Source organism: Heterocephalus glaber, unplaced genomic scaffold (genome assembly GCF_053883595.1).
Source record: "Heterocephalus glaber isolate CG9 unplaced genomic scaffold, H.glaber_assembly_v1.0 deba00001497, whole genome shotgun sequence".
In the NCBI taxonomy this organism is placed as follows: domain Eukaryota; kingdom Metazoa; phylum Chordata; class Mammalia; order Rodentia; family Bathyergidae; genus Heterocephalus; species Heterocephalus glaber.
In genome coordinates, this window is record NW_028258320.1 from 1,230,458 (window position 1) to 1,370,669 (window position 140,212).

The 140,212-nt window shown below is 48.4% G+C and overlaps 4 protein-coding genes, 1 long non-coding RNA gene and 1 pseudogene across 13 annotated transcripts; 3 read left to right on the forward strand and 3 right to left on the reverse strand.

Moving 5' to 3' along the window:
• Window positions 1-6,839: 6,839 nt before the first annotated feature.
• On the reverse strand, window positions 6,840-28,798 carry Tmem217b (transmembrane protein 217B). Of its 4 annotated transcripts, none has more exons than XM_087184467.1 (3): window positions 23,723-23,847; window positions 22,739-22,794; window positions 6,840-8,216 (listed from the first exon to the last, which is right to left on the reverse strand). In XM_087184467.1, the coding sequence occupies exon 3, from the start codon at window positions 8,186-8,188 to the stop codon at window positions 7,631-7,633; it is 558 nt and encodes a 185-aa protein (XP_087040593.1). In that variant the 5' UTR covers window positions 8,189-8,216; window positions 22,739-22,794; window positions 23,723-23,847; the 3' UTR covers window positions 6,840-7,630. The 4 variants fall into 4 exon arrangements, 3 of the variants coding, with proteins under 3 accessions (XP_087040593.1, XP_087040595.1, XP_087040594.1); XR_015440237.1 differs by lacking the exons at window positions 6,840-8,216; window positions 22,739-22,794 and adding exons at window positions 11,848-12,429; window positions 28,304-28,798 and having other exon boundaries at window positions 23,723-24,893; XM_087184469.1 differs by lacking the exons at window positions 22,739-22,794; window positions 23,723-23,847 and adding an exon at window positions 11,018-11,156.
• On the reverse strand, window positions 11,205-11,815 carry Tmem217 (transmembrane protein 217). The gene has a single exon (XM_021259428.2). The coding sequence runs from the start codon at window positions 11,673-11,675 to the stop codon at window positions 11,205-11,207; it is 471 nt and encodes a 156-aa protein (XP_021115087.2). The 5' UTR covers window positions 11,676-11,815.
• Tbc1d22b (TBC1 domain family member 22B) lies at window positions 23,942-79,422 on the forward strand. Of its 2 annotated transcripts, XM_004846665.4 has the most exons (13): window positions 23,942-24,130; window positions 36,126-36,182; window positions 43,722-44,029; window positions 45,742-45,921; window positions 46,355-46,425; window positions 47,116-47,244; window positions 48,174-48,239; window positions 52,127-52,241; window positions 64,850-64,956; window positions 65,468-65,543; window positions 67,482-67,609; window positions 67,804-67,899; window positions 77,836-79,422. In XM_004846665.4, the coding sequence occupies exons 1-13, from the start codon at window positions 24,075-24,077 to the stop codon at window positions 77,962-77,964; spliced, it is 1,518 nt and encodes a 505-aa protein (XP_004846722.1). In that variant the 5' UTR covers window positions 23,942-24,074; the 3' UTR covers window positions 77,965-79,422. The 2 variants fall into 2 exon arrangements, with proteins under 2 accessions (XP_004846722.1, XP_012928386.1); XM_013072932.3 differs by lacking the exon at window positions 36,126-36,182 and having other exon boundaries at window positions 23,945-24,130.
• A 54-nt stretch (window positions 79,423-79,476) lies between these two features.
• LOC110349614 (uncharacterized) lies at window positions 79,477-81,998 on the reverse strand. Its single transcript, XR_002395691.2, has 3 exons — window positions 81,488-81,998; window positions 79,810-80,152; window positions 79,477-79,657 (listed from the first exon to the last, which is right to left on the reverse strand). It is a non-coding gene; the product is annotated as an uncharacterized LOC110349614 (long non-coding RNA).
• Window positions 81,999-89,921: 7,923 nt separating this feature from the next.
• Rnf8 (ring finger protein 8) lies at window positions 89,922-121,096 on the forward strand. Of its 4 annotated transcripts, none has more exons than XM_004846659.3 (9): window positions 89,934-90,208; window positions 96,620-96,748; window positions 108,129-108,866; window positions 110,872-110,931; window positions 113,203-113,292; window positions 114,370-114,477; window positions 116,362-116,566; window positions 119,593-119,628; window positions 120,638-121,096. In XM_004846659.3, the coding sequence occupies exons 1-9, from the start codon at window positions 90,098-90,100 to the stop codon at window positions 120,652-120,654; spliced, it is 1,494 nt and encodes a 497-aa protein (XP_004846716.2). In that variant the 5' UTR covers window positions 89,934-90,097; the 3' UTR covers window positions 120,655-121,096. The 4 variants fall into 4 exon arrangements, with proteins under 4 accessions (XP_012928423.2, XP_087040588.1, XP_004846716.2 ...); XM_087184463.1 differs by having other exon boundaries at window positions 89,935-90,208; window positions 108,129-108,231; window positions 110,870-110,931; XM_013072969.3 differs by lacking the exon at window positions 108,129-108,866 and having other exon boundaries at window positions 89,922-90,208.
• On the forward strand, window positions 98,360-102,910 carry LOC101703577 (nuclear cap-binding protein subunit 1 pseudogene; annotated as a pseudogene). The gene has a single exon (XR_015440236.1). The product of XR_015440236.1 is annotated as a nuclear cap-binding protein subunit 1 pseudogene (transcript).
• Window positions 121,097-140,212: the final 19,116 nt, after the last annotated feature.

The following is a 140,212-nucleotide window of genomic DNA, read 5'->3' on the forward strand; positions in this document are numbered from 1 at the left end:
GGCACAGGAACCACTGAGCTAAATCCCTGGCCCTTTTCTTCTTTTCTGTACTAGGAATTGAACCCAGGCCCTTCTCACTGAGCTACTTTGACGGCCCTTTTTATGTTTCTATCTTATCTTTTTCTTTCTTTTTTTTGAGACAGGGTCTTGCTATGTAGTCCAGGATGGCCTTGAATTCACTGTGTAAGCTGGCCTTGAACTCTTGGCCATCCTCCTGCCTCAGCCTCCCGAGTGCTGGGATCACAGGTGTGCGCCACCATGCCTCAAAAGATGGTTTTAATATTTTATCAGAAAATTATTTTGGGGCCAGGGATTTAGCTCAGTGGTTTCGCTGCCTGCTGCGCAAGCACAAGGACCCAAATTCAATCCCCTGTACAAAAAAAAAAATTATTTTTTCCCTTTAATTTAGTGATTTTTAAGAAACATGCGGTATCTAAGTTTATCTTCATCATGTCACGGTAGCAGCACCTGCCCCCTCCACCCCCTTATGACAAATTGTTCCGATTTTACACTATAGTCACGTAGAGAGACTGGGTATCGAGCCAAATCTCATTTATTTATATCAATTCATGGGGAAAAGTACGCGGCAATATGAATAATCTAACGTGAAAGGGAGTTTAAGATGTACACGTGGCTCTGGAGCGTGCTCCTTCATCCAACACGTTTCCGTTGATGCAGAGGAAGTGGACTTCTGCAAAACCCCAGCTGTACGGAAGTGATTTCCCACCCTAAGCACACTCATCTTGGTGCACGCTCCGGTGTGCGGGGCAGAGGCACACTCCCCATCAGGATGGGGGACCTCTCCACCAGCCCCGCGGTTCCCTGGGCCCTTTCTCTAGCTGATAGAGGCCTTACAAGTGTATGATCACTTCTCTTTTAGAGACGAGAAAACCAAGACTCATAAACTAAATAATTTATCGAGCCGGCCGTGGTGGCGCATGCCTGTCATCCCAGCACTCAGGAGGCTGAGACAGGAGGATCACCAAGAGTTCAAGGCCAGCTTGGGCTACATAGACCCTGTCTCAAAAAAGCCCCCAATGAATGAATGAATGAATAAAAGAAACCAACATCACTGTCTTAGTCACTTTTCTCATTGCTGGGACGGAATACCTGACATCCACAACTCAAAGGAGAGGGTTTTTTTGGGTTGCAGTTTGTAGAGGTTTCAGCACATGGTTGGCGGGCTGCAAGGCAGGAAGGCAGGGCAGAGGGGCCTGGCGGAAGAGGCTGCTCAGGACATGGCGAGCAGGAAGCGAAGGGAGGGGTTGGGTGGGGATGAACCCTTCCAGGCCACGCCCCAGCACCCGCCCCTTCCGGCCTGACCCTGCCTCCTAAGCGCAGTCAGCGCGAAAACCCGTAATCCGGTCGCCTCCTGGAAGCCCTGCACGGGGTCGCAGGAGGCTTTGGTGACGTTGGAGGCCTAAACCCTAACACCCACACAGCTAAAGCAGTGTTTCGACTGCATGTAAGTGTGTCCAAGTTTAGGGTCTCTCCTGACGTACCTTGCTGCTGGCCTTGGCTTTACAGAGCCCTAAATGATGAGTGAGTTAGGGGCAGGTGCAAGGTCCAGGCTTGTAGTCGATGGAAAAGCGGAAGCAAGGCGGAGGATGTGAGCGATGGGGAACTGTACCCACGCACGACGCTCATACAGATACCAGTACAGTAGCGCCTGGAGCCTCGTGCTGGCTAAGGTGTCACGGTGGCGGCATAGGGGGAAGAGATGCAACTCCCAGTCCTGCTAGATGACACACACGTGAGTTCCTGTTCTCTAAATCGAAGAATGAATTCTAGGAACAACGGAGGTTAAGAGTAGGAAGAACTTATTGAGAGAAAGATAGCTTCTGTCTAGGAGAGACAGAACGAGGCCGGGAAAGTGGGCTGCCTGCTCAGCCTGCTTCTCAAAGATGTTTTGTGGAACAAAGTCAGGAGGTGAGGCGGCTTCCAGGTGGGATAAAACTATAGTCAACTGGTAAGATTACAAGTACAGTTGCTTAGGTAATATTGGTCCAGTGACAAATCACAAGGCAGACAAAATTATGATCAGCCAGTAAGATTATGACAAGTACAGTTGCTTAGGTAATATTGATTAAACGGGGATCCAAGGGGGAAGCAGGTCTGGTATCCAGCGTACCAGGAAAGAGCAAGGATTTTCTGTGGTAAGCAGTGGGTCAGGATCTTTCTTAGAAGACCTTGGTTCCCCACCCAGGTGATTGATACCTACTTAGAATATCAATCACTGCTGTTCATCCTATGCCGGTGTGCTAGTTTCTTGTACAAGGCTGGCCTCCAGTGAAATGTCTTTTTTTTTTCTTTCAGTAGGGGCATGGAAGTCAGGACCTTGCACTTGTGAGGTGGGCACCAGGCTCGGCACCACTGAACTAAATCCCCTGCCCAAAATGTGTCTTGATTGTCCTCCATGTTGGCTCCTCATGCACTGGACCTGTCTAACTGCCTACAAGATATCTAATTAACTTACCTATCTACAATAGTAAGACTCTTCCAGAGTAGGATTGTCCATGGCTTTAGGCATTCTTTTTTTTTTTTTTTTCGAGACAGGGTCTCACTATGTAGCCCAGGCTGGCCATGAACTTACAGGGATCCTCCTGCCTTGGCCACCCCAGCGCTGGGATGACATGCATGCACCACCACACCAGGAGGCTCTAAGCCTTTTCTTTTCTTTTCTTTTTTGGTATGGGGGATCAAACTCAGCACCTTGTGCTTGCCAGGCAGGGTCAGTACCACTGAGCTAAATCCCTGGCGCTCTAGGCACTTTCTTAAGACAAAAATCAGTTAGGTTAGGAAAAGTTGACTCAGAAGGCGTCAAATCTCAGTTGTTCCTTCTTTTTTTTTTTTTTTTTGGTACCAGGGATCAAACTCCGGACCTTGGACTTTCGAGGCAGGTGGCGGAACCACGGAGCTACATTCCCGGCCCATTTTGTTCCTTCTTATCTGGCAAGACCCATGTGGCAGTCTGAAGTCTAGAAAATCATAATGTAATAAGGCAAACCCAGGTGAGCTGGTTCATGTGTGTAATCCCAGTACTCTAGGTGGATGAGGCAGGAGGACCTTTGTGAGTTCAAGGCCAACCTGGGTGACTTATTCACTTAGTGAGACTCTATCTAAAAATAAAAAACAAAAATGAAATGGCCTGTGGATATAGCTCAGTGGGAAGGCCCTGGGTTCAATTCCTAGTACTGCAGGGGAAAAAAAGAAAAGAAAAGGTAAAAATTTTAGACCTCTCCCAAGTCCCAGAACAGCAACACTAGGAGGGCAATTGGATACTTCAAGGAGTTTAAGGACAAAGAGAAAGAAGGAACGGTTCCCTAGCGTGGGAAGAGTCAAAAGTTTGACTATCATGTGTTTGAAATTGAAGACACCTTTCCCTAGAAACCCCTGCAGGGTGGAGGGTGGACTCAGAGGCCATCCCTCAAGGGCTGCATTACCCCAGGGCTTGGAAACCCAGCCCATCTGCCAGACAGACCAATGCCACAGAGGCCGAGGGTCACAGACTGCTGAGCCCCCCACCCCCACCCCTTCGGGGCTGGCTGGGGATGGTTGGTCCCCAATTAAGGTGACTGATGTCTATTTAGAATATCGGTTACTCCCATTCATGCCCAGGGAAAGTAGCTGGGTGTTGCAGTTTTTTCTCTTTGTATAATGTTAACCTTCAGTGACTGTGCCTCACTTGTTTTCTATGCTGTGCCCACAGCCTTGTCTGACTGCCTTATGATATTTTTCTGCCTTATAATTTTTAACCAGCTTAGCTATCTGGAATAATTTTAGCAACGGGCTGGGGATGTAGCTCAGCCACCCTGTGCCTGCCTGGCAAGCACAAGGTCCTGAGTTTGATCCCCAGTTCGGGGCGGGGGGTGGGGTGGGAATTAGAAACAAAGCCTGAAAAATGTTTTGACCTTTTTGTATCTTTAATATGTAAGCTATTTCTGATGATTGCTAAGTAACTATTTAACTTTCATATTTACACAAACACAAATCACACACACAAACATAACCTTTACCAGTACAAATGAACAAACACGGATACACACACAACATACATACACCTACACACGTTCACAAACACACACCCGGCACACACAGGCACAAAGCCTCTGCTGATGAAGTGAAATCATAGGACAGAAGGACATATAAGTGCTACTTCCTGGGGGAAGAAAAGCGTAAGTTATTGGGAGGGTGGAGAAGGAAGTATTTCAGGAAGTTCCTGTTTCCCTAATAAGTGGCAGAAAACACCTGCTGTTTCTCCTGTGTGAGACGTTGCACAATATTTAAGATCAGGTGTCTGCTTTACTTCACTTACCAATGTGGTCTCAAGGTGCATCCATTTTCCTACGAATGACTCATGTTTATCCTTCTTTATAACAGAGTAGTACTCCATGGCATGTAAGTACCACATTTTCTTTATCCATTCAACTGTCAAGAACACACAGGCTGCTTCCAAGATTTAGCTATAAACATGGATGTGTGTACTTGGATCACTGTGATACTGATGTTTTAACCTAGGAGATATCCAGAAGGGGAATAGCAATCAAAGACTAAATAATTAAAGAAAAAAGAAAGTAGGAAACAGGGAGATAGATCTTTTGAAAGAGTGAAGGGGATTCAGAGGCAGAGGAAAGAGGAGGAAAAGAGGAACAAAAAGAACTAAGATTCGTTAAGTAATGAACCTGCCCTCTAAAGGGAATGTAAATATGTACTGATAAAAAAAAATTGAGGGAAAAAAAAGATCCTGGAAAAAACAAACAGCCAAGGGTGGGCTCCTTGGCCAGGAAGAGCAAAGTGGAGAGCTGCAGGAAGCAACTGCAGACAGGATAAGCGGGGCTTTGGAGTAGCGACAGATGCGGGGAAGTGGTCATCAAGGGCCTCGAGGAGAAGGGAAAAGCCAATGGAATCGGCCGGAGGCCGAGGCGGGGGCAGCGCAGTCTCCGGGGAACTTAGCACCACTGCAGGGAGAGAAGAAGGCACAGGCCTGAGGCGTGCCCAGGAGCGGGCTCGGGAAAGGGTTTTCCTGTCTGGGGAAGCGGGAGTCCTCTTCTGGAACCTGTCCCTGTGCGAGCCCCTTCCGTCCCCAGGCGGGCAAGTGGGAAGCTGCAGCCTCCCATTTTTGTTTGTTTGCTTGTTTGCTCTGAGACCGAGTCTTGCTCTGTAGCTCAGGGTGTCCTTGAACTCTCAGGGATCCTCCTGCCTCAGCCTTGTGGGTGCTAGGACCAGGGGTGCAGCACCACCGGAGCACAGCGTCATGTCTGCGGGTCTTAAACCTTCCCGCTCCCTGGGAACCCCACTTCTCCCCACCCTCTTCCACACCCAGCCACCCCGACTAGGACGGGGAGATGGGACCCCGAAAGTCTGCCCATGTTCTGTGTTTCTGCACTAACAAGCCACAACTGGAAGAGGCCTGCCTTTGTGAGACCAGGGCAGAAACGCGCCACCGGCTCTGTCACATCGCCACCAGGCGCCCTCAAATCCTGACGCAGGCGCACTTAGGGGCGTGGTGGTGGCGGTGAGGAGTAAGGGAAAGCTTATCGCGGACTGCCCCCTTGTGGTCATGGCCGGAACTGCCCTCGATCAAACGCTCCCTCCGGCGTTTGGGGGTACTTTGCCTTGGCCCCTCTCCGAGTTCAGTAAGTGACTCACCATCATTGTGCTCCTGCTTTGCAGCGACGGAGCCAAAACAGTGTCCCTTCACTGCAAACATTTTTTGAGGGAAAAGGAAGTGTCCTAAAAAAGATTCTTTTTCTCTTACAGCTTGGCTTGCTAGGCAAGCACTCTGCCACACTCCAGCCCCTTTTTATTTTTTATCTTTTGTTTTATTTTGTCTTTGGAGACAGGATCTTGCTATGTAGTTCAGGCTCGCCTTGAACTCACAGTGATCCTCCTGCCTCAGGCTCCCGAATGCTGGGATTACAGGCATCTGCCACTGTGCCCAGCTTTTTTATTTCGAGGCTGGTTTTCACTAAGTTGCCCAGGCTGGCCTCAAACTTGCCATCCTCCTGCCTCAGCCTCCCAAGTAGCTGGGATTACAGATGTGTGTCTTGTGCTTGGCATATGGGTCTCCTTTTATCTTTGTAAAAGTAAAAGTACTTTGGGGAGGAAATCAGTGGCCCTAAACTCTCAGCCCTGAAGTGAGTTGGTTTCAAATAATGGTTCTTACGGGGAGGAGGGTGTGTACACCTGTGATTCCAGCATTTGGGAGGCTGAGGCAGGAGGATTGCCATGGCTTCAAGGGCAGTCTGGGCTACAGAGTGAGACCCTGGCTCCCCACCCCACCAAAAAAAGAAACAATCATCCTTTTTTTTTTTTTGGTACCAGGGATCGAACTCCAGTCTTTGCGCTTGCACAGCAGACGGCGAAACCACTGAGCTCAATCCCCAGCCCGAAACAATCATTCTTAAGTGGGGCTGTTTTGTTGCCCAGGGACATTTAGCAAGGCCTGGAGATGCCTCTGGTTGGCCCAATAGGAGGGGGATGAAAGGTGCTTTTGGTCTGTCCTAGGGAGAAGCCAGAGATGGAAGATGCTTCTCAGCATCGCGTAATGCCCAGGACACCCCACCGCTGAGGACGACCCGGTCCAGGATGTCATTAGGGTTTGAAGGGAGATAACCTGGAGTCTTTGTTTTTCCAGGGCCAGGGATTGAACCCAGGGCTTTTGCAGTGAGCTATGTTCCCAGCCCCTTTTTAATTTTAATTTTATTTTTTGGTACGAGGGATCGAACTCGGGACCTTGCGCTTGCAAGGCAGGCGCCAGAACCACTGTGCTAAATCCCTGGCCCTGGTCTTTGTTTTATACTCCAGGCTGGCCTTGAACTCACAGTGATCCTCCTGCCTCAGCCTCCCAGGGCTGGGATTACAGGCGTGTGCCACCACACCCGGGTCTCACAGCTTTCTGGAATGTGGATTCTTCTTGCCATTTTATTAGGAGCCAACATGAGGAATTGCTTTCTGGGAAATAGGGAAGCAGAGCAACACAGGGTCTTTTCTTTGGTTCTAGGCTGGAGTAAACTGAGTCTCCAGAAGCGTATGCTCTCCCGTAGGCAGCTCTGAGCCAGCCGCATGTAGCTATTGAAATCGAAATGAATCAAAATGGAATCAAATGGGTAAAATTTGGCTGCTGGGTGAAATAGCCACTGGCTGAGTGCCCAAGAGCCAGCCACGTGAGGGCGTGGACAGCATGGGGGGAGAGCAATTTCTTTTTCTGAGACAGGGGCTCCTCATGTAGTTCAGACTGGCTTTGAACTCACTGGCCTTGAACTTGCAGAGATCCTCCTGCCTCAGCCTCCCTCATACTGAGATCACAGGCATGCACCGACACGCCTGGGTTCACACAGTGATTTCTGTGGGCAGCCCTGCCCCCAAAGGACTCTAGAGAGCCGGGTACCCACAGGAGGAAAATGAGACAGACAGCAAGGGACACGCAGAGTGGAAGGGCCGCGGAGACAAAACATGCACAGATGGTTAAGTAAGCAAGAGGCCAGTGTCATTAGTGCTGCGACAGCTGCACATGTACGGATGGCCGACCCGTGCACCCCTCGCCCCCCTTGGCTGCTCCTCAAAGACTCCTTAGCTCCAGAGCCCTGGGCAGAGGTGGTGGGGACAGGAGGGCTTGGCCAGGGCCTTCCTAGGTGAACCTGCGGTACAAGAGCCTCAGCCTGGCCGTCGGCCATGAGTCCACGGTGCTGACTGAGGAGCGGTGGCGGTGGGAGATCTCGGTCACCATCTCGAGGGCCTTGAAGAGCTCGTAGGCGTGCTGTAGGACACAGGGCAGGCAGGCGAAGTGCAGCGCCATGCGCGACACCTGCAGGATCAGGTAGAGGCGCGGCAGCACGCGGAACTGCTTCCTGATGGCGCCGCCGGTGAGCAGCAGCAGGGAGAAGCTGCCCAGCTCATAGGCCACGATCCACAGCGTATAGAGCAGTGGCCCCTTGTAGCTGTTTTGGTGGATGCTGTAGAGGAGGACGCAGCTGACAGCGATGGTGATGAGGGACAGGATGCTGGCCACAGCGCTCCTGTGGTTCAGGATCCAGGACACCAGCGCAGATTTCGTCTCCAGGTAGAGGCTGAACTTGTCTGCTTCATAGCCGATGTGGGTCATCTGTCTGAGGTCGAAGATGAGGAACTGGATGGTGTTGAGGACGGAGAAGACGCCAGCCATCAGGGTCACCGTCCTGGCCTCCATGAGAGATCTGTCCTGCCGGAAGTGGCTCCTGCAGAAAGGGATCAGGGAGCAATGTGACAAGAAGGCAGAGCCAGCCCTGGACAAGTTTCCCAGGCCACTGGATGGAGCATGGGGCACAGAGTGGGGACAGACAACTGGCCGGAAGTCCAGGGACACCAGCCCTGGTCCCTGCTCCAGCCTAACCAGCTCCAGGCGACCACATTGTTGGGAAACAGAGGCCCCACTGGCTTGGGGTCATCCCAAGGTGGCCTTTCATCCTGTGGTTCCTGTTAGCAGGTACAGGTTTGGGAGTCCTCAGGAGCTCCCCCATCTGGAATATGACGGAGAGGGTCCTGGGCTCCCTTCTAGGGAACTGGTTTCTCTGAAAAAAGAAAACTGTTGGCTGGGTGTGATGATGCACACCTATAATCCCAGAACTGGGGAGCTAAGACAGGAGGATCACCACGAGTTTGAGTCCAGGCTGGGCTACATAGTGAGACCCTGTCTCAAACAAACAAACAAAACCCAAAAACGAGAGAGAGAGAGAGAGAGAGAGAGAGAGAGAGAAAACTGCTGGGGACCAGCCATGATATATATAGATTGGTGGGGTCCAGGGCACAGGTCCCACAGTCCTGAGGCCCCTGTAGACTTGGCTCAGGAACAGAGAAGTGAGCAAAAGGCTGCAGACTTCCTGGCTGTGTAGGAAAGCCGTAATCACAGTGCTCCTGAGGCCAAATAGATTCTACTGAGGGCAGTATAACTTGCAGGGATCCAGGTATGGGGAAGGACCTTAACTTACTGCCTTCGAGATGCTAAACTCGCTCCCTATCTTACCACCCTAATCTTACTGCAGTTGCCATTCCTAGAAAAGCACACTATCCCCTCCCCTGTGTTTCTTGCTGAAAAATAAAAGTAAGTCAGCTGTGGAGTTCGACAATTCTGTCCACTAGAGGCAGATTCCTCCCAGTGCCCGCCTTAAGCATTGAATGTTGTCTGTGTCTCTTTCTTTTATTCTCCGTAGTCCTCCCTACAGGTATCTGGGGGTCTGATCAGCTCGTGACAGAAAATTATCAAGGTTCCTCAAGAGCTTGGGGTCATCCCTAACCTTTCCCCTTCTTTCCCTCCAAGCCCTTAGGAATGGGGTTTTCCTGCTTTGCTCCCTGGGGGGCGGGGGGGGGCACCCCAAGGCCATTCCCAAGGCTAGCAGTCAGTGGATTGGGAAAGGGTTTGGATGTGAGATTTACGATCTTTTCTGCCCTGGCCCAAGAGGCCTTAATAAACTACTGCGCTATGGGTAAATCCAGAGCCCACAGGCCTGGATCCAAGGCAGAGGCAGATGGGGAAAGCCCTGGTAGAGGAAAGCGGCTCTTCTCATGGTGACAAGGAAGCAGAGGTGGAAGGGAGATAGACCCACACTGGCTATCTGGTTACCTTATTAGGTGTAATTTTTTGTGCTCTTTTCATGGCTGCTTTAGGGTTTGTGGCATGTATCTCTAACTCATCAGTTTACCTGTATCTATTTTTTCTTTTGCTCTATTTATAATTTGAGTTTCTCGTATGAGAGAAACCATGTGATATTTAAGCTTGTGTGCCTGATTTATTTCACTTAACATTATGGTCTCAAGATGCATCCATTTTCCTATAAATGATTCAAGTTTATCCTTTATGGCAGAGTAGGGCTCCATTGTGTGTTAATATTTATTTTTAAAAAAATTTTTTTTTTTTTTAGTACCGGGGATTGAACTCGGGTCCTTGCGCTTGCGCAGCAGACAGCGAAACCACTGAGCTAAATCCCCGGCCCTCCATTGTGTGTTAATACCACATTTTCTTTATCCACTCATCTGTTGATTGTCAAACCGTACAGGCTGCTTCCAGATTTAGCTATTGTGACCTGTGTGGCTATCAACACGGGCGCATGGATCCCTGTAACATGATGTCTTTGACTCTTTCACAAAGGTACCTAGGAGGGAAATACCTGGGTGGAATGGAGCCTCTAGTTTGAGTGTTCTGAGGAATCCTGGAGGGGCAATGCCTCGCCCAGGACCCTGGCTTCCCCCATAGAAGTTTCTCAGATTTTCTTCTGCCACAGTTTAAAGCGCTTCTGATTCATTCTGAGCCTGAACGTGACCATCACACACAGTCTCTTAGGGGTGACTGATTGCTTCGCGCACAGGAAGTCTGTGTCCCCCACCACACTCCCGAATCCCCAAGGTCAGGCCTCTGATTGTACGCTTTTTTGGTACCCCTCCCTGCAAAGTGGCTTGCACAGCCCTAAGAGACACAAATAAGTTTAATATCTACCTTTTAGAGGGTTTTCTGAGATAGTGTGTCATGATGTAGCCCAGGCTGGCTTCCAGCTCACTACAATCCTCCTGCCTCAGCCTCCTGAGCAATGGGATTTCAGCCATGCACCACGAGGCCTGCCTTAATATCTACCCTTTGACTAACCAAGTGCCTGTGGTGTTTCTTGACAAAGGAGAGGGAGAACTCAAGATGGAAACTGAAGGACTTTTTTTTCTCTATTTTTTTGGGAGGCGTACTGAGAATCGATCTGAGGACCTTGCACTTTTGAGGCAGGCGCCGGAACCACTGAGCTAAATCCCCGGCCCTTTTTCTCTACTTTTATTGTTCTACTGATGTGGAATTTAGCATAGGAGACACAGCAAGGAAGCCACTGCAGGAACCCACCCCACGGCCAAGAGTATCCTCTGTATTGGGAGAACCTGAGGTACAAACACAGTTCTTCCCGTCCTGGGGTTAAGCAAAGAGCCCTCTGGGTTGAAGGCAACCTCGACTGGGCTGTATTTTATTCCTTTGTGCTCTGGTTTTGACCCAGAAGGTGGGACTGACCCGGAGAGGAAGACAGAGGGCGCTCAGGGAAGCCCTGATAGACAGCAGCGCTCTTGAAGCGGCCTGGGGATTCGATCATGTCGCTGTGCTGGTGCCACCCCAAGCTGCGCGGCAAAAGCAAAACAAAACAAAATCAAAAGGGATCAGAGCAGAGAGACCGTCCCGGAAGACAGGGCCAGCTGCACCCTCATGGCTTCCGCTGTAGTTTTCTGGTGGCGGCCGAGCCGGGTCTGCTGTAGGCCAGGATGTCGCCCCGCGGCTGGTTCTTGTAGCTCAGGCGCGCGTAGGTGATGACGAACCACAGCCAGAAGTAGTGCATGCACGCACGGGCCACCAAGCCGAACCAGCGCAGGACTCTGACGGCCCCGGTGCTGGTGCCGGTGCTGAGGATCTGCACGGCCAGGTTGGCGGCCTCGTAGAAGACGATCCAGGACACGTAGAGCAGCAGGCCCCGGTGGACCTGGGCATACACGGAGTACAGCAGGAGGCCGCTGGCCGCCATGGTGACCACAGACAGGAGCAGGACGATGGCCAGACTCCAGCAGGTCACGAAGCGCCTGACGACGTCCCCCGAGCTCTCGCTGGCCTGGCTGGTGTCGGGGCAGTCGCCCCAGGCCAGGTGCCTCCACTCGAAGATCAGGTGCAGGTGCGTGGCCATGATGGAGAAGGCGCCGGCCAGCACCGTGCCCCTGCGGGCCGTGATCCCGCACCAGCGCTGCTCCCGGGCGCTCAGACCTGCGGGGAGACACGTGACACGAGCCGCCGCTTCCTGCCTCTCCCATCCGGTCCCCAGCACCAGGCTTCCGGCCCCTGCCCCAGGCCCCAGGACGCGGCGGGGCAGAGGGGAATGTGGGCCAGGAAATAGCAGAAGTCGGCCTAACGCTGATGCGTGGGGAGCAGCGGGGAGGCCAGGTCCGGCTGGAGCTAGGAGCGTAGAGCAGTGGTTTTCAATCCTGGCTTCACATAATTTTTTAAATTAACTAGTTTTTTTGGAGACAGGGTCTCGCCATGTAGCTCAGGTTGTCCTTGAACTATGTAGACCAGGCTGGCCTCGAATTTGCGGCAATCCTCCTGCCTCAGCCTCTTGAGTGTTGGGATTACAGGTGTGCATGCTCGGCTTCCTATCAATCTGTGTATCTAGCCAGTGTTCTGAAAAGGTTGTTTCAGTGATGCCCTTACTTCTTCCAGTTGTCCCTTGGACATCCATCGCTGCCCTTGATGGTGAAAATTGGCTGCGAGGTAGAGACCTGAGTGCGGGGTTTCAGGAGAATCGTCGGGGAGTGCAGGAGCCCTGTGGCAGGATAGGGAGCTGCTGAAAACTCACAGGCACCTCCTGGCTAGGTAGTCACTCCTCTGCGACAGCACAGGACCTGTGGGCTGCAGAGAAAGGCACTGCCCGGCGTGTTTAGAGCCTTAGAATAGAAAAGAAGAAGGAATCGTGAGCCAAGTGTTCAACTCAAGAATATGGGGGCAAAAAACAACCATAAAAAAATAGAGTTGGGAGTGGTAGTGCAGGCCTGTAATCCCAGCACTTGGGAGGCTGAGTCAGGAGGATCACCGTTAGTTCCAGGCCAGCCTGGGCTACATAGTGAGAGTCTGTCTCAAAAAGCAGAAAACAAAAAGAACCAAAACAAAAAACAAACACAGGAACAAGGCATTGTGAAAATCAGCCAAAGCATCAGACAGCAGAAACTGAACTGCAGTAAATATCAGATTATAAAACAATTAGATCATTTTTATTCTGAATGTGGTTATAATATACACAATATGCATAACACAAAGTCTTCCAACTTAGCCATTTTAGACATATTATTCAGTATTGTTAAGTATATTTATGTTGTTATAAAACCAGTCTCTAGAACTTGTTCATCTTGTAAAACAAATTCTAGATCCTTTAAACAAGAAATTCCCATTTCCTCCTCCCCAAGCTCCTGGTGCTGACACCATTACCTTCCTGCCCTTACTAATCTGGCTACTACATCCTGCAGATCTCAGAGAAGGGGAACCATACAGCACAGTGTTTGTCCTTTACGACCTTGAGATTCATCCATGTGGTAGTGTGAGGACCGTTTCCTTTTATGCCTATATTTCATTACATAAAAAGTTGAAGCTACATATCGATATAGGAAACCATGGGACAGATCTAGCAGGAGTTAGGGGTATAGCTCAGGGTCCGGGCACACAGGACAAAGCCCTGGTCTCAGTTTCTAGCACAAACAACCAGTAAAACAGCTTGGCCACGCAGCACACTGTGCAGACGGCTCCCAGAGCACACAGGTGCAAGCTGTTCCACCTTTCTTTTTTGTTTTTTTGAGGCAGGTCTTCACTGTGTACTTCAGGCTGGGCTTGATCTCATTATGTAGCCCAGGCTGGCTTTGAACTTGTGGTGATCCTCCTGCCTCAGCCTCCTGGTGCTGAGATTACAGATGTGCGCCACCACACCTGGCCAGGGGTTCATCTTTTCTTTTCTTTTTTTTTTTTTCATCTTTTCTTAACCTCACTTCAGAAGCCCTATAGTGACACTTTTTTTTCTTTTGGTGGTACTAGAGATTGAACCCAAGGCCTTTGTACTGAGCTACATCACCAGCCCCTTTGTAATTAATTTAAAATTTATAATTCAACTTTTTATTTTAAAGGGAGAGGTTGAGTTGCCTCATGTTATTTTTTATGTTGAGACAAGTTCTCCCTAAGTTGCTAAGCTCCCTGGGCTGGGCTCGAACTTTCGATCCTCCTGCCTCAGCCTCCCAGAGTTCTGGGATTACAGGCGTGTGCCATCACACCTGTCACCCACAGTGGCGTCTTCAGGAAGGAGTCATCTAGGCTGACTCGTTCTGGGGAGGACGGTTAAACAGTCTGTGCATGTGAGCCAAGCTCCCGAATTTTTCAGGTGCCCAGCTGAGCAAGTCACTCTGGGAAGGAAATATTCCCCTCGAGCCCAGGTCTCTGCCCTCCCCGCCGGCAACACTTCCTCCCCATTGAGACTGGGCTCTCTGGACATTCGCCCAGCCAGGGCCAGCCAGTGTCCTTCTGGGTCAGGCTGTGGCTGGCAGCCTGGGTCGGTAACAGACCTCACACGCACGAGGCGAGTTGTCAGCAAAGCATCACTGCAAGTCTGGCGGACTCTCATGTGGTTGTTAAACACAGCTTGGAAGGTTAGGAAAGGTTTGGAAGGTTACCCACACGGAAGGTTAGGAAAACTGGATGTGGCAGAGGAGAGGGGAGGGAGGGGAAGTAAAAAGATTGAAGATGTATTATGCACAGGTACCAACTCCCCAGGAGGAATGGAATCGCTATGTACTGCACACATGGGCTAATAAACATAAACTGCTTTGTTTGTTTGAGACAGGATCTTGCTGTGTAGTTCAGGCTGGCCTCGAATTTGCAGCGATCTTCCTGCCTTGGCCTCTGAAGTGCTGAGATTACAGGCGTGCGCCACCATGCCTGGCTAAGAATAGTATTTAGAAAGTAAATTAGGGCCAGGGATTTAGCTCAGTGGCTCTGCGGCTGCCTGCCAAGCACAAGGTCCTGAGTTCAAACCCCGGTACCAGAAAAAAAAAAAGTAAATAAGAGAGCCATGCATAGACCAACAAGGGTATATCATGAACCTAGCATTATGGTAAATCTAACTGTGATACATGAGATATAATGAAATACTCTCAAATAAACAACATTTACCTCAGAAAATTGCTACAAGGATTGAAAGTTAATATATTTTATACACTCAAAACAGTTCCTGGCACATAGTAAGCACTGTACCATGTAAGTGCTGTTGGCAAGGGGTAACTACTACTTATTATGCAAGTAAAGCTAGTATTTATTAAGCTGTGTGGCAGCAGACATCATTACATTTCCTACGCAATGCCTATTTCCTCTTTGTTAATAGCAATCTGTTTTGGTTTTTTATTTTTTGGTTTTTTGAGACAGGGTCTCACTGTGTAGTTCAAGCTGGCCTTGAACTTGCAGTGATCCTCTTGCCTCAGCCTCCCGGGTGCTGGGAGTACAGTCACGCACCACCAAGCCTGGCTCCTCTTTCAACTTTTCAGATCAGCACTATGTACTCACCCACATAATCTAGATCTCTGCCTTGAGAGCCTAGGTTTTCCAAAACAAAAGTCCTTTGAGTCTCCAGTGGAGGAAGAGATGAGTGGAGACGCTCTCAAACTCACAAAGAAAAAGTGCTGCCTGGTGTGGTGGCAAACGCTTGTAATCTCAACACTTGGGAGGCTGAGGCAGGAGAATCACCATGAGTGGGAGGCCAGCCTGGGCTCCCTAGTGAGTTCAAGGCCAGCCTGGACGACACAGTGAGACCATCTCAAAATATAGTTTAAAAAAAGAAAGGAAGAGAAAGTGCTGTCATGCTTTGGTGTTGACTCAGGCACAGCAAGGGAACCAGCCTCAGCCCTACTTGGGATGAGGTCATTCTGACAATAAATGACCCTGCTAGATTCGCTTCCGGGGGACCTCTGAGGGTCCTTCCTGCAGATGGTCCATTCTCACTTTCTCACCTTGGCCGCCTCATCCCTCGAGCCCATCCAGATCCACACAGAGGCCTCAGAGCCCTCAGAGCCCTAAGGTGGCTTCCACAATCACAGCTGAGCTCAGGGTGCCTCACACCAGGGTCCTGACCTGGCACCAGATATGGGCCAGCCAGCTCTCCTCCCTGTCTGGCTCTCTGAGGAAGTAAGACAAATGATTTACGCCCACTTGTCCCTAACGAGCCCCCCTAACAAGGAAGAAAGTGGCTAAAAACATCTACCATAGAGATCTTGTTGTATTTATCATCTCTCACGCCCCTTTAACAGGCAGGGAGTACCTGATTGCTCCCTCCATAGAAAGTGTTTAGATACACACTCTGTTGGCCAGAACAAAGTTGGTATTTCCCAGCCTCCCTTGCAGCTGAGTTTGACCATGTGACCAATTTCTGAGACTGGACTGAAAGGGGCAGAAATGGAGGCAACCATCCAGTACTGAGGATAAAGGTCATGGCCTTATGAGTCCTCATCTCAGTGACTGCAACGTGGATGTGGGGGGAGCCATCTTGGGCCTACGGGACCATCTTGGACCATTCTGTTCCTGGATGATGCAGCAAGAGAGGGAAAGAGCTGAAGATTTCACAGGGCCGAGCCGCCACACCTGCGCAGGCTTTCACAGGAGAAGGGTAGACAGGAAACTTCTATCATATTTCCCGCATCATTATTTTACCTGCTGGTTTCTACCAAGCACATGTGCTGAAGTCTTTCCTGCCTCAGCCTCTCCCTTGACCCTGTGTTTTTCTCCAATGTCCCTTCACAGAGCAAGCAACAGACAAATCTCGTGGCTGACTTCCGCAGAAGCATCACTTATAGGGTTGAGGATCAGAGTGTCAGCTATGTATTGCCATAGCAATGCTGCATAAACAATCAGGAGACCTCAGTAGCGTAGCGCTGGACAGGGGTGTAGTTCCCAAGCTAGTGGGTTCTGCTTCTACGGGGCTGGGCTGAGCTGGGCTGATGTCAGCTGGGTGCACTGAGCGTCTGGGGTCAGTGCTGGGTGACCGGGTGGCTCTGTTGGTTTTGGCTGAGCTTGTATGCATGTCTGAGGCTGAGCGGGCTGTTGGCTGCCACAGGAGAGCCTCCACTGGGATAGTTCAGGCCAGTTTGGCTTGGTTCCCTGCTCTGGTCATCCAGCAGAGCAGCCTGGACATGTCCTCACAGCAGAGAGAATGAGCTCAGTTACGCAAGCGCCTTCTCTGGTTGCGTAATGTTTACTGAAATCCCATTGACCAAGGTGAGTGGGAGCCGGAAAGGGAAAGCCCAAGGCAGACAGCCCTGGAGGGAAGTGCTGGTAAATAAAGTTTTATTGGAACACAGCCACACTGGTTTACCTGTGTATCATCCATAGCTGCTTCTGTCACACAGCCACAGAATTGAGTAGCAGCAATAGAGAGCGTGTGGGCTGCAAAGGCTAAGATATCTACAGTCCCACCCTTTATAGAAGGTTTGGCTTATTGTGCATGATGTATTTTACATCCCATGAGAAAACTACTACCGGTAAAGGTATGGACCAATGGATATTCACACTCATTGCTGTATAACTAGTAGTTGACGCTATGGTCAAATATTGGAGCCCTCTCAAAAAATTAATATGTTAGCCAGGCATGATGGTGTACACATGTAATTCTAATACTCGGAGGCTGAGGCAGGAGGAGGACTGTGAGTTGAAGGCCAGCCTGAATTACAGAGTGAGAACCTGTCTCAAAAACAAATGAAGAAGCAAACAAACAAAACCCAAAACAAAAAAATTAATACATTGAAGCCTATACACCAATGAGTTTGTGTTAGGAGGCCAGGGCTTCAGGAGGTCACTGGGTCACTGGACTAGTACCCAAATAAGAGTCCCCAGAGACCTGCCCTGTCCCTCCCAGCACTGTGAGCCAACACCTCTGAATCTAAGGATGTAACCTGATGGCCTCACAAGACTTCAAATCTGCCAGCACCTTGACTGTGGACTTTCCAGCCTGTGGAACTATGAGATGTAAATTTTTTTTTTTTTTTGGTACTGGGGATCCAACTGGGGACCTTGCGCTTGGAGATGTAAAATTTTGTTGTTTATAAGCTATCTAATCAATGGTATTTTGTTATAGCAGCCCAAATAGATTAAGAGAATTGACAAACCATAATTTGTGTGTGTGTCTGGGTTTTTGTTTGTCTGTCTGTTTGTTTGTATGTAGCCCAGGCTGGCCTCAAACGCATGGCAATCCTCCTGCCTCAGCCTCCCGAGTACTGGGATTCCAGGTGTGTGCCACTATGACTGGCAACAAACTGTAATTTGAAAAAGGCTACACTAGAGAAAATTTTGCACAAGATGATGTGTAAAAGAATGCTGACTGGTTGAGCATTGTTTGAAATAAGAATAACGAGAAGCCAGAATGAAGGAACATTCCTATTATGGAACGGTATATGGTAATTAAAATGAATAAAGTGGAACTCCATTAACAGAATGCTGAGTGAAAAAAGCCAGTTGCTGAAGCATATGTACAGTGCAATGCTATTTAGAAAGTTTCAAAACATGTACGCATGTTGTTTATAGATACGCACATATGTAGTAAGAGTCTGCGACACGCATCTGAACGCTGAGCCCTGAACTCAGGATTTTGGCTCCCCTGGAGAGAGGGAAGGAATGGGAGCAGAGAGGTATGAAAGGGGATGTAACTGTGCCTTAAGTGTTTGTTTCTTAATCTTTTTTGTATTAGTGCCTACTAATTTTATAAAACATGGGTTTTTGGTGTGATATTTTCATACAGGCATAGAATATAACTTCATCTTTTTCTTACATGTTATTTGTCCTTTAATATTTACTGCAGGGATTGGCAAACTGTCACATGTGAGCCCAATCTGGTGTGCTATTTTTGTGTGGGTTTTTTTTTTGGTATCCGGGATCGAACTCGGGACCTTGCGCTTTTGAGGCAGGCGCCAGAACCACTGAGCTAAATCCCCGGCCCTGGAGTGCTATTTTTGTATGGTGTTTGGTTTGGTTGAGACAGGGTCTCTCAACATAGTTCAGGCTGAACTTGAACTCACTATGTAGCCCAGGTTGGCCTCGAACTCACAATGATCCTCCTGCCTCAGCCTCCCAAGTGCTGGGATTACAGGTGTACGCTACCACACCTGGCTTCTTCCTATTTTTCATGAGTTACCAGGCCAAGAATATCTTTGCACAAAGAGTCTCCCCACCTCTTTTGACATATTAGAATAAATCTGTAGGAGTGAAATATCTGATCCTCTCTTCACCCTCTAAACCCTTACATACTCTCTCTTTCTCACTTTAGCCCCAATAAACTCTGGTTTCTTCTGTCTTTCTGCTGGGTCCTTTTGCTTCCTCTAATGTGCTGGTCTGTTGTGTGTTCTTCATGGTGGTGGCTGAGGGATTGGAAGCTCTTCTGCTCTTACACCCAGCTCCACCTCCCCATCTGTTAGGTGATCCAACGCCTTCTACTTTCCTCCCCTGCTCTCATCACCCACCTGCTTCCATCCACGCCCCTCCTTTGCTGAGGTTAGTGTCCACCAGTGGCCTTGCTGGAAGCCCAAAGCCTTTTTTCTTTACCTCTTCATTGTTTTCCCTCCTTTTAAAAAATCTCCCCTTTGGAGAACCTACTCTGAAATGACCTCCTTTTATTCTTCAGGTCTTTCTTTTTGCTTTCCTGTCCTGGCTAAGGGTTTATCTCTTTCAGAGAACTTTCTCTAAGTGTTGGGGTCCGCCTACCTCTTTTGAATGTACATTCAACCTCCCCCCACACTTCTCATTCCCTTAAGGCCACTGTGCCCATGCTAAGTCATTTTATTCCTCTTTGAATGAAGGAGGAAAACCCTGCAGACAGACTATGCAGAGAGCCCACTGAGAGAGCTCAGAATGATCAAACCCGGGAGAGAAATTCCAGACCACAGGCATCTAGCACGAAGGGAGGTCGCGGGTCAGGGGTGCAGGGTCATCTAGTTGCTTGCTACAAATGCAGAGTTTTAGGCACTGGCCTAGACCTGACTCAGGCTCAAGACTTTGAATGTGATCCGTGGGGCTCTGCAGGTGCGATAATGTATGGAAGCACTGTCCGCTGGATCAGTAAGTGCCTGAAACAAAGGACTATTACCAGAAGGGCTCTGTGGACCACTACTGAGCCTCAAAGCAGTGATTCGGTCAAAGTTTGGGGCGAGCTCTCACCCTTTTGATGAGCAGGTGTGATCCACTGATGGGGCCAGGCAGGACCTTCCTCCCTTCCCCCAGGCACAGGTGCACTCTGGGTAGCCCTCTTCCCAGGCACAGGTGCATTCTGGGGAAGCTGCCCAAGGAGTTGGAGAAGAAACCTTTCAGCTGAGTGTGGTGGTGCACACTTGTAATCCCCGTGACATAGGGGAAAACATAACTCCCAACCTGCTAGATGTCACATACGCCAAGTTTGTGTCCTCTACCCTGAAATCCAAGAATGAATTTTAAGGAACAATGGAGGTTAAGAGTAGGAAAGATTTACTGAGAGACAGGAGGGGACTGGAAAGTGGGCTGCCACCAAGGTCATTTCTCTAAGAATATTTTATAGAGCAAAATCACGAGTAATCAATCAGATTACAGGAATGGCCGCTTAGCTAATACTGGTCCAACAGGGAAGCAGGTCACCTAGCAAGGGTACATGGAAAGAACAAAGGCATTTTGGGAAGGGAGGATCTGGATGCTCTCTGGTCACCCACCCGGGTGACTGAGGTCTGTGTGGACTTTACCTGACCAGGTGATACCAATTATGGCATAATTTCAAGTTATGGCTTTATCTTGAGGCCTGGCCTTTGACAGATGTGCCTCTAGCCATAGTTACGATGTGTTCTCATCTTCTGCACTGGCTCTCTGAAGAGCTGAGTCCTGTCTGACTGCCTAGAATATTTCTACCTAACTTAGCTGCCTATAATAGCAGCACTCTAGGAAGCTGAGCCAGGAGGATTGCAAGTTTTAGCCCAGCTCCTGGGGAACATAGCGACTTAGGGAGACCCTGTCTTAAAATAATGAATGAATGAATGAATGAATGAATGAATAAAAAAGGCTGGGGAAGTAGCTCAGTGCAAAAGCCCTTGGTTCAATGCCCAGTACTGCGAACGTACAAATGAACAAACAAACAAAAATCCTTACTCTTTGTCTTAGTTTTCTCTTTTTGCAGAGACAAAATACCTGACATCCAAAATTAAAGGGGGAAAGTTTATTGAGCTCATAGTTTGCAGAGGTTTCAGTCCATAATCTCAGCTGGCTCCAAGACAGGGTGGCATGGCAGAGGGGCATCGCAGAGAAGAAACAGTCTGTGGCAGGCAGAAGGTAGCAAAGCAAGCAAGAAATAAGACACGCCTCTTTCTGTCCCTTACATTGTATCCAAGCTTCCACGAGAAGGGTGGTGCCAAATCAGTCAGCGACTGATTTAGTAATCATCCATCCTTAATCCTAGCGTTGCACCATGAATCAATCACACACTCTAGACTTAGCAACCCCCAAAGAAGCCCCACCTATGACTGCATGAGGCTTTGGGAGGACACCTAGACACAAGCTGTAATACTCTTTTTCTTTTTTTTGTACCGGGGATCGAACTCAGGACCTTGCGCTTTCGAGGCAGGCACTGGAACCACTGAGCTAAATCACTGGCCCTGTAATACTCTTTTTCAAGAGATGGAGACTATTTATCAATCAAGAGAGCAGGCAAGCGTTGGAATCTTTGGTAAAGTAGACACATACTATGGGGATGTGGGAAACAGGATCTTTCCCAACCAAAATGTGTATGAATGACACAGACAGCAGAAGACTAGAATTATTTATGATCTTCATTCACCCACTCAGTAAATATTGAGTATCTACCACATACTGGGGTCTATTTTAGGTTCAAGGAACAGAACAAACAAAGTCCCTATCCTAGTGCAGTTTCTGTTCTCAGGGACAGAGATGGAGCAAACGGACATAGTATGGCATGTGTGAGGTCACGGTATGGAAAAATGAAGTGAGGGAGCCAGCTCTTCAAAGCAGGGGGTTAGGGCAGCCTCCCCAAGGTGAGGACATCCGGAGTTGAGTAAGCCAAGCAGAGAATCTGAAGGGAGAGAATTCTGAGCAGACACAGTGGCTAATGCAAAGGCCTTGGCTTGGGTAGGTATCTACAGTGTTCAAGAGACAGTCCAAAGACTGAGGAGTGTAGTTGGAAATTAAGCAAGAGTGCATAAATGAGAGGAATGGAGAGTGAGTAGAACCAAAACACATAAGGTGTTTTTTTTTGTTGTTTTTTTTTGAGACAGAGTCTTGCTATATATCCCAGGCTGGCCTCCAACTCACTGAGATCCTCCTGCCTCAGCCTCCCAAGTGCTTGGATTACAGGTGTGTGCTACCACATCTGGCTTCAGGAGCATTTCTAAAGCTAGGTGAGTAAGTGGAAAGTGACAAGGGTATGCCACATGGCCAAGTGTCAGGCAGTGCACACAGAGGAAGACAATTCAGGTGACCTACAAGACAGTGAACTCAACTGCCCATTGCCACTGAGGACTGGCATGTAGATGTCAAAGCAAATGATTCCTTCAAGACTGCAGGTTTTCTTTTTCTTTTTTTTTTTTTTCTGATACCGGGAACCAAACTCAGGACCTTGCGCTTGCCAGGCAGGCTTGGTGCCACCAAGCTACATCCCCAACCCAAAACTTCAGCTTTTCCAAAGTCCCAAGGCCCTGGAAATCCAGAATAAAGACAAAAATATCAGTTTCAAAACAACTTCAGGACACCTCTCTGAAGGATCAGAGGGCAGGGCTGGTCACTGTGTCCCACAGAAAAGAAGAATTGGGCAGGTAAAATGATGAAAAGGACAGAGGGACTTTCGTCGGATTGGTTAAACGACCATAAAGAGGAAGAGGTGAAAGTCTGTGAAAGCACAGAAGACTCAGAGAGAGCAAAAATGGCCCTTTTCCTACAATCCTGTAATTCTGAAATTGGGGAACAAAAGGAGTTTGAAAACGGGGGTAATGTCCATGTAGAAAGATGCCAAACTGAGGGCCAGGGATTTAGCTCAGTGGTTCCGGCGCCTGCTTCACAAGTGCAAGATCCCAATTTCGATCTCCGGTACTCCCCCCCCCCCCCAAAATAAAAAGATGCCAAACTGGAGAGCACATGAAAGAATCCTTCCTTGGACAGGACAAATATTCCCTAATATGCGGAAGGACACAGGATGGGGGACAATCAGCCTCTTACCTCCTCTGTCCTTTGTTGGGCAGAAACAAGTCTGGACCATGGAGTACTGTCCCTGTCTGCCAGATCATCATGAAATACAACCACAGAAACCAAGAATCACTGAAAAGATTTCAATGGATTCAAAATACTAATATATCAGATCTCATTCTGAGTCAAAATTAGGTTGAAAGTAAATTCAAAAGTGAAAGATTTATAATAAACTAATAAGGGAAATTAAGGATATAGGGCAGGGATACATCCTTAATCTTTGTGATTTATGCCATAGATATATTCCATGTCCTCAAAAAAAAAAAAAAGAAATAGCTGGACATGGTGCTCCACAGCTATCATCCCAGCACTCCTGAGGCTGAGGTGGGAGGATCACAAGTTCCAGGCCAGCCTGAACTACATATTGAGACCCTCACTCAAAAAAACCAAAAACAAAAATAAACAAAACAAAACAAACAAGAAATGATACTTGGTGATCTGAATTGGCTGGAAAAAATAAGAACATTTTCTAAACACTATTTGTCAGTATCCGGGCTCTCATAACCACAAAGTAGATAAAAACAGGGATTTCGCCCTCTGAATTTCACACACAACACAAACCCTTTGCTCTAACCAATCCCAGCCCAAGGTGAGGGAGAATCTGATGAATCAACTGTTAAATGTTGAACAGTTACTAACTTTGGTCTATGGGAGCTGTACATATCGTCCTTCGCGGAAAAAATTTAAAATTGGGATCTTATTGGAAGGAGGAGGGGGAAGATCAACCAGAGTGTCATTTTAACAGTGAGATGTTAAAAATGGGTCACAATTACCATAAGAATCCTTGCTTTTAGTCAAAGATATATGGAGATAAAGATATAAAAAGATATATATGATATATATATATATATATATATATATATATATTCTCTCCTTCCAAAAAATATTAGTCAGAAAACTCAGTTGCCGCAAAGAACACAGTATCTGTTCTTTCTTCCCTTAAGTCCCCTTCTTTACCTGTTTTTTCCGTTCTGGAGGAGGAACTTTCAGCCCCGCCTCCAGCCCATCCAAGCTCCGCCTTCCTGGTCCACCTGTGCGGCCTGGCCCTGACGTTACCGTTGGGCTTCAGCGGTCTGCAGGATTCCGGCTCCTGATTGGCCCACCCGTCCCCTGCCTGCGGAGCCCACCAATGGCAGCGGCGCTGGGTGGGGGGTGCCCACATCCAAGATGGCGTCTCCAGGAGCTGGGAGCGGGTGACCGGCGGCGGGGAAGCGGCCTGGGTTGGCCCTCAGATTGAGGGGTCGTGGGGGCCTCTCGCTGGGCATCCCCCACCCCGGTTCGACTACCAGGCCTTACCCAGGCCAGAGCCATGGCCGCAGAGAACAGCAAGCAGTTTTGGAAGAGGAGCGCCAAGCTGCCGGGGAGGTGAGTTCAGGACGCCGAGAAGGAGAGGGACTTGGACCGAGCCTTCCCGGGTCCACTCCTTAAATCCTGCGGGTCTGGGGCGCCGCCGAGGCCGGAAGACTGGTCTGGGAGAACCCGGGCTGCGGGAGCTGGGGCTGCCTGGCGGCGTCTGGGCAGCTGTCAAGCAAAGAGGAGGAGGACGGCTGGGTGTGGGGTGCCGTCTGGGACTGGGGGCGGAGGTCCCAGGAAGTGACCTCGGCGGAGAGGCGGCCGAAGATCGGGCGTCAGGGTCCGTGGGGTCTGGTGAGGAGCCCGGACTGGTCCCGGCTCGGAGGGCTCGCCCCGGACCTGCTCCCCACTTTAGACAGCGCTCGTCCTCGGGGGTCCCCACCCGACACAGGTGGTTGCTGGCGCCCGGGGTCAGCACGCGGGAATCTCAGTCTGGACTCAGAGGGGTGCGGAGGTAGCTCAGGGCTGGCTGCCAGAGGGGTTGTGAGCAGTAAAGTGAGAACAGTCCTCCAGCCAGATCTTCATCTCAAGTTGGCCCTTTCCCATTAGGGATTCTTACAGATGACCACAGAATCCTTGGACATTTTCTGGGATTCGGTCACCCAATGTAAGCTCTTTTTCTCCTGCTCTTTTTGTGCAAATGCACCGAATTCTTCGTTCTTCAGTTGGAGAGCAGATCCTCTACTTTTCTCCCCCTTCTTAGTGTATGTTGGCACTCTTAGCAGCGTCCATCCTCCTTGTGTTGTTACAGTTTCAGTTTGTTTTGGGCAGAGTCCTGAGAGGTAAAAAGAGTGTGTTTCAGTCATGAATTTCAGATTTCTGCCGGCTACACATTATTTAGCAATAGAATTCATGTCTGGTTAGGTCTGCACGTGCCACTTTCCTCATCAGTTTAGGTCTTCTGGGATAATCCTTTGACCTTGTGGTTTTGTTTTTTTTTTTTAACAGAGAGAAACAAGGGTCAGTACAGGCTATGTAACCCTTGTTTTTATCTGAGATTCTATAAGACATGGAGAATAGGCTGGGAATCAGCTTTTAGTAATACATGTTAAGGTAAAAGAGGTAGCATTAAAATGAAAGGGGTAGACGGGTGCACGCCTGTAATCCCAGCACTTTGGAGGCTGATCCAGGAGGATCATGGTAAGTTTGAGGCCAGCCTGGTCTAATAGTGAGTTCCAGGCCAGCTTGAACTACATAGTGAGACCCTGTCTCAAAAAACTTGACAAAAAAGGGGAGCACAAAGCTATCTCTGAAGACAGTGCTGTGAAATTACAGTGTTAATATAAATGCTGAAGATGTTCTGTGTTTTCAGATAAGCACCACTTCCTGGCATCTGATTCACTTCCCTTCCTGCTCTAGTGAGTCCTCCAGTTGGGTTAACAGCTCCTCTCTGGGGTTTTCCACAGAGAGATCATGAAGTTTTGGCAGCCTAGGATCATAACGGGAGTCAGTGGGGAAACCATTCTGTCAGGAAGCCATACAGGAGATGTGAGGCATGGCCTGGTCATCTGTGCCCTTTGTTTTCACATGGTCTTGCTGTGCAGCCCGGGCTGGCCTCCGACGTGCCAGAGTCCTCCTGCCTCAGCCTCCTGAGTGCTGGGATCACAGGTGTGCGCCACCACACCCAGCTTCATCTGTGCCTTCTGACTGCTGGTTGTATTTTCTGTCCTGGGTTTTCTCTATTTTTTCTACTGGACTACAGGAGCAGCAGAAGAAATACAGTACTACTTCTGTGAGATAGGAAGAGGGATCTTTTCTGTTTCTTCAGGTGCCTGGCTTTCTTTTTCATTTTGTTTGGCTCTCTTACCTGCATGACCAAAGACAAAGAACTGACAAATCTCTCTAGGCCTCAGCTTCCTCATCTATGAAGTGAGGAATAAGAGTGCTTTCCTCAGAGTTACTGTCACGACAAAGTGAAGTACCTACCGGTAAAGAACCTAGGAGAGTGTTTATTTTGCACATTATGGTTGCTTAATAAATAGTAATTATTCAGATTACTGTTATTATTAGAACAAGTAAACATTTAAAAGACTTTCTCAGATCCTTACCTGGGTACTAGTTGACACATTCATTCTTATGGTGTTAAAGTACTGCCACAATTCATAATTGTTTTTATTACCTTGCTTGTTGAAAAGAAATATTGTTCAGCTGTGTACTTTTAGCTGGGAAGCCCCAGGAGCTCCTGGCTATGCGAGAACAGGGGTTCATTTAGATAGAAAGGTGCCTTGGTTTAAAGAGAATGTTGACTTTTTAAAGAACAGAACTTTTGCACCTGGAGTCTTAGTCTCAGAGGAGAAAAACTTTCTTCCATGTAGGGAAATGACAAAATGCCCATGTACTAGGTTCAGGGCAACATAGAAGTGAAATTTGTTTTCCTTGCAAACTGAAAGGTATAAAATCAAAAATGAAGGCAGGTTACTTTTAGTTTCTTTGATCGAGATCCAGCAACCATAGTGACAACAAAAAAGAATTTTATTAAATAGCCAAGTTCGGGCCAGGGATTTAGCTCAGTGGTTTCGCCGCCTGCTGCACAAGTGCAAGGACCCGAGTTCGATCCCTGGTACCAAAACAAAACAAAAAACATAAATAGCCAAGTTCAAAATGTATCATTCTTTTTTAAAAATAACAATGTTAGGGCTGGGGATGTAAGGCCTGCCTCACAAATGCAAGGTCCTGAGTTTGATCCCTGGTACCAAAACAACAACAAAAAACCCCTCTAAAAACAAAAAAGGGCTGGGCATGTCACTCAGTGGGAAGACCCTGGGTTCAATCTCCAGTACCACCACCCCTCCAAAAAAATTATTGATATATATATATATATATATATAGTTCATATACCATAAAATTCACCTCTTTAAAGTGTGCAATTCAGTGGTTTTTAGTACACTCATCTAAAGTATAGATGGTTTTGTACAACCATCCCCACTAATGTCAGAACACTTTTACCATGGAAAACAATCCTGTATACTAGCAGTCACTTCCCATGATGTCCTCCCTCCAGAGCCTGGCAACTACTAATCTGCTTTCCGTTCCTACAGATTTGCCTCTTGTGAACATTTCACATTAGTGGAGTGATACAAGGCCTTTTGTGACTAGCTTCTTTTACTAACCATGTTTTTCAGGCTCATCCACATTGAAGCGTGTGTCAATACTTTATTTCCTTCTATGGTGGAGAGTTCATTGTGTAGAGACACCACTTTTGTTGTTGTTGTTGTTTTGTTTTGTTTTTTGAGACAGGATCTTGCTGTGTAGTTCAGGCTGCCCTTGAACTCACCATGTATCCCAGGCTGGCCTCTAACTAGTGGTGATGCTCCTGCCGCAGCCTCCCGAGTGCTGGGATTACCACCACTCCTAGCAATAGACACCACTTTTTTGTTTTGTTTTTTTGAGACCGGGTCTTGCGATGTAGTTCAGCCTGGCCTTGAACTCATGTAGCAGAGGCTGGCCCCAAACTTGGAGCAACCCTCCTGCCTCAGCCTTCCGAGTGCTGGGATTACAGGTGTGCCCCACCACGGCCGCCTGGCACACTACCTTTTGTTTATACAGGCATCAGTTGATGGATATGTGGGTTGTTTCCACTTTTGACTACTACGGGTAATGCTTCTATGAACATTCATAGGACTGTTTTTGTGTGGACATGTTTTCTCTTCTTTTGAGTATATGTAGAACTGGGATTGGTGAGTCTGTGTGGTAAGAAAGACCTAATTATGATGGAAAGAAAGATCTAAAGTTCTGCCTGTTATTGGTTATTTGTAAGAGCCCCATGCAGCCAGGCGTGGTGGCGCATGCCTGGAATCCCAGCCCTCAGGAGGCTGAGGCAGGAGGATCACCTCTAGTCTGAGGCCAGCCTGGGCTACATTGTGAGTTCGAGGCAGCCTCCAGAATAAGCAACAGATGCTTTTTCCAAACAACCACACCACCAAATGAGCCCCATGTACTTAAAACATCGAATGGCTATCCTGTTGGTGTGGGAGGATGGGAGTCATAGTCAGCATGTACCATCGTGGTGGAGAATGGCACCTGAGGGCCTGGGTTCTGTCAGCTCTGTCACCTCCAGCTGTGACTGTGGGGAAGCTAATTTAGCCCTCCGTGCCTCGGTTGGCCGCACACTCAGGCCCTCAGGCCCTTAGGGGGATTCCATGGGGTAACGCACAGCCACACAGCCAGGGCGAGGAGGTCCGTTACCTCAGAGATGGTGGTTACCAAAGCAGCTCCGACTTCGCGTCTTCCCTTGCCTTAGTTTCTGCGGCTGGAATGGAAGGCTTTGGTCGTGCGTCTGGAGCCCCCGTGCGTGCGGGCAGTGGGGCTCTGTCGTTAACCGGGCAGAGGGTTCCGGAGACTCGAAGGAGACGCGCGGGGCGCCTGTGTGCCCGGTGTCACAGTGCTGAGGATTATGGCCTTGAGCAGTGATTCTCAGCCCTGGGCGGCTGCTGGGCGTTCCCTGAGACTGGCATCGCCTGCCCCACTTCCCAGCTTCGGTCCAGCAGGCCTGGACGTGACAGGAGTTGAGTTTCGAACAAGACCCCGCGGGTGGAGCGACTGCAGGTCCCAGGCTGCGCCTGGAGGGGTCCTGAGTTAGACGGAGAGAAACCCCGGGTCTCCTGACCGAGCCGCGACCCCGCCTGGTGGTCTAACAGGCTCCCGTCTGCTCCCGGAAGCCCTGCCAGCGCCGAGCACATCCCGGGGCCCAGCTCTCACCCCCCCCCCGCCACTCCGGGCACCCCGAGTCCTCGCGGCATGGATTCCTGCTGCGGCCTTCTCTCCCCTCTCCCAGCCCCTCCGCAGGCTTCCCGTTGGTCGTTAGAGTAAAATCCAGATTCTCGGAGGCGCCCAGGCCCCTGGAGGTGGGAAAGGCGGCCGAGTGGGGGCCTTTGAGTGAGCGAGTGACTGATGCGCCCGGTCCAGGCGGGTGTGGGGGGGGCCTCTCCCGCTGTGCTGCGCCCCTGCCTGGATTCTGCCTGATCCCGACTACTGCAGTGATCGCTGCTTGAAAATCGACAGGGCTAGACCCACCGTCAGACTTCATTATAGTTTACATCCTTCTGGGGCTGGGGTGTCTCCCCCTGGGCGGACCCTTGCCCCGGGGCATGCCCAGAACCCGCGCTTCAGTCCCCGGAATGGAAAAGTAAACCACGCAGCTGCCCAGGAAGGCGGCTGGGCACGGTGTTCTCCGGGGGTGGAAGGACGTTCGACATCACTGGCCCCACCACGCTACCAGTGACTGGGACAGACGGCCCGCCACACGTGTCCGACCACAGCCGCGCCCTCCGCCCGTGGCCCAGAGCATGGGAGGGAGCTGGAGCCGCAGCGAGGGCGGCCACATGGACGAGGAGAGCAGGGTCGAGTTCCCGTGGCAGGGTTTGGTAAATCATCCACCTCAGGGAGTCAGGGAGAAGAAAATGGAGCCAAGTGGTTGTCACTTTCAGGTTACTGCCTTAGGCCAGCGGATCAGGCGGGCTGTGGTGTCTTCAGTGGAGAAGCCAAGATAGATCTGTTCCTTTTATTTCCTTTCGTTCTTTCTCCCTCCTTTTAGGGTAGCTGAGGCCATAGGACCTAGGGTGGCACAGGGTTTTTTGTTTTTTTGAGACAGCGTCTCACTTTGCAGTCCAGGCTGGCCTTGAAGTCATGGCGATCCTCCTGCCTCAGCCTCCCAAGTGCTAGGATTACAGGCATGCACTACCACACCTGGCTTTTTTTCTTTTTTCTAAAACAGTTTTGCTAAGTCACACAGGCTGCCCTGGAACTCTCAGCTCTGCCCCAGCATTCCCAGTGCTGGGGTTACAGGTGCGATGTACCACACCTGGCGAAAGCCAAGCCTTAGGGCCCAGGACTTCACATTCCCGGCGCAGTCTCCTTGCCTGTGAAATGAGGCTTGGGCTAAGTGAGCCCCGAGGCCCCCGCGCTTCTGAGGTTGGATATGAAAGCTCCCAGTCCCGGTGACGCTGCTCCTTCTCTCCAGCGCGCCTGCGCGGCTGATGCCCAGGAGTCGGTGGGTCTGGGGGGACGGCCAAAGTGGGCTGCATTACTCTGGCCACCTGGAAGGAGCGAGTGGCTGGCTCGGGAGCACGGCAGTGTCGTGAAGCTGCACAGTGTCGGCATTCAAGGCTCTGGCCCTGAGTTGAAGCCAGGGCAATGGCTGCCCCGGCCGCCACGCGTGTCTCGGCTCTTGGTCTAGCGCTCCGTCCTTCTCCTTTCCTTCGGTCTCTGTTAAGCCTGAGACGCCCTCTGTTGCCGCGGCCCATCCTGTCCAAGGGTGTGGATAGACACTACGGTGGGAACTCGTGGATGAGGCACGCCGTCCGGCTTCTCCGCCCATCCGTGCTCCTTTCCCCGCTGGGAAGGGCTTTTCCTTTGTTTCAAGCACAGTGGTTTTTATTGTTGTTGGTAGTAGTAGTAGCAATAGCAGTGGCAGTAGTAGTATTTTCTGGTTCTGGGAATTGAACCCAGGGCCTTTGCACTGAACTTATCTCCAACCTTTTTATTTTTTAAAATTGAGACAGGGTCTTGCTAAGTTGCCCAGGCTGGGCTCAAACTTTCGATCCTCCTGCCTCAGCCTCCCGGAGTGTTGGGAATCACAGGCATGGGTCATCATGCCTGGGCTCAATGTTTATTGCCAAAGTCAAAGAAGTCTTATCAATTGAGAGAAGTTGAGAGCGTGGCATGTGTGTAGTGCTTGCCTAGTATGTGCCAGGGTCCTGGGCTCCACTGCGGAAACGCCCCGCTGAGGAAAGTGGCCGATGGTGAATGACCCAGGCACCCGTATGTTTTTAACTGAATCCCCCGCTACGCCTTGGTCACCGCCAGACCTTACTCTCATAGACTGCTCAGTGTAATGGTCCCAGCGTGTCCGGGCTGGTGCACGGCAGCCTCTTCTTGGCTTGGAAATACTTTTCCCGATGCGCCAGGCAGGCAACTGGAAGGTGCTTGATCATCTCGGAGACAGAGCAGACCCCAGTTCCAGAGCCTTCCAGGCAGGCGAGCGGACGGGCGCGAGTGGGAACCAGCATCTGTTGAGGTCAGAAGCTCCGTGCTCGCATTGGCTTTGGCTCCTGTGTGGGCGCCAAACCCCTGTCGTTTCCCCGCCCAGGTTTTTGCTGTGTCCCACGGGGACGGGACGTTCCGCGCGGGGCAGGGTTCGAGCCGCCACAGCCGGGCCCTGCCATCCCTCACTCACTCACTGGGCGCTGCCAGAAAAGGTCGCAGCTCCCTCGAAGCTGAAATCCGCTTGGCCCCAGCTCCCCGAGTAGGGGCGCTGGATTCCCGCGGAGCGCGTGTTACTTCTGTGACCCGAAAGCCTGCAGCAGTGCTGCGTGCGAGCTGTGTAGAGGGCTGGGGCCGACCGAGCGGTAGTGTGCCTGCCAGCCCTGGGTGAGACCCTGGGTCTGACCAGCACCGAAACACATACAGTGTGGACAGGTTGTAGGCAGGTACTGAAAGGCCACACTGTACGCCATTCGTAGCCCACACTTAATCTGTGTCAACACAAGTAAGAATATATTACAGACTGGCTGGGTTTGGTGATGCATGCCTGTCATCCCAGCACTCAGGAAGCGGAGGCAGGAGGATCGCTATGAGTTCGAGGCCAGCTAGACTAGAAAGTGAGACCCTGTCTAAAGAAAAGAAGGAAAAAGAAAATGAAAAAAACCCAGAAAAGATGTACAGTCAAGTCAGTGATGACATTCATATAAAGTCTTAAAAATCCAGAACAATATTGTGTATTGTTCAGGGATACATACATGGAAAGTAAAAATAAAAATGACTGTCAGAAATGCCACATTCAGTAGAGTAGTTGCTTCAGCAAGACAGGAGGGAAGGGTATACCAGGGCCATCAACATGTAATGTCTTGTCTGTCTTTCTTTCTTTCTTTCATTTTTTTGTTTTGTGTGTGTGTGTTTGTTTGTTTTGGTACTAGGGATCAAACGTGGGTCCCTGACCTTTCGAAGCGGGCAGCAGCAGGCAGCGAAACCACTGAGCTAAATCCCTGGCCCCTGTGTGTGTTTTTTTTGGTACCTGGGAGAACTCCGGACCTTGTACTTCTGAGGCAGGCAGCAGAACCACTGAGCTAAATCCCTGGCACCACTTTTTTTTTTTTTTTTTGTATTGTACTGAGGATGGAATCCAGGGCCTGTGTGCTGAGCTACATCTCAGCCTTTTTTTACTTTTTTGTTTTTAAAAATTTTTTTGGTACTGGGGATCAAACTCGGGACCTTGTGGTTTTGAGGCAGGCAGCAGAATCACTGATCTGAATTCCCACCTTTACTTTTTATTTTGAAACAAGATCCTGGTAAGTTGGCTCAAACTTGGGATCCTCCTGCCTCAGCCTCCTGAGTGCTGGGATGACAGGTGTGTACCACCACCATGCCCAGCCTAATTTTTTAAAATTTATTTGGTACCGGGGATCTAACTCAGGACCTTGTGCTTTCGAGACAGGCACAGTGCCACTGAACTAAATCCCCGGCCCTCTAATGTTTTTTTATTTTTTATTTTTTTCTAATGTTTTATTTTTAAGCTAGATGTTGAACACCTACCTGTGTTCCTTATAGTATTATCTAAATCTAGTTCTTTTTTTTTTTTTTTGGTACTGGGGATCAAACTCGGGACCTTGTGCTTAGGAGCCAGGTGCCAGAACCACTGAGCTAAATCCCTGGCCCTAGTTCTTTTTTAAAAATCTAGCTTATTAAAAAAAATATATAAGCCCTGATTTATATATGTGAAGGTCTCAGAGAGCGAATGGGTCAGTGGCTGTGTGTATAGGATTAGGAGAAGTCTCACTGGGAGTGTAGAGTTTGAAGGTCGCCTTGCAGGTAGATGCAGTTTTGAAAAGGGCTGTGGGTTTACCGGACAGAGCCAGACCGCCCTGCTAGAGCTGAGCCTGGGGTGGGAGGAGCAGGGAGCCAGGGAGAGGTGAGTAATGAACCCCTGGAAACGGAGCACCTGGAGCACCGTGCCCTTTCCTCTGTCTTCATTTAGCCTCAGAGATCATCTCTGTCTCTCCTTTTCTAACTTTTCGCCTGTCCTTCTTGAGGTGCAATAAACTGATTTATTAGAGTGTCCCAGGTTCAGAGCCATCATGGTTTAGTGCAAGAAAATGCTAACAAATTCCCTCTGGGCTTGGATACCTTTGCTGAGGACCATCATTTATCTTCGACTCTCAGCCGTGCCAGCACATCGCCTTGACATCTTTAAAAAATAATCGACTGTGATGTGAAGATTCCCTTCCTGGGTAATTGGTGGCCTCTGCTCCAGAAGCTGCAAGATTGATTAGGTTTTGCTTTCTCTCTGCATGGGTTACTGGCAGGAGGCAAACTCCTTCCGGAGATCCAAGGAGTCTCTCTTATTTTTCTGGCCAGTCAACTAACCGAACTGGTCTGTTGAGATCTCCCTGCAGCATTTATCCCCTGACTTTATGTTTTACTAAGAAGATGGCCGCCAGGTGTGGTGGTGCTCGCCTCTAATCCCAGCACTCGGGAGGCTGAGGCAGGAAGATCGCTGAAAGTTCAAGGCCAGCCTGGGCTACATACTGAGATGCTGTTTCAAATTAAAAAAAGAAGGCTGTGGACTTGGGGAGTTCGTGTACTCACCTTAGTGTATCTGTAAATGCACAACGCAAATCAGAGGTCTTTGCGGGTTATTTTGCTTGTTTGTGCTTTAATTTTTGTTTTGTCTGAGTCCCCTCTGTCTGAGCCAAGCCTTCCCTATACTTTTTCATTCTTATTTTCTTTCTGCCCTTTCCCTCTGCCTTGGAAACCCTTTAAACACATGGAAGTAGTAGTATTTGCTCCTCTAGTGGCACCTGAGGCGGTTTGTTTGCAGAGCCTTCCGGAGAGGGTCAGCTGGGTGGGAGGGGCCCTGTGCGAAGCCAAAACTCACGAGGAGGAAGCTGCCCCGGACGCCTCCTGGTAGAAATCAGGGAGACAGTGATTGAACGGCCTGGCCTGTGGGGCGCTGCCGCGGGGAGCTGAGCTGAGGCTGGCACCGCCTTTCAGCCGGCAGCCTCGTCCCACTCTTCAGGTGCTGCTTACGCAGGGGGCGCTCGCTCGCAGTTTACACCAAACCGGGCGTGCGGGAGAGCCGGCGCTGGGAACCGATCTCCTGACCCCTCGCACTGCCGCCAGGGTCACGCGGAAGTGCAGATATACGCCGTAAAGATTTGTGCAAAGCTAGCGTCCTGTGGACATAGTTTTTGCATCCTTCTTCAGTTAATAGTTTATATTATGCCTCATTCTTTTAGAAAGATATACGGTTATTTATTTACAGGGCTGGGGATCAAACCCAGGGCCTCATGTGCCCTAGGTAAGTGCTCCAGCCCTGAGCTGCATCCCAGCCCCTCCCCCCTTTTTAGTACTGGGGATCAAACTCGGGACCTTGTGGTTGCGAGTCAGGTGGCAGCAGCACTGAGCTAAATCCCTGACCCTCCCAGCCCATTTTTATATTTTAGTTTGAGACAGGATCTTGCTAAATTGCTTAGGCTGGACCCGAACTTGGGATTCTTCTGCCTCACCCTCCTGAGTAGCAGGGATTGATGATTGCAGGTGTGTACCACTGTGCCCGGGCTTTCAATATTTTTCTTTAAAAAATCTTTCACTAAAAAAAAATCTCCCATGGGACAGACTGTATCTATTTTGGGGGGCACTTGTGTATGTTGTGTGTGTTCTGATAATTTGTCTTTCTTTTTTTTTTTTTTAAATGGAACTGGGGATTGAACCCAGGGCTTTTGCACTGAGTTACATCCCTAGCCTTTTAAACATTTGAAAATTTTGAGACAGGGTCTTGTAAAATTGCTAAGTTGCTGAGATTGGGCTCAAACTTGTGACCTCCTACCTCAGTATAGGTACCTCTTTATTCTAATGACTGCTTATAATTTATAGTATATTTCTTCAACTGAGCACGGTGGCGCACGCTTGTAATGCTGTCACTTGGGAGACTAAGGCAGGAGGATTGTTGTAAATTCGAGGCCAGCCTGGGGTACATAGTGAAATCCTATCTCAAAAAAAAAAACATATATATTATATTTCTTCAGTATTTATTGATTCCCTACCATGAACAATCATGAAAATATTATTTATATTTTCTGCTCCTTCTTCCCCATCAGCTTTTAGTTGCTTATATTATTTGCATTAGTTTTTGTTTCTGTCTTAAAATACACTCTATTTCAGGGCCACAGCTTTCTGGTGCTCAGTCCTTGTTTCTTCATAGTGTTGCAACACTGTGCACACGTCCCAGTTATCTTTGCCAGCGTCGCAGTGAGCCGAGTGGAACCAAGCAGTATTACTCTCTGTGCTTTGCTGCTTTTGCCTCACGTGACGTACATAAGACACAGCCGCACTATTGCCTGCAGCCCTGTCGCGTATGTTGTGACTGATGGGTAGTGTCCTCTTATATGAACAAATTGCAGTTTATTTCCCTCCTTACCGTTGAGGGGCAACTGAATTATTTCTAGGTGGGGTTGAGAGGAAGCACCGTGCTTTGGGAAGGGTCCTGCCTGTCTCCTGACACAGATGCTCATCTTTCTCACGAGGTGTTGGGAGTGGGGCTCCTGGCCTTGGGGCTCCCTGCGCCCTCCTCTGGCTGTGGAAGTGGTGCTGTCACTGTACACATTGCATGCCATGTGAGCCCCTCGGGCGCCCTGCCCTTGACCTGCCGTGTGGTTCACTGTCCTGGAGCCCAGGGAGCTGTAAGGTAGGCGATGCTCCCACTTTGCAGACGAAAACTCAGGTTCAAGGGGCCGGGCCTGTGGTGCTTGTTCACAATGGTGTGGATGCTTGAAGTGGTATCTCCAGCTCTGCTGCCCCTCTCTGCAGATGGCATGGAAGGCACTGGAAGCCCCCAGGAAATCGCACGTCGTCAGACCCTTCCTGGGGGTAGACTGTGGTGGGCATGGCTTGGGTAGTTGCTCTGGGAGGGAACCTGCTTCTCCGGCTTCCATCCAGTTTTGTAACATGGATAGTTCTCAGCCAGTGCATTCAGGTTCCTGACACCTTGCTTCTTTCTTTTCTCTTCTTTTAGTATCCAGCCTGTGTATGGAGCACAACACCCTCCTTTGGATCCTCGACTCAGCAGAAAGTAAGTCAGGGCATTTTTCCTTCCATCCATCAGTTTTCTCTATCACCCCTGCACTGTCTCCTCTGCCCTACTTTGGACCAGAAGGTGCACAATCGTCTTTCTTCCAGATGGTCCAATACTAACTCGGAAAACTCTCTTTAGGTTTTGTTTTGTTTTGTTTTGTTTTTGTGGTACTGAGGATTGAACCTAGGGCTACATCCTCTGCCCTTTAAAATTTTTTTTTATCTTAAGCAGAGTCTCATTAAGTCACTCAGTTGCCAAGCTGGGCCCAAACTTGGAACCCTCCTGTCTTGGCCTCCAGAATGCTGGCATATGCCAGCAAGCCTGACTTCGAAAGGTCCTTTTGACTTAAATATTGTCCCTGTAACCAGATGATGATGATCTCCTCCCATCTTCTAGCTGGACATTAGGTTTCTGGGGCTTGTTGCTTCTGGATAGGAGCAGGACTATCTCCTCTCCCATGTTTTCATGGTGAGAAGCTGGGTGGATGGAACAGCTGTGGCCTGAGCTCGGCAGCCCCTTTCCCTAACACACTCAAGAAATCCCAGCCCACATGCACATTTAGAAGCTGCCTGGAAGTTTTTTCTCTGGTTAAACTCTTAAGTTATTTTCAAATACAACAGCAAGTGTGGATAGACCCAAGATGTGTGGGTGTGCATCTGTCCCCCAGGTGTCACTTCAGCTCATCTTTCTCTCATGGGCCATCCTCAGCCATCGAGACCGTCCATGAGGAGGTCCATCACCTTCTCAGAGTTTCTGTGGGTGTGCTTTTTGTTGTTGTGTTTTCTTGAGTCAGGGTCTCGCTGCATAGCTCAGGCTGGCCGCAAACTCACAGCGATCCTCCTGCCTCAGCCTCCCGAGTGCTGGGATTGCAGGTATCTGCCACCATGCCCGGCAATTTGGGGGTGGTTTTATTTTATTTTATTTTTTTGGGTACCAGGGATTGAACTCAGGACCTTGTGCTTGTGAGGCAGGCCACTGAACTAAATCCAAGTCCCTCTGGGCGTGTTTAAAGAGACTTATCTTGGGAAAAGCTGGTTTGTGGGGAACACCAAATGATTTGGGAAGTAAAGGCCTCAGTTCTCAGCCTTCTGGGGTGGCCCTTTCTTCCTTCACAGCCATGGGAGATACAGATAGCGTGTGCTTTTGATTCCAGCTCTGTGCCCTTCTGGAAAAGGTGGGCTGTGGAGACAGTGGGAAGGGCGGGCCGCCGGGGCTTGAGGGTGGCAAGAGGGTTTCAGGGCAGGTATCATAGTGGTGGGTTCGCGTCCTTGTGCGTTTGTCCAGACCCCCAGGTCACACAATGCTGTGAGTGAACTGAACACTGTGCAGCCTGTGAACCTCGCTGTGGAGTCCGGAGGGGCTGTGTTTTCGCAGCGGGGGGATGCACAGGAAATCCAACCTTCCTCTTGATTTTGCTGTCATCTTTAAACTCCTCTAAGTAAACAAAGTCACTTGAAAAAAGAAACAAGATCATATGCATGAAAATATTTTGAATATCTGGAAAAGTGCTAGCTCAAATATGCATCGTTAGTATTTTTTTGGTTTTTATGTATTTTTTAATTAGTACATATTTGGCATACATAATGATCACATTCATCATTGGGGACTTGTACCTGTACATAATATGTCTTAATTCTTCCATTGTTAGCATTCTAATATTATTTATTTATTTATTTATTTATTTATTTATTTATTTATTTTTGGTACTGGGATCGAACTCAGGACCTTGTACTTATGAGGCAGGCAGTGGAACCACTGGGCTAAATGCCCAGCCCTCTAATATATATATATATATATTTTTTTAAGTCCAGAATCTTGTTTTATTATTATCTGTTGCAATACATGCAGTTTACAGTCATCTTGGGGAGTGGTCCATGTACGTATTAGCTTGGTTCTTTTTAATTTTTAATCTCCATCTCCTTCCCTCCTGCCTCCTTTCCTTCCTCCTCTAAATTACTTTCCCCCATTTTTGTTCTTGTTGATATTATGAAACTTATCTCATTTTTATGACATAAAGTGTTTATATTCATTGAGGCTATTCGAGTCTTATGCATAGCGTGTCTTTATTCCATTTATTTTTCCTCTCCCTCTCCTGTCATCCACGTTTTCTTGGACTTCTTCCCATCTCCAAGAGATCCATCCCTTTCTGTCCATCTTTTGTTGCATTCTGTTTTGTAGCCACTACTGTTTCCTGCTTTTTTTTCCTTTGTGATAGGGTTTTGTTATATAGTTCAGGCTGGCCTTGAACTCACTATGTAGCCCATGCTGACCGCAAACTCGGGATCCTCCTGCCTCAGCCTTGCAAGGACTGGGATTACAGATGTGCACCCCCACGCCCAATTTGCTTTGCTTTTGAATGTGCTGACATGAAACTGAGTTGCTGTAAACTTCCACAGCTCACTGTAATCCTGAGGGACAGCCCAGAGATTGTGGGGCACCCTGCTGGTGGCCCGATGCAATGGTCTTTATTACTTAAGCATCAGAAGCTTGAATGCTTGTGGCCAGAAGGATTCTGATCCAGCCAGGATCCATCCTAGTGCATTTTCTTTTTTTTCTTTTTAATGGTGTTGTCAGGAGTGTATTTCTTTCTTTTCTTTCTTTTTTTTGGTACTGGAGATCGAACTCAGGTCCTTCTGCTTGCTGCGAGGCAGGTGGCGGAACCACTGAGCTAAATCCCTAGCCCAGGAGTTTATTTTTTTTAAGGCAGTTTTAGATTCACAGCAGAATTGTACCTAGCGCATTTTCTAGTTGTGCTCGATACACATGTGGTTAACATGTGAATCCCCTGTCCACCGCTGGGGTCCCTCCCATGTCACGTTTGGATCAGGGTCACCATACTTGTCTGCACCTGTCCTCAGTTGAGTTTGCAGCCTTCTGCATCCAGGGCACATATTCCAGAGTGTCACACATCCCAGAGAGCCAAGGCAACTTTCTAGAATTTGTTTCCTCACCTGTTAAGGACATGAGGGCGCCCTCACCTCACGCATCAGAGCAGCAGCCGTGCTTGCAGGAGAAGTCATCGCTGACCTTTGCAGATGGGAGGAATGTGTCCCTGAATTAATTGCTTCCCTCTTTCACCTACCTCGGGTTCGGCATTAATGGTCCACAAAGTCTGCAATGTGGGGCAACATCCAGGTCTGCACCTAACTGTTTTACAATTCCAGATTGCTGCTGTAAAACGTTTATGGCCCTTTTAGTGCCTTTGTTGGGACATTTTATTGCTTCCTCCGCTACATGGTTGCTACATGGTTATCGCTCCACTTGGGGCCATTGTTAATTACCACGCGGCTGATCCCTGTCACAGCGGAGGCTGGACATCAGGTCCTTGATTACCTGACTGCACAGGCCGCGAGTCTTGTGCTGTCTGTGTATATTGACTTCAGTTTGCCAGATTATTACTATTAGCAAGAATATTGCCTGCAGTAATTTTTGTCACTCCAATAAAACTGGTCTCATTGCTGAGCAGCCCTCCTGGCTGCCTGATGCCATGATAGGCTTCTTTTTTTTCTATATTTTTTTTCTTCTGCAGTACCAGGAATCGAACTTAGGACCTTGCACTTGCCAGGCAGGCGCGGTGCCGAGGCTTCGTGATTGATATAAAGTATGAAACTCTCACCTCCAAGTAAGAAAACTAGGTCACATGAAGCCACACTAGTTACTAAATAACTGGATTTATTTGAACATTGCTAAATTTCTCCAGTTGCTTCACATCACTTACTGAATAGAATCAGCCAGGCATTTCCAACACTTGGGAGGCTGAGGCAGGAGGATCGCTGTGAGTTCCAGGCCAGCCAGGCTACATAGTGAGTTCAAGGCCACCCTGGACTGCATAGCGTGACCCTGTCTCAAAAAACCACACATATAAAAAAAATGAAATATTCAAGTGCATAAAAAGGTATAAAGAAAAATACAACAAACATCCTTATGCCCACCACTGTGTTGACTGACTGCTTCAAGGTTTGTTCTTGCTGTTGTGGGACTGAGCCCAGGGGCTGTGCGTGCCGGGCAAGTGCTCTCCTGCTTGGCCGTGCCCCAGCCCTGAAACTGAGCTTCTTGATTCTTGCAGTGTTCATGTGCTCTTGACGCAAGTGTCTTGTGGCTGGCAGAGCATCCTGCACAGACACCACGGCCCAGGCGGCGCTGGGAGGACCCGGTAGGGGCCAGGGGCAGGCGCGCCCTCGCTGTCTGCAGACCAGCGACTTGCCTCAGACCATGAGTGGATTTTATACCTGAGATATTTATTCCTTGTTGCTTCAGAGTCTTTTCTTTTCTTGGGTCTCCTGTTTGCTTCTGATTGTTCTTTCAGTAGGCTTATGAGTCCTCTTACTGTGAGAGATCGATGAAGGTCAGCTACCAACCTGTCCTGATTACTAAAGGCATTCTCATTGTAGGAAACGTGGTTGATGCAGAGAAGTATAAGAATGAAGTTAAATATCATCTACAATCCTGTGGCTCAGAGATAAGCCCTGTTAACATTTTCAAGTCATTTCTTCCTGGTCTTTTCTGTACATATTGTGTTTTGACTTTTTTTTTTTTGGTACCAGGGATCGAACTCGGGACCCTGAACTTTGGTAGGTGGTGGCACCACTGAGCTAAATCCCCGGCCCTGTGCATATTGTTTTTTAAAAGTACAGGCATCATAAGAAATGTGTACTAATCCTATTCCCCTGTACTTAATTGAGATGGTTTTTAGGGTTGTTCAGTAGCCTTTAAGCAAGGATTTGTTAAAATGTTATTAGTATGTTTGCAGCGCAGCGTGCAGTGTTCATTTTGGGAATTGGTACGTGCATGGAACGTAACTGGGTCCTTTCCAGTGTCTTCATCTCCCTCTCCCTTACCTCTCCTCCATCCCCTTCCTCATCTCCAAGGATCTGCTTTCTCGTTTCCGACCATCTCTCCCTTATTTTGTTAATTCATTTGTTTGTTTATATTTTAGAGTTCTCATATAAGAGAAACCATGACTTAACTTTCTGTGTCTGACTTACCCAGCATGATGGCCTCGGGTTCCATCCATTTGTTTGCAGATGACATGACTGCATTCTTCTTTATGGCCGAGTAATATTCTGTATGTACATCCCCCATTTTCTCTACTCATTCGCTTGTTGGCAGGTAATGAGGCTGTTTCCTGAGCTTAGCTACCATAAACATGGGTGTGCCCATGTCACTATAGTCCGCTATTTTTAGATCTTTCAGAATGCACCCAGGAGGGACTCAGGTGGATCAAACAAAATGTAACATTCCTTGGGGTGGCTATAATGTATCTAATCATTTCTAATTTCTTTTTTTTTTCTTAAATCTTTATCATTTCTAATTTCTAGATGTTTGTTTTATTAGCAATTTTTAACCAAAATATGTAAGAGTAGTTACTTTTAAAGCTGTTTCAGATCTTCTTTATCGGCACCTGACTTTTTTTATGGTCAGAGATAATGAGCCATTCTGAGGCTCATGAGTGCTGCAGGACTGCTTTCTGAGGATTGTGCCCCCGCCCTGCGGTATGAGACAGCGGGGCTCCCTTACCTGCCCAGCACTGAAGAAACTGACTCTTTGAGTTGTTGCTAATGTACTGGGTGAGGTCGCTTGTCTCCATTCCGCATGAGCTGTGTCCTTGAATTCTTGTTTCTTCTCTGTTTTGTCTGATGAATTTTCCTTTTCTCCATATGAGGCTGGTGTTTGAAAGCAATGCTTTAATATTTTTCTTTCTTTTTTTCCCAGTACTGAGGATTGAACCCAGGGACAATCTGCAATTGAGCTACATCCCCAACGCTTTTTGTTTTTTAAGGCAGTTTCTCATTAAGTTGCTCAGGTTGGCCTCAAATTTGAGATCCTCCTGTCTCAGCCTCTCTTGTGGCTGGGATCACAGGTGTGTGCCATCATAGAGGGACAGCTTTCAGTGATAACTTACTCCCTTTTTTAGTGTTTATACTGGGGACAATTTTATGAGCTGTAGAAGTTAACCAGACTGTTTATCCATATTAATAATGGAGACGGTCTTTTACAGTAGGATTGGACCATCTGAATATGGACCAGGTTAGCAGACCACTCCCCTCGGCCTTGAGGAGAGGGGATTTAGCTCTTTCGGCAGAGCTTCGTTTTGCACTCGCTGTAGAGTGGCCCCCACCTCACTGCTGGGGCGCAGTGAGGCCTTTGAATGGTGTCGGTACCCCACAGTCCCAGTCTGTTTCCTGTCACCTTACACGAGGCTGTCCCGCTGTGTCCCATCTATTAGATACGACACAGTTAGAAATGTCCCCATCAAATGGATCTTGGAACCAGAAGCTCTCGAGTCTCCCAGCGTCAGTCATAGGCCTCTACATTTCTGCCATATTTACACTATTATTTACTACGTATATTTAAAAGTACTCATTTTCTGTACTCAGATTTATTTTTTAAAATAAACCTTATCAATTGTCTAAATAGAAAATCAACGTCATTTGCCATAAATAGAATATAATCTAAAAAATAAGCATGGTGAAAAACAAACGATCCTATTAAATTTTAAGCCACATCTTGTTGCTTACAAATATCTTTTTTTGTTTTGGTACCAGGGATTGAACTCTGGTCGTTGCGCTTGTGCAGCAGGCGGCAAAACCACTGAGCTAAATCCCCAGCCCCCTTATAAATATCTTGATCCTGAAGCTCCCCTCACTTTGGAGAGAGAGAGAGAGAGAGAGAGAGAGAGAGAGAGAGAGAGAGAGAGAGAGAGAGCGCTAAAGGCAGAGTAGCACCAAACTCACCTCTAGGCCACCGGCAGACCTGGACATCATTTTTAAAAAGACTGTTTTAGCCAGGTACAGTGGCAGTGCCTGTAATCCCAGCTACTCAGGAGACTGAGGGAGGAAGGTTGTAAGTTCAAGGCCAGAGAGGGTATTTGCAAGCCTGTGTCCCAAAATAAAAAGTAAGAAAAGGGCACCCCTGCATTCAACTCCTAGTCCTGGAAAAAAAGAGAAAAAAGGAATGCGTTTGCTTTGGTACTTAAATCCACATTTGTGAACTCCCTAAAATTACCTACTTTTCCCAGGGGTTTATGCCTCCGGTGAGGGGTAGTTTCAGCGACGTTGCCGTAATGTGCTACTCTGAAATCTCAGTGGGTAGCACAACAAAGGTTTATTGCTGGCTTGTGCTTTGTATCCTACATGGAGTGGATGGGTAGAGGCGGGCTCAGCTCCATGCTCCTTGGGGACCCCAGCTGAAGGGGCCCCAACATCGCGGACTTGCCAGCCAGCACCCCGGAGGCGGTCCTGGCGGAGCCACACCCACGGGCATTCTCTGGCCCAGCACCGTCGCTCACGTCCCCTCCAGCACAGGGCCCCAGCGCCCCAGTGCCAGGGGCTAGGCATGGCGAGGTACCCGGGAGATGTGGGGACACTGTGCCACCTCTGTCCTCCGGGATAGTCTGGGTGCATCCAGACAAGCAGCGGATGTGGGCGGTGGCTGTGGGAAGAAGCAATGATTGCGTGTGGTCGTTTGCTACACTTCTGTCCCTCGGTGGTCAGACCTGTCCAGCAGTCCTGGGTAATGGTTTCTCCTTTCTCAAAGTTTCATTAAAGAACGGTCGAAAGTGAACACAGTCCCTCTGAAGAATAAGAAGGCCTCCAGTTTTCACGAGTTTGCCCGGAACACCAGTGACGCTTGGGACATTGGCGATGATGAGGAAGAGGACTTTTCCTCGCCTTCTTTGCAAACTCTGAACTCAAAAGTTGCTTTGGCCACTGCAGCCCAAGTCCTGGAAAACCACAGCAAGCTTCGAGTCAAGCCAGAGCGGTCCCAGTCAACGACATCCGACGTCCCCGCCAGCTACAAGGTCATCAAGTCCAGTAGCGACGCCCAGCTCTCCAGGAACTCCAGTAAGTCCTCCTGCCCTGTGCGGCGGCAGCCCCCAGCAGCGCATTCGAAACCAAAACGACTTTTCTTTAGGGCATCACTCAGCTCACCCACGGGATGACAAAAAGCAAGCTCCAGCCTGAGGTATGACATCTGTGAGCCTGACCCATCACAAGCTGTCCTGCCCTGCCTGTGACCAGGGCCTGCACCTCCTGACGTTCAAGTGTTGCCGCCACCTCCTCCCCTGCTGCTGCCTTTCCCTGGGGTGGGATTGGACTGCTCTGTGTCGCTTTAGGCCAGGCAGGCTTAAGAGTCCTGGCAAAGGCCGCTAAAGCTCTCAGTGGCTGGACTTCACAAGTGGCTGGCATGGGTCCTTGACCTCCCAGGCCCCTGGGAACAGGCACACGCCTGAAGGGGTCTCTCCCTGTTACCGAGGGAGCAGCAGGTGCTGGAAGGTGCCTGGCCACAGCTCCCTGGCTGTTAACATGCCTTGGGCAGGGTGCGTGGGGCAGGCCTGTCCTCTCTCTTGTCAGGAAACTGGCCCCAGTGACTGGCTGGAGTGAGGGCGAATTTGTAAGAAGTGTGAGGACTTTCAGCGCAATCTTTTTAAGTTTCTTTTGCTGTGTGTGATGCCGCACTGGGGGTTTTGTGGAAGTGGGTTATTCTGAGCTGGAGAGGGAAGTGCCGTGGTTCTAGTGAAAGTTAAAACAGCTGGCTGCTAATGGATGAAAAGGAAGTCAAACTTCAGAGGCCTGGAGCATGTCCTGGCTCCGGTTCTAAGGGAATTTCTTGAACAGCCTCAGACTCAGCCTGACATCACTCGATCCTCAATCTGGCTGCAGGGTTGTACAGCCACTGTGCAGTCATTTTCCCTCACTGATTGCGGTGCCAGCTGAGTCAGCGGCATCCTGCCCAGACAGACCCTCCATAGCTGCAGGCCAGGGAAAGTGTCTGCTCCCCAGGCTTGGGGTCTCCAGAAGCTCCCAGCATGAGGAAGTCTGCCTTTGTGTAGCCAGGGCCCCCGGTGCAGTCCCTGAATGTCTGTCCTGGCTCCACAGCATGTGGGCCGTGCTTTCTAGGCCCCAGTTGTTCCTGAAGGTGGCCCAGTGAGCGTCCTGCGGCAGTTTTTGTAAGCTTTCTAGTACTGTTGGCTGGTTAGTATTCACTGTTGTTATCGTGACCACTGCTTTTCAAGGCCCAGATATATGAGGAATAAGAAATAACCATGAAAGAACAAGCCTAGTTAAAAGCTTAATTTTTTTGGTGGAAATAAAGTAAATAAGGGCTTTGGAGTCAGGCATACCTAAGGTGTCATGTCAGCTGTCACTTAGAGTTTCCTTCCTTTCTCCAGGCTGCTAAGTGGAGTTAAGTTCTCAGCATAGGTCGAGAGGTCCTGTGTCAGGTGACCCACAGGATGCCTGCGTGTGCCAGGCACTCAGTGAGTGTTAGTCCTCTACTGCTTGCTCCTCCTACCACCATCTGCTTCAGCAGGAGCACATGTCCCTGTGACTTCAGTCACTTTGTGGTACAAGTCAAGGCGGTTCCCTGTGTCGGCGGGCCCAGGGCTTATGGAGAGCAACCTGCTCTTAGCCCCATGGCACCGGAGTTCCCAGAAGTCTTTGCAGTATCTGGGCTCAGTTTGCAGCAGGAGCTGGACACGGGCAGCCGGGGTTGAGGTTTCTCCTGATCCATGCTCATCCTCCGGCCATTCTCTTTCTCTTTCAAACGATCTCAGGTGACACATGCCTGAGGAACCCACTCCACAAACAGCAGTCACTCCCACTCCGACCCATCATCCCCCTCGTGGCCCGGATCTCGGACCAGAATGCTTCCGGAGCACCCCCCATGACAGTCCGGGAGAAAACTCGCCTGGAAAAATTCCGCCAGCTTCTCTCGAGCCACAACACTGACCTGGGTGAGTCCAGGCGGCAGAACTCTTGGTGACTGGACTTCTCAGGGCCCTGGACACCAGTGCTCTTATCCTCCCTTCTTTTACCCTCCCAGCCTCTCCCTGGGGCGGCCAGGGCGGTGACACGCAGGTATTACGCAGAGGCTGCTGCTAGAGATTAGGGGCCGAATTAGATGGGACTTGTTTCTGGGGCCTGTAGACCATAGTGCAGCTCCTCTAGCTTCCGTGTCTCCTGCCTCAGGGTGACTCTTCCCGAATCCGCACCCTGGGCCTTCAGCTCACCTCCTCTCAGGGCATGGCTGAGCTCCCTGCTCAGGGTTGCTGTGGGGCTGTCCGGGGCCTGGCGATGGTGGCGGCAGTGGTGACGGTGCCCGTAGGAGGTTGGTTTTAGGGCCCCTGTGGGAGGATCTAATCCCACCAGGCTGTCTTCTGTTTGCAGATGAACTGAGGAAGTGCAGCTGGCCAGGGGTTCCCAGGGAGGTTCGGCCGGTGACCTGGAGGCTGCTGTCGGTGAGTCCTGCCGCCGTGGGGCGCTCTCCCCTGATGGGGGCTCTCACTTCGCCCCCCGTCTGGCCTGCTGCACACCACAGCTGGGGCTGCAGTCCGCTTCTGTGTGCAGAGCCACCTCCTTGCCTGTTCATCCCGACACGTGCAGGGGGGATGTTCTTGCTCTCACACTTGGAGGTGAGCACAAGCTGACACTTGTGGTCGTCTTCTCAGCCTTCTTAACGGCCAGGAGGCGCAACAGAGCCAGGAGGGGGACCCCAGCACCCCTGAACACCACTCCTTCTCAGTGGGAGTAGCCAGGCGGCTGGAGCCCACTCTGCAGCTGTGATAAAGTGGCACCCCCCACCTTGCACCAAGGACAGAGCACTGTGCTCACGGAGGCTGTGACTTGGGCCCAGGCTCCTCCCACTAGCTACATCCGCCCTCCATGGTGCTGGCTTAGGAGCTGTGTGGCACTCATCAGAGGAGCACAGGGCCCTGGGGAGTTGCCTGGCATCCTCTGCCCACTGTGGATCGCATTCAGTGAGGAAAGGGCAAATGCTGCGTGGCCAGAACCCAGGAGGGATTCACCTGTCCTCTCGGCAGCTTTCCCTCTGCTCCTTTGATAGTTTCCAAGCCACTGCTTAGGCTGAAGTAGGGGTACGGACTCATCTGCCAGTGTCTGTCCCCAGCTGATGGCAGGCTTATCTGCAGGGCTACCTCCCAGCCAACACAGAGAGGCGGAAGCTGACCCTGCAGCGGAAGCGGGAGGAATATTTTGGCTTCATCGAGCAGTATTATGACTCTCGAAATGAGGAGCATCACCAGGACACCTACAGACAGGTACAGGGCCACTATCTCTCTGCTTGTCTGTCAGTCATCCGGGTAAGGGGTCTCCTGGTAGTGCCCCGGGTAGAGGTTTTGCAAATCTTCAGGCTGCACATGAAGTGCATTTTCAGGACTCCTTCCCCTCTGTTCGTCCAGCAACTCTGATTTTAGGTGGTAGAGGTCTTTTGCACTGGTCAGTGGCAGTGCTTCTCCGGCCTCACTGTACAAACCAGTTCCCCTGGGCCGTGCTGAAACCCCACCCAGAGACCACGAGCGGTGCAGGCACCCACCATGGGTAGAGGTCCAGCTGCTGGCAGCTCCCGGCGTGGAGAGGGCAGGGGGGTCCAGGGCTGGGGGAGGTGGGCAGGCAGCTCTCTCCAGCCAGCCCAGAACTGCAGTATCCTCTGCTGCTGCCCTGCAGCCACTGTCTTTAGGACCAGTTGGCTGGGCATTGGAAAGTCCCCAGGCAAACCCAACACAGTGACATCTGGTCCCCTGGCCCTTCCCCACTTCTCATGTCTCTTTGCTGCATATGCAGGTCCTGGTGGTCCCCTGTCCTGGCACATGTGTGTCATGTCAGGCTCCTCATTCTTGGGAGCTGATTATGAGTAGGATTTGGAAAGAAAGGTGCACTCTTGAATCACACTGGTCCGGAAGTGCAGCCTGGAGAGGCTGAGACTGCAGAGAAGTGACAGGGGCCCGGGCGCCTCTTAGGCAGTGAAGCCTGTCACTGTGTCCCGAAAGTGGTTAATTTGGGGAGGCTTCCTGGCTCTCGTGGAAGCAGGCAGGGTAATGGGACTTCTTAGTTTCTTTCTGTGTCAGTCAGTTCTTTCTAAAGATAAATTGTGCTCTAGCTTTTACTCCTTTGCTTCCCATTCCCTAAGTAAAAAACTTGTCTAAAGAACACACTGCATTTTTGTTTTTGGTTGTGGCCTCTCTTTCAGATTCACATTGACATTCCGAGGACGAACCCTCTCATTCCATTGTTCCAGCAGCCCCTCGTGCAGGAGGTGAGGAATCGCTTAGCCTTCTCTGCTGCTTCTCCCTGTCACTGGTGGCCCATGTTAAAGTGGTCCTGGTACAGGACACTTCCTGTCATCCCATTTGATCTTCAGAACAGGCACACTGCCCAGCACCCTCCGAGAGGCTGAGAAACATGCACAGCATCTCAAAGCTACCTAGTAACACCGAAGAACCCACATCTTAGAATTCCTACTCCTAAGTTTTCTCTAATTTACCAAACTGGAAGTATTGATTTTGTAAAAAAAAAAAAAAAAAGTGGTAAAATATGCATAGCCCGGCATGGTGACACATGCCTATAATCCTAGCACTCAGGAGGCGGAGCCAGGAAGATTGCTGTGAATTCAAGGCCGGCCTGGGCTACATAGTGAGTTCAAGGCCAGCCTGAAACTACAAAGCAAGACCCTGTCTCAAAAAACAAAAACAAAACAGCATAACCTACATAAAATGTGCCATTCTAACCATCTCTTAGCACATGATGCTGTGGCATTGAGTATGTTCACACTGTGGTCACTGCTGCCAGCTGTCTCCAGATCTTGCTTCATTTTCCAGACTGAAACTCAGTACCCCATAAATAGCAAACCCCATCCCTACCACCACCGTCTGCCTTTTGTCTCTACGAATTTGACTGTTCTAGGCACCCTAAGTTGGCAGAATTATGCAGTATTTGTTGTTCTGTGACTAGCTTAACTCACTTAGCATATTTTCTTTTTTTTTTTTAGTGAGACATGGTCTCCCGATCTAGTTCACCCTGGCCTTAAACTCACTGTGTAGCCCAGGTTGGCCTCGAATTCATGGCAATCCTCCTGCCTCAGCCTCCTGAGTGTTAACATGATATTTTCAAGGTTTACCCAGGCTGTGGCTGGGGGCAGATTTCCCCTCCGAGATGTGCATGGACACATGTTGCCGGTCTGTCTGGGGGTGCTTCCTCCTCTGGCTGTGGTACAGGATGCCACAGTGAGCGTTGGGGATGCAGATACCTGTCTGCGTCCCTTCTTAGAGTCTGTTTGGGATTAAATCCAGGAGTGAAATTAATAGCGATACTTTTGAGTCCTAATGAATTAGTGAAGCAGGTGAGGGTCTCAAGGGAACTCTTGTCTTGTGACCCGAGCTGTTTGTTACGACAAACTCCTTGAGATCAGGGATTTCTGTGGGAACGCTCCGGCAGCCAACACAACACCGAGTGTTAGTGCTTTTTGGTTTTTGGGTTTTTTTTTTTGGTACCAGGGATCAGACTCGGGCCCTTGTGCTTGCGCAGCAGGCAGTGAAACCACTAAGCTAAATCCCCGGCCCTGTTAGTGCTTTTTGAACTGAGCTTTCGGTCCTCCTTGTAATCGAGAAGGATGGCAGTTTTAATGCTCCCCAAAATTGCTATTTGGCTTTGAATGATATTCATAATTCTGTCTACTAGAGATGTCCTCTCTGGCAGGATCCCTCCTGATTTGCCGATGCCATAAGGAAGATTTTGAGGGTGACACTGTTATTTTACCTGTAAGATTCAGCTCCTGGGCGGCTAAAAATGCATCTGGGATCCTTGTCATCATCCCATTCGGTTTCCCACAGCTCAGCCCTGCTTAGTCCTCATTTGAACTTGCTGATGTTCGGCTCCTTAGCCTTTCCTGGTGCACAGGGACAGTAATTTGTTGAGGCTCTTTTAGGAATGGAACCTGAATCCAAATTTGGAAAGTTATTTGATTCTTTCCAGTTTTTCTTCAATCACTGTTTCATGTAGCAGGCTGTAGTCCTCTTAAGCAGAGTAAAAATCCCAATGAAGGAGCAAAGCACCAGCTGGGTGTGGTGGCACACAGCTGTGATCCCAGCACTCCTGGAGGGTGGAGCAGGAAGATTGCAGATTCCAGCCCTGCCTGGGGAAATTAGCAACTTAGCAAGACCCTGTCCCAAATACTTAAAACATAAAAATAAATAAAAAGAATGTAGCTGAGAATGTAGCTCAACTGTGCAAAGGCCCTGGGTTCAGGCCCTAGTACTGAAAGAAATAGGGGCAAAGAATTGGGTGACGATGAATACTGAATACTGAAAGGCATGCTTTGCAAATCTGAGATACTTGAACTTTTTCCTATAGTAAGTCAGAATTACCCAGGTTAGAAGAGGATTGTCTACCTCTCCTGCATGTAGGGTGGGTTATTCTGGACTTCCCCTGGCTCGGGGCCCACGTTCTCCCCAGTAGCTGCTTGCTGCTCTCTGGTGCACAGGGGCACTGCACAGAATCCTGGTTTGAACAGCCAGCGCCCCTGAAGGTGGCCGTCGCTGGAGCCAGTCCCAGGCCTCTGTGTGGTCACGAAGGGCTGACAGCCCGCGGCGCAAATCCTTCGAAGTTCTTCCCAGAGGAGAGGAGGGTTGGTTGGCGTGGTGTATGTTTTGTGGTGCTGGGGGAACCGAGCAGAGCATCGGGCACACGCCAGGCCCCTGCTCAGCCACTGAGCCACACCCTGCCCCCAGTGGCCTCCCCACCAGGCTCCAGATGACACAGGCCGGCCTGGGCAGAGGACCCGCAGGGCGGGCATTGCTGAGACTCCAGGACATGGTGGGTCTAGCTTGGGATCCATGTGCGAGGAAGGGAGAGAGGCCATTCAGCAACAGAGGAAAGTGTGAGGGGCTGGTACCAGCAACCGAGGGTGCCGTGCTCTTCCCCCACCGGAGAGCAAGAGGTGACTCTAGAGAGGCAGAGGCCTGGTCCTCACCACCAGCAGCAGGGTTTCTTGGCTCTCTGACAGCTGACTGCAGCCCCAGCTACCCATGACAGGGGCTGAGAAACACCCTTTGTTGTGTCCATAGATTGGATTGTTTAGTGTAACCATTTCCAAAACCGTGGAACCATTTGCTTTCTCTTGGTTTCCCTGGGAGACCGCTGGCTTGGGAGCCTCTTTAATCTAACCGGGGAGCAGACTCTGTGTGCTGTGGGGCCCTGTAACCTTCTGTCCCCCACACACGTGCCGCCCTCCACTCGGTGTCCCTCTGGTGTGGTTCACAGAGATAAGAGGCCACCGGACAAAGCCATCCTTCCCATCAGGCCCTGGGGCTTGTGGTCCCCGGCTGAAGCCAAGCAGTGGGTATCCACGGGCTGAGAGAACCAGAGGAGGAGTTGAGTCCGAATGAAAGCAGGGGGAGTACAGTTGAATGGGACAGGGCAGGACTCTCCAAAGGGCCTATGAAGACCTGATCTGCGTCCCCAACCTAGGCCTCTGGGGTTCAATGACAAAGGTACCAAACCCCAGATGCTTTCCTGAGGGGCTGTGGAGATTTCTCTCTCTCCGAGTCCCAGCTGTGTGAAGCCATTGGATTTGGTTTCACTGTGTTCCATCGCCCGCAGGTGTCTGGGCTGCACCCTGTGGTGGGAAGGGACTTCCGCATGTCTAGTCTGTCCCTTGTTCCTGTCGGGCTGGGGGAGACCTGAATCTACATCTCCTGCCTTCTCAGCAGGGAGAGAGGCGAGGGTGGTGGGGAAGGTTGTTGCCTCCTCATATCCTGCAGTGACCAGAAAAGATTTAGAAAAGGCAGCAGAACTGGGTGCTCTGATGTGTTCCTCCTGGAAACGGAGAAGCACCGCGCACACAGGCGAATGCAGGATCAATCAGTGGCCCCATAGCGAAACTTCGGCTAAGTCATTTGTGTCGCTTTCCTTTCCCAGTTTATGTCACAGTAACCAGATACGGCAAAGGTGAATAAGCGGCAGGAAGTATACAGAACAACTAGTGTCAGAGACTCTTTGTATTGATATTTTTCCTCTGTTCCACAGTATTTTAAAATTTCCCTAAAAATTCTGTACTAACCCTGGAATAAATTGTGAAGTAGGTAAGTGGAGGGAGAGAGTGTGTCCCTGTGATTTAACCCTGTGTCTCCTTTCTCATTTTCCCAGATCTTTGAAAGAATTCTGTTTATTTGGGCCATCCGACACCCTGCCAGTGGGTACGTCCAGGGAATTAATGACCTGGTCACTCCGTTCTTTGTCGTCTTCCTCTCAGAATATGTGGGTAAGAAGCATGAGTACCAAGCTGAACAGCTATTGCTCTTTCTTATCTGCCATCTGTTTGTCTGTTTTTCCCGCGAGTGCAGCCGGGGGATCTGTCTTGCTGCAAATGAGGCAGATCGAGGCTTTGGAGTATACAGCGAAACCTCTTTCAACAGCAGTAGCAGCCTGGAATTTCTCTCTTGAGATGATCAGAGCTCACCTAAAAAGATCTGCCTTGTAAGAATGACCCCACTGCTGTATTTATGTTCTGCATAGACAGATGATGGTTAGATGGCTTATTTGAAGTTACTTCAGGATTATTTTGAACTTGGACACAGGCAAGGGTCCACCGTGAACACTGGCACTTGAGGTTGTGCACCAGGCCTTGTCCTTGGGAGCAGGGTGCGGGCGAGTAGAGGAGGAGAGGCTGTGGCCCTAGAGGCGATGAGAGGGGCCGGCGTGCGCCGAGGGTCCGATCCCCCCCTTGTGCCTCCTTCACCTCCTACCCACTGTGTCTGTCACTTGGGAGCGTGGTTAATTTCACGGTGTTGGTGGTGCAGTCTTTCTTCCTCCAGCTTAAAGTAAGCAGAGTCATGAAGCTAAGGGTTCTCTGTTTCTCCTCTTTGATTTCCTTGATCTCTTTGCTTCAAGCTTCACAGGAAGTCCCACCTGTCATGGTCCAGTGCTTTGTACCTTAGTCAGGGCGAGAGCTCATGCAGGGATAAGAACACTGAACCAGACTTCAGCGAAGCATTCTGCGCAGCCCCTCACTCCCCAGATGCATTGTGAGAGCCCCTGCCTCCTCGTGAGCACCAGGGCCAGGACCAGGACCCCTTCTTTATACTCGGGTGATGGGTTGTTGTGGGCTTTGGAGGAATAGGTCCATCTTCTTCAGGCTTTCTGATGGAGCTCACAGGGATGGTGTTTTGGTCTTTCCTGAGGCAGACTCAAAAAGTAAAGGCAACTGAATACCAGCCTTGTTTTGTATAAGTAGCAGCAACCAGCGTAGAATTGGGAATAAAGGTAGAAGGTCATTCTCACCACCCTGTCAGGTGATTCTAAGCAGCAAGGAAGACTGGTTAAAATTTAGCTTCCAAAAACATGAAAGAAAGCCTTTTCTAGAGGACTTGCCACCCCAATACACATGCATACACACGCATACACACGCACATGCACACACACACGATCAACTTTTAGGGGCCGTTTAATTTTATAAGAGCTGGTCTGTTGGGATTTGGGGGTGGCTTCTTGCAATAGTAGCCATCCTTTTCCTCTTTCTCTTCCTCTTCTCCTTTTTCAGTGCTGGGGATTGAACGAGGGCCTTGCACATGCTCAGCACACACTCTGCCACTCAGCTATGCCCACCACCTAGGCGTTTTCTGAAGTAGTATGAAAGGCTGTGAGCTGTCTGTGGTGGCTCGTGCCTCTAGACCTTGGGAGGCTAAGACGAAAGGATCATTTGATCCGAGGAGCTTGAGGCTAGTCTTGAGACCCTGTCTCAAAAACATAAAAGATGAGCCTAGGAATGTATTAATCCATTCAGTAATTTACATCTGAGGTGTAAATGCTGTTCTACCATGCGGGTGACAGTGTCACGCCAGTTACAAAGAACCCTCAGCAGTGTAGCTCTGACTGGATGCTGAATTACTTCGTCACTGCCATTCATATTTTGTAGCCAGCTTTCCTTTACTCCTCCACATGCCTGTCACCTGCTTTCTGACCCCGAGTGTGGTGAATCCGCCCACCTGCCCACAGGGAAGCCGCTGCAGTCCCACAGCCTGTGTATGCGCATGTGTGCGGGAAGCCTGGGCCTCTCCTCCCTTCCCATGGCCCGGGCTGGGCCAGCCACAGGGTCGCTTCTGCAGCAGGCCTCACGTCCGGCCTTCAGGGCCTCCTCACCCAGGAGCACGGGCCCATTCTTTTTTTGGGGTACCGGGGATATGCTTGCACAGCAGGTGGGCGAAACGGCTGAGCTAAATCCCCGGCCCCACCCCATTCATTTTTAATGAAAACTTTATGCTAAATTTCAAACGTATGTAAAAATTAAGAAATGATACCATACACCCCCTTACACCCATCACCCAATTTCAGCCATCGGCCGTGTTTCATGTGGCCCCTGTCTGTTCTCCACCCTGCTCCCCTGTGGATTATTAGGATGACATCTCAGTATCAGACATCACATCATTTCGGTCATAATGTCTCTGTGTGTATCCCTGAATGACCAGGTGTTCTAAGAAAGACACAGCCATAGGCAGTGATCACATCTGAAAAGTAATGCCAGCTCTGTAATGTAACCGAATATGCAGCCAGCGTTCAAATTTTCCTAGTCCTTATACATTTATTCAACAATTTGTTTGCATAGGATCCAAATCAGAGCCCTATGTTCTATAGGTGGTTGATAAATCTCTCAATCCCTCGTTCTCATCTGTCTCTCTCCCTAAGGAGTTTGTACCATTAGCCCTTATTTTTCTGGTTTTCTTTTTCTTTCTTTTTTTTTTTTTTGGTACTGGGCGGGGCAGGGGGGGGATCGAACTTGGGTCCTTGTGCTTGCACAGCAGGTGGCGAAACCACTGAGCTAAATCCCCAGCCCCTATTTTTCCGGTTTTCAACCAAGGGCCTTGCCATGCCAAGCAGTAATATAACCCCGAGTTTTAAATCACTTTAGTACTTGTAAAGTACTTTGACAGACCTAACTTCCTCTAGCAGCCCCCAGGGTCTCTTTAAGGTTGAGGCATCAGCCCATTTTCCAGCTGAGTAAGCTGAGGGTCAGCCATGCAGTGAGCTTCAGAAACTCGACTGCAAACCCTACCTCAGTACCTGTGCTCGGCCAGGCTGGACTCTAGGCTCAGGTCCTCCTCCCTCCCATCCAGGGCCTCTCCTGCAGCATTCTCTGCTCCATAGTAGGCAGCACATTTCTTCCTTACCTTACACGAAATTGTAGTAGAGGAGTGTTTTCTTCTACAAAGTCAAAACAACATGGAAATGTTACCACACCCACGTCCACACCCTGTGCCCGCCTAAAATAACTGCTGCTAACCTTGCAGCCCGTTTCTGGTGTGTGGACAGAACTGTGCAAAAGACAGGCTTTTGTCTTTCTTTTTGATTTCCTTTGCTGTGTCCAGAAAAATGGGATTGAACTATCCAGACTTTCCTGCCTCTTGCTTGTTTTCATTTAAAAATTTCATCCTCAGCTGTCCATGACTGGACGTATAAATTTACATCATAATTTTCAGCAACTTTACTATATTCATACTGAGGCTTTTCTATAGTTTATTTAACTATTTCTCTGTAGAGAAACATTTAAGTTGTTTATAATTTTTAGTTATTATAGATATCATTACAATGAAATTTCCAGGCTTGGTGGTGCACACCTACAATCCCAGCACTTGGAAGGCTGAGGCACGAGGATTGCTGTGAGTTTGAGGCCAGCCTGGACTACATAGTGAGTTCAAGGTTATAGTGGAAAACCAAAATAAATAAATAAATAAATAAATAAAATTCCATTAGTAATTTATTTTTCTGTATGGCAAAGGATGGGATTCGAATTTCCTTCTGATTAGATAGCTAAATTGTTTTTAACATCATTTTCAAAAATAGGTCCTTTTTTTGCTGTTATGGAATCTGTCTTCATAATATGATATAACTTCCTTCATTTACATGGCTCTGCCTCATTCTGTTCCATTGATCTCCATTTCTATCCAAGTACCATTTTCTTGAGCTTTATTGTGTGTGTGTGTGTGTGTGTGTGTGTGTGTGTGTGTGTGTAAATCCAGGGCCATTCACTTCTGTTTTGTTTTGTTTTGTTTAGTACCAGGGATCAAACTTGGGACCTTGTGCTTGTGAGGCAGGCGGCAGCACCATTAAGCTAAATCCCCGGCCCTTCACTTCTGTTTTTTAAAATTGGCTCTTCCTCCAGATAAACTGTACTATCTTATTTCATTTATTTTTACCGTTTTCGGTGTGATAACCCTCAGCATGAGAGGGCCCTCCTCTTGGAGTGTGAATGCAGAATTGTCAGCTGCAGGTCTGGTGTCACCTAGCAGACCCCTTGAGCTGTTCATTCATCTTGCATGAAACTTTGTCCCCACTGAGTCCAGCCATCCTCCCTGCCCCAGCAGCTGCCCTTCTTGGGTTCAGTGAACTCAGCTGTCTTGCTCCATCCTAGGGGTTAGTGATCAGTATTTGTCCTTTGTAACCAGCTCATTTCCCTTAGTAGAGTCCTTAGGGACTTCCAGATGAACCTAGAACCAGTGTGTCCAACGAGGAGGTGGGGCACCCTTTAGAATTTTTCTTGAAGTTGCAATACATTTTTAAGTTTTGTGGGGGTTTTTGGTAGCAACTTTATTGGGGTGTAATTCACATACCAACCATCCACTCACCGGAAGTGTACCATTCAGTAGTTCTTAGTGCATTTGCGGAGCTGGGTAACTGTCTCCCAGTCAGTGTTAGGACATTTATCACTTCAAGAAGAAACCTTGGTTCTGGCAGTAGGAGTTCCATGGTAGAGCATTTGCCTTGCATGTGTTAGACCCGAGGTTTGATCCCCAGCCCTGGAAAGGAAGGGAGGAGGGAGCGAGGAGAGAAAGAGAGGAAGAAGAGGAGAGAGGGAAGGAAAGAAAGAAACAGTGTGTCCTTCAGCCATCACTCCAGCTCCCCTAAACAGCCACTAATCCATCACTGTGGGTTTGCTTTTCAAAATTCATCCGTGTTAAAGGATGTGTCAGTTCTTAATTCCCTTTTGTGGCTAACTGTTGCATGGTATTGATATTCCACATCACATTCATCTGTTCATCCGCTGATGGATGTAAATTAAGGGGGTGTTTATTGTTTTACAGTGATTGAACCGATTATGGCCTCATGCTGTCTTCCACGGAGCTGCACCTCAGCCCATAAATTACGGGCTTCTCCCTGCCTCAAGGCCCTTCTTGAACAGAGATAAAACACTGTGGGTTTCAAGAGTGGCTCTCTTGTCCTGGTAACAATGCTGCTTTTCTTCCCTCTCTAAGGGTACCACCTCCCAGAAGGTAGCGGCTCTGCAAGGCTATCTGCTGCAGCCCTGCTTGGGGCCGTCCCCTGCTGCAGGAGCCCCAGTGTCTTCCCCAGGGCCCAGGTCTTCTGCCAGGTCTCCCCAGGCAGCCGCCCCTGCCACCCCATCTCACCAAACGCAGCTCGGGGGGCTTGCCTGCCTGGTGGAGCTGTACCTGGCTCTCTTCCCCTGTCCCCTGTGCCTTTTCCTGCTTCCGTCACTTAGCACCTGAGCTTGCTTTATGCTTTGTGTCATCTTTGTTGTGAACTAGTTGGAACAGGGAGATCCAGCAACTCCTCCCTTTTTGGCTGTCCTGGGGATTGAACCTGAGCTTCACACATACTAGACAAGTGCTCTACCACAAAACTACATCCTCAGTCCTTTCTGTTTTTTACTTTGAGGCAGAGCCTCGCTCAGTTGCCCAGGCCGGGTTCAAACTTGTGATTCTCCTGCCTTGGCTTCCCTCTGCTGGGATTACCGGTGTGCACCACTGTGCCTGGCTGGCGCCTCACTTCTGAGTGAGCTGATAGAGCAGCTGTCCATAGCCAGCCTGGCCCCAAGCTGCTGCTTTATTTGCTGAAGCCAGCTTCTCCTATAAAAGTTCATTTCCTGCAAGTAAGCCGGCTAGGGCAGGGTCAGGGCTAGGGGTCCCTGCTGGAGACAGGACGTCTCTAGATCAGGGTCTCTGAGCCCAGGCTTCACCCTGGACTCTCACCTCACTCCTCTGTATCATCAGACAGGCTCTTCCACAGAGCTCCTCTGCCTAAAGCCCTTACATCCATCACCTTCTGGCTAAAATGTCCAAGGTCTTAGCAGGGCACAGTGGCCCACGCCTGCAGTCCCAGCTACCTCGGAGGCTGAGGCAGGAGGATCACATGAGCCCAGGAGTTCAGGCCTATCCTAGAATATGTGCTGCCGAAGCGAGCACAGGCCTATCCTAGAAAACACAAGACTGTCTCAGGAAACTAAAACTAAAACCATTCAAGGTCTCATCTCAGAGTGCAGGGACCTATATGATGTGTCCCCTTTCCTCACTCCTCAAGCTCAGCCATCCAAAATGGACATTTTAAACCTCAGACCTTGTGCTACGCCGTCTCTTTATCCCCGGGGGAATCCTCGGTGAATCACGGGAATTAAGGAAGTAAGGCCACCCTCTCTTCCTCCTGGAGTCCTTCCCGAGACCCTCCCACGCCACCACTGTCCTGCCTGTGCTCTGCTAGAGCCCTGTGGGTGTCTTTGGCAGCACCTGCCCTCTACCCCCAGACTCATTCTTCGAGGCCAGGGACTATTTTAAACTTCATTTGTTTGTTTTAGACAGTGTCTCGCTGTGTAGCCCAGGCTGGCCTGAAACTCGCTGTCCTCCTGCCTCAGCCTCCCGAGTGCTGGGATTACAGGCGTGTACCATTTTAACTTGGGGGGGTGACAGTGAACCTTTTAGAGACCCAAACTGCAACCCAAAACCCATTTATTTATTGCAAAGTGTTGCAATTAAACCTGAGTGCTGAGATTTTAGTTTAGAAAAAAAAATCTCTACATTAACATCTTTTGTCTTAGAAGAAAAACCACACAGTGTCCACTTAGGCGTCCCACACCTGCCTGGATGAACGGGAAAATATTCTGGGCTAGTTTTGCAAGATCCTGTCCTCAGGGGCTGGGACGGCTCTTCGGGGCTTGGCCACTGGGGCAGTGAGCCCCACTTTTGTACAGTTGCTGGGGTGCGGTAGAGTGAGAACCACCCTCACCCGCAGGCCTGCTCCAGGCACTGCATCAGGCCCCTAACCAGAGTAAGCCCTGCTGTTCAGTTACTCATTCAAGGAAAACGAAAACTACAGCCCCCAGAAGACTTGAACTTACGAGAATATTCCTAGCATCCTGGTTCATACAGACAGAGACAACCCTTCGACCCATTAACAGCCATCCACGCCACAGAGTAGGACTTAGCAATAAAAGGGACGCTGACGAATACAGCCACATGGAAGGAATCTCAGATCCATTAAGCTGATGAGTGGAGGATGCCAGGTGCCACAAAAAGTACCTGTTACACATATGATTCCATTTCTGTGGACTCCAAATCCCAGCAGAGCTGGTGTGCGGCAACAGAAACTGAAACAGAGGCCTTTGGCAGGGGACGTGAGGAGTCGCTCTTAGGGGGACAGAGATGCTCCAACATGGATTGGGGCCTTTTGATTTTTCACCGCAATGTAGATTCGCATCAAAACTCAGAACTACGGAGGAGCATGCCCTTTACAGTATGTAAACCCATCCTTACAGGTTTAAATTGGGAGGCAGAAGCACATCATGAACTGAAAAAGCTGGCAAAGTCTCCGTGTTGCTATGATGAAGAAGCCAAGGCTGGTGTTGTAGAAACACAGGCGTCAGTTTGACTCCTGGTGTCTGCAGGCCAGCGTCCCAGCGAGGGTCCCAGCTGCAGCACAGCCCAGCAGGGAAGAGGAGGAGAGGCAGCCCTGAGCAGCGAGCCCAGGGTGTGCTGTAGCCTCAGGTGACAGCAGCCTTCTCTGCCCGTGAGAGCGGGAATGCACTCCCTGGAGAAAAACGCCAACCCCTCCCAAAGCGCTGATGGCCTCCTAGAGCTCACACCTCACTGGGGACCAAGCACAGGAAGCTCAGGTCCCAAGTGCAGCAAGTGCCACAGACAGAGCTGAGCAGGAGAGACAAGGGTGTGTCACTTCGGCAGGGCAGGAACAGCAGGCGGGCGTTACACAGCTGGCCAGCCAGGGCTACACCGAGGCATGACCTTGAGCAGAGTCTGGAGGAGGTAGGAGGAAGCCTGTAGTTCACAGTGAACCCCACATTTTCACAGAGAAGGAGGCCATGCCTGTGGCGAGTCCCGCCTGGCTGTCGGACACACTTCCTCCTCCACACCCGTGGTTCCTGGCTGCCATTGCTCTCCCGGCATCTCTGGTTCTCTGCGTGGCCCCTGCCCTACCCTGTGCTTCCCTGGACGACTACTCAAAGACCAAGGGTGAAACTGGACTGACTTCCCTAGTAACGGAGAGTTTCTGTTATTATCTCAAGAGGAGGACATTGCTGGGATCTCAAGCCAACACCAAGAGGCGGGTTTAACCAGCAGCTTCTGATTTTTGCTAAATGAAAGTGAAAACAGTACAGGAATCTAAGGAAAGTAGAGGAAACTTGAAGGTAAATTAATTTTAACCAGGGTGTCATGACACACATGCCCAGGTTACCCCACTCCGGGTACCAGTGCTCGTGTGTCATTCCAAGGTCCTGGTCTCTGCCCCGAGTGTCGGGCATGTGTCCAAGGGTCCCACAGTCAGCTGCTTCCCTGCATTTTCAGACGCTGAGTCTCCTCCGACAGGCAGCATTATGGGCCTCCCTGTGGGTCCCTTCACAGCAAGAGCCACAGAATAGAGCCTTCCTCCATCACCGCAGAGAGGCCGCCTCCCTTAGGACTGCTCCCTTCGGCGGCAGGCGGTGTGGTCTTCCTGCGACTGACTGAGTGGCCACTCCATCACTCTGTCTGTGCTGAAGGCTGGCAGTGGCGTCATGATGGTCTTGGAAGAGCAGCAACACCAGCATGTTTATATAGAACTAGGGCCACTCAAAAGGTACGCAGAAGCCATCAGGCAACCCTTAATGCTTTTCTTTTTTTGGTACCGGGGATCGAACTTGGGACCTTGTGCTTGTGGGGCAGGCACTGGAACCACTGAGCTAAATTCCTGGCTCTTGTGCTTTTTTAAAAACTATTTTTCTGAATGAAATATATAAGGTTTTGTTTTCTGAGGTTGTTTAGGTGTATGTCCAAAAGGATTTATGTTTTCTTTTCCTCAGTCATTTTACTTTTGTAATCAGAAAATATTCAGGGTATTCTTAGGAGTCCAGTTTCTAACAAAACAAGGCCAGGAGGCCCTGGGAAGCCACCTGCTTGTGGCTGGGAGCCCTTGGGTTCTGGCCACCAGATGGATCATGGATCCAGGGATCTCTAAGTCTGGAAACTGCCCCAGGGTCAAGAAGGTGCTCAGAAACCAGAGCAGCGGGTTATACTTGTCACCTTAGGTAAAACCAGTTCTTCCTAGGCTGGGGATTTAGCTCAGTGGTTCTGGTGCCTGCTGGCAAGCACAAGGTCCTGAGTTCATTCCCCGGTACCAAAACCAAAACCAAAAAACCCCAGTTCTTCCTGAAGCCGGGAGTGAGTCTGTGAGGCCTATGTTAAGCTGATTTCAGACCCAGGACTCAAGAGTTCTCAGGAAAAACCAACCGTTGGCTGGAGCCACCACTCAGGCACATTTTATCGGCTAATACATAGGCCTGTTCTTGTCATGCTCAGAGTGGGCGATTTGATTTTTATAAAGAGCTTTTTGGTTTCTTCCTCTCCGATGCTTTGCCTCTTGAAATGGCCACAAGGTGTCCCTTAAAGCCCTGGTCCCTCTGGTCTGCGTGCTGGACGCTGAATGCTTGTCGTGACAGCGGGAGACACAGCCCTGGCTCTCTCGCTCGAGATCCTGGGCTGGCATGGTTTCCCACCTCAGCTGCAATTATGTGCTGAGTTTCCTCAAGTGGACATTAACGGTCCTTCGGAGCAGGTTGTTCATGCTGCACAGAGCCCTTCCCAGAGCACTTGCTCCTCCCTTTCTCTGCTGCTTTCTGCCGGTGCACTCAGCTCACAGGTTTTGGCTGCTTGTGTGAATTTTACCCTCCCGCAGGCAGAAGAACCTTACTCACTTCTCCCTCCACCCTCCAGAAACCTGGGAGCTGGCTGCTGTCGCCTGCTGTTGCTGAAGCACACGGGTCCCTTGCTGCAGGCCCCAGAGTGGGGCTCAGCACCGATCAGTGGGTTCCTGGCTCCCAGGACAGCGATAGTGTGAAGTTGTGTAGCCAGAGAGGATCCTTACCAGCCTAGCACCTCGTGTAGTTGGCCTGATTTTCTTCCTGAAGACCAAAAAGTAGAAGTGGGAAGCTTTGAGAATTGACTGATTTTTAAGGCCTATTTTGGGATGGCAGGTTTGGCATTTAGGATTAGGTTTGGCTGCAAATACTAGAGATGTAAAATGTCAGCGGCTTAAACAAGAGAGACTTCTATTTGCTCCTCATATGATAAAATGCTACTAGCAATGCCAGCTAACAATTACATAATGCTTATTTTATGCCAGGCCCTTTTAATATACTAACTTATTTAACCCTCATAGCAGCCTCCGACCCTGTACGGATGAGGCATCAGAGCACAGAGGTAAAGCTAATTGCCCAAAGTCGCGTAGCTCTCATGCCTGAGCTGGGATTTCGTCGCTGCAGTCTGAGCCCGTGTCTGCCCGGGACCAGTGCTGTCCTGTCTGACGGACAGACCGCAGGCCAGTCGTGGGTCAGCTCGTGCCACATTGTCCTGAGAGACCCGGGTTGTCTCCGGCCTGTGTGTGTGTTCCTGTCCCTCTTGGATCTCCCTTGCAGTCTCCCGGAACCCTGTGTCCTGCTGCAAGGCCGGTCCTGGAGCAGCTCAGCGTTCCTGACCCGAGAATTGGAGGATGGTGGAGAAAGTGTGGCTGATCCCGCTGTGCAGAAACGAGCTGGGGCACGCACAGTGGCTGGGGAGCTCTCAGGAGGGCACGGGAAGCAGAAAGAAATGGGGATTCAGAGCCGGGCCTTATGGCCTGGTATTGCTTAACTAGATTAATTATATACATATATCATCATGCACAAAACACTACATAATTTTTGGGGGGGGTACTGGGGATCGAACTTGGGTTCTTGAGCTTGCACAGCAGGTGGCGAAACCACTGAGCTAAATCCCTGGCCCTAAGTAATGTTTAATAAGGACAAAAACGAAAGTGATATTTCTTTTTGTTTGTTTGTTTGTTTGATATGGTCTCGCTGTGTGGCCTTGAACTTACTATGTAGTCCAGGCTGGCCTCAGAATCATGGTGATCCTCCTGCCTCAGCCTCATGAGTGCTGGGATTACAGGTGTATACCAACATGCCTGGCAATGAAATGGACCTTTATACATTATCTAAATTCTTAGTTTCTGCAAGCTTTATGTTGTTTTACAAAATCTTTATTCTTTTTTGGTAATAAAAGGCAAGCGGAGTCAATTGTGACTTTTTTCTCCTAAAATATTGTGCATTTTAGAGGACTATAAAAATTATGTTTATTGTTGAAATTCTAAAAAGTCCAGTAAAGCTTAAAGAAAATAAAATCCTTCATCCTGCCACCTGGGGAATAAGCGCTGTAAACCCTGTGATATATTTTTTCCTCTCTGCTTGTATAAACACACATAAATATTCTGTGTACAGTGGTTGAAAGTCTAACAGAAGTAATTCTGTGCCTTAGCATTGACGTTACGCCTTCCTGAAAGCTTCGTGTGGAATATCCACCGAGTGCCTGTTATGTGCTGGGCACTGTGCTCAGTATTAACCTAAAGTGAGACTTTTGGGGCATTCTCAGAGCCACAGCTTTTCTGACGAAGCACCTCACTCTACCCGCAAAAGTTCTGTCTGAACAGGCCTTGATGTTCACATAAGAGCACCTTTTTAAGCAGAACACGAGTCTAAGAGTTGTTCCATGTTGTTGTGTGAAGGCTCAGCTATAGGTCTTAGTAACGGTTCCCATCAACGAAGGGGCCAGGTTCAGAACAGAGCCTTGACCCTAGCACAGGGACTGCAGTGCCACCCTGGGTCAGAGCAGCGCTGTGGGTCTAGGGGCAAAGCTGCCTTTGTGCACATTCAAGGGCTGGAAGGTCTCCTGTGCCCGTGCAGGCACGTGGTGGGCGGTGGGTGCTGGGCTGTCTTCCGGGCTGAGGAGGGCCTGCTCCTCCTGCAGCCGGGGGGAGGAGCACTGCGTGGTTTTTTCCTTCTTCCCCTTCCTTATTTGGGTCTCAGACCAAACCGCTTCTCACCCCTGCTGCACTGTGGGGTTTCCACGAGCAGCTCGTACAAGAGGTCCCATGGCTAAGTAAGCTTGGGAAATGTGGGTGAGCCAAGTGGAACGGATTGACTTAATGCAGAAGCCTATGACTTCTCGAGCCCTGAGATGCTCGGATCTTGGCAAATCTCCAAGATGGTGCCGATGTCTCGCAGTGCTTCTCATCCACACCTGTCTACGGAACCCTCTCTTGTCCTTGCGAATTCTGTAGGATCAGTGTTCAGCGGGGCCCATCCTGGGAAATACAGCTCGGTGGCGTTAAACATAGGAGCGTTCACAGGCTCGGCTCACCCACATCACCCCGAGGGCCAGGCCTGTGGTCTGCCTGACCCCAGTCAGGGTTCCATCCTCGAGATGAGCCGTGGGTCTCGAGATGGGCCAGCGTGTGTGCAAGATAGCCCGCTGGGTTCCAGACCCCTCCGGCGAGCTGAGTAGAGCTCGAATGTGAGGCTTGAATTTCCGCTTTCAGAAACGGAATGAACAAGTGCAGAGGAAGGGGCAGGTGCCTGGGCCCAGCGGGGCTGCTGTGAGAAATGCCCGCTGAGCACTGAGGGAGGTCTTGGGACTCCGAGGGACACGCCTGCCCAACCAACAAGGGCAGCGGAGGGACAGGCCCTCGTGCCTTGGCCTCGTGTCAGCCTGTTTCCGCTGGCCTTCTCTCTCTCTCTCTCTTTCAGATAAGGCCTCTGGACCTTGTTCACCTTTTGTTTTACAGAAGAGGACGTGGAGAACTTCGACGTGACCAACTTGTCTCAGGACATGCTGCGGAGCATCGAGGCCGACAGCTTTTGGTGCATGAGCAAGCTGCTGGACGGGATCCAGGTGGGGCAGCCCTGCCCTTGCGGGGTGCCAGGTGCAGGGCTCCCACAGATGTGGTTCCTTCCTTACAGCTCTCCTGGACTGGCCAGGGCACTGCCCACCACGGCCCCTCCGTTGTGTCTGGTCCGCTTCACGGTGCTCTGGCGTCCCTGGGACTTGGGAAGTCCCCAGGCCTCGCTGGCTGTGTCAGAGAAGGCCCCTCCCTCCTGCCGGATGCCTAGAGCCCCATGGCTTTGCTTCACAATCCGGGGCTCCCTCAGGCTTTCCCGAGACTCCTTCCTCCCCAGACACTGGCCAGCAGTCAGCATTGGGTTTGGAAAGAGAACCTATACTTGGGCCCGGGATTTAGCTCAGGGGTTCTGCCACCTGCCTCATAAGCGCAAGGTCCTGAGTTCGATCTCCAGTACTGGAAAAAAAAAAGAGAACCTGTGCTTCCTAAATGTTTCAGTGAACTGGAGGGGCAGTTGCTCGGCGGGCCGGGCCCCTGCTCACCTGCGCCCTGTGTCTTTTGCAGGATAACTACACCTTCGCACAGCCGGGGATTCAGAAGAAGGTCAAGGCGCTGGAGGAGCTTGTCAGCCGGATTGATGGTAGGTTCAGAGGAGCAGGACTCCTCTGGCGGTGGCCCGGTGCGATTGTGACCCAGGGCAGCAGTCCTCGGGGGACCCCCAGCTCCCTTCCTAGCCATAACCCTTTCTGGGGTCTCCCCACTATTGACAGGAAGGTGAGGTGAGAATGCTGCAGTCACCTCAAGTCCTTTCTGTCACCAAGCTCTCCTGTCTGACCCCTTCGGCATCCACGTTCTCTTCACTCTGGAGCCTCTTGTGTCTTCCTATTGCCTTTTTTGTTTTGCTTTTTGTATTTTTGAGACAGAGCCTCACTGTATAGTCTAGGGTGACCCTGAACTCACATGTAGCCCAGGCTGGCCTCTAACTCACAGTGCTCCCCCTGCCTCAGCCTCCTGAGTGCTGGGATGACAGGCACGCACCACCACCCCTCACTGCCTCTAATTTGTACCCCTCCTGCCTCAGCCTCCAGAGTGCTAGGTGGCAGGCATTTGCACTGCGCCTGGCTCCCGTTGCCTGCAGCACCTTCTCCTTCCTGTGGTGATGGAACTCAGAACTCCTGGGTGACACAGCACCCTCAGGCCTGGCTGACACCTGGCAGGGTTCCCCAGCTTCCTGGGCCCCTTGTGCTGGAGGCGCAGAGGCCTGAGGGATCAGGAGCCCTGCAGGAGCGGAGTCCCTGGCTCCTGCCTGGAGTTGTGGGCTGGCAGAACTGAAGGGCGGCTCAGGAAGCTCTGTGGTTCACTGAGGCCAGGCAGGAGCATGGGGTGGGGGCAAAGGCCTGGGGGGGGGACGGCCCCCGGGCGGCCGAAGCTTCTTCAGGACGCTGCCCGGCCCCACACTGTCTCACAAGCTGCACTGCCCGCAGGGCCTTCCTGGAACTTCCTGCTCCACCCTAGCGAAGCCCTTTGTTTCCCCACACACGGAAGTTGTCTCTCTCCCCATTCTGCCTTCCTGAAACCTCCCGTGATCTGTCCCACTCACTCCAGCTTCCTTCCACGACTTAAAGTTTGGCGTCCGGCCTCATTTGTTCCCCACAGTCCTTTCCCACTCGCTCCTGTGTCTTGTCACCCAACCCTCCAGGGTCCCTGGTGTCGCGCCCAGGGCCTGGGCGAGGTGCTGGCCGCCCTCCTGCAAGGCGTGGGTTTGGCTGCCAAGGCAACCATCACTCGGGCTCCAGAGTGCAGAGGCTGGGGTGTCTGCCCCATCCTTGGTTTTTTCTGCCCTTGTAAATACCACAAAAATGAAAACCTAATACAAAAAACCTTTAGGTTAGTGGCTTTACATACCCTTTATTGTTACTTTGCATATTAGCAGTAATACTTCCATTATGGAAATTCAGGCAGTGCAGAAGATGCACAGTAATTAGAAATCCTCCCCTTTACTTAAATTCTGCTCCTCAGAAATAAATGTTATTAACGATTCTTCTTTCAAAACTGCATCATTGCCCTGGGGGGTAGCTCCGTGACAGGGCGCTTACCTAGCACATGCAAGACACTGGTTTGGTTTCCAGCATCACAAAAGGAAAAAAAAAAACCACAAGCAAAAAGCAAGAACAGAGAAAGATAGGCCTCCCAAGCACTGTTCAGCCCTGGTTGCCGTGCGGCTTCCGTAGTTACGTCCTCTGTCAGTAGGGAAGAGAGGCGCCCTTGCTGGCCGCTGGGCTCTTCCAGCGCAGTGTTTAAGTCCTCGCCGGAAAGGGCTGCAGGAGCAGTCCCTCCCCTGGGAGAGCGGCCAGAGTGACCTCTAGGTTCTCCTGCCGGCTCCTGCCTGACCAGTGATGAGACGGGCAGCCTGGGGACCCTTGTGTTGGAGTTGCGGGGGCCTCAGGACTGCCTGTGCGGTGTCGCCTGGCTGCTCCCCAGGGCCAGGGGCTGTAAGAAGTGGAATCTGCCCTTTGGCTCCTGACCAGGGTCCGAGCCCTGGGGCTGTGCCTTGGGCCAACCACACCTCCTGTTCCAGAGCAGGTACACAGTCACTTCAGGAGGTACGAGGTGGAATACCTACAGTTCGCCTTCCGGTGGATGAACAACCTGCTCATGCGGGAGCTCCCTCTGCGCTGCACCATCCGCCTGTGGGACACCTACCAGGTACGGGCGGGTGCCCGGCTCCCTGCCCCACCCCCACCTGCATATGTGTCTACCTTGAGGTCCCGGAAGCGGCTTCGCCGAGTCCTGGCAGCCTCTGTGAGCCCTGCTGTTTCAGGGCTGCCCTGCTGCTTCCCCTGCCAGAAGGCAGCACAGGGCCCAGCCAGTCCCAGCCTAACTGTCCTCTCCCTCCCCAGTCCGAGCCTGAGGGCTTCTCCCACTTCCACCTCTACGTGTGCGCCGCCTTCCTGGTCAAGTGGAGGAAGGAGATCCTGGATGAGGAAGACTTCCAGGTGAGGTGGGGCAAGGGTGCTCCGGGAGGCCCCTGTCCATCGGCCAGAAGTCCCAGAGTCCAGAGCTGGGACGCGGCCCGGACAGGAGGCTTCCTTCTGCCAGAGTTCAGGTGCCAGCGGACAAGGCCATGGGAATAGTAAACTTAAAAGAATGTTAGGCAGTGATGAGAAAAATTTTTTTTTGGTTCTTTGAGACAGAGTCTCATATAGTTCAGACCCGCCTTGAACTCACTGTTTAGCTCAGGCTGGCCTCGAGGGATCCACCTGCCTCAGCCTTCCAAATGCTGGGATTATAGGCTTGCACCACCACGCCCAGCTAGAAATTTCTCAAAGGTAGAGAGAGCAAGGTAAAGGAATTATTAGGTGGTAGGGAAGGGACAAACTGCAATTTCAGATGTAGTCAGGATAAATTCACTGAGTGGGCGGGTACACTGAAGGACAGGCGGGAAGCGGAGGATGGCTATGCGGAGTCTGGGGCAGGGTGTGGAGCAGAGGGAACAGCCGATGCTGGGGCCACTTAAGTGATCTTGTTGGTGACACTGTGGGCTGGAGCAGCAGGATCCAGGGGAGGGACAGGAAGAGGCGAGGTCAGAGAGGCTTCGAGGGACCCAGTCCCAGAGGCCTCGTTAGCCACTGTAGGGATCCAGCTTCTGCCCTGAGTGGAAGGGGCCCTGGGAGGGCCCTGAGGCCCCATACTGCAGAGTCTGTGCCTCGAGGTGTGGACGGGGCTGAAGCAGAGATCGTGCCCCACACTTTGGGTGGGGTGGGGGCAGCACTGGCAGCTGTGTGGGAAGCGCCCACTCTGGGCCTGTCCTGCCAGCAGAGCTGAGGGTTTCCTGATGAATCGGACGGCCTGGCTGACCAAGCAGGGCTTGGAGCGGCTGCAGGGGATCGGCCGTGAGGAACCCAGGGTTTGATGTTGTGCATTGCACGTGAAATGCCATCCCCTCCAACGGAGACACAGACAGCAGATCGGGTTAGAAGCAGGGTCAGAGCTGAGCACCAGAGGGGGGCGCTTGGGCCGCTGATGCCCAGACCTGGAGGAGACCGAGGAAGCAGCGTGGGCAGGGGAGCGTGAAGGACGATGGCAGGGAGAGGAGGGGTGGGCAGGGAGAGGAGGGGTGGGCAGCGAGGTGTCCCTGGGACCCAAGCCCAGGGGCTCTGGCTCACCGTGGATGCCAGGCTCAGGCAGGGGATAGGCAGAGCAGAGTGCCGGGCTGTGCGGCCACCGGCATTCCCGGGCTAGGGCAGGGGCGCGTTTGTGCCCACACTGCTGTGCTGGAAGGAGCTCTGTGGCAGAGCTCTCACTTAGCATGCAGCAGACCCTAGGTTTGATCCCCACCACCACAAGGAAAAGCCTTTTCCACACTTCCTACGTTTCTGAACTGAGGGCATTTTTGTTTGTTTTTAATGGACACATATATGTTTATTTAAAAAATTGTTTTTACCAAGGATAGAACCAAGAGCCTTCGCACTCGCACTGAACTACAGTCCCAGCCTTTTTAAAGTTTTGAGACAAGTTCTTGCTAAGTTGCCCAGGCTGGGGTCAAACATGGAACCCTCCTGCCTCAGCCTCCCAACATGCTGGGATTACAGGCCTGTGCCACCATGCCCAGCTTGGGTGTATATAGCTCCTCTTAAAAGCAGGGGAAAGGGCAGAGAAGGCTGAATATTTTTCTGAGTTCTAACTAACAGCATAGATGTCGCTAAAATCAGCCGCAACTCCATGTGACCTGAGCAGTGCCGCCCTGTATCTGGTGCTAAGGGCGAAGGAGTGGATGCTGCTCGGTAGGTGACAGAGCCAGGCCCCAGCTCCCCCGAGGAGGGCTCCGGGGTTGCAGCGGGACCTCGGCCGATGATGGGATCCATGGCTCCTGCCTCCAGGCAGCGTGGGGACGTCCCAGGGTAAATGAGGACAGGACCAGGGCTGCATGCCAGCAAGCTGTGAACTCTGATGATGGTAAGGATGGCATCGAATCCAGTTGTCAGCCTGCCCTGCAGCAGGCAGTGTCCGGAGCGGGGATAGTCCCAGAGGACATCCAACCTGTGCTCAGAAAGCTGCTCCTCAGCGTGTCTCGCAGCCGATGACCTGCTGGACCTGCGGCCTTTGGCCAGGAGCCCGAAGAGTAACCCCAGGCTTTCTGCCTGCTGCACACACGCAGCTGACGACTCGGGGAGAGTCGTCCCCCTTTCTTCAGATCAGATACAGCGGCCGATGGAACTGCAGGATGGACAGGGCCCCCGCCCCCATTCTAAAGTTCTGTGAGCACGAAGCGAACACTGAAGAGTTCAGCAGCCTCCAGAAGGAAGCCACGTGGCGGTGTAAGGGACAGGGCTCGAGCATCGTGTGCAAGGGGGCGCTGAGGCAGGCCTGGTGGTCTCACCACCAGGGAGCCCAGGTGTGTGCTCCGTTGTTCAGTAATGAAACGGCAGCCTCGAGGGTGTGCTTTCGGCCCCGTCCCCAGCCATGGCTAAACCTGGAGCATGAGGGGAGACAGGGAGAGGTTTGGGGCCAGCTGGCCTCGAACTTGCTCCTATTCCAGACTGGCAAGGGCAGGACACGCCAGCAAGACAGCCCTTGGACCTGGGACTCGGGGAAGCCTTCTCAGCGCAGGGCGAGGTCGGCCCGAAGGATAGCTGGTCATGAGTGAGCCCTGGCCCTCGGGTCAGTGCGGCCAGACACTGAAGAGAGCCAGGCAGAGGGGGCAGCTCCAGCCCGGGCACTGGCACACGGCATGCAGAACATGCTCCAGGGCAGAGGTGATCACAGGAGCTAGGGCCCACTTGAGTCCAACCTCCAACCTCCAGGGTGGGCACGGAGCAGAGGACAGAAACCCCAGCAAATGCTGGGTTGCTCTGCCGTCAGCTTGGGACGGGGTCCACAGACACATGGGGCGGTGCCCAGGCCTCAAGGCTCCAAGCTGATTCTCAGAAGCGGGGGGCCTGTGGCCCAGTCGCCAAAGTTCCTTTACACATACAAAGGGGAGAGGCAGGGAGTCGGGGTGCAGCTGCTGATCAAACCAGTGTCTGCTGGTCTCGGGGAGGAGGCTTGGCGAGGTTGCCACGCTGCAGGGCTTTTGTGGGGGACAGGTCAGAGCTACTAACAGATGCACCATAAATGAACGCCTTGAGTCAGGTGCCCCACACGGCTTCTGCAGGAACTCAAGGTGCAGCTGTGGGACTCGGCCCACGCGCAGGCCCTGTCTTCACAGAGGAGCCTCAGTGAGCTGCCAGCCTGTAACCTGCCATAAAAAGGGTCGGAGGAAGCCCTGGACTTTAGCTTTCCACCCAGAGCAGACTGGCTCGAGAAAGGGCGCAAGTCCTGGACACGAACACACAAGCAAGCAGCCCAGGGAGACTGCGCAGCCTCCTTGGAGGGAGCCTTGGCAAATGCCCTGTGTGCCTCGGCTCAGGAGAAGCCGGTGAATACAGTCAGACTCTCAGAAAGTTTGTAGGCAGGGACAGGGTTTTGAAAAGTTGTGGTGGGGCCTGGGAAGATGTTTCGCCACCCCACTGATTCTCAGAACAGAGGAGACCGTGTTTCCAGGCCTGCACGCACTTCCTGGGGGATGCCGGTCATAGCAACTCTGCACACAGAATCTCATTCCATGGTGTGTGCTGTGTTCCACCTTCAGTGCCTAACTATTCCCATCCCACCTTTGGTTGAGCTGGCCCTTACTGCTGAGTAGTTAACCAGCACTAAGATTTCCTGCAAGCAGCCTCTTGTCTGACTTCTTTTCTTCTTGTTTCTTTGACCTCCAGTCCCGCTTGGTTCTCACCAGAGCAGGCAGCAGAGTACAGCTGTTGTGAACAAGGTCCTGAGCCAGACTGGCTGGCTCAACCCCAGCCTCGCACTTCTCCAAGTCCCTTACCCTCCGCGCCTCAGTTTCCTCATCTGTCGAATGGCGGTGGTAACATGCCTCTCCCAGAGTTGATGGGAGGATTAAATGAACTAATACAAAGTACAGGCAGTTAGCGCCCTGTGTGGCGTGCAGCGATCCCCGCCGTGGTGGCTCCTGGTGTCCTGGACATCTCCACTCCTCCTCCCCTTCTGTCAAACATCCCCCCTGGTCCTCCCACGCCCGCCCTTAGCAGAGCCCCCGTGCTCAGCACCACTCACCCTTCTCCTTGGCCTCTCACCTAGTTGGTAGTTTCCAGTCCTCCCAGGCTCCGATTCCTCCTGCTGCCTTGTCCTTCCGATTTGTGGGTTCTCAGCAGGCCGTCTTCTGTACTAGCAGTTTCAGCTTCCCTGTGTGAAAGGCGATTGCCCCTGCTGGTTCACTGAAACCTGCTCCCTAATGCTTGCCCTGCAAGCTGTCTCCTCCTCCTGACGATCTGCTATTGGATTCCATCTGACTATGCCGAGTGCTCCCACCGAACTGGCTTTGTAACAAGTCTTCAGTCGTTCCTTGTCTTGGCAGTCTTTTCTCTACCCCTAGATAAGAGCTCCTGATTTGTGATTAATACCTTTGTTCCCAGCCGTGGTTATTCAATTTCTCCTCCTTTATCCACCTGACGGGGCTTCCCGTTTTTCGCAGCATTGCCGTGGGCAGCGCCGCGGGTGGGGTGTTGCAGTTCCCGGTCGTTGCCACCGGGTGGCAGAGTGGCTCCTTACGGCTCAGCCCCACGGCTGGACCTGGGAATGGGAGATTGGCCTGTTCCGCGGTGGCATTATTGATGAGTTTCTTGGAGGTTTCTAGCAAAGGTAGAAGACTTAGAAGTTATAGGTGGCTCTCATCTCAGTAAGGTATATACTGTCCCAGAGAGCACAGCCCGTAGTTCGTTGTTTTTATCAATTATACAAATGCATGTAACCATCGTAGAAAAATCAGAAAATTTCAATAGAAAAAAACCCTGGGTACCTGAAATATTGTCACGAAGAGGTAAATATTACCCCTTTGTTTTTAAATGATCACTATACTATGTATTTTTGTTTTTCAAACCATTATTCTGAGAGGGGATCTTTGGACTCCACCAGCCATCGGAGTGAGGTACAGAGAAGGTTGGGGCCTCTGTCCTCAAGGCTCCCCAGTCATGGTAAAGAGGACCCCGCCAAGGAGGAAGTTTGTGGGGAGGGAGCAAACTGGGGGAAGAAGCAGGAGAGGGAGGCAAAGGGGCACAGGCCAGGGGTTCACGGGGTATGTCGTGTTCCGAGATCAACATCTAAAACATGTGTTGAGAGGCAGGTGCAGTGGTGTCCTCCTATCACCGGAGCCCAGGAGTTCAAGACCAGCCTGGACAATATAGAGAGACTGCTCAAAAACAAAAAAAATGGGGCCAGAGATTTAGCTCAGTGGTTCCAGCCCTGCTTTGCAAGTGCAAGGTCCTGAGTTCAATCCCCAGCCCCCCAAAAAAGCAACCAAAAAAAAAACCCCTCACAGAACTGTATTTAAAATTATACTGAGGTAGAGGGCTGGGGATTTAGCTCAGTGGTTTCGATGCCTGCTGCACAAGCGCAAGGACCTGAGTTTGATCCCCGGTACCAAAAAAATAAATAAATGAAATAAAATTGGACCAGAGATTTAGCTCAGTGGTTCCAGCGCCTGCCTCACAAGCGCAAGGTCCCGAGTTCGATCCCCGGTACCAAAAAAAAAAAAAAAGAAATAAAATTATACTGAGATAGAAATAATAGTTCTCAGTCGGGCATGGTGTCACATGCCTGTAATCCCAGCACTTAGCAGGCTGAGGCTGGAGGATTACAAGTTTGAGGCCAGCCTGGGCTACATTCCTGTGTTAGTTACTTTTCTCTCATTTTGGAGACAAAATACTTGACAGTTGAAGTTAAAGGGGAAAGGGTTTATTTAGCTCACAGTTTGTAGAGGTTTCAGTCCACAGTCGGCTGGCTCCAAGGCAGAGTGGCACATGGCAGAGGGGCATCACAGAGGAGAAGCAGCTCATGGTGCCCACACGGTAGCAAAGGCAACAAGGAAACCCTAACAGCGTCTTTCTGCCCCTTTTTTCTTATCCAGACTGTAAGGATTAGGGCCATGCCAAACCAATCAGTGTACTGGTTTAATAATCACAGGCCCTTAATCCCAGTATCACACACTCTAGATTCAGCCACCTCTGAAAAAGCCACCTATGACTGCATGAGGCTTTGGGGGACTTCTAGACCCAAACCATAAAAATGCCATAGCAAGAGCCTGTCTCAAAAAAACTAACCTGGGGCCAGGAATGTAGCTCCGTGGTGCTGCCCCTGCCTGAGAAACGCAAGGTCCTGAGTTCAATTTCTGGTTCCTCCCCCCAAAAAAAACCCCAACCAAACAATAAACAAGATGTATTCTCTCTCACATTCTCACCCTCTTTTATTTACTTTTCTTTTTTTGGTAGCACTGGTTTGAAGCCTGGTTGTCTTTTTTTTAATTTTGATTTTGATTAGTACATGTTTGCAGTCCGTAATGATTATACTGATCATGGAGTCGACATTTGTACCTAACACATTTTAATTCTTTGACTTTTTTTTTTTTGTACCAGGGCTCGAACTCAGGACTTTGTGCTTTTGTGGCAGGCACAGAACCCCTGAGCTAAATCCCCGGCAATATCTTAATTCTTTTTAGGTCCCCTTCCCCTCTGCCCCTTTCCCATTTGCAAACTATATTTCCTGTTATTTATCTTTTATTTTGCTCTTTCATTTATTTATACTTTGGGTTTCTCATATAAATGGTTGTCTAAAAAGCACTGAGGCAGACACAGTTGAAGCCAAGAAAGAACTGAAGGAAAGTTGTTACTGTGAGACGCCGATGGATCTCATCAGAGATGTCGGACTTGGCTAAAAGCAGTGTTGGGAAGCGGAACCCACGGGTGCTGGGCTGAGTGAATGCATCCCTGACTGACCGAGTCCCTGGGCTGGTCAGGCGTCAGTGGCGCGTGCTGCAAGGGGCGAGGACCTGGTGGGGTCAGAAGGAAGTGGGTGCAGCGCCCGTGGGGAGGCTGTGGGTGCTGGGCCCGAGCCCTTCCGAACCTCCCCTCCTTGTGGCCTTGCTACCTCTGTGACTCTGGGTGGGTTTTCAGCTCGGCCTGGGGCTTCAAGGAAGCGGATTGCTGCTAACAGGGTTTGTACGATTTGATGAGAGTCCTGGTGGAAGCCTGGGAAATGAGTGTCCTGGAATATATTTTCTGGATGAGTGCTAGGTACTTTGAGAATGTTTGTGTTCTTTGACACTGTAATTTCATTTTTAGGAATTTTTTTAAATTTCTATTAGTACACATTTGCAGTACATAATGATGACATTCCGTTTTTAGGATTTAGCCCGAAGAAATAATCTGAGGTATGACTTTATGCACAAAGATGTTCCTTATAATTTTTTTTTTTTTTGGCACCGGGGATCGAACTCCAGTCCTTGAGCTTGCGCAGCAGGCAGCGAAATCACTGAGCTAAATCCCTGGCCCCCTTATAATTTTATTATACTAAAAAATCAGAAGTAATAAAATGCTCAGAACAGGAGGATTAAATTGTACACCTTACATCACAGAAAATTCTATTGGCCATTGGAAATGTCTGCAGGAGTTTGTAATATTGAAGAACATGCTTATGATAAATGCTAAATAAATTTTACATTAACTATGTAAAAGACGCAGGAAAGAGCTGGAAGGAAACATGCCAAAATGTTTAAACATGGCTTCCTGTTGATTATGATACTATGAGTAATTTTCTGCTCTGTTTTTTATTGCAAAAAACTCCCAGAGTATGTGTTACTCGAAAAAACTACTCTGTCACACTTTACTTAAGTAGAGTGAAGACTTTACTTCAAAAGATAAAAGAGGGCTGGGGATTTAGCTCAGTGGTTTTGCTGCCTGCCTCGCAAGCCCAAGGTCCTGAGTTCGATCCCCAGTACCAAAAAAATATATATATAAACAAATATGAGAAAAGTGACTTAACCACTGTTAACAGCTTATCTATCACTCTGCTGTTCTGAATTATATACATACACATGTACAAATATGTGCATTTTCTTTAAGGTCATGCTATAAATATTTTTCTGCAACCTTCTCTTTTATCCACCTTAAAATGTCTTTGAGATCTTGCCGTGTTGGTCCACACAGACCTGCCCTGGAAGTGCTGCCCCGTCTGTCACAGGACAGGACCCCCGGCCTGCCGGCTGGGCAGGACAAGACCCAACGTGCGTGTTCCCCAGCCTAGGGGTGGGGAGCAGAGTGGCTGGCCGTGGACCATATGCACTTCTTCCTGTCCTTTTCCTTCTGCCGAGCTGGGGTCAAGTCCTTGGCCTTGCGCGTGCGAAGCCAGCACCCTGCTGCTGAGCTGCATCCTGGCCCAACTGCATTTCTGATTTTGATTGGTACAGCCTGCATTTGTGAGGAGGACCTGAAGTTACCCTCAGAGACCTAGGCCCCAGATGATAAGGGCAAAAGTAAGACTGCTGTCTGCCTCCCCAGCACTGAGGGAACAAGTGGAGTGGCCAGGACCGAGGTGACGGGGACTTGGTGTCTCTCTCATTGCTTGGCCTCTTCTTGTGGATTTGTCCTTTGAGAGAAGACAGCTCGCTCAGGTCCATTTTCCAGGGAAGACGGGCCGAAGCTTAGAAGTCGTGTGTGTGTCCTTTGTTGCGGCCCAGAACCGAGCAGGACATGATCTCAGCCGCGGACAGCAGTGACCAGCGGGCAGCTGTGTTCCCGGCAGACCTCACAAGACGCACAGGCCTGCGCCACACTGCGGAGCAGCTGGAATCGGGGCTGTAAAGCAATACGGGTGGCCCCGCCTCTGCTCTGTCTGCCCGGTTGGCCCTCTGCTGCTTTTCTTAGTGACTTGTAGACGCTCCTTACTGGTTATGATGTATATTCACCTTTGCTCTTTCGTAGGTGGCTAAGGATTTCCTCATAGTCAGTTTCCTCTTCTTCTTTTTTTTTTTTTGGTACCAGGGATCAAACTCGGGATGTTTCGTTTGTGAGGCAGACACTGGAACCACTGAGCTAAGTCCCTGGCCCCTCATAGTCAGTTTCTTGTTATTGCTATTACTGTTATAATTAACTATTACAACTATTACTATTATAACTATTACTGTTATAATTAGAAAAATAAGAATATCCAATTCAGAAAGAGAGAGAAAAGAACACGAGGCAGCAGCAACAACATGGGAAACTAAGTTTCAGGGAGAATCTGAACTTTCACATTCATTTTTAGTCTAATATCCTCCTTCACAGGGTGTTTCCAGGGAGCTCTCTTTGTTTTTGTTTTTTGAAATGAGGTCTGGCTATGAAGTCCAGGCTGGCCTTGAATTCACTATGTAGTCCAGGCTGGCTTCGAACTAATGGTGATCCTCCCGCCTCAGCCTCCTGAGTGCTGGGGTGACAGGCGTGCACCACCACGCCCAGCTCCAGGGAGCTTTTTGATGGACCTGGACTTTGAAAGCTGAGTAGGATTTATCAAGATGGAGGAGAAGAAAGGAAAGTGTTCGGTGTAAGTTAATCCACAGAGTGCGCGCAGTTAGGCAGGGCCCAGGTGGTCCTGCAGGGTGAGGCATGTGGGCTGGGGCCGGGGCTGAGGGCAGACACAGCGACAGTGAGGCAGGAAGACTGTGAGTTCAAGGCCAGCCTGGGCTACATGGTGTGACCCTGTCTCAAAAAAGAGAGACAGACAGAGAGAGATATAGTTGGATGATGACTATTTTCCTGTCTTGCAAAAATACACTGTCATTCTCTCTTTTTTTGTTGTTCTTTTTTGGTGCCGGGGATCGAACTCAGGACCTTGGCCTTGTGAGGCAGGCAGCAGAACCACTGAGCTAAATCCCCAGCCTATCATTCTCTGTAATATTTGTAGAGACAAGGGTTAGTGGATCGGAGAATCAGCAGAGCTTCTCACGCTTCCTGTGGTGAATGGGGCCTGTGCATCTGGTGGGGCTGCCCCCGGTCTCTGGGAGGACCTGGTGAGTGGCGAGGTCTGCAGCCTGGAAGCCACACGAGCCCTTTCTTGCGTTCCAGGGACTCCTGATGCTGCTGCAGAACCTGCCTACGATCCACTGGGGCAATGAGGAGATCGGGCTGCTGCTGGCTGAGGCGTACAGACTCAAGTACATGTTTGCTGACGCCCCCAATCACTACCGCCGATAGGTGCTGCCTCCCCGGGGACCCAGACGCCCGTCTCCGATGCAGTCTGGTCACTGTGGCCACCGAGCTGGGGACCCCATGGGAGCCACTCCTGCTGTACAAAGTTACCCGGCCGCCGTGCGGGCCTTCATCTCGCCATCCACCACCGTGTCCACGGCTGTGTCTCGGCCACTGTCAGTATTCCACACCGTGTGCCCAGCCAGGCCCGGGAGAGGACAGAGAGGCGGTGCAGGGCTGTCCCCTACAGGAAGCTGGATGGGGCGCAGGGTCCCGCTTACGTTGTCCCCCCAGGAACTGGTCTCTTACCTCCAGGCCTCCACTGATACTGTTGCATTTTTTTTCTTTTTAAATAAGAAAAATCTACAAAATTTCTTACATGCCCCAGGCGTGGGAGTATTAGTGTGACTTGGCTCTGTCTGAGCCCAGGTTGGATATGCCTTATGTTTTTGGAAGCCCCCCAGCCCGCTGCCCTGGGCCGGATCCCCGCTGTCAGGGCCGCTGCTGGGACGCTGCTGTGCTGGAGCAGAGGAGGCATTGAGCTCCCGGCTCTGGGAAGGGCCTACACCCAAGGGCTAGGGGTTTCCTTTTGCTTTCCCCACCAGGTATCCGTGTGCACGTGCGCCCAGTCTCAGTCAGACTGGCCTGGCCCGGCCCCCGTGTGACCAAGGGGACAAGGGTCCCTGGAGAAGGGTCAGGGCGGGAGGGAGAAGGGACTTTTCACCTCTTTCCAAGATGACCCACTCCAAGATACTATGTGTAAATTGTGTTACTATGTATATGGGTAAAGTTGTACAAATATCCGTCCTCTTTGTAGCAGATATGAGTTTATATTTATAACGTGTGAACACGGCCTAGGTCCCCGGTGCACACGCAGCTGCTGGGGTGGTTTCTGGGCGCCCTCCCGGCCTGAGTCCCCTGGAGGGAGGACGGCTGGGCAGGCCCCAGTGTCAGGGTCCAGGTCGCAGTGAGTGTCACAGGGCCGTCCTCGGCCTCCCCCTCAGGCCAAGCCCTCACCTCCCGGAGTCCACGCTCATCTGGCCAGAAGCTGTGGCTGATTTGTCAGTCCCAAGGGCAGGGCTCCAGGTGTCCCTGTGGCTTGGGGCTCCTCTCAGTGACATTAGTGTCCCCTGCTGTCACTGTCACTCCACGTGGCTCAGGAGGTGACCCCCATCCGAATTTTGGTGTTTGGTGGCGATGTGGGGGCGGAGGCTCGCAGCGTCACCCTCTGGGAGCCCAGCGGTGCCCCATGGGCGACACCCTGAGCCCTGCCCATGCCCAGCAGGGCTCCCATCCTCCCGTTCCTTCCCCTCCACAGAGTGCGGCCCGGCCCCGTCGGCCAGCCTGCTAAAGATGGACACTTGTGGTCCCAAGTGGTGGTTTTATTTTTTTAGTTTTTATGTTTGTATGGGAGTTGTGGAGACCGTGAGTGAACTGTAAATAAATAGTGCGTTTCTTCCTCCACCTGCTGAATTTTCTCCTGTCACTGTGGGCTTGCAGGACCCAAACCGAAGGTATCTCCTCTTCTTGGGTTGGGTTGGGTTTGGTTTCCGACCCTTGTGGGTGTGGGGCCTGGCCTCCTAAAGACCAAAGCTTGGGGGTCGTCATCAGCGAACCCTGAGCTCTGTGGAAGGAAGCGTGGAGACCGAAGAACCGGGTCCATGCATGGTTCCTAGGGGCCGACAGTGCCTTCATGTGCCTGGGGGGGTGACAGGGTTTGTTCCTGGCTTGTTTCAGTGCTGGTCCGAAGCCCAGAGTCTTTCACACCCTCCCTGTTCACAGAGGAAGCTCAACCCAAGGCAAAGAAGGGCTGCGGCGGGCAGGCAGCGGGCAGGCCTCCCCAGGGCGTACCTGTTCATGTTTGCCACAAACCGTGCAGAACTGAGGTGTGGAGAACCAAGCCTGAGCATGACCCCAGCACTCTGGGAGGCCGAGGCAGGAGAATCATGCTTGAGCCCAGCCTTGGCAACTGAGTGGCTTAGAATTTAGACACTGGCCCGCCTTTGAGCTTCCTCATTAAGTCTTTGGGGGTGTTGGCTGCTGGTTTTTCTCGTGACTGTGCCCTCAGGAAGAGTAGTTTGACCGCATTTCCATCTATAAAGGGTAGATTGGAGTTGTTTCTCCACCCAGAACTCCTTGCTAGGATTCATTTGAGAGTGTTTCCTTGGATTCCATCTGGATTGAGTTCAGCTGCCTGTAACAGGAACAGAAGTCGGTGGACATACAGGATGGAAAGTGTTTCTCCCTCACCGAAACACCCGACAGTAGGCAGCCCGGGCGGTGTGGTGACTTGGTTGCAGAGTCCTCAGGAAGCGAGGCCCTTTCCGAGGCCTTCATGGTCAAGGTGGTGGCTCACATGCCGCTGTTGTTTTAGGTTTTTGGTGCTGGGATGGAACCCATGGCTTCCTGCACGCTGGGCATGGTGTTCACCACTACACCACTGAGCCGCAGTGGGAGCTCGACTCGAGCTGCTTTTGTGTCCACTTTCAAGCCACAGGGTAGATAACAGAGGGGACAAGCAAAAAGAAAGAGAGGAATGTGCCAGCTGTGTCGGGAAGCCCCCGGAGCCTCCCCATGATAGCTCCTCCTGCAACTCCCAGGAAGCTGGGGGCTCAGCGTGTTCCAAGGATCCCTAGGCCTGGCTGGAATCCCCATTCTGTTACAGTGGAGGAAGGGGAGCACACACGTAGGATTTGGCTAGAAACTCCTACCATAAGAATTCTCGGGGACCCCGCATGCACACACATTTGGCAACAGAGTCGGGCTTCCCCACGGCACAGGCAGGGAATCTGGCTCGGAAATTCAAGGGGCTTCACAGTTCACAGGAGAATGTAACTTGGGTCATAAAACACCAGCTCTCTTTCTGCTTGATTCTATTTGGACCCAGGTCATTAATTCCTCCTAAGGCTGAAAATAACTGAGCTAGTCTTTATTTTAAAATGCTGTTTTCATTTGTGCAGAACATCTTCTAAAATATGTCTGCACATGACTAGAAAATTGATGAAACCCTCCAAGCTGATCCTGGTACGTTCTGACTTAAGGTTTATCGAGTGCTTCTGCCATCTAAATCTCTAGTCCTACTTAGATAGGTCCTACCTTTGTTTTACGCAGCTCTGCAGGGACATTGCGTTTGTGTTTAGAAGAAAGAGCCACAGTCGACAGCACATAGCTTGGCTTGGGCTCTGCAGGTCGGGGTGGCTGTGCAGGCTGGAACTGAGCCTTCCCTGCCCCTCTCGGGGTCTCCAGTACTTACTGGTTGAAGATGGCTTTTGGAAGCTGCCACAGACACCAAGAGGTGAGTGTACAGTCAGGGTGAAAAAACCGAGAAACTCAGAATCAGAGCACTAAGTCCAGTGCCACAAGAACAAGACCTGAACTGAGCTAATTTCCCCGGGGAGGCGCAACATGCCTGCATGGGACACAGAACAAAGCCTGCTCCCTTATTCTGGCAACGGCTGCGACAGGGTTCTTGCAGTAAGGAGAAGCCCTTACAATGAATGAATGCACTGGCAAGTGTAAGTGACCTCACCCTGGGTTCCATGCGTCACTCGGGCAAATGGGTAGAACCCAAGAAAAGGGATGTGGGAAGCTCAGGTGATGATTTCACTCCGTCTGAAATGCAGGTGAAACACCAGGGCTGTGATGGGTGTGCACGTGGAGGCAGGGGTGACAGACTTGGGATCTGCATTCTCTACCCAGGGGATCTGATGTTAATTCCATGTTCTCATGGCATCATAATTGAATGGAATTAGAGAACACCAGCCGGTGCCCACTACCAAACTGCTCGCTGGCTTGGTGTGGGGGGAAAACCTGTACATATCTAGTGTCCGAAATGATGTGTTGAGACTGGGCGTGGTGGAGTGTATCTGTAATCCCACCACTCCAGAGGCTGAGGCAGGAGGATCTCTGCAGGTTTGAAGCCAACTTGGGATGATACATAGTGAGTTCAAGGCCAGCCTGAACTACATAGTGAGACTCTGTCTCAGAGAAAAGAAAAATTATCTATGTTGATTGCTGTCCAGTGAGAGTATCAGAGAAACAGTTGGTGGGTGTTTTGCTTGTTTGTTCAGTTTTTTCCTGTATAGATAGATACATTTATCAGTTTAGGGTTCTGTCTGTCTGTCTGTTTTTCTCACACTGAGGATTGAACCCTGGGCCTCTTACATGCTAGCCATTACTCTGCCACTGAGCTGCTGTATCCCCAGTCCTCACTGAGCTTCTTTTTTTGTTTTGTTTTATTGAGACAGGGTCTCACTATGTAGCCCAGGCTGGACTCGAACTTGAGGCAATCCTCCTGCCTCAGCCTCCCAAGGGCTGGGATTACGGGCGTGTGTCACCACACCCGCCCTCACTGAGGTTCTTAAATCTGGAATTTTTTTGTCTTTCTCCAATTTTGAAAATATTTTTAAACTGCTCCAGTCTCTTACCTCTTCCCTGGGACTCCAGGACCCATACACATGCACACTCACACAATTCATTGCTCTTACTGTGTGTGACCTATTCTATTGCATTCCTTTGCTTTTTAAATGCTAGTTAAAACTCAATACTTATAGTTAACCTGAGTTTGAAGCCCAAGGTGAGGCCATTCCCAGCTGTGATAAATTTAAGCACATTTGGACAAGCCTGAATAATAGATACTGTTGCTGTTCATGGGAGGCAGGTGAATGGGAATCATGGGAGAGGCCCCAGGTTCCAGTCCCGCCTGGGAATGGAGTCACAGCAGCCGTGGCTCTCAGAGCTCAGGGTTGCCCCAGTGAGTGTCCCCCTCACCCTTGCTCCCCTTCTTCCCCAACTCTGGACAAAAGCAGATGGAATTAGGGAGATTTGTGGGTTTTTTATAGTCCAACAATAGCCAACTCGGAGTGATATGATTCAATTATACATCAACTCATTCCTAAATTTATTTATTTATTGGTACTGGGGATCAAACTTGGGACCTTGAGCTTGCAAGGCAGGCAGTGGAACCACTGAGCTAAATCCCTGGCCCTTCTCATTCCTAAATTTTATATTAGATGCTTTATACTATGTATTGCAAAATAAATAACCTGAAGCCAGCTCTGCCGGCAGAGGAAAGCAAGGCAGCCGTTACTGAGGCCAATTCCCACTGCTGCCTTCCACTCCCTCTGCTTTCTCCTTCCTTTCCTCTCCCCCTTCTCCCTCCTTAATAAAATCAGATTGGTCATAAATACCTGAGCTGGACACGCATCCATAGTGAGCTAAAGGATGTAGATGCTTGAACAGCCGCAGCCCAGACTGATGTTAAGTGCTTCCAGAATGTCCTCCTTAATTACTGATCACAGACACCTCTGCACACAATAAACTTGATGACTCAAGAAGTGCTTCCACAATGCAGTAAACTTGATTAAATGCATCAGAAATACCTTGCAGCTCCATGCCCCAAGCCCTGTGTTTACATAAAACAGCATTTAATACACAAGCTGTCCAAAACAGATGGTCCCCTTTTCCCTGCTCGTCTACTTCTGGTTTTCTAAAACATTTTCATTTTAAAAATAAAGACATCTTGGGGCTGGGGATTTAGCTCAGTGCTTCTGCCACCTGCCTTGCAAGCACAAGGACCCGAGTTCAATCCCTGGTATGAAAAAAAAAAAAAAGACATTTTTCCCTGATCCTTTTAACATAAGGTCTTACACTTTGGGGCTGGGGAGGAAGAGTCACTAATAGAATAAAGAAGTTTAAAAAAAACAGTAGCTGTGGGCTGGGGATTTAGCTCAGTGATTTCACCGCCTGCTGGGCAAGCGCAAGGACCCGAGTTCGATCCCCGGCACCAAAAACAAACAAAAAAACCCTAAGAGCCTTGGGATTCAGCTCTGTGGTAGAGCCCCTGGGTTCCATCCCTAGAATGTGAAGCCTCAGCCCCAGCCCCCCCCCCCCCCCAGGCCTGGGTGCCCATCTGTGTGCTGCCTCCTCACCCCGGCCCTGGAAGCCAAAATGCATGGGACCCGAGATGAGAGAATCCTGAGGAGAAACAGAGGGTTTTGCTCAAGAAGCGGCGCCTCCAGACCCCTTCCTTTCTGCCCATCTCCCCTGACAACGAAGCGGCTTCCATCTCACCCTCACTGGACCTTGCCCAGGGAACCATGACTCGCATCAGCTGGCAGAGCTGTGCCAGGGGGCCAACCCTTGCTCACAGGGCCCTGTTGGGCTTGGTCTTTACAGACTCCATGTTGCTTGGTCAGAGGTTATAAAAAGGCTAAAATTGACTGGCGGGTTTCCATTTTATAACATTACCAAAGAGGGGAAGACGTCTTATTCTCTTGGTCAAGAGAGGTGCAGAGGAGGCTCTGGGTACTCACTGTGCGCCAGCACCGCTGTTCTACAGGAATGAACCAGCTGAGGCTCGGAACAGTCGAGGCACCTGCTCTCAGTCTCTCTAGAGAAGGGCCGAGCTCCAGAGTCCACACCACTGACCCCGTCCTGCAGCAGCTTGGGGTTCACCCTGGAGGTTAGTCTTCTTTCCCCCCTCTACTCCATGGAGGCAAAAAGAAAGGAAATGGGAGAGAGAGGCAGCCTCGTTACCATCATCTTAATTCGTTAACCTGAGCTGTAAAGTCTGGCGAGACTCCTGCTCCCCTCCCCATGGTTCCTGGAGAACAGCAAAAATGAAAGTAGCTGGAGCTCTCGGTGGCTTAACGCTTAACGAAGGCGTCAACCAACCGGCAGCAGCACAACAAGCAAATCCAGCCAGGCCTCTGCATCCCTGGTGCCCGCTGGGGAGTCCTCCACCTGAGGATTGAAAATACTCAAAACAATCCTTGTCTGTACCGAACACTGCAGATGTTTTTCTCCTTGTCATTGTCCTGAACAATATAGTGTAACAACTGTTTACAGGGAGTTTACACTGTGTCCGGTATTATACATAATCTAGAGGTGATTTAAACGTGTGGGAAAATATGCAAATTTTCTACCACTGTATACCGAGGTCTTGAGCAGGCTTGGATTGTTAGTTATATCCACGGGGTCCTGAACCAGCCCCCCCCCCCACACCAGGGGCCAACTCACTGTAAGAGGCAGACTGTTGTCTTGCTTCACTGAAATCGGGGGTTTGTACATCCAGCAGCTATTACTACCCTAACTGTCTGGAAAGGACACACCCAGCAACAACCCAGAGCCCCAGTGTGTTTCCACCTCCTTCCCCTTCTGGCTCCTCATTCCTCACAGCCACTGGACTGTGTTGAAGGTCCTGTGCTCCACGGTGTCTGGGCCGCAGCTGGCAAGATTCCGGTCTGAGGTGACTCGGTGTCACCTCCGACGTCTTCAACCCTGCGTCTGGGAGTCGATGCCACGTGTCAGCTGGGACCTGAGCCGGGGCTGTGGGCTCTTCCCATGCTCTGTCCACTGCCCTGTGATTACGGTTCCAGGAATGAGGATTCCCAAAAGGCCCCATGGAAGCCGTGGCTCTGTCGGTGGAGTCCCACAGCCACCTACGTGCAGGGGGAAGGCGGTGGGGAGTGGTGTGGTCACGTCCGGGAGCTCAGGGACAACAGGCCTTAGAAAGTGTAATCCGCCACACTTCCTTTTGGATTCCTTCCTCTTTCTAACGTTCCTCAGCTCTGTTTAGGTCGTATTAATCGGGGAATGTATATAATATGACACGTGCCAGCTCCGCAGACAACATGTCACTCTACTTTTCTGCATCTCCTCTCTCTTCCCCCTCCATTTTCCCTCCTTTATTTTGTTTTTGTTTTGAGATGGGGGTCTCACTGTGTAGCTCAAGCTGGCCTTGAACTCCAGATCCTCTTGCCTCAGCCTCCTGTGATTACAGACTTGCACCATTGCATCTAGCTTTTTTCCCACCTTTTGAGACAGGAACATGACAGGGTTTCTCAACCTCGGCATTACTGCCATTTTGGACTAGATAACCATTGATGTGGGGCTGACAGTGATTTGTGGGATCTTTAGCAGCATCCCTGGCCTCTGCTCATTGGATGCCTGTAGCACCCCTGCCCCAGTCACAACAATCACAAACGACCCCAGACATTGCCCAATGTCCTTCAGGGTGCAAATCACCTCTAAATGAAAACCACTGCTATTAGGGAACACATACAGGAGATGGAGTTAATAAAATCCCCCAATCTTAGCAGGCAGTGGTCTTCAAACTGTTTAGAGCATAGTCTTAAAGCCAGGTTTGAACATGCAGTCCAATATATACATACTTACTTATTCATATAAAATATAAATGTCCTCTGGTGTTCTTTTATATATTATAAAATAATCACAAAAGTGGATTCTTTGGTGGTACTGAAGACTGAACCCAGGGACTTTGCCTGAGCTACTTAAAAGGTAGGATAAAAATCTAATGAAACATCCTGATATGTGCTTTCCACAAAAAATGCGGGCTCCTGTGCACTCCTGAGAATGGCCACCCCTCCTGCTAGATGGAAAGGAGTGTAGTCCATGGCTGGACGACCCAGGCTCACCGCCTGGCCTCCAGTTTCCAGCACTGCCATTCGCCAGTTCATGAATGGAAAACAAGACACAGCCCTCAAGGGGCCCACAGCAGCGAGGCTTTGGGAACCCCGTAGTCTTAGCTTTCTCATAGGTAATACTGGAGTATCTTGCGGGGTAGCAGTGAGGGCTCAGTAAGGTGATATACAAAAAGCCTATGACCAGCACCCAAAGTGGCATCCCTCATTAATGGCAGGGCTCCTCACCACTGCAGAGGTGGGAAAGAACCCTACCGTGTATCTGTAAGGGACGGGTGGAGTGAGGCTGGTACAGCCGCACTGTGGAGGAATCCATGATATGTGTGTCCTGCTGCGGAGTAGCCTCAGGATGTACTGTTAAATAAAATAAGGGAGCAGGCATGGGGCTGGACTGAATGGGTGAGCCTCAGAGATTTTTTTTTTTGAGACAGGGTCTTGTTGTGCAGTCCAGTCTGGACTTGAACTCGGTGAGTAGCTTAGGTTGGCCGCTAATTTGCAGTCCTTTTGCCTCAGCCTCTCAACTGCTGGAATTACAGGTGTGCATCACTACATCCAGGTGTGGAGGATTTTTTTAGGGCAGTGGTGTATACACCATTACAGACCTCTGTAATATTATAATGGTGTATGCATGGCAACACTATGTATTTATCAAAAACCCATAGATTTGTTTATTCATTTTTAAATACTAGGAATCGAACCCAGAGCCTTTACAATAAAAGGAGCTGGAACTCCTTGGAATAATGGCCGATGCTGGGTCTAGAGCAGTTTGTGCCAGACAGTGAGGAAATGCTCAATAAAACACAAGGATGGGACTATTTCAAAGGGGTACTGTAGCCAACAAGGGCTCTCACTGGCCAAATTAGGAACAAATTGAGTAACAAAATAAATCAGTGCTGAATTATCACCTAGAGTATAAAACAAGTATCCATGGGTCTCTACTGATACGATTAAATGAACAAAGGGTGAAAAAGAGACAAACCTTTTGTGCAGAAAATTCCAAACAGTTTATGTAGACACCCTGCTCCTAACTCACTCTTTAAGCACAAGTTCCCAATACTGACTTCTTCCAAAGAGTACCTTATGGAAAAGGAGAAAAAAGAGAAAGTTTATAGTGGGGAAACCTGCCTAGCACCACCTTCTCCTGGACCCAGTTTAGCATCTATTGTGCTGGTAGCAAACTGTATTTACCTCGGTGATCTTTCTACTCAAGACCTATGGCTCTCATCTAACTCTGAGAAAGACATCAGACAAATCCCAGTTGAGGATTCTACAAAATACCTGGCCAGTGCAAGGTCATCTGAAAGAAGGACAGTCTGAGAATGTGTCACCCCAGAGAGAAGCCCAAGGAGATTAAATGTGTGCATGGTCTCCATGTGCTTGAAAAGTAGGATGGTCTCTGGGTGCATCATTGGTTCCTGGGACAGGAGCTGAGGTGAGAGCCACGAACGGTTTAGGAAAGCATCGCCCTGACTGCCACCGTGATGCCCACCGATTTTCCTGACCCTCGGTGAGGTCTCAAGCTGCAGTTCTTTGTCCAACAAGGCCACACAGGTTAGACATTCCAGGCTGGGGTCACAGCCATGGTTAGGAAATCAGGCTTTGGAAACAGACCCAAATTGGCGCCCTACTCTATCATGTATAAAGAATCTTTTGTCAAGGTTTTTTTTTTTTTGGTACCAGGGATCGAACTCCTGTCCATGTACTTTCGAGGCAGGAGGTGGAACCACTCAGCTAAATCCCTGGCCCTTACTAAGAATTTTTTTGAAAGATTCTTAAACTTCCCTGTGTCTCTTTTATCATTGTTCTAGTTATTTTTCTCATTGCTGAGACAAAATACCCAATACCCAAAGCTAAAGGAGGAAAGGTTTATTTTGGTTCAGTTTGTAGAAGTTTCAGTCCACAGTTGGCTGGCTCCAAAGGAGGGCAGCATGGCAGAGGGATGTGGCAGAGGAGAAACAGTCCATGGCAGGGATGGCAGGAAGCAGCAAAGCTGAAGCAGCAGCAAGCTTCCCTTTATATTCTATTGGGCTACACCACACCCAGGGTGGGGCCTTCCTATTATCCACACCCAGAACTATGCTAAGTGAATTAATTCAGTACCACACACTCTTAATCCCAGTATCACACACCCTAGATCCAGCCACCTATGAGCACATGAGGCTTTGGGGGGGAACATCTAGATATAAACCCTACAGCAGGAATTGTCATTCTAACCATCATCATCATCATATTGTTCACGAAGAACACGTAAGATAGAGTAAGTAAAGTGCTTGGCCTAGTATGTAGCAGTTAGATCTCAATAAATAGTAGCCATTTATTATTATACATCAGATGATTTATTACTATATTGATATACTATATTTTCTCCTCACAGAATTTAGTTTCAGAAAATTGTTCACCAGGTATTGAAAAAGACAAAAGTCAGCACTGAGCTATCAGAGATAATCATTGCATATAGAAGCTATCACATGATACCAGAGAATCCAAAGAGGTTGAGCATTTTTTTTTTCTGGTACCCGGAACTCAGGACCTTGCCCTTGCCAGGCAGGCAGGGCGCCACTGAGCTACATTCCTGGCCCAGTTAAGCTTTTTTTTTTTTTTTGGTACCAGTGATCAAACTCAGGACCTTTCGCTTGTGAGGCAGGTGGTGGTACCACTCAGCTAAATCCCCAGCTGAGCTTTTTTAAAAAATTTAAAAAGAGTAACAGCTTTATTGCGGATCCCTTACATACTACAGAATTCACTTTTTGGAAGTGTGCACTTCGATGACTTTTAGTGAGCTTACACAGTTGTGCAATCAGCACCACAATCCACTTTTAGGACATTTCTGTCGCCCTCCCCCCAAATTCCTTCAAGCCGGTTGGCATTCGGTCCCCATTCCCACCCCTAGCTCCAGGTAACTGCGCTTTCTGTCTCTATAAGTTTGGCTACTGTAACTTTTTAATATTTAGCAACAAAAGAAGTTTGTGCAACATAGATGTTACCTATGAAGTCACTGAACAGACTTTAAAATTATCACAAGTTATTTAAAAGTAGGCTGAGCCTGCGTAGTGGCGCAGAACTGTAATTCCAGGGTTTGTGGGAGGCTGAGGCAGGACTGCAAGTTCGAGCCCAACCTGGGCCACTTAACGACTTTGTGAGACTGTCACTCAATGAAAAACAAAGAGTTGGGCCCGGGGATTTAGCTCAGTGGCACCCCCGCCTACCTCACAAGTGCAAGGTCCTGAATTCGATCCCCAGTACCAGAAACAAAACAAAACAAAAAACCAAAAAGAGTTGCGGATGTCGCTCTGCGTGAAGGCCCTGGGTTCAATTACCAGTATCATAAAAGGAAGGAAGGAGAGAGAAAGAAAAGAAGGAAAGAAAAAGAGGAAGAAGAAGGGGAAAAGGCGAGCTTCCACCCACGGCGGCTGGACGGGCGGTGCGCTGGGACGCGGCGGGCAAGGCGTGGCCCGAGGGCTAGCATTTGAGCCACGCCCACCGCCTCTTATCCTCTCCGCCCTCCACGGTCTTCCTGTCGCGCAGGCGCAGTGCTCCGCTCCTGTCCGAGAGACGCTGGCGTCGACGCGCGCCGGTGGCGATTGCTTCTGTCTGTTGTTTAGCTATGGCGCGGCGGGCGAGCGAGCCCCGGGGCGGCTGGACCTCGGCTCGGCGTCTCGCACGTTGACCGACCGCCACCCTGGGTCGAGGGGGCCATGGGGGAGCCTGGTTCCCTGGACTCGGGAGACCCCGCCGGTGTCCGGAGCTGGTGCCTGCGGCGGGTGGGGATGGACGCCGAGTGGCTGCTGCTGGAGGACGGGCGCGAGGTGAGGCGCGGTCCTGACGGAGAGGCCGCGGCGGGGTCGTGGGGTCCGGGGAGAAGGGGTCTGAGGTGGGAGTGCTGCGCGGGGCCGGGGGGAGGGAGAAAGTGGGGTTCGGCCTGGGGAGGCCCCTGGGACGGCGGCTGGAAGATGGCTCCTCCAGCGACTGGGGGGCCGTGCGGACCCCTGGGGGCCCCCCCAGGCGGGGAAACTGAGGCAGCGCCGCCCTGGCCAACCCCGAGGGCCTGCGGCGGAGGCGGCGTTAACTTTCTGCCGCTTCTTTTGAAAACAATGGCTTGTTTAGGGTCCTGACCCTTAACGTGGGCGAACTTTCATGTCCAAACGTCTTGCCCCTTTCGATCTCAGAGGACAGTGGGCGCATTGGAATGATGGGCCCTGGTGGCGAAGGGGCAAGTGGCACCCGTGAGATGAGACAGATAACGATTCAGTGTACACCCCTGAGGCTGCGATCATGTTTGATACTGCAGTCAGATATGCAAATTTCAAAAAAAGTAGAGAGGAGGGGTGAGGCATGGTTCTTGGGGAGGGGGGGTGGCTGCTAGAACTAAGTGCTGTTAGAGAAGCTGGGGGGACGCGGGGTGCTCCGAGTGGGGATGATTGCAGTCAGCTTGGGAAGCCCACTGGGTCAGGGACAAGCTTGTGGCGCTGACCATTTGGGATTTGGATTTGTTTGAAAACTTCACATTGCTGTAATGCTGAGTGATTGTTACTATGTTGCAAATGTTAAGAGTATTTTGATTATTGTGTATTTTTAGTGAGATTTTTCTTATCTTGCAGTCTTAATTTGGTCCCCCATTTGAATAGTTAGGTAGTCTGGTGAACTTTTGGGAGGGACAAATAGTAACTTCTGCATTCAAAGAGTTTATAGCTTGAATGAGGAAAGAACTTACACAGTGAACCAGTCTGAGGCCATCTGAGTTGTGCTGAATGATTAGGTGCCAAGATGTGATTTATTGAGTATTCTAGAGCAGTGGTTCCTCTGGTCTAGAAGTAAATGTTGCAAAGCTGGGTTATACAAGGTTACCTATTTTCCTGTATAACTTACTTTAATTAAGTAATGTTGCTTAATGTATCTTCAGATGTTTTATTACACTCACAATACCTGTGGCAACTTAGTCAAGTATTAACTTACTCTTTTAGACTCCTTTCTATGCATTAACTTAATTCTCCTGAAAAACTGGCGGACTCTGGAGTTTTGGACAAAGGAGAGGCTGGTGAGAGATAATTAAAGCACCTTGTAATAAGGACAAGACTATAAAGCAGTCCTAGAAATGTTCTAAATTACTTGATAGATTTGTGTGAGACCCCTTCTGTGGGAGAGACTTGTACAAATGAAGTGAATGTAAAGACCTACTGGGAAGACTATGGCCTGCTTCTGGGACTTGTGTGAAGGAGAAGCCTGCCAGGCCTGGCTGTCTGCAAGGTCCGACTTAGGCAGTAGTTGGAGCACAGCCTGCAGTGCGTATGAAGAGAGTGCGAATCAGAACCAAGATGAAATCTTATTGTAATGATTCTCAAACCACAGCACTACTGGATTTCCACAAGATGTTAGGAGGTGTGCTGATAGCATTTAATTATGATGACAATGTCAAGTCAGTTCAGTCTTTCCTGTTGCCTTCAAAGTCTCAGATTTTGCAGATAAAATTTATTGAAGGGAGTACTGTAGTAACCTGTCTGAATGGGTATCTTTAAACTTCTTAAACATGGCCAGATAGTTTTGTATAAAGAATAAATAAATAGGACAAATTAGCTTGTTCCCAGGCTCTGCAAGTGTTTTGGGGTAAGCCATATCTTCTTCTTTGTCTTTGTTTTCTTCTCTTGTACAATATTTGGTTTTCATGAAGCTTTCTGCCCTAAGGGGATTGGAAAAAGGGAAAGGATGGTTCCGGGTTATCTACTGGTCATCTGGGAAATAGTAGGAGTTGTTCCCAGGAGGAAGGGGATAGCATTAGTGAAGGTGAACAAGAACAAGGTGGTCTTCTAGATGGATTACATCAGTACCTCAAAGGCTTGCAGAACTGTTGTAAATGGAAACAACTCCTTCCATGTGGTTTGGTGTGAGTTGGTTATTTAGTTCCCTTGGGAAATTAAATTTTTTGTTAAAAGTAGTGCCAAGATTCCCAATAAGGAGCACATTATACTCTTAAAATGTAGTGCATTGAAATGTCAGTAATATCAATGTAAAAATTTGGGTCCAGACAGGGAAGGATGAAGAAGAATGTTTCCTTCTTTTTCTTCATTCACAGCCTGTAGAGACAATTTCAGAAAAAGGCAGTTGAATACTTCTTCTGTACTTTTTTTTTTTTTTTTTGGTACCAGGGATTGAACTCGGGACGTTGCACTTGCAGGGCAGGTGCCGGAACCACTGAACTAAATCCCCGGCCCTCTTCTGTACTGTTATCCCTATTGGCAGTCTGGCTGTTTCTTCAAGTATTAAAGTGTAATATAGAATACTGTACTTTGGTTTTAGAAGAAAAGCTACCAAGCTAGTTGTGCGGTATGTAACCCCAGCACTTTGGAGCCTCAGGTGGAATTGCTTTGAGTTGGAGGCCAGCCTGAGCTCCATAGTGAGTTCAGGGCCAGTCTGGACTGTGTAATAAGACTCTGTCTCAGACAGACAAAAACAAAACGAAATTCCCGAATTGGAAATTCTTACTGAATATGGATGACAGAATCCTGAACACACACACCCCCCACCACCACCGTGGAGAGCTAACCCAGGGATTCACCTATGCTCTGCAAGTATTTTACCATTAAGCTTTATACCTCAAGCCGTAAACATTGCATTTTAAAGGCTGTACGTATTAATTTAGAGGAACTTCTATAATTAATGGAATTTCTGATGAACTATCAAATAATTGAAAAATTACAGATTCAAGAATTTTGGTGGAGATAGTTATCACAACATTTTATTTTTTAAAATTTTTAAATTTGTTTTGGTACCAGGGATTGAACTCAGGTCCTTGCGCTTGCGCAGCAGGCGGCGAAACCACTGAGCTAAATCCCTGGCCCTATCACAACATTTTAAAGGGAAACAAGTTAGACTGTAAGAGTTCCTATTTTTCTTCGGTTTTCCAGTGGTAATTAGTAATCCAGTTTCCAACTTCTGACCAAAAAAAAAAACCCACACACATACAACCCAATATCCATCTAGAATCTGGGAGGACCTGTTTTTAAGATCTCTTTATTCTTCCATTCATTCACAGATATTTGGTGAGCACTGTGCCAGGTACAGAAACACAGTGGTAAAAAAAGAGGGACAGGGCTAGAGATTTAGCTCAGTGGTGCTGCTGCCTGCCTCGCAAGCGCAAGGTCCTGAGTTCGATCTCCGGTACCAATAAAGAAAGAAAGAAGGAAAGAAGGAAAAAATGAAGGAAGGAAAGAAAGAAAGAAAGAGAAAGAAAGGGAGAGAGAAAGAAAGAGGGACAGCTGGGCTGGGTCACACACACCTGTAATCCCCTGAGGCAGGAGAATCACCATGAGTTTGAGGCCAGGCTGGACTCCGTAGGGAGTTCAAAGCCAGCCCGAACTACATAGTGAGACCCTGTCTCAAAAGAAAAAAAAAAAAAAGAAAGAAAAGGGGGACAAAGTCCTTGCTTGTAAAGTTTATATTTTAATAAGGGCAGAATAAGTAAAACAAGTGAGATAATTTTTGTCCTCCCTCCCTTCCCAGTGCTAGGAATTGAACCCGAGGCTTTGCACATGCTTGCAGCTCTACCCCTTAGCTACATTCCCCATCCAAGCAAGATAAGTTTGAATTGTGATAAATGCGCACTGTAGTAACATGGAGAAATGGGGGTAAGCAGGCAGCAGCTTCGGGTACGGGTAATCGATGTAGGCTGCTGAGGAGAGGAGGGTTTTAATCGGAAGGAACAGGTTACTGGAACTTGAATAGAGGAGGCTAAGGAACAAAAAGCTTGTGTGGCTGGAACAGCTTCTGTTGGCAGCCTGGTGTAAGAGGAGGGGTCAGGGTATCCAGGGCCTTCTAGGCCATGGGAAGAAGTTTGGATCATGGGAAAGTTTTAAAGAAGGGAAATGATCTGATTCAGAGTTTTAATATTGCTATTCCCGCTGCTATTCTACATGAAGAATAAAGTTTAGAGGGGCTAGAACAGGAGCACAGACAGCAGGAGACCAGGAAGTTTGTCTAAGGTAGTGTCTATAGCGATGGAGGAAATAGATTTAGAACAGGTATGAATTACAGCCAGTAGAATTGCTAATGATTTAAATGTGGGAGGGAGGGACAGAAGATCTTAGGCCGAACGTTTGGTTGGGTGGCAGTGTTAGTTACTGAGACGGGAGAGTTTTGTGAAGAATGAATAGATCACAAAGAGACAGGTAGTCTTTAAGAGACTGAAGACAGGCATGATTCTGAAAGATTTTTAAAAGGAACAAAGGGCAGTTTTTAGAAAAACCCCCACAAACTTTAATGTTCCCAGGTAAGTTTGAAGGGATAGCTTGTGCACTGAAAATAATAAGACCTAGGGCCAGGGATTTAGCTCAGTGGTTCTGCCACCTGCCTCGCAAGCGCAAGGATCTGAGTTTGATCCCCGGTCCCAAAAAAAAAAAAAAGAAAAGAGAAGAAAGCAAAAAAAAAAAAACAATAAGACCTGGACTCCAGAAGAATTTCGTTTTTCCTTCACAAGGTTATTGTGAACTCAACAGGTCCATTAGGAAAGTATGATATGAACAGTGTGGCATTATGTTCATTTGGATAAACTGTGATTTAACAACTGATTTAAATAAAACACTTGCTTTCAAAAAAAAAAAAAAAGAAAGTATGATAGATGAGAATTTGGGCTTCTTTCAGCCTTTTCCAAAGGATCCCATGTTGCCCTTGTGGGTAAGAGGGAGGATATAGACTCAGTGCAAAGACTTTTGGTTGACTTACAATTGGTTGAAGGTGTAACCAGGTTGTGGTAAAATGTTTAGAAGGCTTTCTTGAGAGCTTTACTTTTGGTTACTTCCCATTTATTCTTTTTTTTTGGTACTGGGAATCAAACTCAGGACCTTGCGCTTGCGAGGCAGGCGGCGTCGGAACCACTGAGCTAACCCCCCCCCCCATTTATTCTTATCTGGGCCAGGGATTTAACTCAGTGGCACTGTGCCTGACTTGCAAACACAAGGTCCTGAGTTCGATCTCTGGTACCAAATAAATAAATAAATGTTCTTATCCATGTCTTGAGTCAGCTGCCATATCAATTTGGTTGGGGACTAAAGCTTGAAGGAATACTGACTATGTCTGATCTTATAGCAGATTAAAAATTCAGAAGAGTCTTGCAAGCTAGTGTGATAGGCTGAATTAACAAGATGAAGTTTAATAGACATACTGTAAATGTAAGGTCCTGCACTTGAATCCAGATTTTTCCAACTAGTTAAGTATGGAATGGAAGACATAGGACCTAACAGCAGTTCTTGGTGGAGGGAGGAACCAGACTTATTAAAGCCTGAGGGCACACAGGCAATGCAGGAGATATGCTGTGAAAACTCATGCAATTTATATATGCAGCAGTGATCACAGCTAGAACTGGACAGTGATAACTTGCATTTGACTGTGTCATAGACGTTAAGTTTATCTTCTTAATATGGCATTCAGGAATAAATATGAACCAGGATTCCTTTCACAGACTTATTAAGACGACGGAGACTCAAACCCGTGCCCTAGGAGTTAGGTCAAAGTAACTGGCAACACAGCTGGGAAAAGAGAAGAGTCAGGAAACATTTTGCACCTGTGGTGTGGAAGGGGGATTGGAGATTTTCTGATGGTGCCAAGGGCAGAACCAGGGCCGACAAGTGGGAGAAAGATGCCAAATTTGAGCCATTAGTAAAAATCCGAAGGTCTGCTTTACGTGAAGGCTGTAGTTCTTGGCGGTGTTTGCAGTGAATTGATGGGAATGGATAGAAAGAATTCCTCCATCTCATCTAAAAAGAGAAGAAGAGAGAGATGAGGTGAAAGTAGAAGGGAAACTGTTAGAGAAGAGGAAGCAGGCTGGGGGAGGGGACAGAAGGGCAGGGGCAGTAGTGGGGGTGAAAGTGATCAGCGTGTGTCCTGTGCACATACACAAACGCCAAGACAAACCTACTACCTTGTGTACTGACTCGCACTAACAGTCATAAAAGAGTCGTTCCATGTCTGGGGCCATCGAGCCAGGTGGGTTTTGAGGGTCCTGACCAGCCCTGAGTCCCGGGTTAGCTCCTTGCAGCTTCCTGTTGTCACCGCCTGTGTTCCTTATGGCTCCTTCGGCAGCTGAGGAGGAGATGGCAGACAAACCGAGTCCAAGTCCGGCTTCCTCAGTGAGGTCCTTTGTATGCTGCTGATTGTTCAGATTGATTGCGGAGGACCTTGCTTTCTCAGCACAATGACTGACTGTCCCTCCATTGTTGTTTTCTTCCTAGGTGTCTATAGGACGAGGATTTGGCGTCACATACCAACTGGTATCAAAAATTTGCCCTCTGATGATTTCTCGAAACCACTGTGTTTTGAAGCAGAATCCTGAAGGCCAGTGGACAATTATGGACAACAAGGTATAGGAATTCACAGTCATCTATTTTTATGGAAATTTTGTTTTCGGTACCAGGGATCGAACTCAGGTCCTTGCACTTTTGAGGCAGGTGCAGTAGAAATTTGTATATGACTTTTTTTTTGAGAAACAATTCATGGTATAAAATTCAAAGTTTATTTTCTCCCCTTGCCACCCTGTTCTCTTTCCCGGATGGAACCATTCTGTGTGCTGGGAGGTTTGGTGATGCCCACGGGGTTTCTGGGTGAAGTTTGTTACCAGGAGAGGAACATCTGAACTAGGTGGTGGGTCCTGTTCCCAGTCTGGACTGAGTTCGGGAGGGACCTGGCCCATTCAAGGTGAAGGCCCAGAGTCCCTGCCGCCAGCCAGCGAGAACATCGATGGAGAACATCGATGGCTGGGGTGCGGCTGGAGAAAGTGAGCGGAGCGCTCCTCACTCTTCAGTCAGCAACCCCTTCCCTCCTTTATTTTATTTATTCATTTTATTTTATTTTTTGGTTTTGGGATAGAGCCCAGGGCCTTGAGCATGCTAGGCAAATGCTCTACCACTGAGCTGCGCCCCAGGCCTCCTTTTTATTTTTTTTTTTAATTTTAATTTTAATTTTTTTTTGGTACCAGGGATTGAACTCGGGTCCTTGTGCTTGCGCAGCAGGACATAAACTGTCTTGCCCAAATCTTTCATGTAACTGCTGAATGAGTGGAATGAGCCTCTCCACTGTGCCCGGCTGTCAAATGCCAATACAGGACAAGGACAATGTGCTGTACTGGTTTCATGATTTAAAAGTTTTTTAAATAATGCAAATTTTAGATCTAGCTACAAGATTTTAAAACCTGTAACACCTTATTTCAAAACACCTCAGGAGCCAGGCATGTAGCATATGACTGTAATCCCAGCACTCAGGAGGCTGAAGAAGGAGGATCACTTGAGCCTAGGAGGCCAGCCTGGGCAACATATTGAGACCCCATCTCAAAAAAACAAAAACCAGGGCTGGGGATTTAGCTCAGTGGTGTCGCCACCTGCCTCACAAACACATGGTCCCGAGTTTGATCTCCGGTACCAGCAAAACAAAATAAAAACCAAAAAAATCATGCTAGGAAAAGATGTTTCCCTCTTCAGAGCTGGGTGTGAAGTGGGATTGCAGTGTTGGGGGAGTGAGGGAGAAGCTCCCTGCTGCTGCTTTCCTTGATCATTAGGGGTCTGATCCACTTATGGTTTAAACAGCTCTCCCCCTCCCTCCCCCCTCTCTCCCCCTCCCTCCCCCTCCCCCCCCCCCCTCCCCCTCCCTCCCCTCCCCCCTCCTCCCTCCCCCCCCTCCCTCCCCTCCCTCCCCTCCCCCCCCTCCTCCTCCCCCTCCTCCCCTCCCCTCCCTCCCCCTCCCTCCCCCTCCCTCCCCCTCCCTCCCCCTCCCTCCCCCTCCCTCCCCCTCCCTCCCTCCCCTCCCTCCCCCCCCCTCCCTCCCCCTCCCTCCCTCTCCCTCCCTCTCCCTCCCTCTCTCCCTCCCTCCCTCTCCCTCCCTCTCCCTCCCTCCCTCTCCCTCCCTCTCCCTCCCTCTCCTTCCCTCTCCTTCCCTCTCCTTTCCTCTCCCCCTCCTCCTCCCTCTCCCTCTTCAGATAGGATCTTGCAATGCAGCCTAGGGCAGCCTTGAGTTCAGGATTCCCCTGCTTCATCCCAAATCCTGGGGTTGCAGGTGTGTGCCACCACGCCCTGTTTGGGATTAGCAGGCTTTGATAGGTTGGGAAGCTACATCTGACTGGTCTTAGTGTTCTGGAATGTCACCGCAGGGATGCAGAAGCAGCTGGTGCCAGCAGCAGTTGTGACCGCTCTGGTGACCACTCTTGGGCTGTCATGACCATCGTTGTAACTCTTCTTAGGTCTCATGTAATGTAGATAGGTTCTGATTCTCCCAAATCTTTTCTGAACAATTGGTTTAAACCTCTTGACTTTGATTTTGTTTTGGGGGAACTGATTTTTTGGAGACGCTATGGCAGTGTTTTAGCAGAATAATTCTTTTCTTTCTTAAAGTAGGAAAATATTTATTGATAGGAAAGCTCCTGAGGGGAGGAGGGGTCCTGAGCGGGTAGCCAAGGACCCCACTTTACAGAGGTTTTATAGGGTGAAACCCACAGGGGTACAACGTGGGCCACAGCACAGCCACAAACATCCAATAAGGTTACAAGTATAGTCACTTAGGTAATGGTGGTCGAATTGGGAAGCAAGTCTCATAGCAAGCTTGCAAGGATTTTCAGTAAGGGTGGGGGTCAGGGATATTTCCTGGAGAGGCTGGGTTAAGACCTTGACCCCCCACCCAGGTGATTGATACCTATTTAGAATATCAATCACTGCTATTTATCGCCAAGGGAAGCACAAGGTGTTTAGTTTCTCTCCTTTTACAATTCTGGCCTTCAGTGAATGTGTCTTGGGCCACAGTTGTCCTCCACGGCAAAGGCCCAGCCCTATGTAACCAGCTGTAATATTTATAACTAATTTAGCTGTCTACAATACCAAGAGCCCCCAATAACCTTCCAGCAAATCCCCTTGGCTTAGGTTGGTTTGTCCCTTTCTGTGCATACAGCCAGGAAGTCTAATTGATGTGGTGCTGTGGTTTGTTTCACCTTTGTCCTGGCCTTCTGGAGGACTTGGCCCTGTCTGACTGCCTATAATATTTCTACCTAGCTCATCTATTTATAATATTACCCCCTCTGAAGAAGTATCTTGAACCTCCGTGAGGGGCCAAGGGTCGATGACCGCTCGAGCTACTTCAGGCTGAAGGGTCTCGTAGTTGTGGTTGGCAGTCAGGGATACCTTTCAGAAGGTCTGTCTAAAGGTGACTCCTGTGTTACTCCATTATGTTGCATTGCAGCAAGGCGAGCCTGGACGGCCTGGGAAAAGGGAAGCTGCTGACTGCACAGGGGCACTGTAGCTAGATACAGTTAGTTACATGGCAGTGTATGCCTGTGTAGAAATGTAACCTTAGACATCCCGATATAGTCCCCAGGTCAGACCAGTTAATTCAGTCTGAAGTGAGACTTTGCGTAAACCTTCCCAGGTGACTTGACTGTTCAGTCAGGGCTGAGAACCACTGAGCCTCATAAATCATCTAGAAAACTCTCAAGAAAACATTGCCTTTGGGCTTCGGTGTTCCCTCTTCTTCAACAGCTGTTTTAAAATAGCTGGACAGAGCCAGGGATTTAACTCAGTGGTACTGCCTGCCTTGCAAGTGCAAGGTCCTGCATTCGATCCCCGGTACCAGAAAGAAAAAAAAATAGCTAGACAGAGACTGAGCATCAGGTGAAGTAGTTAAAAGCTAAGGTGGGTTCTGGGCGCCGGCTGGCGTTCGGCTGATTCTGTGGTGCCCCGGGTCCAGTGACTCGGCCCGGCCGCGCACTAGTGGGCAATATGTTGCAGCGGCGGCACAGCGACGAGAATGACGGTGGACAGCCTCACAAAAGGAGAAAGACTTCTGATGCCAGTGAAACTGAAGATCACTTGGAATCTTTAATATGCAAAGTAGGAGAAAAGAGAGCCTGCTCTTTGGAGAGCAATCTAGAAGGTTCGGCTGGTGTTTTAGAAGCTGATCTTCCTAACTACAAGAGCAAGATCTTAAGGCTTCTTTGTACAGTTGCACATCTGTTACCTGAGAAGGTGACAATTTATACAACACTAGTTGGACTTCTGAATGCCAGGAATTACAACTTTGGTGGAGAATTTGTAGAAGCCATGATTCGTCAACTTAAGGAATCGTTGAAGGCAAACAATTATATTGAAGCTGTATATTTGGTTCGTTTTTTATCTGATCTTGTGAATTGTCATGTGATTGCTGCCCCATCAATGGTTACTATGTTTGAAAATTTTGTAAGTGTAACTCAGAAGATGTACCTCAGGTATGACGGGATTGGTACGTGTATGCATTTTTGTCATCTTTGCCCTGGGTTGGAAAGGAGTTGTATGAAAAGAAAGATGCAGAGATGGACCACATCTTTGCCAATACTGAAAGCTATCTTAAAAGATGCCAAAAGACCCATGTGCCCATGTTACAAGTATGATAAACCACATCCACAAGAAGAGTATTTAGATTGCCTGTGGGCCCAGATCCAGAAATTGAGAAAGGATCGCTGGCAGGAACGGCACATCCTCAGACCTTATCTTGCCTTTGATAGCATCCTCTGTGAAGCACTACAGCATAATCTGCCTCCCTTTACACCACCTCCCCGCACTGAAGATTCTGTGTACCTGATGCCAAGGGTTATCTTTAGAATGTTTGATTATACAGATGATCCTGAGGGTCCTGTGATGCCAGGGAGTCACTCAGTGGAAAGGTTTGTGATAGAGGAGAACCTCCACTGCATCATTAAGTCACACTGGAAGGAAAGGAAGACCTGTGCTGCACAGCTAGTGAGCTATCCAGGGAAGAACAAGATCCCCTTGAACTACCACATAGTTGAGGTGATCTTTGCAGAGCTGTTTCAACTTGCAGCACCCCCCCACATTGATGTGATGTACACAACACTTCTCACTGAATTGTGCAAACTTCAGCCTGGCTCTCTTTCCCAAGTTCTTGCACAGGCAACTGAAATGTTATACATGCGTTTGGACACAATGAATACTACATGTGTAGACAGGTTTATTAATTGGTTTTCTCACCATTTAAGTAACTTTCAGTTCCCTTGGAGCTGGGAAGATTGGTCAGATTGTCTGGCTCAAGATCTTGAAAGTCCCAAACCAAAGTTTGTAAGAGAAGTTTTAGAAAAATGTATGAGGTTGTCTTACCATCAGCGTATCTTAGATATTATTCCTCCTACCTTCTCAGCTCTATGTCCTGCAAATCCAACCTGCATTTACAAATACGGAGATGAAAGTAGCAATTTACTTCCTGGACATTCTGTGGCCCTGTGTTTAGCTGTTGCTTTTAAAAGTAAGGCAACCAATGATGAAATCTTCAGCATTTTGAAAGATGTACCGAATCCTAACGAGGATGATGATGATGATGAAGGATTCAGTTTTAACCCTTTGAAAGTAGAGGTCTTTGTACAGACTCTGCTACACTTGGCAGCCAAATCATTTAGCCACTCCTTCAGTGCTCTTGGCAGAGTTTCATGAGGTCTTCAAAACTGTAGCAGAAAGTGACGAGGGAAAGTTACATGTGCTAAGAGTTATGTTTGAAGTTTGGAGGAACCATCCACAGATGATTGCTGTACTTGTTGATAAGATGATTCGTACCCAGATTGTTGACTGTGCTGCAGTAGCAAATTGGATCTTCTCTTCAGAACTATCTCGTGACTTTACTAGATTATTTGTATGGGAAATCTTGCACTCTACAATTCTTAAGATGAACAAACATGTTCTGAAGATTCAGAAAGAGCTAGAAGAAGCTAAAGAGAAACTGGCAAGGCAACACAAACGGCGAAGTGATGATGATGGCAGAAGCAGTGACAGGAAAGATGGGGCCCTTGAGGAGCAAATAGAAGGACTGCAGGAAAAAGTGGAATCTGCCCAAAGTGAGCAGAAGAACCTTTTTCTCGTTATATTTCAGCGTTTTATCATGATCTTAACAGCACTTGGTAAGATGTGAATCTGATGGGACCAGTGTATTAGCACCATGGTATAAGAATTGTATAGAGAGGCTCCAGCAGATCTTCCTGCAGTACCACCAGATAATCCAGCAGTACATGGTGACCCTAGAGAACCTTCTTTTCACTGCTGAATTAGACCCTCATATCCTGGCTGTATTCCAGCAGTTCCGTGTGTTGCAGGCCTAAGGGTCATTTTATTTTCTTCGTGTCTGGATTTTTAAAAAATAATTTGTCTTATTTTTTGATGGTTTGAATGCTTGCTTTCTTGTAATAGCCTTTACTTCTTAAAGGAAATGAGGACAGTGAAGAATACAGCATTATCTTTAATTTCCCCTAAAAAGCAAATATCTCTTCATGACAATGTGACGATGACCATGGTGTATTATATATGTGACAGATACAACTTTTCTGTGATTAGTTTGGTATTTTTTCCTCTTTAAGGCATCAAACAACAGGTTTGAGGTAGTAAAAGTATAGGTCAAGCATATAAAATAGTAAGTAGAACTGATGAGCTTATTACCAGATAGCATAGCTTTTCACAGCTCATGGATAACCTAATATGACTGAAATAAAACTAAAAATATGTTTTTTTAAACTTTGGTATTTTATGATTTTATCATCTTACTCTATTTTTAAAATTGGTGGTTTCTTACTGAAGACATACATACTTCCATTTGAAATTTTCACTTCAAAATATTTTTCTTTAGGATCTGAAGACACTGCTTAGTACAGTGGTACCTCAGTTTACGAACTTAATCCTTTCCATGATTCTGTCACAGACTGAATTAGACAAGAACTGAATCCAGTTCAGTGGATAGGTTCAATGTAGACCTTATGGAAAAATTTGGTTCGGTTCACAAGTTACTTTTGTGACTAGAATTGTGGAAAGAATGAAGTTCATGAACTGAAGTACCACTGTATATGAAGGTGTTACTGTTTGGTGAATGCCAGGTTTATCTAAACATAAATCACCTGGGAATCTTTAGTCATTTTAAAATTTAAAACCACAGTCTCTACAGGTAGCACATAGACATCAGTTGTTACAGCTTCCCAAGTGATTCCCTGGTTGGGAAACCATTATCTTAGACTGAGAACCCCTGGTCATTTTCCTTGGCTTCTGAGAAGGATTTGTCCGAGATTATCGAGTAAGCTACATGCTAAAGTAGAACTAGAAGTAGGTAGGTTCGTTAAAACTGTACTTGGAATTAGAGGTGAGTTTTGGTTTTGTCTCTGGATCCTGGTTCAAACAACAAATTCCTGAGTGTTTTCCTTATATAGTATTGAGGCATAAGTGAGAGCCTTTTGTAAAATAATAAGGAATTATTTGACATTTCAAATTTCTGGGATTTTTAAGGCTTTTTTTCACTAAACAGAAAATTTTACTAATAATTCTACAGTTACTGTTGTAATTTCTTGTACTAGTGTCTTTTTTCTACTTACTACATTGTAAGTTTATGATGCATTGAACATTTTCCATGTTTTGATAGGTGGTCTCTGGTTTTTCCTAATTTTAGTGGCTACAGAACATAGTCCACTCAATAGGTGCAAATTCTAAGCACTTTGAAATATCATACAAGGCAGGAAATAATTATTCAATAGATCAAGATTGCATGGCAGATTATTAACAGAAAGAGGACTAACCCCATGTTCTTAGCTAAGTATTCTTATTTACACTGTTCTTCCTTCCCATGTCTTAAACACAGCACACACTGTGTAATTGGTTTGAAATGGCACCTGTACTTAGGAAACCAAAGGATGAGCACTGAAGACATTGATACTTTTAATTCTTAAAACTGCTTTGTAATACTTTCGTAATGCTTAGCAAAGTTTGGCTACTTACACTTCATCCACATTGTAGAGAAATTCGTAGATTTTTATTTTCTCTTGATCCTCACTTCATGTGTAATGGTTGGTTCTTAAAACTTCATTGATGTTACTCTGCTCTTAATCTGGCAGCTAGATATATGGAAAAACTGAACTAGGTATTTGAAGAAATAAAGGCCCAAGAGCAAACATTCAATAGTTGCTCTCCCCACTAATGAAGTTGCACATTCAAAAGGAAGGCATGTCACTGTACATCATACCTGGCAATAAATCAACTTCCTGTTAAATTGCAAAAAAAAAGCTAAGGGATGTGGATTGTCCCAGCTTTGTTTGCCATTGACGGTTGAGAGACTCGGCAGGTTTATTCATTCTCTGGTTATCATTTTGCTGCTCTTTGACATTGTTCAAGCTGGTGATTATGAAAACCAACATCAGGAAAGCTTTGAAAAGAGCAGGATCTATGTAACCATTTATGATGATTATTTAAACCATTGCGATTGAGATCATATCCTGGTCAGTGTTAGGTTGCCCTTATACAGCCATTGCTTTCTACAGTCACTTTGTGTGTAGACACAGAGCTGTGGCTCAAACTATACCACTAGGTGTCACCAAGAAGTGATGAATGGCTAAACTTAGAGGGATGCAAGGATGAAATATGCTGGGGAAAATTTGAGAGCTTATTTTGTAGACCAGAAGAACTCTCCAGGAGGTAGGTGAATCCGGAGGATCTAGTGGGGAAAGACTGATGCATCTTGAAAGTTTGCCCCAGTTTCTTAGGAATTCCTTAGTTTCTCTTGGTTAGGGCTTCTTTTGTGACCATATTTATGTCACCTTATCTTTGCCTTTGATACCTTTTTTCAATTCTTATACATTGGTATTGGGTGACTTCTTGGGTCACATTACTTTGCCTAAGACGTTTTTCCTGTGTATAATCTAAAATTGACTCTTCGGCGATAAAATTGTTCTCACATAGGTGGTTCTGGCTCCATCCCTGTCCTCTATTACTTCCCCATGCCTTGTTTCAGAGTCAGGGGAACTGATCATTCCCCATAGTGTTTCAGGCTGAACAGAAAGAATGGGAGAAGGTTTCCGCTTTGAGCCATGGTAGGCCCAAGTCAGGGGGCCACAGTCTTTCTGTATGTATACATGTCTTTCAGACCAAATAATAAAAATAAAACAAGGGCCGGGGATTTAGCTCAGACGCTGAGCCTGCCTTGCAAGTGCAAGAGCAAGGCCCTGAGTTCGATGTCCAGTACCAGAAAAAATAAAACAAAAGCCTAATACCAAATCAGAGCTGAGATCCAGTCTCTGCCTCCTTCATCCTCTGTGTCTGTCTGTGGTCAAGTCCTCTGTCTCTTGTGTTTGGGTTGACCAGGGATATCTGTCTGTCCATCCATCCATCCGTCCATCCATTTATCTATCACTTATCTATTTATTGTGGCTTAAAGTAGGTAGCTATAGTTGCCAGTGTAAACATAGCGATTTTTTCCTCAGTATTGGGGATCCAACCCAAGGCCTCACCCCATGTAAGGCAAGCACTGAGCTACTCTTTACCTTTATTTTTATTTATTTATTTATTTTTAACAGCTCATAGGTGATCTTTATTTTATTTTATTTTTTATTTATATATTAATTGGTACATTTTAGGTATACAGTACATTTACATTTATCATTGGGTGCTTGTACCTGCACATGATGGATCTTATTTCTTATTTGTTCCCCCATTACCTATGTGCCCTTCACCGCCACCACCCTTCCCTATTTACATAGACTTTGTTTCCTTTTTTTTTTTTCTTTCTCATCATTTTTCCTTTCCCTTCTTCCCTTTGCCCTTCCCCTCCCGCCACCCCTACCCCTTTGGACCTTTTCCTATTTCAAATTATCAATTGTTCGTTTTAATCATTTTCATCCTTATTTACACTTTCAGTTTCTCACACTAGAGAATTCGGTATTTACACATGTGTATCCTGTTTATTTCACTTAAGAGTATGGCCTCAATATGCATCCATTTAGCTATAAATGTCTCTAGTTTCTCAATCTTTATGGCTGAGTAGTACTCCATTTTATAAAAAAAAAACACATCTTCTTTATCCAGTCTCCAGTTGATGAGCACTTGGGCTGTTTCCAAGATTTTGCTATTACAAACTGTGCCGCTATGAACATGGGTGCACATATATCGCTGTGGTATGATTCTTTTAATTCTTTGGGGAAGACATCCAGCAGGGGAATAACTGGGTCAAATGGGACCTCTAGTCCCAGTTCTTTGAGGTATCTCCATACTGATTTCCACAGTGGTTGCACCAGTCTGGACTCCCACCAACAATGGAGAAGGGTTCCTTTCTCCCCAAAACCCCGCCAGCCATTCTTTCTGGGGTGAGGTGGAATCTCAGTGTTGTTTTCATCTACATCTCTCAAATGACCAGTGATGTTGAACATTTTTTCATATATTTATTTGCTGTTTTTACTTCTTACTCTTTACCTTTAAACATTGTTAGTTCAGAAGTGAGTTTCATCCACTGGCCTGTCCTCCAAAGTTAGGTTCTTGGTATTGGTTAAAATGCCCAGTATCTGTTAACTCTCAGCCTGCATTTGTCTATTACAGGACCTATCATCTCCATTTAGCACCCTTAGGTAACCCTGTCCACATGATATTGCTTTTCATTTACAGGCTGTGCCTCCTAATCCCACACTTATTTGTGCCCTTGTGTTGTCCTTCCCATAGTGAGCTACTAAGAGTTGTTTTCATATCTTCATCTTTTGCATGTGAGTGAGCTGTTTACCTTGTAAGATGCAGAGCATAGAATTGAAATGACTTGCTACATCAGTTGAGCCCAGGTGTAATAGAAGCGAACATTTATAAAATGCCATGTGCCAAGCACTGTTCAAAGTACATTACATATTATCTCATTAGCTTCACCCCAAAGGTTATGAGGGAGAGACTACTTACTATAGGTGCTGTAACTGGTCCATAAGAGATCTGCCCGAAGTCACACAGTTGTAAGTGACACGTTCGTTATATGTCAGTCACTGTGTTCCCAGTTGTATGTACACTGCTGTTCGTTCCTAACAGGATCGGTATAAGTATTATCCCATCTTATAGTCAAAACTGAGGCAGAGAAAGGTTTAAATAAATCGCTAAGGATGTGCAGCTAGGAAGGTATTATATCTGGGCCACGAGCTCCAGCTCTGAACCATTATTCGTGATTCCCTTGGACCTCTATTAGTATTAACTGGGTCAGAGACCACCTACAGTTTGACCCCAGTGCACAGCGTTGGGTCTCTGTCTCTGTCTCTGTCTGTGTGGCTTCCGCCTACTGGGAAGTGCTTTGCCTTCACTGCATTGAAGGACCTCGTTAGAGACAGTATCTGGGTGACTTTCCAGACCAGCTTCGTCATGGACTTCACCGTTGCACGCAGCCTCCTTTGTTAACCAGCAGTTTTTCTAGCTTTGGGCCACTGCCTCCAGTTTAAGTCAGTAGCAGCAATTCAGTTTCAGTTTCCTTTAATGCTGTTGTATGTGTTTGAGTGATTCATCCCCCAGTAATAGATGATTCTTGCCTGTTACACAGGCAGTTAGTTCTCTGTGGAGGCATACAGGTGAAAAGCCGAATCTTTGTTGAAGAATACTGTTTCTAAGGACGGTGGTATGTGAGCTTTTATTTTTCTGTTCTCAGTGGTTTTCCTTCTGAAATGACAGAAGGTTTTGGAGCAGCAGGAGAGAAATTCCATTAAGAGGAGGAAAATCAGCAGGGTCTGGGGGCACACACCTGTAATCTCAGCACTCTGGGAGGCTAAGGTAGGAGGATTGCAAATTCAATCTCAACATGGGCAACTTTACAGACCCATTCTCAAAAAAAAAAAAGAAACAAGAAGGCTTGGAATGTAGCTCAGTGTGAAGGTCTTGAGTTCAAACCCCTAATATTGGGTGTGGGGGGACAGAGAGGAGGAAGATTGTGAAACTTACTTTGCCTTTCTTTCCCTTTCCCCAGAGTCTGAATGGTGTTTGGCTGAACAGAGAGCGTCTGGAGCCGTTAAAGTTTTATTTCATCCATAAGGGAGACCAGATCCAGCTTGGGGTGCCTCTGCAGAATAAGGAGCGTGCAGAGTATGAATATGAAGTTACTGAAGAAGACTGGGAGAGGATTTTCCCTCGTCTTGCCCCAAAGAGTAACCAGATGGTAGAAAAAAATAAGGGCTTGAGAACTAAAAGGAAAAGTAGTGTAGATGAATTAGAGGGTCTTGGATGTGAAGGCCCCTCACATTTGAAATCCAAAATAAGTGAAGTGTCGGGTGAAGCAGGCCAGCCAGCGAGGTCGCCTGGGGATGGCGAAGTGGCCAGTCAGCCCTCCGAACGTTTGGGCCCTGGGTTGGCTTCTCTCAAGGCGAGCAAGAAGACCACGAGGGCTCGTGCTTACCCTGGGCCCCCAAGAGTCACAGAGCTCTGCAATAAAAAGCAGAAAGCCTCAAAGCCTTCAGCATCTCAGAGCAGCTTAGAGCTGTTTAAGGTGACCATGTCCAGAATCGTGAAGTTGAAAGGACAGCTGGAAGAAAAACAAGTCGCTGTTATGAATGTGAAAAAGCAAACCCAGAAGGGGAGTGCAAAGAAAATTGTAAAGATGGAGCAGGAGCTGCAGGAGCTGCAGTCCCAGCTGTGCGCAGAGCAGGCTCAGCAGCAGGCGAGAGTAGAGCAACTAGAGAAGACTTTCCAGGGAGAGCAGCAGCTCCAGGTACCCCAGGAGTGAGCACGTCTGCCCCCTGGGGGCACTTTGTGAACCTGTGGCCAGGGCTGTCTGTTTTGGGGCCAGGGACCAGACTGGGACGCCAAGATGGGCTAAGGTGACCAGAAGAGCCAGCGAGGGCATAACTGGTATCAGAGCTCAGGGCTGAGGCACCTCAGACACAGGTACATTCAGGAAGAAGTTGGTTGAAGGGCAGGGTGCCACAGAACCGCACCACATGCCTGTTAAGCCAGTAGCTGTCCTCATGATACCCATCTCTGCTCTGTGGCCAAAGCCAAATCTCTGAGCCCCAAAACACATGTGTATCATCTTGTCATGCCCTTGTACTTTCAGGAGGTAAAACGACAACTCTCTTAGTGGTGTCAAGCTCACACCAAATGTGTCCCATCCCCAAGTCATTTGGCTGGATGACAAGCTCTTGCATGAGCTTTAGGCTGGAGCTGATCCTGTCCTGCTCAAAATGTCAGTTCCCCACTGGCAGGAGCTAGACGTTACTCCCACCCAGTTGTTCAGCTGATGTTGAATGTCAAGAATTCCCCATTGTTGATTCAGAACTAAGAAGGGCCAATCACAACTGAAGGGAATAAGCTTTTATCTTTTGCTTGAATTGCTCAGGGCAAGGAACAACCAAAGGTAGCTGTGGCTTATTTCTGAGTGATTTATAAATATCTTTCTAATCCCTGCCGTCCACTTGAGCTGGCAGCATTATCAAAGGCTATGGGTTAAGTAGCTCTTTCAAGGGTATACATTGGTTGCATGTGTGCACCTTTTTGCTTTCCTTAGCTAGCCTAGACTAGTTCTTGAAATTAAGAGGGTGGCTTATGCCTGCGTGTTTAGTGTGTAACACCTTCACTGGAGCAGAACTGTCTTTAAGGGCAGTGTGTTCCGGAGCAAGAATAATTGCTAATTGATATGCATGGCTACTCTGTGTCCTGCAAGGTATAGCTACTAAATCCTTTTCTATAGCAGACTGTTAAGTGTGAAAGGACTGGTTTAGAGAGCCTGTCCTGATCATCCATTAGTTGCTGAGTGAAGAAGTCTGTGTAGTTCTTTGTATTAGCTGCATCTGCCCATGTAGCCCTAGGGATTTATCCTGTTCTTGCTGTTTGTTCAGAAATTCATTTCATCCTTGGTTTTTCTTTTTCTTTTTTCTCTTTTTGGCAAGTGTGTGTGTGTGTGTGTGTGTACGTGCCTATTTTGCCTGACACTAAGGAGTTTTGCTGGATATAAAAATACTGAAGGGGTTTTTACCGTTATGTAATTTATCTTTTTTTTTTTTGTAACGTAATTTATCTGTTGAGACAAGATGTTTGTTTGTTTGGTTTTGGGTACTGGGGATCAAACTCGGGACCTTGCACTTGTGAGGCAGGTGGCGGCACCACTGAGCTAAGTCCCTGGTCCTAGACAAGATGTGTTGTGCACATAATGGGAGAACAGTTTCAAGTTGAGGTGTTAAATGGGTGGGTAATTCTTACGGAAGCAAGAGCCCGGAGGTTCTTATGGAAGGAGCTGGGCATAGATTGGTGATGACACCGGAGGGTCCCCCGTGGGAGGTTGAGCAGAGGCTCAAGCCCAGAGATAAAAGTAGTTTACAGGCTAAAAGCAGTGCTGACTCGGAATGAAGAGATGGGGTGGCCAGAACTGCGGGGACCACGGAGAGCTTGTGAGTGCCAGCATGGAAGGTCAGACCTGAATGTAGTGAGGTGTTTGGTGGCTCAGGAGCTCTCTGTTTATGTCCCCATGGGTGTCATGGCATTAGCAGCGAAGGAGGCTTGGATGTCAGCACGTGGTTTTTCAATGACCACCCGAGTGGCGGCTTGAGCTGACAGCCCTGAGTCACTGCCAACAGCTTGAAGGGAAATGGGGGATTTACCACCTGTTCCCTGTTGCCTGTTGTTTCCAGATGTTCACACTAGCTGGTTTGCTCTGCCTGTTGCTGCATTTTATTCCTTTTCCCTGAAAGTAAACCTTCCATCTTGTTTTGGCTTTGCAGGGTTTGGAGAAAGAGCAAGTAGAGGCCCTGAAGCAACAGCTGGCCCAGGCTCTGCAGGAGGTAACTTGTCTCTTGCTGCTATGTGGAGATTATGGTGGTTTGCAGGTGGGAAGCAGCCGGGCTTCACACAGCTACTTGCTGCCTCTGCTCTGTAGCCCACACCTCTGTGGCATCTCCAGTCTGCACACAGAGCAGGTGGCAGCTACTCGCACCATCAGGCTGGAGATTTGAAGCCTCACAGATATGCCAGATCTCAGCGTGAGAACTTATGTCTTCATCTGAGTAGAGCTTGCTCTGGTGATGATGGAACAGAGCCTGTAGCAATTGGGGGAGGATCTCTGGGGAAGCCGCTCTGGTTCCAGGAGGGTGAGGATGGTAGAGGTGAATATGAGCTGTGGCTTGACCAGCAGGGCCTGTGAGGGCCTCCGAGCCTCACCAGCCCTGAGCCGTGGCCATCTAGAAACCATCTGAGAGCGCTGCAGTCAGGTTGGGAGGGTGCATGAAGCCAGCAAAATGTATCAGTTTAACACAAGAGTAAGGCTCACAGGAATGAAATTCTCCCAAAAGACTTCTTGTAATTTATTTCATTTAACTGCTTGTTTGATGATTTTTCCTTTCCCTTCCTTTCCTGTCCTGGCCTTGCCTTGCTTGTTCTCCTCCCTCTTTTTCTCCCTCACCCACCCTTCCTTCCTTCCTTCTTTTTTAAAATTTGTAGTACTGGGGGTTGACCCCAAGGTTACTGCACTGGACTATACCCCCAGCCCTTTTTATATTTTTTTCTTTTGAGACAGGGTCTCATGAAGTCACTCAGGCTAGGCTTGAATTTTTTTTTTTTTTTTTTTTTTTTTGGTACCAGGGATCGAACTTGGGTCCTTGCGCTTGTGCAGCAGCCGGCAAAACCACTAACCAAAACCCTGGCCCACTTACATAGAACTTTAAAAACATTTCTGAATGCTTTTCATATCTGTTATTACCCATTCTAAGGTTGGGGGGGGCACCTCTTTTCTCATTTCATAGACAAGAAAGTTAAGACACACACATTTAGTGAATGGACAGGGTGAAGAGCCGGGCCTTCTGACATAACTACACATTTTAAATTTTGTTTCTTGACTAATGACTTTTAGAAAAGTTTACTTTTACTCTGTCTTCTCTTAAAAAGGATTTAAGGTAAGATTTTAAGTATAAGCTATACTTGCTATGCTTAGGCATGAAGAAACCCATAAATTGTGTTTTCCTTTTTGTTGTTGTTGTGTTGTTATTGTTGTTGTTGTTGCAGTATTAGGCATTGAACCCAGGGCTTTGCAACTGAGCTACATCCCCAGCCCTTTTTGCTTTTTAATTTTGAGACAGGGTCTCACTAAATTGCTGCGTTTCCCAGGCTGAGCTTGAACTTTGATTCTCCTGTCCCAGCCTCCCAGAGTGCCAGGATTATGGTGTGCAGCACGCCCAGTTTGTTTTCCTTTTCTGTTGTCTTGTTTTGTGATGTTGGGAATCAAACCCAGAGTTTTGGGGATGACTTGTGAGCACCCTACCACTGAGCTATACCCAGCCTGTAACCATATTTCACTGACATAGAACTTCTTGGCATTCTGGGCAGGCCAATAGCCACAGTCAGTGAAGTGTTAGCTCCTAGACACGCCAGCCTGTAGAAGGCACTGGCAAGGTTCAGGCAGTGCTGCCATAATTGCATGTAGTGATTTATTAGAATGAATAGGTTAAAGAGCTTTTCAATAAAAACGTCTAGTTTTCTTGAATCCCATTTCCCCTTGCTTATTTCATAAAAGCTGCTTCCAGTGAGAGTAGCCTCATAGTTACTAGTTTTTAAGTGCTGCTTCCTGGAGTCACTTGGTGGCTGGTTTGTGCGTGCGTGTGTGTGTGTGTGTGTGTGTGTGTGTGTGTACATTGTGTACATTTGCGTGCACGCATGTGGTACGTGGGATTGAACCCGTAGCTTTGCACATGGTAGGCAGATGAGGCAGGTGTTCTACCACCAAGCCACATCTCCAGCCCTTAAATGAACTTTTCTGGGACCCAAGCATACAGAGTCAGACTCTGGAAGGCAGTGGAAATTCTTGAGTTGATTTCCTCTGCCACCGAGGTTGGGTTAGTTCCAGGGGAACCAGTGGATTTCATAGCCTTCTTTCCTATCTGCCCGTTTCCATGAAGGAAGCAGCAGGGAGGTAGGATGTCCTGAATGAAGGGAGGCTTTATTTTGAAATTGTCCACTCATTGATCCCTGAAGCAAAGTCACTGGTTAAAGGCAAGCTTGTGTGGCTGAGAGGAAGCTGGCGTGCGGCCCATGCTGAGTACGTCTCTGCTGTGTCTCTGCAGCATCAGACCCTGATGGAAGAGCTAAATCGAAGCAAGAAGGACTTTGAAACAATCATCCAAGCAAAGAACAAAGAGCTGGAGCAGACCAAGGTACTGGAAAGAAGATGGAGGTTTAGACTTTGGGTAGTATGTGTGACTCAGCATCTTCAACAGCGTGAGGTTGCTGTGGTGAACAAAGAGCGAGATTGTGGCTGCTCCTTGCCTCAGGGGAAATAACCTGTACAATTACTCAAGGCCAGAGAGGTTCTGCCTGAGAGTAACATCTATTTCCTTCCCCTGTTGAGAATCAGTGCTGGGAGTGAGGCACCTGTGTCCTGTGCTCCGACCCTTTGTCTTTGGTGGACGCTTCTTCAGATGACCTGATACAGACTAAGGAGTATTGCAAAGTAGAAATAGTTCCTCTCAGTGTGTTTATGTAATTTTTTCCCCTCTCACACCAGAAGAACCCTTATACACATGACTGCCTGCCAGGGTCAGACCAGTAATAAAAGGGGTGGCGGGGCCAGTGGAGGGAGGAGCACTGTGGTCCCACCTCTAGCTTTTCCCTGCTTCATCAGAAAGGTGGGCTGGTGTTGTCAGGTCTTACGATTTTTCCATAGCACATGGAAGTCCTAGCAGAGGGGAATTTTTTTTTTTTTTTTGGTACCAGGAATCGAACTTGGGACCTTGTGCCTGCAAGGCAGGCAGCAGAACCACTGAGCTAAATCCCGGGCCGTAGTCCTGATGTGTGAAATATCCTGGTTTTCAAATATTGACAAGCTCAGTTTTTTAAAAAATTCAAGTGCCACATAGTATGTAAAAAGCATGCACATTCATGGGGTGGCATGTGTTTCAACACATGTATAAGTTCAGTTTTTTGTATGTGTGTTTTTTGTTTGTTTGTTTGGTACTGGGGATTGAACTCAGGACCTTGTGCTTTCTAGGCAGGCGTCGGGGCCACTGAGCTAATCCCCGGCCTTGTGTGTGTTTTTTTAATACCACAAAGGCCAAGTAAACAAGTCTGCAGGGTGGATCCAGGCCACAGGTCAGCAGTTTGTAGGCTCTGACCTGAAATGAAGACCTGAATCTATTTGCTTCTCTCATCCCAGCCTACACTACCTACAGCTGTTGTCCTGTTGTGCATGCATAGTGGCCTTCTCGAGCGACAGGTGGTGTGTGTCTTTGCAGGAAGAAAAGCAGAAGGTGCAAGCACAGAAGGAAGAGGTTCTGAGCCACATGAATGATGTGCTCGAGAATGAGCTCCAGTGCATTATCTGCTCGGAGTACTTCATCGAGGTAATCGAGTACAGGCTTCTCCCTCACACTCTCCAACCCAAGTTCCTTGAGCTCTCCACGCTGCTTTTTCTGAAGGGAAACATCCTGAAGACATCCTTCCAGGAGTTTATTATGGCTATTTGATGTCAAAGTTACCTCTAGAGATGCTCTCTTCTTAGGTTATGTGTAGTTCTTTCCCTTTACTGTCCTTTTTTCTTACTTCTTCTTGAATATTTCTTTAGTAGAATTGACATTTTAGCTACTATAAAGCCTTTATCTGTTTTTAGATTAAGAGGGGGAAAAATGTGGCCACACAGCATTAGAATTGTGAAGTATTAGACAGAGGTTGCTCGATGTAGCTTTTCTTTCTTTACCCTGAAGGGGAATAATGGCATGAGGAGGCTTGCAGTGCCACCTTTAAACTGGGCGGTGCGTGTCATCGATGTGTGGTTACTTTGGGAATTCAGGGGCCAAGTTGAATATATTTCACAGGCTCTGAGGCTCCTTTTGAAAGTGAAGCATTTCTCTCCTAGGCTGCTATTTGTTATCCTGTCGTGTTTTCACACTAGCTGTTTTAGTTTTCATAAATTTCTACCGTTTGTGACCAGTTTGTCTTACCTACAAGTGTTAAGCTGAGGTTGGAGAGTAGGTTCTTAAACTCCTTTGCAGAGGAAAACACACACACTGTCCCTTTTCTTAGGCAGGCTTCAGGGAGGCTGTGTCTCTTCCCCTCTTGAAAGTCTGCCCTGCTCTCTTGGGCAGACCTGTTTCTTTTGCTCTGAATCCACTTCGACGTCAGGTCATAATTTCTCCAACAGATCTAGTTAAGTGATTCCATACTTTGAAGAAGCTCGGTGTTGCTCTGACAGGGCTTATATAGGACGCCAGCAGAGGAAGATGAGGAGAGGAAGGTTGGACAAGGTGGCACACTAGCCACCTCAGTGTCAGCACAGCCTGAAGAGACACACAGCCTCCCTGCCTGGCACTTACCGTGCCGCCCGGCCTGTTCTGCTGGTCACCTTCTAAAAGCTCACCTATTCCGAAAGCAGGAGTGAGGATGTATGAACCTCAGAAAACAGAAGTGTAAGAGAATAGTTTATATTCTTGGGCATGATAAGACCGCTGGCAGAACTCTGGCCAAATCTGAGGATTATGCAGAAGAGCCCCTCAAGGACAAGTTCTGTCTTCAAAGGCATATTTACCATTTACCCACGGATACCATTTCTGAACATATGTAATAGGGTTAGCTAGCCTGTTACAGCTTTTAGTTCCTTTTTCACTCAGCCTCTTTTTTTTTACTTATTGGTAATTGAACCCAGGACCTCACACATGCTAAGTAATCACTCTACAACTGCACTATACCCCAGCACCACACCCAGCCTCTTAGAGGCCTGTTATATTATTTCACTTTTTAAGTCTCTTTAGGGATGATAACGCCTGTTACTCTGAATATTCCATATAAGCTCCCCTTGGTCTGTTAAAATTGAGGTGCTGGTTCAGCATTAGCAGGACGTGAATGTATTTTTCATAAGAGAATTAGGAATATACAATATTTGTACCACAGCATTAACACACTTATCACTTGTATCCAGTGGCATTTGTTTGCAAAGTGATTAACCCACAGCTGGCAGTTGGGGGAATAAAACAGGCAAATCAGCTACCTGGGGCCTGATTCTGACCAAGTCTGTGGTCTTATATGAGCTTAAGACCTCGAAAAAAGGAGGAAATGAATCATTAACAGGAAGCTTCAAATTTTCCAGCTCCAAAATCTCTGGAAGGAATACCCTTGTGAGGCTCCAGATGCAACTGCAGTGACTCGGCTTTGCCCTTGGAAGTTAACTCCTGTTTTAGCTTGGAGAAAGTCAGCATGACAGGTGTGATTTGTGTGTCCTGTTTGCATTGTAGGCTGTCACCTTGAACTGTGCCCACAGCTTTTGCTCCTATTGTATCAGTGAATGGATGAAGCGGAAGATAGAATGCCCCATTTGTCGGAAGGACATCAAGTCCAAAACCCACTCCCTCGTTCTAGACAATTGCATTGATAAAATGGTGGATAATCTGAGCCCAGAAGTGAAAGAACGACGGATTGACCTCATTAGGGAAAGAAAAGGTGAGTGTGTCTGAGAATCTCTACCCCCCAATGAAGGACTTACTTCCAGACTTCAACAGGTTTCACTTATTTTTTGATTGGGGAGTGAGAAAGTCAAATAAATAATAACAACAGCTATTACTGTTTGTGGCACTGTGGCCTCTGGCTGGAGATGGTGGTGCACAGCTGTAATCCTGGCTACTGGGGAGGCTCAGCAGGGATTCAAGGCTAGCCTGACCTTGCCCTCCCAAAAGAAGGTATAGTCAGATGGCTTGCTGTATTGACCTCTAGATGGTTCTGTTGCTCGACGCAGTTTAGTTGCTGTCCGGGTTTTGTAAAAACTTTTGAGTTGGAGCCAGGCATGGTGGCACCTACCTGTAATCCCAGAATCCGGGAGGCTGAGGCAGGAGGATCGCCACAAATTCATGCCCAGCCTGAACTGCATACTGAGGTCTTCTCTTAAAAAAACCAAAAGATGAATCTTGAGTTGAATTGACAATTATGAATAAAATGTGTACAACCCAAAGACTCACATTCGGAGAATGCCTAAAGAAAACACATACAAGTCAAGTCCTATTTATAAGAGTCATAGATGAAGTAGCTAAAGAGTTATAAATGTAATCCTACTGTGCTGTCTTTAAGGACCCTAATGGTTTTACTAAAAAGTCTCCCATCAGAGTTTCGATGGATGGGCTGGGGAGAGGCTGGGTAAGTCTCTGAAATGGACTGCTTTCTTGGAAGTATCTGCTCAGTTAAGAGGCCTTGACACACGTGGACCTGTGCTGTGAAGGGCTGCAGAGTTACTCTGCCTGAGACTTGAACATCTTGGTAGCAAAACTGCAGTATGGGGCTGGGGATTTAGCTCAGTGGTTCCAGCGCTTGCCTCGAAAGCGCATGCTCCCGAGTTCAGTCCCCAGTACCAAAAAAAAAAACTGCAGTGTGTTTTGGAGCAGAGCCCAAGGAAGCTGATGGGTGGGAAGTAGTTGTTGGGTAGGGATGCACTGTGCATGAAAGCAGGGTGGATATGATTCTCCTGGCCAGTCCCTCCGTAGTCCAGTCCCATGCTGCAAGGTGTTGGAGCCATGGAGCTGTGACGTCAGCTGGCTGCACGTCATGGGCCCATCAGGAAAGAACAGGGCGCTTGCTGTCCTTGGGGTGCCCCTGGCCACTAGACACCCTTATTCATGTGTGTCTCAGGTTGTACCTTTCTCACATCCAGAGGAGCTGGAAGACCGTAAAGGGCAAACCAAGAAGAGTGGGATCTCTGTCCGCTGCTGCTTTCCCCCCAGCCCTTCAGTGGGTGGCAGCCACTCAGTAAGACCAGGGTTCTGGCTCTGATCTGCTGGCACTGTGGTGTGAAAGCGGCTTCGGGTGTTGAGCAGAGTGGAGACAGTGAGCTCATCACAGCAGGAAGTGTCCCTGAGCCACCTGGGGCCTGGGGCAGGGTGCAGTGGCCTTTGCTCAGTTCTTTGGAACCAGTGTTTCCCACTTCAGAGGCACCTGTGTGCTTTATTTTGTGCTTGGTTTTGCGTCACCACAGAGTTCCACTTCCAAGGGGCCTGTGCTCTGGAAAACTCCCATTGCTTTCCTCTTCACCTCCCATCACCCATAGGGCCACTGCACTAGACATCAGGATGAGGGATAAGCAGGCATTGGCCCAGCCTCATAGCACACGCTGTCCGGCAGAGGAGGCAGACAAGCGAGTGGGTGGTGTGATGTGCTCTCCAGCTGGGGCCCCTTCATTTGACCTGGGTAGGTGGAGATGGGCAGAGAACTGCGGAGGAGGTGCCTGGAACAGCCTTAGAGTGTCCCTAGCAGGGGCTTTCTGAGCAGAAGAAACTGCAAGCAGAGCACAGAGGAACTTGGAAGCAGTGACTTGCCCCACTCCTGCCCTGCTGCCCACATGAGACAGAGCACTTACGTGGTGCAAGACTTGGAGGAGAAGGCCAAGGCTTAGGAAGCATTCCCCAGGCCCTGGTGATGCTTGCATTTTTCTTCCTCTTTCCCTTAGAGGAGTCGTGACCTGGGAATCTGGATTTGTCCAGGGCCAGGTTTTTAGCTTTGAGCTGTAGGGTACCGGGTCTGTGTCGGGGTGGTGACACTGCTGCAGTCTGTGCCCAGCCCACTGTCTACATGCATGGGTTACCAAGTAGCACTGGGACTGGAAAGAAGAGCCTGTGTCCCCATTCGCCTCTGCACCCCTTACACAGAGGTAGTTGTTGAAGTGAACACAGACTCCAAGGGTAAAGAGAGTCGCTCTTGGCTGCTTCAGTACAGGGTGCTACACAGGACAGTAAGCACCTGCCGAGAACAGTTCTGGCAGCTGTCTCGATGTGTGCAGTTAGTGAATGAGTGCACCTTTGAAGTTTTCTCTCGGTGTAGACAGGGCTGCTGAGCCCAAAGATAGGGAAGGACCCGCCTGAGCCAGCATTGGCTGCACTGGGCTGCAGTGGGTTTGGAGAAAATCTTCAGTTCAGAAGCAGCCCTGCTTGCGTATTGGAAACTGGTTTAATCCTTAGAGTGTGCGAATGTTTAAAAAGGACCAAATACAGAAACTGGAAACTAGGACTGGCAAGGGTATATATGCCAGCTTTGACACTTGCCACAGGGCCCAGAGCAGGAACTGCTCTTCCACGCCCTCGGAGGGGACCCCTGTGTGCTCCCATGTCACCCCCAGCGCCCCTGTGAAGTTCCAGGCCCCAGTGGGGGAGGGGCGCCTCGTGACTGTTCACTGATGTCATATAAACTCCGGGGGCCAGAAGACAGAGGTATGAGTGTGCCTGGTCCCCAGGTGGAGAAGATTCTCAGGAGTGAATTCTCAGGTCGAATCATTGATAGGAAGCTTCAAATTTCCTGTTTGAAAGCTTCAGACATTCAGAGACATTCAGAGTTCGGGTCCATGGATAATTGTGACTTTCTGGAATGTTGACATGGGATTTCTTCTGAAGGGAACGAGTGGAGGCCCTTCCCCCGTTTCTGCTGTCCTCATTCGGTAGTAGGCGGTTGCTTCACAGGCATGTTAACACTGTCACTTTCTTTTTTTCCAGTCCTGGGGAGCAGACCCAAGGCCTTGCGCACGTCAGGCAAGTGCTCTACCCCTGAGTTACATCCCCAGCGCCACACTCTTAGTACTTTTGCCTTTCTCTAGCAGTTTCTTTGGGTTCTGTTTAGCAAAAAAAAGGCAAAAGATCTAGAGAGAAGACCACATTGGTTCTTTAGAACAGTGATTTTCAATGTGGGATTTTTCAAACCACAGCCCCAGTTCCCTTGCTGCTCTAGTGTTGGACAGAGCTCACCGGTGTGCTGCTCGGGAAAGGGGCCAGCCACAGCTTCTGTGACTGAGTGCTGAGCATCTGGAGGACCCCCGCTGCACCACCAGCTCCGGTGGAGTGAGAGGAGGGTGCAGATGTGGGGAGGGGCAGCCGGCAGAGTCTCCCTGGAAGCCTTTTCCCCACTGGCCGTCTTCTTTCCGGAAGACAGTCTCACTCAGGGACGGGGACAATCGGAAGAGTGGCTGCAGAAAAGAGCTCGGGGTCACCAGGGGCTTTTAAGGCACGCTGTCCTGTCCTTAGGGAACTGAGGACCCCCCCAGTGACGTGCAGGACATTCTGCCTAAGGGAAAAGGGCTCTCAGCAGGGGTGGGGCGCGTGAGGGCGCCACACGCTTGCGCTCAGGGGTTATGTGTGTAAGTAACACTGTCTAAGATTTTGACTTTCAAAAATGTATGCTTTACAGAATATGGAGGGATAGAAAGTGAACAGAATTATTTTAGAAGATTGTTCTTCTCCATTACCACTCCTTTTCTCTTCCTTTGTCTCCTGCTGTCCTTGCCCCCCGTGTTGTCCTGAGGTGAAGACCAGCACTGGGGGGTCGGCTGGCGTGCAGTCACTGCTGGAGCTGATAGGGCAGTGCCTGCCACCTCCAGCTCGGCCTGCCCAGTGGGAGCAGCCTGAGCCGGGAGACGTGGTCTGACTTGCCCTTTCTCCCTTTGCTCAGGCTGCTGGGGGAAAGAGACTCGGGTGGCAGGGGAGGGAGCGGGGAGGCAGGGGAGGGACGCAGGCTCCTTATTTCTCCTTGTGTTCCTTTCCAAAGCCAAGAGGCTGTCATGAAGACTGCTGTGGTGTCGGAGAGGCTCCGGCACGGGACTCAAGGTGGGCTGGAGGAGTCTGTCCCGCGTGACCTGGCCCATGCGGACGTCACCTGAGAGGCCACGTGGGACCAAGACTGCCCTAGGAGGCCCGGTGTCACGTGTTTTCCTTGGTGGCCCACTGTCCTCACTGGAGCCCCAGCAGGACTCGGCACTGGCTGCTTCAGGGTACTTACCAGACTGCTTCACCACATGCTGAATGGGCTGTTGAGTTCTGTTTGTTTTTTAATTTGTTGTTACTGTTCTTGATATCTCAGAAACACCACTGTTGACTTGTTTTGGACATTAGGGTGTGACCCATAGCTGCCACTGAAGGCAGCCTGTTTTGAGTCTAGCTCACCTCTTTTTTGGGAAAAGAAGATATCATTTCTTGGGAATAAAATACAGAACCTATTGCTTACTCAGCTGGGCTTTGGTGTATTTACCTTCCTTCCCTTCCAGCTCCCAGACAGTCTCCCAAGTAAACACTGGCAGCTCATAGATTACAGCCAAGAAAGTGGATCAGATGATAGACTTCAGAGTGTGCCAGCCGAGAAGTCAAGCCAAGGTCACGGCCACAGCAGGGGGGGCGTTGCATCCCCTGGACTCCGGAGTTGGGCTCTGCTGGCCTGGTGTGGGGTAGGCGGGGGTCCCTTCCTTCAGCTGGAGTGGTGAAGACTGCCAGACCTCTGCCCGTGTCCTCAGCACATGGACAGTGATTGAGAGTGCTGTGTGCTGGCTTTCTTTCCTTTTGTTTGTTTGTTTTTTAATAAAAATTGTCTCTCTGTAACCCATTTCCCCTTTTTAAATAAAAAGAAAGCTTTGATATTTGGGAGATAGAAGCTTAGGACAACCTGTGGTATCCTTGGTTACCAGTGATGAGAATGAGGGAAAACACAGGACTTTGAAGAGTGGTCATTTGAAACACAGAGCCCTCCAGTAGGATTGTGGGACTGTGACTTACATTGTTGTTGTTTTTTTTTTGGTACCGGGGATCGAACTCAGGTCCTTGCGCTTGCGCAGCAGGCGGTAAAACCACTGAGCTAAATCCCCGGCCCTATGACTTACATTGTTAAAGATATGCTTCTCTCCCTTCTTACTGTCTAGAGAACCATTCCTTGTGTGTGCCTGCCTGTGTGTGTGTGTGTGTGTGTGTGTGTGTGTGTGTGTGTGTGTACTGGGGATTGAACCTAGGGCCTCCCTCATGCTAAGCTCACACTCTACCACTGAGGTACATCCTTTTTCTTTTCTTTTTTGGTACGAGGGATCGAACTCAGGACCTTGTGCTTGCCAGGCAGGCGGCGGAACCACTGAGCTAAATCCCCGGCCCTCTTTTTGTTTTCTTTTAAGACTGGTTGGCTGAGTTGCCCAGGGTATCCTCAAATTTATAATCCTCCTTCCTTAGCCTCCTAAGTAGCTGGGATCACAGGTGTGCGTGGGTTCTTTATACTCCATGTGTTTTCATAAAGGCTTGGAAACTATTGATTTAGGAACATTTAAGAGATGGCAGGAGTTTTGTGTATTTTTTTTTTTTTTTAGTATACTCTGACTACTCTTGATTCTGAAGTCCTTAGTCTTCATTTCTGCCTTCTCTCCGTAATTACTGATTGAAAGAAATACTGGTAGAGGGCATGCAGCTCAGTTCTAGAGCACTTGTCTAACATGCTTGTGTGTTCATTCCCCAGCACTGAAAAGAAAAATACTAGTAGAGGAGGAGGAGGAAGTAAGGTTAAACATAGAAAATTTACGTTTAAAATATTATTATAACCACTTTATAAAAACTGTGAAATAGAGAACAGAAGGAAAAGATTGGAGTCCTTGGGGTGGGCTCCCAGGCACAGGCCGGGCAGTGCGGGTGCCTCGGCAGGCGGCAGGGTGCGGGAGAGGCCACAGTGCCGTGGGCCTCAGGGCCGTAGGAGTCCTGGTCCTGGGAGTCCGACGGCCTGGTCCTTCCGCTGGGCTGATGGACAGCGAAGATCTCACAGAGACCCACTGCCTGAGGAAGATTCGGAAAAGAAGAGAGGCAGAGATCCAGGAGCACTGGTTCTGCAGGTGGGAGCAGCAGTGCCTGGCCAAGGCCGAGCAGGACCAGCAGCTGCTCCCCAAGCTGCAGGAGGAAGCAGCACAAACCCAGAAGCCGCCGCAGCAGGCCGGCCCTACAGAGTGTGTCAGCACCCAGGACTTTCTCTCTGTTCCCTTCCAAATCGTAGTCACCTCTGTTGGCAACCTCAGCAAAGAAGCTGTGGATCCCCATCAGCACAGTTTTGATATTGGAATTCAGATCAGCTATCAGCGATGCGGTAAGGATGTGTTGGCTGGATTAAAAAATGCAGAACTATAGGCAGAGAAGATGGATTGGCTTCCTGTGTGGAAAGGCTCCTCCACCAGGAAACTAGAGGCCCCGGAAGACTGACTGTGGGGCTCCTTAGCCCAGCCGGCTACTTCAGCGGAGACTTGATTTGCAGCCCTTCTGGGAAATCATAGTTCCTCCCAGTAAAGCCGTTTAAACAAATTTCTTGGGAAAAATGGTTGAGTGTGCTCATGGACTCATTTTCATGTTTAGGCATAGGTCCAGATATATTGTCTGCTTTTTGTCTATTATAGCAAACACTTGTTCTAGAAATGTTCGAACTAGAATGTAAGCTAAGGACATACAGGCAGTTTTTAACTCAGCTAGGCCATCCTAAAAATGTTTTTAGGAAATTAGTTCAAACATATTGGTGTTACAGTAACAATCTTTCTGCAACATTGACTAGAATTTGTTGCTTTACTTTATATGATGTACATGTTCTCTTACCCTTCTGAGTTAAGGAAGTTCTCCTGTCCTAAGAATTCTGTTAAATTTATTGTTGCTTAGAGAGCCAGATCCATGGCAGGTAAGGCAGGTCCTCATTGGGTTAGTTCTCACAGGAACTGGAAGCCGCCTGTGGCACCCTTGCTCAGGGGTAGAGGACAGGTAGGGGTCCATTTTCCTGTTGTCTGCTGACCTCCAGGTCCTCCTTGCTTTGCTAGGATGGTCACAGGTGGAGCTCGTGGGCAGCCCCGTCACTGCCTCCCCAGGCCAGACCTGTGAGAGGCACTGATTGTTGGCAAGGGGCCTTGGTGTTAAGGGAAAGCCTGGGGAGCACTGTTGGCGTCTAGGTCTGTTGCTGCTTGCTGTTCTCTGGGAGAGTCATTCTCTGTATGACCACGTGCAATCCTGCCTGCCACTAAACAAAGCGTCGAAGTAGTAAGGCTTGAAACATGAGTCAAACATGACTAAGCAAGAAGTAACTAGTGAGTTAGTGGATTAGATCATGAATTGTGTTAAAGTACCTTTCTGGGCCATCCAGTAGGTCATCTAAAACAAAGTTAACCTGGTAATAAAAATAATGTGGCAGATATACAGTAAGTCCCTGACTTATGAGCAGATTCCATTCTGGGAGAACATTTGTAGATCAGATTTGTTTGTAAGAGTGACAAAGTGAGTCTTACACACCTATGACACAAATATGCAACGTCAAGCATTAAAAACCACACAAAAATACTATCAACTTATTTTACAGTATTTTCACTTTGTTTCCATGGTCATTGCTTTGTGCTTCCTAGGGGTCCCCTCTGCATCGCCCCTGCTTTTCCTCTTGCTTCCGGACATCCTGGGCTCTGAGCACTGTACAGTAAGCGCACAGCAGCACAACTGTGACAGCGTCTGGCAGACAGGTGAGCTACTTCTGAGATTGGTTCGCATCTACGAATGTTTGTGATGCGAGGTCCGTTTGTATCTGTCTCAAAGTTCTCAACTCAGATGTCCGTAAGTTGGGGACTCACTGTGTATGTAGCCTTTTGTATCATTGAAACTTTAATGCCTGTAGAGATTCTTACTGTCTTTCGACGTACCTTGATTCTTTCCTATACTCCTAAATCAACATGGAATTAGAGGGCCGGGGATTTAGCTCAGTGGTTCCACTGCCTGCTTCACAAGCACAAGGTCCCGAGTTCAATCCCTGGTACCAAAAAAACCCCCATGAAATTAGAAAAAGTATTGTTTTTGTTTTTTGTGGCTTGCAAGTTTATGTCAAGTTAAAGAAACATTTATTCCAAGAAATACTGGATACAGTATTTAAGACTCCAAACTATTGTAACATGTTAGAATAGTTAAGCTGTTTAGAACTTTTGAAACTCATGCAAAAATATCGTTGATCTGCTCCCACTGAATTAGTTTCTCATTTTCCCCCTTAAGTTTAGAAATACAATCACAAGAGTTACGTGTAGTTTATCAGATTTCATTCATGGTGGCGTGTGATGTAGCTTTCTCTCTTTGTTCTTATTTTCTTCATCAGATGGATTCATGATTCATTCCATACGTATTTTTTTCTGTATTCTACTACTATCCTGTAGAAATAGTTTTGAGCAACAAAAGCCAGCTTGTTATCAGATCACAATCCAGTAGTGTACATAGTAGAAATGATGCTTTCGAGGCAGGCAGCGGAACCACTGAGCTAAATCCCCAGCCCTATATGTGGTCTGTTTTAAGTTCACACACTGAATTAATTTTGAAAGTATAGATGCTTATGAGTAGGTAATAGTATGTTCTTGTGGTTTGAAATCAAAAGGCACCAAGGGATACCGAGTGAAATCTCGCTCTAGTCTCTCGTGACCACTCCTCTCCACACTGGCAGCAGGTGTTAAAATTCCCCCTGCCCTTCCAGAGACTTTCTCTGATATCCAAGCAAGAATGCGTGGTATTTGCCCTTGTTTTGCCCAGATGCCAAACTGTCCAGTTCTGTTCCTTGCTTTTCTTTCAGATGCAGCTTATAATTGAGCCATGTCAGTACACAAAGAACTTCTTCTTTCTTTCTTACAGCTGCCTGTTCTTTCATTGTATATTTGCACTGTGATTTACTTTTCCACCCTGTTTTTCTCTTCTGCCACCCTGTGCTGGGGATTGAACCCAGGCCCTTGCACATGCTACTTGAGCATTCTGCCCTGAGCTACAGCCACAGTCCTCCGGTCTACTCTTAGTGGAAGTCTAGGTTGCTTCAGATCTCGTGAAACAGTGGCACAGTGGACAGCGCCATGTACAGTATCATTAGAAGAGACTCCTTAGAGAGCAGCTGACCTCGTGCACTGACCACTGCCAGCTGCAGCCGCTCCGTTCACAGCATCACTTCCCCTTCAAGTTTGTCTGCAGCTTAAAGAAGACATATACATACAACTACGAAGAACAATAAATACATGAAACTGAAAACTGAAAGGCCAGCCTAGCAAGGTTTTAATCCCAACCCTGCTCTCTAGCTGTGTGGCCATGGGCAAGTTACCAGCCTCTCTGGGACTTGGTTTTTTCTTCCCTAAATGTATCTCCATCTCTGAATTATTACCAAGTAAGGCCTAAATATAGCCAGTTATTACTGTACTGCTTGCAAACAAAAGCCAGAATGTTCTATTTTTAAGACAAACCAAAAATTCACCCAAACTTCCATTATTTCTCTGAGCTACAGAATGTTCTTTCCCTGGAGAGAGATCGGATCTTAAACATCATCTGCATTTTGCTTGCCTAGAAAAAATACTTGGTAACTTTTCTGCCTTGCAGCGAGCACCAAATGACAGTATAGCTGAGCCCACTGCTGTGCAGCCTCCCTCTAATTAAAGGCACATCCCCTACGACTGGGCTCTGAGAAGCCTGACCGAGGGTTGATTCACATCCTGGCTTTATTAGGCAGCTAAGCACAGCCAGCTAGGCGAGGTGCTTCTCAGTGAGTGGCAGGCGTCCCATATCTGCCTGGTTATGTTAGCCTAAAAGGGCTCAGGCTCCTCTAGGTTTGCTTCGTCCCAGCAATCAGACAGCCCCGGTGGGCACTTTGCCCTCTGTGGGCTGGATGGCCGGATACCTGTCATCTGTGCGTCTGATTGGAAGCTTCTGTTTTTGTGGAAAGACCTGAATCCCCTCATTATCCCCAGCCTTTGTCTCCCCACACTTTCTCCTCTGTGAGGGACCATCGAGGCAGCCGCAGCCGCAGGAGTGTCTGGGAGGGACAGCTCTCCTGCCTGTTTGCTTTCAGCCTGCCTTCCTCTAGCTGCTCTTTTCAGCCCATATCTAAGGATAACCCAGAGACCCAGGTGCCCTACGGGTCTTTATCTGACATTCTGCCGGGGCCTGATGAAGCTGTGATCAGCTGCATTTGACATCGAGATCAAGAGAAGGCGTATCTAATTTGCACTGTGGTCCTAATCTAAAAGCACCTCAGGAGCCCAAGGGAACCTGAATCGCCCTGTCCCTTGTCCAGGGGCATGGTCTCCTTGGCACTTCAGGGCCTGACCCATGCAAGGTGCTGCCCTGGGAAGAGTGGGCCGACTTGTGTTCTCCTGAACACTTTAGCTTCGCTCGGAGAAAAACCTCGCACCTGCTTTAGCTTTTTTGCAAATGGGAGTAGAGGCAGGAGGAACCAGGCAGCTCCTAGGAAGATGAGGGCCTGAGGTGGTGAAAAATAACGACCAGTGGTGTTGAGAAAAGCCCATTGATCCAGGCAAAGGTGGGGCCTGGACTGGTGCTCGCCGAACACTCAGATGCTGTAACTCCTTTGTGTAACCTTCCCAAGCCGCGTGTCCCCATGCTCGGGGCTCAGCTCATTTACTCCAGTTTTTCTGCTTGCTGCTGAATTTGGCCCAGATCAATTTCCAGACCCACTCTCCCCGCTGTCCCCTACCCCTGAGTTCTGTGAGTACTTTGATCTGGTCTGCCTTTTTTATCTTACAGGGGCCTTGCAGTAAATTCAGCTCAGTAATGGTTATTGAAGGTCCCTTTTTAAAAAACTAGACACTGCTCTAGGTGTTTGGTATGGCATCAAACAAAGAGAAGCTGTTGTGAGCCCACATTCTGGGAGTGGGAAGTTAAAGGTGGCTCCCCAAAGCTTTCTCAGAATCAGTGGCTGCCTGTTGCACCACATTCAGTGTGGGATGGTTCTTCTCGTCCTTCAGACCCCGGGTAGCAGATTCTGTGGGCTGCACTGGGCCCACGCCAAGTCCAAAGCCGCCCTTTCAAACCGAAGGACCCACAGAGCCCAAACCTTTCAGGCTGCTGCTTTATCTTCCCTCGAGATACAGGGACCGGCTCCTCAGAGCGGGCTGGCCAGGGCCTCCACTGGCCCTAGCCAGGGACCTTTAAGGTCACCTCTGTGGCTGGGTGGGGTCCTCAGGACGAGGTTGAGACCTCACAGCACTGCGCACTGCCATCCTGTGCAGCTGGGGCCCCGAGACAGGAGGACTCTGACTCTTCCTCTGTAGGAGCCACAGCAGAAGTGGCTGGAGTGTGTTCACTGCCTGCCTCACCTGGTGACGGTGGGACTGGAGCATGGGGGGCGGGATTCACGCTGGCCCTTTCTCGGTGCTCCGTCCCAGCTCCTTACTCTGTCCTGGGTGCCCTAGCTCTCCAGCCCTGTGTTCAGGGAAGCCAGGCGTGGTGGCTGCATTCACACAAGGATCTGGCCAGTGCTGTGAATCTGAGCTTCCTCCAGGCCTGTGGAGAGCCAGACATTTACCAGAGCGTCTCCCACAGGTCATCCCAGTGCTGTGAGAAAGCCACTGTTCCGCTCTGAAGTGAACGGGATGCTGGTGGAGTCACTAGAGAAGCAAGTAGAACCACCCTTCCCTCGACTCTAGGCCACACCTTGGCACCTTTGAAGTCACCAGCACTTTGAGAATTCCCCATTTTCTTGACGAAATATGTGCTGACTGCTGGCTACTGGTGACTGAGGCCCAGACCTCATCCCAGGTTGGGGAGAGGATAGATGTCATGCCACCCACTGTACCCCACACTTTGTCTTCAGTTTTCTGAGTCCTTATAGCTATAGGAGAGATAAGCCAGGCAGTTAGTGGTGCACACCTGTCATCCCACCGCTCTGGAGGCTGAGGCAGAAGGATTGGGAGTTTGAGCCCAGCCTGAGCAACTTATTGAGACCTTGTCTCAAAAAAAAAAAGTGTGTGTGCGTGTACACATACCTTGGTTCACGAACTTAAGTATTTCCATGATTCTGGTTGCAAACCCAATTGGACAAGAACCAAATCAAATTCAATGATTAGGTTCATTGTTGACCTTAGGGGAAATTTGATTCGGTTCTTGTCCAGTTCCATTTGCTACGAGAATTGTAGAAAGAATTGAGTTTGTGAACCAAAGTATCACATATACACACGCACGTGCCCACACACACGGATGAGCATGTAGGTAGCGGTACAGTGCCCCTGGGTTCAATACTTGGTACCATTAAAAAAAATTAAGATTGGTTATGATGGAAAATGAACACAGAAAGGAGCTGATAAATAGAAAGTAGGGGATTCCAGGGCCTGGACAAAGTTCCTGCAGGGTCAGTGAAGTGTGTATGTCTGTATAACTACACCGTTCTTGTTTTGTTTTGGTACCAGGGATTGAACTTGGGTCCTTGTGCTTTGGGGGCAGGCGGTGGAACCACTGAGCTAAATCCCTGGCTAACTACACTGTTCTTAAGGCTATATTCATATAGATATTAAAATAAGAATATATTATTAATATATTCATAGGAAGTCTTCATTTTGAGTAATATATTCATATTACAGCCCTTAATTTATTTCTTTTCCCCTTTTCAGCTGCAACAGCAGAAACAAGTTAATCATTCTTATAAATGTTCTTTAAAAATCTGTGGCTTAGGGCTGGGGATTTAGCTCAGTGGTTTCGTCGCCTGCTGTGCAAGCGCAAGGACCCGAGTTCGATCCCCAGTACCAAAAAAAAAAAATCTTTGGTTTCTGCCCTTTTCCTGCAACTGTCCCACATATGTTTGTCCTTCTTGGGCCTTCAGCACCTAAATCACTCAATGACTTTCTCATGTTTCAGTCAGCCCTCTCCTTAGGAAGCAAAGCCTGTCCCATCTCCCACACAAGCCAGATGCCTGTGTGCCCAGCATCACTTGCAGCTGGAGCTGTCTACATGGCTAGGGTCCATCACTTAGACCCTCACTGGGAGCTGGAAGCTGGTGATGCAGAGGCGCCAGGACCAGCACAATCGCAGTTTCTAGTCCGGTTTCCAGAGGTGTTCATGGTTGTGAGGCTCATGGTGCTGCCAAGATCCAGGGTATTGGCTGTGCAGTTTAGGTGTGTGCACCCAGATGCTGGGGCTGCGCCTGCCACAGACTGGTTCTGTGTAGGATCTGGGGCCTAATTCCTGGCCATGTAGTTGCCAGGCCTCTTTCTTTGACTCCCTTAAATACATCCTTATAATCTTTTCAATATCTTCCTTGTCTAATTAATGTCTACAAAATCTATTTCTGTTACCAGTGTAGCCTGGTCCAGTTTTGGTTTGATCCTGTGACTTCAGCTCTCTTCTTCCAAAGAATCTCCCTTTGGTTTAAGTTAGCAGCACTCGGGCACCATTGCTTGTATGGGTGGCAAATATGGTGATATTTTTTTAAAAAAGTATGAGCTTTGAGTGTTTTACTCTGTGGGCCTCAGTCACCCTGCTAAGAGGTAGGAGGCTCTTCTCATGCCAACCGCCCTGCTGTGGGAGGGGGTGAGCCCTTGCAGGTCAGCGCTGAGGACTGGGGGCAGGATAAGCTGTTGGTTGGGGATACAGCCTCTTACCTCTTGCCCTCTGTAGCCCCACAGTTCCCTTCTCCCACTAGGGATCCTCTGTAAGTTTGTGACCTCTAAAGCAAATGACCACCAGGTCATCTGGTGTGTCCAGGACACTGGGCATCGCAGAGGCTGAGGCAGTGCGAGAGAGCCTGGAGAGGTCACTCTAAAACTGTAGAGGAAAGACAAACATACCCTTACACCTACCCTTTGCTGAGGACCTGTGTCTGCTTTCCATTCCTGGGGTTTAAGCCAGGCTCTCCCACATGCTGGGGAAGCAGGAGCAGTGCCCCAGGCCTTAGAGGGCCTGTCCTGCAAGATGGAGCCACGTACGACATAGTCCGAAGTCAGCTCTAGGGACCGAGGGAGCAAAGATGTAGGGTTTCCTCCTTGCTTCTCAATCTCAGTGGCTCCCTAGCAGCACCTGGTCTTTGGTCTTTTTAGATGTTGTGTCTTGGTCATCTGTAGCTCTGCCTGAGTCACGGGCAAATGACTTAAATTTCCTAAGCCCTAGTTCCTTCATCTGTAAATGTAGGTATGTAACCTGATAGCATACTGCCTGGCATATCACAGGAGCTCCCTGTTAGCTATTGCTGCTAGTATTATTTTATTATTTTGGAGATAGGGTCTCACTATGTAGTTCAGGCTGGTCTAAAAAATTCTCGGCAATCCTCCTTTCATGGCCTCCTGAGTGCTGGGATTACAGGCATGAGCCACTACGCCCAGCTAGCTATTGCTGTTATTACCATTTCTGCTATCACAGGGAACAGATGGCTGGTGCTGAAAAACAACCATGCGGTCTTACGGCCGGCCATGTGCCCTGGCTGGGAGTGACACACCTTGGCTAGTCACATGAGCATCGGGTCATCTGCCTACAGAATGAGGGTGATAAAATATTTTCTCCCAGGGGTTTTTGTGAGGTTCCAGTGAGGTAATGTAGGCATATCAGAGTTAGTTTAGGCTAATACAGAGCCTTAAACAAACAATTTCGCCTATGTAAAAGAAGCTGAAGGGAAGCTCTGCTGTTATTAAATGCTGAGGCTCTTTCTTTCCTTCTCTTTCATCATCCATAGTGGTTATTTCATAGCCTAAGACAGCAACTGTCTGTCTTTCAAAAAAAAGACTTCCCAAGCCTGATGTGATGGCATAAAATTGTAATCCCAGCCTTTTGGGAGGCTGAGGCAGGAGGATCAGAAGTGCAAGGCCAGTCTGGGCAACTTAATGAGATCCTGAGAAAAAATAAAAAGGGTTGGGAATGTAGTTTAGAGGTAGAATACTTCTAGCATGCTTGAAGCCCTGAGTTCATTCTCCAGTACTGCCAAAAAAAGGACTTCCCTGAAATTCCAACAGTCCAACCCCTTCTACTTGCATGTCATTGGCCAGAACATAGTCACGTGGTCACACTTAGTAGCCAGGGAGGCTGAGATTACAGCTTTCAGGTGAACAAATTGCCACCTTGAATGAGACAGGCTTCCATGAGGAGTGGAAGCTTCTGCTAGCAGACACAGGAATGAGCTTGGAAGTGGATCCTCCAGTGCCATGAAACCTTTAGATGGCTGAGTCCCAGCCACCAGCTTGATTTAAACTTCCTAAGGGCACCTCAGCCAGTGCTAACAAGCGAAACTGGATTATATTCCTGACCCTCAGAAGTTATGTGAGAGTTGGGTGTGCACACCTGTAAACCCAACATTCAGGAGGCTGAGGCAGGAAAATCACAAATTCTAGGCCAGCCTGGACTATGTAGCGAGTTCAAGGTCAATCTGAACTACATAGCAAGATGCTGTCTCAAAACAGAAAAAGAGAGGGCCCAAGGGTGTAGCTCAGTGGCACTGGACCTGCCTGGCAAGCTCAAGGTCCTGAGTTCAATCTCCGGTGCTGGAAAAAAAAAAAAAGAAACCACATGAAAAAATAAATGTTGTTTTAAGGCCCGGGTATTTAGCTCAGTGGTTTCGCCGCCTGCTGTGCAAGCGCAAGGACAGGAGTTTGATCCCCGGTACCAAAAAAAAAAATGTTTTAAGCCAGTGAGTTCTGGAGCAATGTTATGCAGCAATGGGTGACTACTACAGAAGGCAATAAACACCAGCAATAGTAGTAGTAGTAGTTGTGATTTCATCAGCAGAGATGATAGCTATTTTCATATCATATTAAAGTTGTGATTATTTCAAAATACTATTTCTACTCATCATTACCCCAGAGCTACAATATTATTAGGTCTACCAGTGAAAAGTACATGATTACAATCTTCCATCTACTTACGTTTTTTGTGATGCAGCCCTCGGGCAACTCTTGAGTCTAGTAATTACGGAGCCACCAAACGATGAAGATGTGTTTCCCATTTCGAGAATCCAAACGTCTTTGTTGCTTTCCAGGAATTTCTATCAAAAATTGTTTGTGAGTTATTTCCACTGCTGGCTTAAGTTTTGTAAACCACGCAATTCAGATGAGAATCCTCACTCTGTATGCTCTTTGACCTTTTGAAACATGGACATATTTACAGCCTGTGAATATAGAAGAGAGGATTCCAAGAGGCTTCATGTTTGAAGGACCTATAAGGGGTGGTGTTTGAGACCGAGTTGCTAGCACATGGTACAAGCTCTGTGTAAAGCTGGAAGTTCTGTGCACAGCAGAGATTCTTTCTTTTACTCACCCTTTAAAACTCTCACATTATCTATTGTGTTAACCTTCAGTTACTGTGACAAATACCTGGGATAAAGCAATTTAAAAAGAGGGAAGTTTGTTTGGATTCAGCTTTGAGGTCTCTATGACTAGGTGGGCCTGTGGTGTCACAGTGCACCCAGGTAGTGGCAGCAAAGGAGCCAAGCGGGCGGGTGCAGGCAGGGCCCGGCTGGAGGAAGCAGGGGCTGGGGCGGCTTTGCCCCCCTTCCCCCTCCCAGGAGAAGGCCTTGGTCCCGCCACACCCACCCTTCCACCTGCTGAGCACAGGCTCAGCCTCTGAGACTTTGACCAATCACTCTTTCCTCCTCTAAGTTGATTTTCTCAGGTATTTTGTCACAACAACCACAATCTGAAAAACAATAACAAAACAGGACAGAGATGTCTATGCTTTGTTCTACAGGAGAGAGAAATATCAGGGTCTTGGCACAGAAAAGGTACACAGCAGTAAAACATTATTTGGACACCAAGTAATCCAGAGAAGCAAAAATAATCCAAACAAGGGAAATGTAATAACTCCCAACCTGCTAGATGTCCGAAACGCGAGTTAGTGTTCTCTAAAATTGAAGAATGAATCCTAGGAAAAACAGAGGTTAAGAGTAAGGAATATTTATTGAAAGAGAGACAGCTCCTGCCTGAGAGGGACAGGAGGGGACACCCGGAAAGTGGGTTGCCCGCCCACCCAGGTTCTCAAAGGTGTTTTATATGCCAAAGCCATGTGGCGAGGCAGGTACAAAGTGGGACAAAACTGTAAGATCCAGCAAAAAAATCGCAAGGTGGGCAAGAGGTGGGACAAAACCACGATTAACCAATAAGACTACAAGCATAGGGCTAGAGATTTAGCTCAGTGATGTCACCCCCTGCCTCGCAAGCGCAAGGTCCCAAATTCGATCCCCAGTACCAAAAAGATTACAAGCATAGTTGCCCAGGTAATATTGATTAAATGGGGATCAGATGGGGAAGCAAGTCACTTAGCAAGTGTACATGAATCTCCCGGAGGGAATGGGCTGGCTAGTATGGTTTGGTCCCCAGTTAAGGGTGATTGATGTGTATTTAGAATATCAATCACTGGGGCAGGGATTTAGCTCAGTGGTTCCACCTCCTGCCTTGAAAGCAAGGTCCCCAGTTAGATCCCTGTACCAAAAAAAAAAAAAAAAAAAAAAAAATAGAACATCAATCACTGCTATTCATCCCTAGGGGAAGTATGTGGGTGTAGTAGTTTCTGTCTCTCTCTCTCTCTCTCTCTTTTGGTACTGGGGATTGAACCCAGGACCTTGCGCTTGTGCAGCAGGCGCTGGATAGTTTCTCTTTTTTTATAATGTTAACCAGCAAATGTGTCTCTATTGTTTTCTATGCTGAGGGCCTAATCTTGTCCAACTACCTTATAATAATCTCTAACTAACTTAGCTATCTGCAATAAACAGACAAAAAATTAACAAAACAACCTGTGAGGGAAATTAGAATTCAGAATTGCTTCAGGTCTCTAAAATGTCTAATTTTCAACAAAAAATAAAAGAGAAGTGGGAAAGTGTGGCCTTAAGGGGAAAAAAGCATTTTATGGAAATTGTGTCCACAAATGTTAAGTTTAGCAGACAGACTTCAAAGATAATATTATGATTATGTTTAAAGAACCAAAGGAAATCATGTTTGAACAGTTAAAGTATGAGCCAAAAAATGGAAATGGTGGTGGACTTCTATAATCCTAGCACTTGGGAGGCTGAGCCAGAGGACCACGAGTTCAAGGCCAGCCTGGACTACATTATCGCCTGTCTCAAAAAACCAGAAGAAGGAGAAGAAAAGGAGAGGAGGAAGAGGAATGTTTATATGACAACAATGAATCAGCAAATAGAGATTCTTGATAAAGACATAGACATCATTTTTTTAAAACCAAAGACTATTCTAGAGTTGAATGATACAATAAGTACCCAAGGAGATCTATAGATTAATTATAATCCCTATTGCAATTCCAATGATGATGGGTTTTTTTGCTTTTTGATTTTGTGTCTTCCGGAAATAGAAATACCTACCTTAAAATTGATACAGAATTTCAAGAACCCCCAAGTAGCCAAAGCAATCTTGAAAAAGAAAGGAAAACTAAGGTTGGAGATCTCACACTTCCTGATTTCAAAAATTACTATAAAGGGGACTGGGGATTTAGCTCAGTGATTCTGCCACCTGCCTCGAAAGCGCAAGGTCCTGAGTTTGATCCCCGGTACCAAAAAAAATCACTATAAAGCTATCATGGTCGAAACAGTATGACATTGGCATAAAGACAGAGACTAAGGGAATAGAAAGTCTCCTCACCAAAATCTTGACATTTATGGTGAAATGATTTTTGACAAGGGTGTAAAACATTCTATGAGGAAAGGACAGTCTGTTGAACAAATGGTGCTGGGAAAACTGGATATTCACATGCAAAAGAATGAAGTTGGATCCTCACCTAACAGCACATACAAAAATTAACTCAAAAGTGGGTAAAAGGCCTAAAATATATGAGATAAAACTAGAAAGTTGAAGAGGGGAAAGAATATGATATTGGAGTTGGCAATAATTTCTTGGATCTGACACCCAAAACATAAGCACAAACAATATAGAATAGGTAAGTAGAACTACACTGAAATTAGCCCGACATGATAACACATGTCTGTGATCCTAGCTATCTGGGAGACTAAACTAGGAGGACTGCAAGTTTGAGGCCAGCCTGGGCCATTTAATGAGACTGCCTCAAAATAACAAGGGCTGGGGATGTTGCTCAGTGGTAGATTGCCCCTGGGTTTCGATCCCCAGTACTGCAAAAACAAAACTAAGCAAAATGACAGAAAATAAGTAGTGGTGAGGATATAGAGAAATCGGAACCCTTCTGCATTGCTGGTGGGAATGTAAAATGGTATAGATGCAATTCCCCTTTTGGTATCTAGCAAAAAGAATTTAATGCAAGGACGGATATTTATGTCCACATGTTCATGTGGAATACACACTTAGTTTGTCTGAGGTCCTGGGTTCAATCTTCAGCACCAAGAAAAAAATTATAATGATGAAAAATTCATTATAGGAAGTAAGCAGATTGTAGATGGCAGAAGAAAGAATCAGTGAATTTTATAAATTAATAGAAATCAATCCAAAGTACATAAAGGAAATAAATTAAGAAAAATAAATGGTGCTCAAAAACCTATAGGACATCATCAACATGAGTACCTGTGTCTAATGGGATTACCCAAAGGAGAGGAGAGGGGTGAAGAGAGCACACTTAAAAAATAATAATAACGGCTAACAACCTCCCATGAACCTATACATCCAGGGGTGTGAAAAACTTCAAGTAGGATTACACATCATAGTCTTAGCTGTTGAAAGACAATTAAAAAAAATTTTTTGTGTGTGTGATTGTATTTGTCAGCTTTCCCATTGCTGGACACAGTATCTGACACTCACAATTTAAAGGAGAGGTTTGATTTAGCTTATGGTTTGAGGCGATTCAGTCCATGATCAGTTGGGTCCAAGACAGGAACATCATGCGGAAGGGTGTGAAGGAGCAAAGCTCCTTAGTTCATGGCAGGGGGAAGCAAAACGGGACGAGCACCAGAGAGAAGAAGGAGTGAGACTATATGCAAGTGGTACTTTGGTTCATGAATTTAATTCTTTCCATGATTCTGGTTGCAAACTGAACTGCACAAGAACTGAATCAAATTTCCTCATAAGGTCAACATTGAAGCTAACCATTGTATTTGATTTCGTTCTCGTTCGATCTAGTTTGTGTCCAGAATTGTGGAAAGAATCGAGGTACCACACCACCAGGCCGCACCCAGACACACCCTAGTGTGCGCTCTACTAATCTGCCAGGTGTTTCTTCACCCAATGAAGTTGACAGCATTAATGTCACAGTGGTACTGGGAAGTGGAACCCAGCTCCTGCTCATGCCAGTCAAACACTACCACTGAGGCATGTGCCAGCCCTGAAAAAAAGATTTTCTACAAAAGTCGTTACAGTGGGCCTGGGGGTTTAGCTCAGTGGTTCTGCCACCTGCCTCAAAAGTGCAAGGTCCCAAGTTTGATCCCCAGTACCAAAAAAAAAAAAGTCATTACAGTATCAGACATCTGATGAAATATAAACTGTTTTTATTACCTAAACAGTACTTAGGGATGAAAAGGCATTGTAAATTGTGGAATTTACTTTCAAATGACTCATAAAACAATATGCCTTTTATAGAGAGGTAATTGTGTATATAAAATGATAAATCTATGTACAGTATATATAAAGAGATGAATGTATATATATAGAGAGAGAGACAGACAAGACAGACAAAGAAAACAAGTAAATGTGGTAAAACGTTAGTGATTGGGGGAATCTAGGTTAAGGGTATATGGAAGGTCTTTGTCATTATTCTTGCAACTTTTCTCTAAATTTGAAATTATTCCAAAATAAAAAAGTTAAAACAAATAGTTTAATCACATGTTTTATGTTAGCTTCATTTTTTGGTTTTTACAAAACATTTAAAATAACATGTGACGGGCTGGGGATTTATCTCAGTGGTGCCGCTGCCTGCCTTGCAAGTGCAACATCTTGAGTTCGATCCTCGGTACCAAAAAAAGTTAATAAAATAGGAAAAGATGAATACTAAAATTGAGTATTATATCCTTTCAATTCTATTATTGAATATTATAGGACCCAAAAGCCAAGTGATATGTGATGTGTGTGTGGGGGTGTATTTGTGCATATGAAAATGAATAAGAATTGAAGTATGATATCAGCAGAATCAGAAGAGTAGAGTATCTTCCCAGCCTGAAAGGCACCTGAGTAAGAATGGTCTCTTGACAGTTATCCCTCCATGTACCCAGCTCCTTTTTTTTTTTTTTTTCCTGATGCCATCAAAGAAGAAATTTATTTTGTGAGTTCTTTTTTGAACTATAAAGGCTGTGAACATTTGGAAATAGCAAAGAGATTTCTGGCCAAACACAGCTTTGGAAAGAAAACCTTCTCTGCGCAGATGGGACTCCTGCTAAGGTTGGTGAGGCCTCCAGTTTTGCTACTTTAATGAGAAAGCAAACTTTCCACATTGGCATCGTCATTATTATTTTTGCTTTTTTACAGACATGCGCTGACAACACAGATTCCTCTAACAAGCCTGAAGAAGAACTTTTGTCAACAGCCTTAAATGTCATCAAGGAGCCAGGTCTTGGAGTTAAACACATTTAAAAGTTTTTTCATCAAAATATAAGAGCAAAATACAAACTGCTTCTCTACCACACAGAAGCTGTCTGGCTTTCATGACAGTAGGCCTTGAAGCGCTTTTTCAAACTATGGGCAGACATTTTACTTTAACTGAAATAAAAAAGAATAAAAGAAAAGAAAAATCCACTTAGGACATAATCAGAAAAAGAATTTTATTGATGTGTTGGCTATCTGGAAGATACTTTCTGCCATGTGAATGAGTCTAACCTTTCCGTTCAATGTTATGAAGTCAACATTATAGATGCTACTGAGAAAAATGAAACATCTTTGGCTTAGCAGTCGATGAAGAAGCTGCAGGATATGCTTTTTCAACATGGAGTTATACAAAACTTTTCTGTCATTTTCTCTGAAGAAGGAATTCTGTAAATTTCTGAAACACTTTAGAAGTCTTCCAAAAGTTATTTCCATCAGGATGTCTTCTAAGTGTTACCACAGGCACACAGTCCATTTCTTTCTTGTATAAACTGAACCAAAGTTAGAATGTTGGGAGTGGGCCCAGCACCTGATGCCCACAACTTACAGGAGGAGAGGTCTAGTTGGTTCACAGTTTCAGTGGGTTCAGTCCAAAGGTGGGTGAGTGGGGTGGTTCAAGGCAGATAGATACACATGGGTCAAGGGGGGAAGCTACTCATCTCGCTTGGGGGTAGAAGGGAGGAGGGCAAACAAGAACACACCTTCCAGGGCACACCTCCGGGCCCACCTCCCGATAGCAGTCAGCTATGAGCTCATCAGCGACCTAATCCATTGGTCAGAACAGTGGCCTCAGGATCCAAACACTTTGCAAACACGGGAGACTTGGGGGACGTTTTAGAGCTAAACCATAACACACAATAGTATGTAGGTATATATATATTTTGTACTGGGGATCGAACTTGGGTCCTTGCGCTTGGGAGGCAGGCAGCAGAACCACTGAGCTAAATCCCCGGCCCCACAATAGTATATTTTTGAGACAATTATGTACAAAGTTATTCTGAGTGTTCATTTGCAAGCCTTTTTCTGTGTATGTGTTTTCATTCTCTTGTAAATACCTGGAGGTGAAATTACGGGGTTGCAGAGGAGGTTTGTATCTCACTTCATGGGAAACTGCCACACTGATTTGCAAAATGCTTGCACCATCTTGTACCCTGCCGTGTGTGGTAGTTAGGGCTGTTCCACAAGTTGTTGGCATTTGTTTTTTTGGCTGTATATTTGACTTAGCCATCCTCAGGGGTGAGAGTGGTATTTCACTGTGGTTCTCATTTGCATTTTCCTGATAACCAATAGCATGTAGTGAAACTGCCTCTGGTGTGTGGTTCTAAACCTTTGAACATGTGCAGATGTGTGTAGTGACACCATAGGCATCAACGCAAACACAGTTCCCAGCATCACGAACAACTCACAGATAGCCCTTTGTCTTTGTTTTTGTTTTTGGTGGTCCTGGGAATTGAACCCAGGGCCTTTGCAATAAACTACATTTCCCGGCCTTTTTTATTTTTTATTTTGAAACAGGGTCTTGGTAAGTTGCCCAACTTATGATCTCCCTGCCTCAGCCTCCCAGAATGGAGGGATCACAGGCACTGCCTGACTTCTCTTTGTCACTGACCTTTTGATTGTGATATATCTGGGTGCTGTTATGTGTCTTCTTAGTTTATCCTTCTTAGTGGTCACTGAGCATCTTGGATGTACAGATTAATGCTTGTCAGCAAATTTGGTGAGTTTTTGGTCGGTATTCCTACAGATATACTTGTGCCCCTTTCCTGTGTGTTGAGGCTCATATTATGTGTATGTTAGTGCTCTTAATGGTGTCCCATAGGTGTGAGGTTCTGTTCATTTTTCTTCATTTTTTTTTCTTTCTGTTCATTAGACTGGATAATCTTATTTGACTTATATTCAAGTTTGAGGATTCTTTTTTTTTTTTTTTTGAAACAGAGTCTCACTGTGTAGTCTAGGCTGGTCATGAACTCACTATGTAGCTCAGGCTGGCCTTGTAATGGGGATCCTCCTGCCTCAGCCTCCTGAACATTGGGATTACAAGCATGCATCAGCACGCCCTGCTCTGAGGATTCTTTGGTATAGCAGTTCTCATGTTC

Bases quoted from the DNA above. Each gene is read 5' to 3' on its own strand.
- Tmem217b (XM_087184467.1), bottom strand. From the start codon at position 8,188: ATGGAGGCCAGGACGGTGACCCTGATGGCTGGCGTCTTCTCCGTCCTC.
- Tmem217 (XM_021259428.2), bottom strand. From the start codon at position 11,675: ATGGCCACGCACCTGCACCTGATCTTCGAGTGGAGGCACCTGGCCTGG.
- Tbc1d22b (XM_004846665.4), top strand. From the start codon at position 24,075: ATGGCCGCAGAGAACAGCAAGCAGTTTTGGAAGAGGAGCGCCAAGCTG. The intron at 45,922-46,354 runs GTGAGTCCAGGC...TTCTGTTTGCAG, and splicing joins GAGCCACAACACTGACCTGG to ATGAACTGAGGAAGTGCAGC. The intron at 65,544-67,481 runs GTAGGTTCAGAG...CTCCTGTTCCAG, and splicing joins GCTTGTCAGCCGGATTGATG to AGCAGGTACACAGTCACTTC.
- Rnf8 (XM_004846659.3), top strand. From the start codon at position 90,098: ATGGGGGAGCCTGGTTCCCTGGACTCGGGAGACCCCGCCGGTGTCCGG. The intron at 96,749-108,128 runs GTATAGGAATTC...CCCTTTCCCCAG, and splicing joins GGACAATTATGGACAACAAG to AGTCTGAATGGTGTTTGGCT. The intron at 113,293-114,369 runs GTACTGGAAAGA...GTGTCTTTGCAG, and splicing joins AAGAGCTGGAGCAGACCAAG to GAAGAAAAGCAGAAGGTGCA.